Here is a 144,179-nt window from a genome sequence, read left to right on the forward strand (position 1 = left end):
GAACTTCTGAGTGTAATGAACAGAGAAATCGACAGATGGCTGTCTCCGCGCAATCTGAAAATCGGAACCATGTTGACCGACAACGGAAAGAACATGGTGTCTGCTCTGCGTCAAGGAAGGTTGTGCCATGCGCCATGCATGGCTCACGTGTTCAATCTGGTTGTCAAGCGGTTCCTAAAATCCACCATCCCACTGCAAGACATCCTTAAAATGTCACGTAAACTTTGCATGCATTTCAGCCATTCCTACACCGCAAAGCACAGCCTCATTGAGCTGCAGCGGCAGAATGGAATTCCACATCATCGCCTGATCTGCGACGTTGCAACAAGGTGGAATTCAACCCTACACATGTTAGACCGCCTTTACGAGCAGCGAAAGGCCATCACCGATTTCCTGATGTTACAAGCGGATAAAGGTACTCCCCTGTGTAACTTCTATGTCAGCCATTGGCAGCTCATGCGTGACACCTGCCGCTTGCTCAGGCCCTTTGAGGAGGCCACGCTATTCGTGAGTCGGCAGGACTATGGGATGAACGACGTCATTCCTCTGTTGCACGTCCTTGAACAAATGCTGTTAACAATGGCTGGTCAGGGTGCGGTAGACGTGGCGCACAGATCTCAACGCCACATGACCCCTGTGGGGGCAGGACAGGAAGAAGAGGAGGAGGTAGAGGAGGACATTTGTGCTCAGGAATTATTGAGTGAAATGGGTGGTTTTTCCACTCAGCGGACAGGAGTGGAGGAGCAGGAGCATCTGGGAGAGGAGGAGGAGGAGGAGACAGAGGACCCAGACGCACCGTGGCAGTATGCTGTGGAGATGGAGGCAGGGAGTCCCTCGCATTCCTTGGCGCAAATGGCCCATAGCATGCTCGGTTGCTTGCGTAGCGACAGCCGAATAATAACCATCAGACAGAGGGATGACTTTTGGCTGTCCACCTTGTTGGACCCTCGCTATCGGTCCAAAATGGTGGCCTTTTTCACACCTGCTGAGAGGGAGGCCAAAATTACGTACTATAAAAACCACCTATGTAGTCAGTTGGTCTCTGCCTTTGTGCGCCAACGTCCATCCTCAGACACTGTGGGCCCTGTGCGCTCGCGTTCTGCTGCCATGGCAGCAGGGGAGGGGTGGGGTGGTAGGAGCAGTGGCAGCTCCACCAGCAGCGGCTGCCTCAGTCTGCAGTCGATGATGAGTAGCTTTCTTCACCAGCGCAGTGAGGAAACTACTAACCAGCCGCAGCAGCAGCAGCAGCAGCATCAGGTGGACCTGGAGCAGGAGCTCAAACAACAGGCTTGGGCCTACTTGGACAGCACCCTGCCAACCGAGGTAGACAATCCCCTTGACTACTGGGCAACGAAACTTGACCTTTGGCCCCAACTAGCTGAATTTGCCCTTGAAAGGCTGTCATGCCCGGCCAGTAGCGTGGCATCGGAGCGCGTGTTTAGTGCGGCAGGAGGTATTGTAACTCCGCGGAGGACACGACTGTCCACCCAAAGTGTGGAGAGACTCACGTTTGTGAAAATGAATCAAGCGTGGATTAGTCTGGATTTCAAACCACCAGTTCCTGACACAACTGACTAAATCCGCCATGAATCATGTCACAAACATGTGCCACTTTCAGGTCTCCTCACACACTGCTGGTGTGTTCCATTTTTTGTCATAGGGTGCTGGCAGATTACGGGCCTCCCATTGCTGCTGTCTCCATCGCCAAACTCTGCCATGTGCCACTTTCAGGTCTCCTCACACACTGCTGTTGTGTTCAATTTTTTGACATAGGGTGCTGGCAGATTACGGGCCTCCCATAGCTGCTGCCAGGCCCCTAATCTGCCATGGGCCCCTGTACCGCCTCCTCATGCTGCTGCCAGGTCCACAGTCTCTCATGCCATGTGCCACTTTCAGGTCTCCTCACACTGCTGGTGTGTTGAATTTTTTGACATAGGGTGCTGGCAGATTACAGGCCTCCCATAGCTGCTGCCAGGCCCCTAATCTGCCATGGGCCCCTGTACCGCCTCCTCATGCTGCTGCCAGGTCCACAGTCTCTCATGCCATGTGCCACTTTCAGGTCTCCTCACACTGCTGGTGTGTTGAATTTTTTGACATAGGGTGCTGGCAGATTACGGGCCTCCCATAGCTGCTGCCAGGCCCCTAATCTGCCATGGGCCCCTATATACCGCCTCCTCATGCTGCTGCCAAGTCCAGAGTCTCTCATGGGTCCCTGTACGGCCTCCCATTGCTGCTGTCTCCATCGCCACACTCTGCCATGTGCCACTTTCAGGTCTCCTCACACACTGCTGTTGTGTTCAATTTTTTGACATAGGGTGCTGGCAGATTACGGGCCTCCCATAGCTGCTGCCAGGCCCCTAATCTGCCATGGGCCCCTGTACCGCCTCCTCATGCTGCTGCCAGGTCCACAGTCTCTCATGCCATGTGCCACTTTCAGGTCTCCTCACACTGCTGGTGTGTTGAATTTTTTGACATAGGGTGCTGGCAGATTACAGGCCTCCCATAGCTGCTGCCAGGCCCCTAATCTGCCATGGGCCCCTGTACCGCCTCCTCATGCTGCTGCCAGGTCCACAGTCTCTCATGCCATGTGCCACTTTCAGGTCTCCTCACACTGCTGGTGTGTTGAATTTTTTGACATAGGGTGCTGGCAGATTACGGGCCTCCCATAGCTGCTGCCAGGCCCCTAATCTGCCATGGGCCCCTATATACCGCCTCCTCATGCTGCTGCCAAGTCCAGAGTCTCTCATGGGTCCCTGTACGGCCTCCCATTGCTGCTGTCTCCATCGCCACACTCTGCCATGTGCCACTTTCAGGTCTCCTCACACACTGCTGTTGTGTTCAATTTTTTGACATAGGGTGCTGGCAGATTACGGGCCAACCATAGCTGCTGCCAGGCCCCTAATCTGCCATGGGCCCCTATATACCGCCTCCTCATGCTGCTGCCAAGTCCAGAGTCTCTCATGGGTCCCTGTACGGCCTCCCATTGCTGCTGTCTCCATCGCCACACTCTGCCATGTGCCACTTTCAGGTCTCCTCACACACTGCTGTTGTGTTCAATTTTTTGACATAGGGTGCTGGCAGATTACGGGCCAACCATAGCTGCTGCCAGGCCCCTAATCTGCCATGGGCCCCTATATACCGCCTCCTCATGCTGCTGCCAAGTCCAGAGTCTGTCATGGGTCCCTGTACGGCCTCCCATTGCTGCTGTCTCCATCACCACACTCTGCCATGTGCCACTTTCAGGTCTCCTCACACACTGCTGTTGTGTTCAATTTTTTGACATAGGGTGCTGGCAGATTACGGGCCTCCCATAGCTGCTGCCAGGCCCCTAATCTGCCATGGGCCCCTATATACTGCCTCCTCATGCTGCTGCCAGGTCCACAGTCTCTCATGCCATGTGCCACTTTCAGGTCTCCTCACACTGCTGGTGTGTTGAATTTTTTGACATAGGGTGCTGGCAGATTACGGGCCTCCCATAGCTGCTGCCAGGCCCCTAATCTGCCATGGGCCCCTATATACCGCCTCCTCATGCTGCTGCCAACTCCAGAGTCTCTCATGGGTCCCTGTACGGCCTCCCATTGCTGCTGTCTCCATCGCCACACTCTGCCATGTGCCACTTTCAGGTCTCCTCACACACTGCTGTTGTGTTCAATTTTTTGACATAGGTTGCTGGCAGATTACAGGCCTCCCATAGGTGCCGCCAGGCCCCAAATCGGCCATGGGCCCCCGTACCGCCTGGTCACGCTGCTGCTGAGCCCACAGTGTGACCTGGGTCCCTGTACGGCCTCCCATTGCTGCTGCCAGGAGGCAGCAGGGTCGCAGCAGTGTCAGTGGAGGCAAACGGCAACGGAGTAGAGCACCAGCTCCACTGCAGCCTACCACCACGGCCAGTAGTGGTGCCGGTGTGCACGGAGGAAGTAGCAGTCAGCCAGTGAGGAGTAGCGGGTGCAAAGTTTCCTACTCGGCGGTGTGGCAAGTTTTCGTCAAGCCGCCCGAGGAAGTAAACGTAGCCGTATGTCGACTATGTGGCCAGAAAGTCAAGCGTGGCCAGGGGGCCCATGTTGAGACTACAGCGTTGCGTCAGCATATGCAGCGTCGCCATTCGGTGGCCTGGGAAAACCGTGATAAAGATACGGCGGTTCTGCCTGCCCCAGCCCAGGGTTCCATTTTGTCATAGGGTGCTGGCAGATTACGGGCCTCCCATAGGTGCCGCCAGGCCCCAAATCGGCCATGGGCCCCCGTACCGCCTGGTCACGCTGCTGCTGGTCCCACAGTGTGACCTGGGTCCCTGTACGGCCTCCCATTGCTTCCACTCTGCCATGTGCCACTTTGAGGTCTCCTCACACTCCTGCGGTTTTCCATTTTGTCATAGGTTGCTGGCAGATTACAGGCCTCCCATAGGTGCCGCCAGGCCCCAAATCGGCCATGGGCCCCCGTACCGCCTGGTCACGCTGCTGCTGGTCCCACAGTGTGACCTGGGTCCCTGTACCGCCTCCCATTGCTCCCACTCTGCCATGTGCCACTTTGAGGTCTCCTCACACTGCTGGTGTGTTCAATTTTTTGACATAGGGTGCTGGCAGATTACGGACCTCCCATTGCTGCTGCCAGGCACGTAATCTGCCATGGGCCCCCGTACCGACTCCTCATGCTGTGACGTTGCAACAAGGTGGAATTCAACCCTACATATGTTAGACCGCCTTTACGAACAGCGAAAGGCCATCACAGATTTCCTGATGTTAAAAGCGGATAAAGGTACTCCCTGTGTAACTTCGATGTCAGCCATTGGCCGCTCATGCGTGACACCTGCGCTTGCTCAGGCCCTTTGAGGAGGCCACGCTATTCGTGAGTCGGCAGGACTATGGGATGAACGAGGTCAAATCTGCCATGGGCCCCCGTACCGCCTGGTCACGCTGCTGCTGGTCCCACAGTGTGACCTGGGTCCCTGTACCGCCTCCCATTGCTCCCACTCTGCCATGTGCCACTTTGAGGTCTCCTCACACTCCTGCGGTTTTCCATTTTGTCATAGGTTGCTGGCAGATTACAGGCCTCCCATAGGTGCTGCCAGGCCCCAAATCTGCCATGGGCCCCCGTACCGCCTGGTCACGCTGCTGCTGGTCCCACAGTGTGACCTGGGTCCCTGTACCGCCTCCCATTGCTCCCACTCTGCCATGTGCCACTTTGAGGTCTCCTCACACTCCTGCGGTTTTCCATTTTGTCATAGGTTGCTGGCAGATTACAGGCCTCCCATAGGTGCCGCCAGGCCCCAAATCGGCCATGGGCCCCCGTACCGCCTGGTCACGCTGCTGCTGGTCCCACAGTGTGACCTGGGTCCCTGTACCGCCTCCCATTGCTCCCACTCTGCCATGTGCCACTTTGAGGTCTCCTCACACTCCTGCGGTTTTCCATTTTGTCATAGGTTGCTGGCAGATTACAGGCCTCCCATAGGTGCCGCCAGGCCCCAAATCGGCCATGGGCCCCCGTACCGCCTGGTCACGCTGCTGCTGGTCCCACAGTGTGACCTGGGTCCCTGTACCGCCTCCCATTGCTCCCACTCTGCCATGTGCCACTTTGAGGTCTCCTCACACTCCTGCGGTTTTCCATTTTGTCATAGGTTGCTGGCAGATTACAGGCCTCCCATAGGTGCCGCCAGGCCCCAAATCGGCCATGGGCCCCCGTACCGCCTGGTCACGCTGCTGCTGGGCCCACAGTGTGACCTGGGTCCCTGTACCGCCTCCCATTCCTCCCACTCTACCATGTGCCACTTTGAGGTCTCCTCACACTCCTGCGGTTTTCCATTTTGTCATAGGTTGCTGGCAGATTACAGGCCTCCCATAGGTGCCGCCAGGCCCCAAATCGGCCATGGGCCCCCGTACCGCCTGGTCACGCTGCTGCTGGTCCCACAGTGTGATCTGGGTCCCTGTACGGCCTCCCATTGCTCCCACTCTGCCATGTGCCACTTTGAGGTCTCCTCACACTCCTGCGGTTTTCCATTTTGTCATAGGTTGCTGGCAGATTACAGGCCTCCCATAGGTGCCGCCAGGCCCCAAATCGGCCATGGGCCCCCGTACCGCCTGGTCACGCTGCTGCTGAGCCCACAGTGTGACCTGGGTCCCTGTACGGCCTCCCATTGCTGCTGCCAGGAGGCAGCAGGGTCGCAGCAGTGTCAGTGGAGGCAAACAGCCACGGAGTAGAGCACCAGCTCCACTGCAGCCTACCACCACGGCCAGTAGTGGTGCCGGTGTGCACGGAGGAAGTAGCAGTCAGCCAGTGAGGAGTAGCGGGTGCAAAGTTTCCTACTCGGCGGTGTGGCAAGTTTTCGTCAAGCCGCCCGAGGAAGTAAACGTAGCCGTATGTCGACTATGTGGCCAGAAAGTCAAGCGTGGCCAGGGGGCCCATGTTGGGACTACAGCGTTGCGTCAGCATATGCAGCGTCGCCATTCGGTGGCCTGGGAAAACCGTGATAAAGATACGGCGGTTCTGCCTGCCCCAGCCCAGGGTTCCATTTTGTCATAGGGTGCTGGCAGATTACGGGCCTCCCATAGGTGCCGCCAGGCCCCAAATCGGCCATGGGCCCCCGTACCGCCTGGTCACGCTGCTGCTGGGCCCACAGTGTGACCTGGGTCCCTGTACGGCCTCCCATTGCTTCCACTCTGCCATGTGCCACTTTGAGGTCTCCTCACACTCCTGCGGTTTTCCATTTTGTCATAGGTTGCTGGCAGATTACAGGCCTCCCATAGGTGCCGCCAGGCCCCAAATCGGCCATGGGCCCCCGTACCGCCTGGTCACGCTGCTGCTGGTCCCACAGTGTGACCTGGGTCCCTGTACGGCCTCCCATTGCTTCCACTCTGCCATGTGCCACTTTGAGGTCTCCTCACACTCCTGCGGTTTTCCATTTTGTCATAGGTTGCTGGCAGATTACAGGCCTCCCATAGGTGCCGCCAGGCCCCAAATCGGGCATGGGCCCCGTACCGCCTGGTCACGCTGCTGCTGAGCCCACAGTGTGACCTGGGTCCCTGTACCGCCTCCCATTGCTCCCACTCTGCCATGTGCCACATTGAGGTCTCCTCACACTGCTGGTGTGTTCAATTTTTTGACATAGGGTGCTGGCAGATTACGGGCCTCCCATTGCTGCTGCCAGGCACGTAATCTGCCATGGGCCCCCGTACCGACTCCTCATGCTGTGACGTTGCAACAAGGTGGAATTCAACCCTACATATGTTAGACCGCCTTTACGAACAGCGAAAGGCCATCACAGATTTCCTGATGTTAAAAGCGGATAAAGGTACTCCCTGTGTAACTTAGATGTCAGCCATTGGCAGCTCATGCGTGACACCTGCCACTTGCTCAGGCCCTTTGAGGAGGCCACGCTATTCGTGAGTCGGCAGGACTATGGGATGAACGAGGTCAAATCAGCCATGGGCCCCCGTACCGCCTGGTCACGCTGATGCTGGTCCCACAGTGTGACCTGGGTCCCTGTACCGCCTCCCATTGCTCCCACTCTGCCATGTGCCACTTTGAGGTCTCCTCACACTCCTGCGGTTTTCCATTTTGTCATAGGTTGCTGGCAGGTTACAGGCCTCCCATAGGTGCTGCCAGGCCCCAAATCTGCCATGGGCCCCCGTACCGCCTGGTCACGCTGCTGCTGGGCCCACAGTGTGACCTGGGTCCCTGTACCGCCTCCCATTGCTCCCACTCTGCCATGTGCCACTTTCAGGTCTCCTCACACTCCTGCTGGTTTCCATGTTGTCATAGGTTGCTGTATAGCCTCCCATTGCTGCTGCCTCCACCGCCACACTGTGGCTCCAAACACTGGTTTTGGCCCCGTGACTGGCCAAATGAGTGAAATGTGCGGTGATTCTAAGATCGACGGCACTCATCTGCATGTCATACTGACTGACAGTATTATTTCTCTTCCCCAGCAGACTCCAAGGGCATTTAAATTAAAGGTACAGTGTTCTGCACTAATATTAAGTCTCTCTGAAGCCTAGAAACACCCTTTTTTAAGTTAAATTCACAGCGAATATATTCGACTCGAATCGAATATTGTCCACGAATTCGCCGAATCAGTCGAATCGAATTTTTGAATACTTCGCTCATCTCTACTTATCATCTTTCCTATTAACATTATACTCCACCTTAAACCGCCATCATATGTTGAGGAAAGCTAAAAAAGTCCCCGGTCTCAAAAGTGATGCTGAAGTTTGGAGGCATCTCAGCTGACAATTTAGGGGCCCCTTTATAGAGTAGTATGTACTTACCCTTGTGACGGGAGTCACTTTGGGTGGGGAGACCATGGAACACAGCTCACTTTTTAATGAGGTGGGGAGACCCCTGTCTCAGCTCCCCTTATCCCTCTTATGTGTAAGTCACCCTGTGCCTGTTAGGGGTGCAGGGTGAAATGTCCTGATATTGTGTAGACATGTATAGGTGGGGGTTGTTGATTGTTTAATGCCATGTGGTGTATCCCATTGTTCTATTGTGTGTCTTTCTTGGGAGCAAACTAATATGGGATGTATGTGTTTATGTATTGGCTTGGTGGGGGGTGTTTCCGGCAGCCCTTCCCCCTGATGGGACTGCCTGCTGATGTGTTTCTTGTTACTGGGTGTGTATTGCCCCGCTCTGTGTATATATCTTGTACCTGTGTTAAAATAAAGTAGTCTATTTCCTGATTTATTTCTAGACTGGTCTCGTCTAGTCTCGTATGGCCAGCGGTGGTGTCCGTGGATCTGTGTAGGAACAGGGAAGCGGGAATCTAACGGAAATACCACAGTGCAGTCGGGGTCCGGTTCCATTACAACCCTGACCACTGCTTTAAGCGTAAATGCACAGTTATAGCCAGAGATGAATCTGATTATATTTTTAAAATAAACCTTTCCAATTTCATTACCTATCTTTCTTTAGACCTAGTGACATCATCATTGGGTCTTCAGGCTATAATGCCTCAGGAGTGGCCTGTGCCCCATAAACTAAGCAGAGAAATCAATTTCAAGTCTACGTATCTGCACCACCCATACCAGTCTCTATTGAGTGTAGAAACTTACATAAACCCTCCCACTGCCCTTGCAGTAATTTCATTACATGAGCAGAGCCTTCTCCTCTCCCCTGCTCTAAGCTGAACATGGGGGGCATGCAGCTCCAGCTCCCCTGTTCTGTGCTGGGTCTGTTTTGGCAGAACAGATAAACAGCTTACGCCCCTTTTGGTAATATGGACCAGCATCTGCTTCTTTTTTTTATGTTTAGAAGAGTGGTGCCAGCATTGGGCTTACACTGCTCTTTATTAATTCCACCCCTTGTGTCTAGGTCAGGGGTGTCAAGCTCAATTTCATCACAGGCCGCATCGGCATTAGGTTGCCCTCAAAGGGCCGGTTGTATTTGTAAGACTGTGTATGCAGAGTTCAGGAGTACTGCTAAGTACAGAATGCAGGGTTTTAGGGGTGCGCTACATACAGAGTTCAGGGTTTTAGGGGTGCGCTACATACAAAGTTCAGGGCTTTAGTGGTGCGCTACATACAGAGTTCAGGGCTTTAGGGGTGCGCTACGTACAGAATGCAGGGTTTTAGGGGTGCGCTACATGCAGAGTTCAGGGCTTTAGGGGTGCGCTACATGCAGAGTTCAGGGCTTTAGGGGTGCGCTACATACAGAGTTCAGGGCTTTAGGGGTGCGCTACATACAAAGTTCTGGGCTTTAGGGGTGCGCTACATACAGAGTTCAGGGCTTTAGGGGTGCGCTACATACAGAGTTCAGGGCTTTAGGGGTGCACTACATACAGAGTTCAGGGTTTTAGGGGTGCGCTACATACAGAGTTCAGGTCTTTAGGGGTGCGCTACATACAGATTTCAGGGCTTTAGGGGTGCGCTACATACAGAGTTCAGGAGTACTGCTACATACAGAATGCAGGGTTTTAGGGGTGCGCTACGTACAGAGTTCAGGGCTTTAGGGGTGCACTACATACAGAGTTCAGGGCTTTAGGGGTGCGCTAAATACAGAGTTCAGGGCTTTAGGGGTGCGCTACATGCAGAGTTCAGGGCTTTAGGGGTGCGCTACATACAGAGTTCAGGGCTTTAGGGGTGCACTACATACAGAGTTCAGGGCTTTAGGGGTGCGCTACACATAGAGTTCACGGTTTTAGGGGTGCGCTACATACAAAGTTCAGGGCTTTAGGGGTGCGCTACATACAGAGTTCATGGCTTTAGGGGTGCGCTACATACAAAGTTCAGGGCTTTAGGGGTGCGCTACATACAGAGTTCAGGGCTTTAGGGGTGTGCTACATACAGAGTTCAGGGCTTTAGGGGTGCGCTACATACAGAGTTCAGGACTTTAGGGGTGCGCTACATATAAACTCATAAAAAATGAGATTTCACCTTCAGTAATAAGAGCTTACTCTGCCAATGGTCTTGACCTGGATGGGCTCAGCATTGGAGGACTGATCGAATAAACCCAGGACTACATGGTCTGGAGTCCTGGATAGAAGACAAACATGGGAGGTCATTGGTAAATAGTTGGGTGTCGTGGTGACTACGGACAGATAAAAAGTGAAGTATTGCAGTGACCACTGACTTTGTAGTCGAATATTATCATATAAGACTCACGTGACTCTGCAGTGGGCAGCAGTGACAACCCAGAGACTGTTAATGAGGGAGCCGCCACAGTAGTGAACTCCAGTGTTGTCCTGCAGAAGAAAAGTTGTGAGGTCAATGATTTATATACGGATCATTTCCATTTTGAGGATGTATTTGGAGCTGAAAGGACAGGTCAGAGTAGAAGATTATGCCTAGTACCCTGCCATGAAGGGAGGGACTGATAGTTGTGTTATTGATATTGAGGAAAAAGTGGGAAAGGAGGTCACAGGTAGAGGGGGGAGTTCAGTTTAAGTAAGATTTGGTGTGACATCCATACTGATATATCAATATCTTAGTGGCATGAGAGGAGGTGAGGAGTAAAGAGATAGATTGGGTGTCATCAACAGAAAAGGTCTCGGGAGCCATCGGTGGTTATCATGTAATCAAGAGGTGTAGATAGGTCAGAGATGGGGCCAAGGGCAGAGCCCTGGGGGTCCCCTACAGTAAGGGGAAAATAAACAAGATAAAAATGTGTTATGAAATGATCGTACCTGAAGAGACACCTGCCATGGCCAAGAACCAGAGACGGCGTTTTCACCGTTCACAACCCTGGCGTAGCCGGAGATAAGAGGACTGATGGCGGGAACACCGCAACCTGAGAACAACACGTTCTGATTATAGCTGCCAGTAATACATTGTTACACACTGCGATATACTATAACACAATGTCTGTTTGTACTTTTATCATCTTTGCACTTTGTCCACTTATAATCGTTAATGAGAAGGAATTTCACTTTCTTAGAATTTTTTTTTTTCATCTATTCAAACAAAATATTGAAACAATCCGAGCCAGCCAGACATATATTATTCAGTAGTTTGCTTGCTTTATTGTCTTATCCATAGTGGATGGGAAGGTAATTTTGGAAGCTGAATTTATTCATTTAGAATGGTTCCGCGGTGTGTTCAATAAGATGGAGTTTGCCAAAAGTCTCCCATATTGTAAGGAGCGTGTAAACGCTCATGTTCTATGACAGCTGCTGGTCTCATTCCAGCATCCTGGTTTTGGCTGTGATACATTCTCCCTGTCTGTCTGTCCAACTGTAAAGTGATTGATGAAGCCAGTCTCTGGGTGAAGACCAAACCTGATTTAAGCCAGCCAAGCCTGCAGTCTCATACGCAGCTTCAAGCTCCCTGTTTGCCTGCCCTGTTCCAGTGCCTATGAGTATGGATTCTCTTGTTGATGACCTCAGATCAGAAGTGCCTCCAGTGACCCCAGAGCTCCTGTTCCTGACCCAGTGCCCACAATGACCCCAGTGACCCAAGTGCCTCTAGGGATCTCAGAGCTCCTGTGTCTGACCCTAGTACCTCCAGTGTCCCGAGAGCTCCTGTGCCTGACCCCAATGCCCCCAATGGCCCCAGTGACCCAAGTGCCTCCAGGGACCTCAGAGCTCCTGTGTCTGACACCAGTACCTCCAGTGTACCCAGAGCTCTTGTGCCTGACCCCAGTGCCATCCAATGACTCCAGTGGCCCAAGTGCTTCCTGGAATCTCAGAGCTCCTGTGTCTGAACCCAGTGCCTCTACTGTCCCCAGAGCTCCTATGCCTGAATCCCAGTGCCCCCAATGACCCCAGTGACCCAAGTGCCTCCAGGGACCTCAGAGCTCCTGTGTCTGACCCCAGTGTCTCCAGTGTCCCCAGAGCTCCTGTGCCTGATCCCAGTACCCCCAATGATCCCAGTGTCCCAAGTGCTTCCAGGGACCTCACAACTCCTGTGTCTGACCCCAATGTCTCCAGTGTCCCAAGAGCTCCTGTGCTTGACCCCAGTGCCCCCAATGACCCCATAGACTTAAGTGCTTCCAGGGACCTCAGAGCTCCTGTGTCTGACCCTAGTGTCTCCAGTGTCGCCAGAGCTCCTGTGCCATTGGCTACATTCAGAACTCTCCCTTTCCATGAATACAGACTGTCACTAACCACTCTGCCTATTTGCTAACCGCAAGTACATGTTTGCTCTGCTCAGCTTAAGTACCTGTTTGCTGTGCTTAGTTCACACCTGCATCAGCATGGTAGCTGGGCACTATAGCACTGTCTATAAGACCTGTGGGGAACAGAGAAACTGATAGGCCTGCTTGCCTTATGTGAAAGGGGGCTCCTATAGGCAAAGAACACAGAAACCATCTATAATGTCTGACCACCTATACTAGAGGTAGGTGTGACACATACAGTCAAGTCCATAAATATTGGGACATCGACACAATTCTTACATTTTTGGCTCTATACACCACCACAATGGATTTGAAATGAAACGAACAAGATGTACAGTTGTGGCCAAAATTATTCAACCCCCAATGCTGTAAAGGGGTTTAGGGACTATAGTGTACATTTGGAATTGTATTCAGAATCAAATCCTACAAGGACGTTGTAACTACCCAAATGCAACTAAAATGACATCAATTGTTTATGTAATACAGTAGTAAATGGTTCTTATGTGGTTTCTTCATTGCCACAATTATTCAACCCCTTAAAGACTACCACTCTGAAGAACAGAGGTTCATACAGGTGCTTTCCATCAGGTATTGAAAACACCTGTGGATGTCACCGAGCAGCAATCAAGCATAATAAGCACCAATTAGGCAGCTTTAAAATGACTGTGATACTCAGCTCCTTCTAGACATTTACTGGTGTGGTTACAAACATGGTGAAGGCAAGAGAATGGTCCAGGAAGACAAGAGAAGAGGTGATTTCTCTTCACAGGAAGGGCAATGGCTATAAGAAGATTGCAAAGATGTTAAACATACCAAGAGACACCTTAGGAAGCATCATTCGCAAATTCAAGGCAAAGGGCACTGTTGAAACGCTACCTGGTCGTGGCAGAAAGAAGATGCTGACTTCGACTGCTGTGCGCTACCTGAAGCGTAGAGTGGAGAGAAGTCCCCGTGTGACTGCTGAGGAACTGAGAAAAGATTTGTCAGATGTGGGTACAGAAGTTTCAGCCCAGACAATAAGACGCACACTGCGTAATGAAGGCCTCCGTGCCAGAACTCCCAGGCGTACCCCCTTGCTGTCTCCAAAGAATAAGAAGAGTCGACTGCAGTATGCCAAAAGCCATGTGGACAAACCACAAAAGTTGTGGGATAGTGTTCTGTGGACTGATGAAACAAAATTAGAACTGTTTGGGCCCATGGATCAACGCTATGTTTGGAGGAGGAAGAACAAGGCCTATGATGAAAAGAACACCTTGCCTACTGTGAAGCATGGTGGAGGGTCAATCATGCTTTGGGGCTGTTTTGCTTCTGCAGGTACAGGGAAGCTTCAGCGTGTGCAAGGTACCATGAATTCTCTTCAGTACCAGGAGATATTGGATGGAAACGTGATGCAGTCCGTCACACACCTGAGGCTTGGGAGACGTTGGACCTTTCAACAGGACAATGATCCCAAGCATACCTCCAAGTCCACTAGAGCATGGTTGCAGAGGAAAGGCTGGAACATTTTGGAGTGGCCATCGCAGTCACCAGACTTAAATCCGATTGAGAACCTCTGGTGGGACTTAAAGAAAGCAGTTGCAGTGCGCAAGCCTAAGAATGTGACTGAACTGGAGGCCTTTGCCCATGAAGAATGGGCGAAGATACCCGTAGATCGCTGCAAGACACTTGTGTCAAGCTATGCTTCACGTTTAAAAGCTGTTATAACTGTAAAAGGATGCTGTACTAAGTACTAAGATTGAATGTCACTTGGGGGTTGAATAAAACTGATAATGCTGTGAGCACAGAAAAGACATTTGTGGTTATTTCATTATAACTGTTATGTTATATTTGTCTGACCTACAAGTGCCTCTTTAATGTAAATGTAAGCAAGATGACTGAATGATCAAAAGCAATGTCAAACTGGCCAAAACACTCAATTTCAGTGGGGGTTGAATAATTTTGGCCACAACTGTACTTTAACTGCAGACTGTCAGCTTTAATTTGACGGTATTTACATCCAATCCATTGTGGTGGTGTATAGAGCCAAAAATGTTAGAATTGTGTTGATGTCCCAATATTTATGGACCTGACTGTATATTCAGATCAATGTACTATATATGTGTTAAAAAATATACAACTTCTATATATTACATTGTATCACAAATATCCACTTTGTGCACTCACCATGGGTCCCGCTGAGCAAGACCGTTCTGCTGTTGTTGGTTCAGAGGATGATTGTAAGGTCTGTTCAGCTTATATACGCTCAGTCGGCCAATCAGGGGAGAGCTCCAGGCTTGCTATTAGGACAATTTTAGGCCTCCTTATCAGGCAACCTTTAGCAAATCCAGATATTCCACCAACGTGGGACAGAGGAACAAATATGAGGAAACAGGTGTTGTAGGAGAACGTCATTTGTCTAGACTATCGCTGAGTGTAGAAATCTATAATTAGTCCATGGATCACAGGACGCCATTTAAATTATGTTATTATTACATAGGATTTATGTAGTGCCAACAGCTTGCAAATCGCTTTACAAAATAGAGGCGAGTCAGTACAGTTGCAATACAATTCAATACTAGAGGCAATCAGAGGGCGAAATGGGAGGGTTAAATAGGAGTGCGAAATGATGGAAAAGGTAATAACAGTAGGGGATGAGCCGATGGAGAAAGTCAACGTACAGTTCATTAGTTAGAGGCAGGATAGGCCTCTCTCATCTGATGAGTTTTCAGTGAAACAAGAGACAGTTTGAAAGATTGGGGTAGGGAGCTCCAGAAGATGTGAAATGCTCTGGAGAGGGATTCCATGGGTGGAGGTGAGAAGGGAGCTAGAGAGCAGGATTTCTTGGGAGGAGAGGAGAGGATGATTTGGGTGACATTTTGAGACAAGGTTGGTGACGTAGCTTGTGGTAGAGTTGTGGACAACTTTCATTTTGTTATTATTTTGAATTTAAACATTGGGTGATCGGAAGATAATGAAGGGATTGGCAGAAAGGAGTGGTGGACATTGAATGGTTGGTAAGTCTGGCAGCATCACTCATGATGGACTGAAGGGGAATATGTAATGGTAAGCCAATGAGGAGGAAGTTACAATAGCCAAGGTGAGAGATAACCAGGGAGTGATTGACTAGCTTTGTGGTTTTGTTGGTTAAGAAGGGACATATTTTGGAGATGTTCTGATGAGTAAGATGATTCAATTTAGACATTCATTGGATTTGGGGCTGAAAGGAAAGTTCAGAGTCAATGATTACATCTAGCATCCTGGCATGCGTGGAGGGACGGATAGTTGTTCCATTGATTATGATGGAAAATTCAGGGGAGGAGGTACATGGGAGACAAAATGTTATGAGCTACGTTTGAGTTTGAGAAAGTGGTGGGACATCCAGACTGATGTATCAGATAGTAAATGAGTAATTTGCAAAGAGACTGATTGAGTGAGCTGAAAGCTAGAAAGGTAGATTTGGGTGTTATCAACATAGAAATTGCAATGGAAGCCATGGGAGGCTATTAACTGGCTCAGAGAAGAAGTGCAGATAGAGAATAGAAGAGGTCCAAGTGCCAAACCTTGCGGGACCCCTATGGAAAGAGGAAGAGGAGAGGAGGAAGCAAAATGTGTGGTGAGATAGGTAAAAAGAGAACCAGCAAAGAGCAGAGTCACAGAGATCAAGGGAAATGAGATTTTTGAGAAGAAGAGGGTGGTCAACAGTATCAAAAGCGGCAGAGAGTAGTAACCATTGGTTTTAGCTGTTATATAAAATAAAAAGTGGATTTTATTTAAAAAGAAGAACTTCTCAAGAATCAATGAATATTGTGGTTACACAATACAGCATTTTCACAATTAAACACGCACAGGTCTTGGATTCCATGTTCTGACCAGCACTTCCCGCATGTCTCTTAAGGGCCCCATTACCAGTTCCTTTTACTGGCACTATTTACCATTAGACCAAAATCCATCATGGACCATGTCCTCCACTATCAGCTCACCAATTTTGGGATCTCATTTTTTTTATTGAAGAAGCTCCGGGATACAAAGGGCCAGTTTACTGCAAACTTTAGGGGAGCCAGACTTCGGCCAGTGGGAGTAGAAAATGCCTTGACATCATTGGGAGTACACAATGCCATAGGCATGGTGCTCAGTGGGAGTAAAACAATTGCATCATTGGTGGGAGGAATAGTTGCCCATTCATTGCTGTCAGTGGGAGGAATAGTGCCTGTTCATTGGTGTCAGTGGGAGGAATAGTGCCCCATCATTGGTATCAGTGGGAGGAATAGTGCTCCTTCATTGGTGTCAGTGGGAGGAATAGTGCCCCATCATTGGTGTCAGTGGGAGGAATAGTGCCCCATCATTGGTGTCAGTGGGAGGAATAGTGCCCTATCATTGGTATCAGTGGGAGGAATAGTGCCCCATCGTTGGTCTCAGTGGGAGGAATAGTGCTCCTTCATTGGTATCAGTGGGAGGAATAGTGTCCCATCATTGGTGTCAGTGAGAGGAATAGTGCCCCATCATTGGTGTCAGTGGGAGGAATAGTGCCCCATCATTGGTGTCAGTGGGAGGAATAGTGCCCCATCATTGGTGTCAGTGGGAGGAATAGTGCCCCATCATTGGTGTCAGTGGGAGGAATAGTGCCCCATCATTGGTGCCAGTGGGAGGAATAGTGCCTGTTTATTGGTGTCAGTGGGAGGAATAGTGCTCCTTCATTGGTGTCAGTAGGATAATTGGTTCCACATTTCTGGTATCAGTGGGAAGAATAGTACCCCATTGTTGGTGGTAGTGGGAGGAATAGTGCCCCAATGGCAGGATAAAGGCAAATAAAGGGCCACATCCGGCCCTTGCACTGCAATTTGGAGACCCCTGACCTAGAGGTTTAGGTCTTCTGGATATGACCAGCTCAATGTCTATAAAGAGTTTCATGAATCTAATGCTCATTTTTGCCATTATCTGTCTTTGGTTTGCTGTGGACCTCGCAGTAAGGAGCTGGTGTGACAGATAAGCATGGACCCACCTGGAATCATGACTTTTGTATTCTGTACATATTACTAGATGTTCCAGGCATAGGCATCACTAGTCCCTGGCACCTACGTAGGGTAGGGGATGCCTATGCCTGGAACATCTAGCAATATGAACAAATGCAGTAATCAGGACTCCAGGTGGGTCCATGCTTGACCTTCTCACCAGCTCGTCAGTGTGAGGTTCACAACAAAGCAAAGATAATAATACAAATTGGAAATAAATTCATGAAACTCTCTATTGACATTCAGCCAGTTATATTCAGAAGACTTGGTTGAATCTTAGAGTTTTATTCAATAAATGCTGGTTTGTGCCATTATTGTTTTGTTGTTTTCTTGGAGCTTCTTCTAAAGAAAAGTGGGATCCCCACACTACTGAGCTGAAGTGGAGGAGGGGAGCCCACGGTCCATGATGGATTTTGTCCTAACTGAAAAGGAATTAATTATGGAGTCCCTCGGAGTCATGTAGGAAGTGTTGGTGAGATCCTGGAATCCAAGATCTGTGTGTGTTTAGTGGTTGCAATTCTGTATTGTGGAACCACAATATTCAGGGGCGGACTGACCATTTGGGAACTCGGGCACTGCCTGAGGGCCCGGGGTCAGTAGGGGGCCCCATGAGATGCCGCTGGTACCTTTCATAGGCTTTTTTGGGTGTGGTTTGAGTGTGGGCGAGGACACAGGGGCCCCATGATCCCCTATTGCCCGGGGGCCCCATGAGTTGTCATTCCGCCCCTGACAATATTCATTGACTTTCGAGATGTTCCTCATCATAAATAAAATCCACTCTTTAGGTAATATGGAGTAAATGACGTCTTGTGATCCATGGACTAATTATAGATTTCAGCACTCACCGAGAGTCTTGATAAGTGACGTTCTCCTGTAACACCTGTTTCCTCATATCTTTTCCTACGGCCCACGTTGGTGGAATATCGGGATTTGCTAAAGGTTCCCTGATAAGGAGGCCTAAAATTGTCCTAATAACAAGCCCGGAGCTCTCCCCTGATTGGTTGACTGAGTGTATATAAACTGTATAGACCTTACCATCGTTCTCATCACCACCAACAGCAGAAAATGGCAACACTGTGGGTCCTGTCCTGCCTGGTCCTCCTCAGCGGAGCCTATGGTGAGTACATGTACTGGATGTTTGTGGTACATTGTTATATATATAATTTATGTATGTTATTTTACATGTACTATATATATCATACTAGATACATACATTCTTAAAGTGTATGTAAAACGTGATAGATGGATCTGATTATATGGAAGACTTTTGGCAATCTCCATTTCATTGATCACACTGCAGAACCGTTCTAAAGGATTCAATTCAGCTTCAAACATGAACTTCTGATCCTCTATGGATAAGACAATGAAGCCAGCAAACTACTAACCAATATATGGCTGGGATAGCCTGGCTCTGAATATTTTTTATTTTTTTTAATGACTAGATGAAAAAAAATTAATAAAATAAATGAAAATCTGTCATATTAATGATCGTTTGTAGACAAAGATGACAAAAAGAGACCAAACAGACATTGTGTTGTATCATATTATAGTGTGTAACAATGTATTACTGGAGGTTATAATCAGAACGTGTTGTTCTCAGGTTGCGGGGTTCCCGCCATCAGTCCTCTTATCTCCGGCTACGCCAGGGTTGTGAACGGTGAAAACGCCGTCTCTGGTTCTTGGCCATGGCAGGTGTCTCTTCAGGTACGATCATTTCATAACACATTTTTTTTATCTTGTTTTCTGAATTGTAACATTTTTAGGTTTAATATCATTTCTAGGGATCTGTTAGCTCAGAATTCCATCCATTGTGTACAAACACACACCCCTCCCCCCATCCCCCAGATCTTGGACTTCACATGGACAAAATTTAAATTTTTACTGATTGAATATTTTATTTGTCGATTGTAATATAACACAGCCCTCTCAGAAAAGCAAAGTGAGAGGAGGCAGGGGCAGGTGACAACCCTCTTTGAAAAATAAAGGGGGAGGGGTAGATGATGTAGCCACGTGCTGGCACAATGGTCCTTTTAAGGGAAACAAGACAAATATGGACTTCACAGACCTATTATTGTGCCTGCTTGCTATGTCTCTATTGACTTTTTGTGCCCTCTCTCTGATTTGTTGACACTGGGCTGAAAGGAGGAGACACAATTAAGGAAAGGACTATGGGAGGTGTAGTTCCACTATATATAGGTGGCTCTACTATACAATGGAGAGGAAACTAGAGTTCCCAGAGAACTATACAGCTGGAGAGGAGGAGAAGAGCGGAGCTGAGTGAACTGCTCGGGGAGATTCAGGGCATAGTGCCATATCAAGGAAGGTGACAGACGCCCAGGCTACAGTGCTGAGCCCTCAAGACACTCGCCTCTAAAGCAGCCTAAACAACAGCACCCCAGTATTCCAGTGCAGGTTTGCCATTCTTTTTCTTCTGCATCTCCAGCAACAGAGAGTGGGATCCCCAGTCTTCATCTCTGCATCAGCAGTACAAAAGTTGGTCCACCGGAGCTCAAGCTATAGATCCATAAGGGAATGCTGTGCCATTGGCATCCATGACTGTAGTGCAGGATTGGTGAGAGGGTTGTAAAACCATTACACACGCTGTACCTCAGGGATTATGACTTTAGCCCAACACTGCCTTTTCCTCCTTCTCCCTAGGCATTGCCCTGCCTGCTTAGTCCACCACTGAGCACACATTATCCCCTCCACAGGATTGCCCTATCCAGAACTATTATTACTTTCTCCTGATCTTGTTGCATTCTTTTCTAATGTTCCTCTGCAAAGAACTTACTTTCTCCAAACACCTCCTCAATAGTTTGTCTTGAACTGAGAGCAGACGGAAGCCACCAAGCATCACAACTTGTGCACCACCATAATGGCCCCAACAAAGCCGGAAGAGACAACCATTCTGAGACCATTTGTCAAGGTCCTACCTTTTCCCTGAGGTTATGTTACTCCATGTGCTGGCGTCCATCTTGGATTCTGCTGTGCATGGTGGGAATCCTTTTATGCCTTCAGGTCTCTGAGGTCCATCCCCCAGAGGGGCGTGGCTGATGACATATAAGCCTGTGGCCCGCACATGCTCTTTGCACTTGTGTCTTGTGTCTTTGTGTTGCTGTTACTCTGTTCTGACTCTCGTGACTCTCCTGGTATCTGATTCGGCTTGTGACTTGACTATTCTTTGTATTCTCCTTTGATCTGACCCTCTGTTGCTGAACCCGGCTCGTAACCTGTGATTCTCGTCTGCTGTCCTGTACTGTTTTGTCCTGTTGTTGTTGACCCCGGCCTGTCTGACTACTCTTTTGTCTCTTCCACCAGCTACACGCCATTGGCGGCGGCCATTACCGCAGCTGAGGTGTCTTGGGGGACGCGACCTGGTTCCTGGCTGCGTCAAGTCCATCCCCACCATCAGGGGCCCTAGTGAAGGGCACCCTGCGACTTAGACTTCGCGCCCTGAGGGACTTCGGTCTGTGGGTGTTGGTTGTCGTCAGCCAGTGCGTTACATTGTTAGGCCTGCCTGTCCGTTCCTCGGCTCCTGCCCTGACACCATTCCTTTCTGTCTCACAGTACTTTGTATACATGTTACCACTCACTTCTTTTTTTTCTTCCCCTGGTGATTGCTTTATTTCTTATATAGTAAAGTCCGGCAGGCAGGCTTGGTCCTAGAAGGGTCAAATGGCAGTGTAGCCTCTGGGGGTTTGTATGACCCTTAGTCAAGCTGCCTTTACCGCACTCCTACCATTTACCATTCATAGTGTTACCATTTAAGCTGTTTGGAATGAATGGAGAAGTCTAGGCCCAGTTACCATTGGTGTTGCTCCCGGTATGCAATTTTGGTATAGATGTTATCAGGTGTTATAGAATTTGGTGACAGCTCTGTATTACTGTAACTTGCTTTACTTGAACAATCCATTTCCAACACACTCATTAGTATTACTCCAATCTCATGTTGATGTCATGGTGTCAGAGCAGGAAAGGCAGTAGTCAAGTTAATTAGCAAAGGAATCCAGTTTCAGACGGCTTGCCAAACATGTGGCTACAGTGAGATGTATCCTACCAAAGAACATCAAGGAGCAGAACATGGCACTTAGAAGCACCTAGTAGCTGATAAGCAGGCGGATGGAGAAGGTAGACACAAACCAAACATCAGAGAGGGATGGGAGTGCGGCTAGGCTTTCCCTCTATATCCCCAAGGGTGGAAACTATCTCTGATTGGACTACTGTGCAATCCAATAAAAGAAAAATCTACAGTCCTGTTGGCATATATAAATAGTAACAATAGGAGGGCTGAAGGTGCTGCTTTGGGTGTCTTCCAGTGACTACCTAGGCAATTAGCCATGTGATGTGAAGATGAAGGGAAACTTCAGCGTTCAGAAATGGCTGGTCCTCTTCTCCAGGAGAAAGTCAATGAACAGGATTAAAGGGAAAAGAGAGCAGCTTTTCCTCCAGGAAGGATACATACTTAGACACTTTTATTGCACATGCTTGACCTCTTCTAGGAACACTGCTTAAATCTGATACGAGGTCACATCCATGTGATTACTCTGCTTGTATCTAAAAAACTATATTTAATGATGAATCAATAAATATAGAACTGCATTAATTATTGAATTTTATATCTGTCTGGAGTTCAGATTTAAATACTATGTGGCAATGTCACCTATGTGCCTGTAATTATCTATCTGGCCTAAAACTTGTCTTTGGTGGTGCTCTTCTGTGACCATAGTATTGTTCAGTTTTCCATGGGGGGGGATAAGAATCTTCATAGGGTAGGTGAAATGATCTGTATATTAAGCTATGACCTCATGACTCTTCTACAGGATTCAACTGGATTCCACTACTGTGGGGGCTCCCTCATCAACAGTCTCTGGGTTGTCACTGCTGCCCACTGCCCAGTCAGGTGAGTCTTATATGGTAATATTCTACTATAAAGTCAGTGTTCCCTGCAATACTTCACTGGAAATCTGTCCATCCAGAGCCTCTGGTTTATAGACCGGATACATCCTAAATATAGAGCCATTTATCCAACTGTACACCCAGAGCCTCTGGTTTATAGACCGGATACATCCTAAATATAGAGCCATTTATCCAACTGTACACCCAGAGCCTCTGGTTTACAGACCGGATACATCCTAAATATAGAGCCATTTATCCAACTGTCCATCCAGAGCCTCTGGTTCATAGACCGGATACATCCTAAATATAGAACCATTTATCCAACTGTACACCCAGAGCCTCTGGTTCATAGACCGGATACATCCTAAATATAGAGCCATTTATCCAACTGTACACCCAGAGCCTCTGGTTTATAGACCGGATACATCCTAAATATAGAGCCATTTATCCAACTGTCCATCCAGAGCCTCTGGTTTATAGACCGGATACATCCTAAATATAGAGCCATTTATCCAACTGTACACCCAGAGCCTCTGGTTTATAGACCGGATACATCCTAAATATAGAGCCATTTATCCAACTGTACACCCAGAGCCTCTGGTTTATAGACCGGATACATCCTAAATATAGAACCATTTATCCAACTGTCCATCCAGAGCCTCTGGTTTATAGACCGGATACATCCTAAATATAGAGCCATTTATCCAACTGTACACCCAGAGCCTCTGGTTTATAGACCGGATACATCCTAATATAAAACCATTTATCCAACCGTTCACCCAGAGCCTCTGGTTTATAGACCGGATACATCCTATATATAGAGCCATTTATCCAACCGTACACCCAAAGCCTCTGGTTTATAGACCGGATACATCCTAAATATAGAGCCATTTATCCAACTGTCCATCCAGAGCCTCTGGTTTATAGGCCGGATACATCCTATATATAGAGACATTTATCCAACTGTACACCCAGAGCCTCTGGTTTATAGACCGGATACATCCTAAATATAGAGCCATTTATCCAACTGTACACCCAGAGCCTCTGGTTTATAGACCGGATACATCCTAAATATAGAGCCATTTATCCAACTGTCCATCCAGAGCCTCTGGTTTATAGGCCGGATACATCCTATATATAGAGACATTTATCCAACTGTACACCCAGAGCCTCTGGTTTATAGACCGGATACATCCTAAATATAGAACCATTTATCCAACTGTACACCCAGAGCCTCTGGTTTATAGACCGGATACATCCTAAATATAGAGCCATTTATCCAACTGTACACCCAGAGCCTCTGGTTTATAGACCGGATACATCCTAAATATAGAACCATTTATCCAACTGTACACCCAGAGCCTCTGGTTTATAGACCGGATACATCCTAAATATAGAACCATTTATCCAACTGTACACCCAGAGCCTCTGGTTTATAGACCAGATACATCCTAAATATAGAGCCATTTATTCAACTGTACACCCAGAGCCTCTGGTTTATAGACCGGATACATCCTAAATATAGAACCATTTATCCAACTGTACACCCAGAGCCTCTGGTTTATAGACCGGATACATCCTAAATATAGAACCATTTATCCAACTGTCCATCCAGAGCCTCTGGTTTATAGACCGGATACATCCTAAATATAGAACCATTTATCCAACTGTCCATCGAGAGGTTTATAGATCAGTGTGATGGACTGCCCGCCACCCTAACTGAGTATCTCCAAACCTCCTTAATTACCAGACAGAACCAATATGTTAGGGTAGGTCTTTAGATAGCAAATTTATCCCAAGCATCTGACAGAAACAATGTTGGAGTAAAACAGGGCGAACTTTATCAACAAACAACACAGCAGTTATACACAAAAACCTTCCCTCTAGACAAGTATGGCCCACATTACAAGTCCCAGGAGAAAATTCCATCACATAAACAAATAAAGAATAAAACACAAGAAAACAATGGATTCCTTCCTGGCACCCAGCAGACTGGACTCTGGAGGTGGTTAAACAAAGTGAAAGCTTATCGCCCAAACCTAATTACAGCAAACAATAGCTGATGCCAAGAAACCTGTAACAGAAAGTAAAGTTTCTTAACCCTACATATTCTGGATTTCACCCCCTGCACATAACACGTCACTCCAGGATAATAGTTCCACTATGCACAGTATGCCAAGGGGTCCCAGAAATAGTCCCTCCAGTCCTAACTGCATGGAACTGGTAGCTGGTATAAATCATGGCAAGCCAGGTACCCAGGGAAATGATATAACCCTCTTAGGGAAAAGGTTCCCTGTAACCCCAAGAGGGGGATCTCCTTAGTCCTGGGTCCATAGTCAGTCGAAAGAAGATGGGCCCCCAGGTCCCTCCAGGAGCCCAAGTGGTCTCCATGACAATCAGATGCAATATAGAGCCATATATTCAATTCACAACTGACTATAAACTCTTTTTATTACAAGATGCATAAGTTAGGGGTTGTCGAAAGTAGAGGGATGTAGACAGCATGGGTGGCATAGTCTTGTTCCCTTTGCTAAATCACTGTGAATACATGACCTTGCACTGCCAGGCATGTACAATGTTCCCAAGTATAGAGAGAATAGGGATGAGTTTGAAAACCACAGTCACCACAACACCCCACCATTTACCAATGACCTGCCATGTTTGTTTCATTCAGAAATTCCCACCGCGTGGTCCTGGGTGCATTTGATCATTCCTCCAATGCTGATCCCATCCAGATCAAGTCCATCGGCAAAGTAAGCTCTTTTTACTGAAGGAGACCTCTTGTTTTTTAGGAGTTTTAGATGTGAGAACGTGATCAGCGTCGTCAATGTATCTTCGAAGCTTTATTCCTTTATAAAAAGGTACACAGATTGGGATGGACATGGGATGGAGTTCAGAAGATCCTACAAGATGTTTCTTCCTCTCTTACAAAACTTTATTTTATTTTTCAGATTTTAAGGGAAATAATTAATTATAGAAATGAATTAATGAGCGTATTTTAATTATAAAAACCTGAGCACAGATTATTGAATTTCTGCATGCACTGGGATCCTCTGATTTGCCAAAGGAAGGGTCAAGGCACAAAGTGTTCATTCCAAGACAACAAGTGGGCCTTATAAATGAGGTTTTCTTTGCCCCCAAGTCCCAAAGCAAGACAGTCGATAAATTTGACCTCCGGCCTTCTGTTCAGTCTTGCACAGTTGTACCAGCCCCTCTCTTGGACTCAAGTGGTTTACTCTGTTATCACTGCACACTGTGAGCATCTCACAATGTGAATTAGAAACTGCAGAAAGTCAGATAGAGCTCTGCCTCATTTCCTGGCTGGAGGACGTCTATCATCTTCTAATCCAGGAATAGGCAACCTTAGATTTCTAGCCATGGTGAAACTACAAATCTCATCATACTTCAGCCTCTGGGAATCATGCCTATAGTTGCCAGAGTCTTACCATGCCTCATGGGATTGGTAGTTTCACCACAGCTGGAGTGCCCAGGTTGCCAACCCCTGTGTTGTTTTTTCATTTAAATTTTTTTAGTTGGTGAAGTTGTACTTTCAAAGTAGCTTCTTGAACCCCTAAATTGTCAGCTGAGATTCCCCTGATCTACATGAAGTTCTGGCACTTCCATCATTTTTTAACCCTGGGGACTTTTTCAGCTTTCCTCAACTTAAATTAACACAGGATGGTGGATTAAGGTGGAGGCAACTCTCAGTGCAATGTTAACAGGAGAATAAAAAATGACAAGTAAGCAGATTAAACTACCAACGGAGAAGATTCAAAGGCACATTTATTACAAGTTCACTAGTAGATTCTGATTTATTAAACTCTATAAAAACATTAATCATTATTATACCTTTTTTCAGTTCTTCAGTCACCCCCAGTACAGCGACTGGACTAAGGTCAATGACATCGCCCTGATCAAGCTTTCCAGTCCCGCCTCCCTCAATGACCGCGTGTCCCCCGTGTGTCTTGCTGCTTCCTCTGATGTCTTCAATGAAGGAGAAAGATGTGTCACCACCGGATGGGGATACACCAATGCTGCCAGTAAGGGGATTAGATGGTCTTCAAAAATAAAAAGTATTAACCGGTTAAAGCCCTTGGGTATGCAAAGCACGCCCTAAAAAAATTTGTCTAAGTTTGTAGGACATTCCTCTTCTCCTGCTGTGGGCATCGTGCATCTCTAGTTGGCGTGACCCAGCAGTCAATTTTTGGATTAGGGTCGTGCTTTTTGCACCAGGAGTTTAGATAGTGGCTCCTGTGTAAGCGATGCCTGCAAACTGTTTACAGGCATCATTGATGAAATATTCTAGTTACAATGTAAATGGTTTAACAAAATAAGATTGTTTCGATTGAATCCATTTTAATCCGAGTGAATCAATCCTAATCAACTTCAGCCAAAAGACTCTTTTTTTCATTTTGGGTATAGAAAATGGTACAACCTCTGTCAGTTTTTTTGCTATGTGTGTCTCATTGGAAAGGTTTCCCCTTTACCTCCTGTTTCAGAGACCTCTTACTGAGGAATCCTTTTTAAAATAAGGGAAATCCCTAATTAGAGAGTTTAGATATATGTCGCTTTTAAAAGATCCTGCTAAGCTCCTATTCTGGTGTCATCCTTAAAATTTGGGATTTTCCATCACTATCTGTCCCACTGGCCAACAAGACCAACAGAGACAATGGATCTCTCCTGAGAGAACATGGACAACAATTGCCCTGTGCTGGTGGGCTAGAGGCAAATGCCCTTTTTCCTTTTATTTAAGTGGCTTTTCATGGTCATTAGATGGCCACACTGTGGGACAACTCCCTATCTCATTATTGTAAATTTTCCTAAATTATTTTTCAGTCATTAGGGCCTAGTTATGAAGATTGACGTAATATTAACTTTTTCCTTGGCTCTCATTCCACTTTTTTTCTCTCCAGCTCAACAAGGTTTGACTCAGAAAGCTCCAATGAGCTGTAGGAACTCCACTAAAAGCCTCAGCTTATGCTAGTTTTTTTGGTAGGAAAAATAACTTAAAAAGAAGCTTCATAAGTACTGTCAGCCATTTCCAGTAACAACAGGGCAAAATATCAGTTTCAGTCTGGTATGGACAGCCATCACAATGATATGGTCATAATAAGGTCTTCTATGGTGGGCTTTCAGTATACAGTAATATGAAAAGGCACCACAATGATATGATGTAATGATTTCTTCTACTGTTGGCTGTCCTCTGGTATGGACAGGCATCACAATGATATGGTCATAATAAGGTCTTCTATGGAGGGCTGTCAGTATACAGTAGTAGGAATAGGCATCACCATGATATGGCGTAATGTGGTTTCCTTCTGTTGGAGGTCTATCTGGTATGAACAGTCATCACACTGATATGGCCATAATATGGTCTTCTATGGTGGGCTGTCAGTATACAGTTGTAGGAATAGGCATCACAATGATATGGCATAATGTGGTTTCCTTCTGTTGGAGGTCTATCTGGTATTAACAGTCATCACACTGATATGGCCATAATACGGTCTTCTATGGAGGGCTGTCAGTATACAGTTGTAGGAATAGGCATCACAATGATATGGCGTAATGTGGTTTCCTTCTGTTGGAGGTCTATCTGGTATGAACAGTCATCACACTGATATGGCCATAATACGGTCTTCTATGGAGGGCTGTCAGTATACAGTTGTAGGAATAGACATCACAATGATATGGCCATAATATGGTCTTCTATGGAGGGCTGTCAGTATACAGTAGTAGGAATAGGCATCACAATGATATGGCATAATGTGGTTTCCTTCTGTTGGAGGTCTATCTGGTATTAACAGTCATCACACTGATATGGCCATAATACGGTCTTCTATGGAGGGCTGTCAGTATACAGTTGTAGGAATAGACATCACAATGATATGGCCATAATATGGTCTTCTATGGTGGGCTGTCAGTATACAGTAGTAGGAATAGGCATCACAATGATATGGCGTAATGTGGTTTCCTTCTGTTGGAGGTCTATCTGGTATGAACAGTCATCACACTGATATGGCCATAATACGGTCTTCTATGGTGGGCTGTCAGTATACAGTAGTAGGAATAGGCATCACAATGATATGGCGTAATGTGGTTTCCTTCTGTTGGCGGTCTATCTGGTATGAACAGTCATCACACTGATATGGCCATAATATGGTCTTCTATGGAGGGCTGTCAGTATACAGTAGTAGGAATAGGCATCACAATGATATGGCCATAATATGGTCTTCTATGGTGGGCTGTCATTCTGGTATAAATAGGCATCACAATGGTATGGTCACAATATGGTCGTTTACCATATGTCTAGAGCCTATACATGTTAGTTGCTGTTCATCTTTTATGTTAATCCATCTTCTCCCTTTCTCTCTCAGCACAAGCCTCCCCAGCTAAACTCCAGCAGGTGTCGCTTCCTCTTCTGACCAACACTGAGTGCCAGAAATACTTTTTACCCAGAATCCAGGCCTCCATGATCTGCGCTGGTGCCTCCGGTGCCTCCTCCTGCAAGGTATGATGACCTACTGTCCTATTGACAAGTGTTGGCTTTCTTTAGTCCTCTTGTGGAACAGAACAATATGGATCCAAATATCTCTAATTTGGGTCACTTTATATGAGGCAGAACAATCTATGCAGCCTGATTATCATACAATACATAGAATATTAGATCTATTAAAGGACTAAATATTAATTCAATCCTAATGAGTAGTGACGAGTGAATACTCAATGATTTGCTCCACCATAGATGGTCCTGTGTTCTGTTTCATACGGTGGACCATATTCTGCATATCACTGTTGTTGGTAGGTCTCTTTTAGACCATTTAATGGTTCAGATATGTGTTTCACGATTTGTTTCAGATTTCAAGTTCCCCTTCTGAGACCCTTTTTTTTTTTTTGTCAAAGAGTATGTAAGATGGCATCGAGCTTGGTCTTGTAGTTGAGCAGTGCCATCATGGTGTGTATATGACCTTCTGTGGTTCATACAAAGTCCAGAAATTGGCAATTATCTCACAAGGCCACCTTAAAGCGCACATCCTACGATTATATAAATAATAATTGTATAATAATAATTAAAAAAATATATTATTCTATATAGAGATGAGAAGGATTAGGAGCCCCTTCATGATTTCACGACTATTCAAAGGCCCCCCTTCATGAAATCTCCCCTCACTTTCTGTCTTGCTCCCATCACCCACAACATAACACACCAATTACAACTTTTCTTCAAATATATGTTAACCTCAAAAGAAAAAATTTGGGATTACATTGCTCTGTCTCTCATAATCCAGATAATGGTGCCATTTATTTACAGTATATACTGAATTGGATCCACACCCAGATAGGAGTTATGTCTTGTTGTAAGTAAATAATATGACTCCATGGTTCTGTCTACATTAACCCCTCCCCATCCAGTCTCACATCCCTTTAACTGGACGTTTACCCCCCCCAGGTGCAGGATGGACTTCCCAGTCATGTGACCACGGTGGTTGGCTGTCACAGTGGTCACATGACTAGGACGTCCATCCTGCCCGGGGGGTAAATGTACAATCAAAGTGATGTGAGACTGGATGGGGAGAGTGTGACCACTGTGGTTGGCTGTCACAGTGGTCACATGACTAGGAAGTCCTTCCTGCACCCAGGGGGTAAATGTACAATCAAAGTGATGTGAGACTGGATGGGGAGAGTGTGACCACTGTGGTTGGCTGTCACAGTGGTCACATGACTAGGAAGTCCTTCCTGCACCCAGGGGGTAAATGTACAATCAAAGTGATGTGAGACTGGATGGGGAGAGTGTGACCACTGTGGTTGGCTGTCACAGTGGTCACATGACTAGGAAGTCCTTCCTGCACCCAGGGGGTAAATGTACAATCAAAGTGATGTGAGACTGGATGGGGAGAGTGTGACCACTGTGGTTGGCTGTCACAGTGGTCACATGACTAGGAAGTCCTTCCTGCACCCGGGGGGTAAATGTACAATCAAAGGGATGTGAGACTGGATGGGGAGAGTGTGACCACTGTGGTTGGCTGTCACAGTGGTCACATGACTAGGACGTCCTTCCTGCACCCGGGGGGTAAATGTACAATCAAAGGGATGTGAGACTGGATGGGGAGAGTGTGACCACTGTGGTTGGCTGTCACAGTGGTCACATGACTAGGAAGTCCTTCCTGCACCCGGGGGGTAAATGTACAATCAAAGGGATGTGAGACTGGATGGGGAGAGTGTGACCACTGTGGTTGGCTGTCACAGTGGTCACCTGACCGAAGCCACTCTCAGCAGATCCTGGTCTTAATTAGAAGCTATGAGCTGTCTGTGACAGTGAACGCCATGTTGGGAGTGTGCTCTTAGCACAAACACTTTGGACATCCATGGGCGCATACTGTGTGTGATAGTGTTGGGGCATTGAAGCCCATCCTCTTTACTGCTTGATATAAGCGTTATGTGGGCAGCAAGAGGTTACTCCAAAGGACAGACGACTGCTTGAGAACTATTCTATAATTCCCCTATTTGCCCCTTTTCAGGGTGACTCTGGTGGACCCCTTGTATGCCAGAGGAACGGAGCCTGGACCCTGGCCGGTGTTGTGTCCGCAGGCAGCCCTGACTGCACTCCATCTGCTCCCGGAATCTACGCCCGCGTCACCTCCCTCAGATCCTGGGTGGACCAGACTGTCGCCGCCAACTAAATACCATCCAATGAATTTCTGCTACTCAATAAAGTAACTTTTATATTAATACATGGATGTGTGTTTTCTTAAAGTGGTTGTAAACCTCTGAACTGACAATTGAACAAAGCATACCCCCATACAGTGTGTACTTACCTCAGTCCACAGCACTTAGTCTGGATTATTTCTGCTATCTTCTTCCTCTGTTATCCACTTGAATAATTTCTGACGGTTTTTCCTGACACCAGGCAAAAACAAGGGATGGCCCCACCCCCCAACACATAGCATGTTTCTCTGTGAGACTGTGTAGAGGGGTGTGTGTTCTTTCCTCCACTCATGTCTCTGATTACACTCAGCTCTGATCTCTATGCTGTGCTGTGTGTGACATCAGAGCCCCACCCCCACATCCGGAAAGCAGAGACATCCTATCTGATCTGTGTACTTTAGAAGGCTGCAGAGGAGAGAAGAGTGCAGATAAACAGGTACAGCTTAGGCAGGAGGATTAATTCATCATTGTGTATTCCCTGAGCTCAGTCACTTTACTGGGTATACAGTATGTAAGGTTTTATTATCATTTTAAAATTTATAAATTCACTAAATAATCACCATTGTGTTTAATCATCTTGTATCAGTTGGTAAATGACAGCTGAAAGGAGTCATAAATGCTCTGTGACCCCTGTGCCACGGGTGCTGCTCTGTGACCCCTGTGCCATGGGTGCTGCTCTGTGACCCCTGTGCCACGGGTGCTGCTCTGTGACCCCTGTGCCACGGGTGCTGCTCTGTGACCCCTGTGCCACGGGTGCTGCTCTGTGACCCCTGTGCACGGGTGCTGCTCTGTGACCCCTGTGCCACGGGTGCTGCTCTGTGACCCCTGTGCCACGGGTGCTGCTCTGTGACCCCTGTGCCACGGGTGCTGCTCTGTGAACCCTGTGCCACGGGTGCTGCTCTGTGACCCCTGTGCCACGGGTGCTGCTCTGTGACCCCTGTTCCACGGGTGCTGCTCTGTGACCCCTGTGCCATGGGTGCTGCTCTGTGACCCCTGTGCCATGGGTGCTGCTCTATGACCCCTGTGCCACGGGTGCTGCTTTATGACCCCTGTGCCACCGGTGCTGCTCTGTGACCCCTGTACCTTGGGTGCTGCTCTGTGACCCCTGTACCTTGGGTGCTGCTCTGTGACCCCTGTGCCATGGGTGCTGATCTATGACCCCTGTGCCACGGGTGCTGCTTTATGACCCCTGTGCCACCGGTGCTGCTCTGTGACACCTGTGCCACCGGTGCTGCTCTGTGACCCCTGTACCTTGGGTGCTGCTCTGTGACCCCTGTACCTTGGGTGCTGCTCTGTGACCCCTGTGCCACGGGTGCTGCTCTGTGACCCCTGTGCCATGGGTGCTGCTCTGTGACCCCTGTGCCACGGGTGCTGCTCTGTGACCCCTGTGCCACGGGTGCTGCTCTGTGACCCCTGTGCCACGGGTGCTGCTCTGTGACCCCTGTGCCACGGGTGCTGCTCTGTGACCCCTGTTCCACGGGTGCTGCTCTGTGACCCCTGTGCCATGGGTGCTGCTCTGTGGCCCCTGTGCCATGGGTGCTGCTCTGTGGCCCCTGTGCCATGGGTGCTGCTCTATGACCCCTGTGCCACGGGTGCTGCTTTATGACCCCTGTGCCACCGGTGCTGCTCTGTGACCCCTGTGCCACCGGTGCTGCTCTGTGACCCCTGTACCTTGGGTGCTGCTCTGTGACCCCTGTGCCATAGGTGCTGCTCTGTGACCCCTGTGCCATGGGTGCTGCTTTATGACCCTGGTGCCATGGGTGCTGCTTTGTGACCCCTGTGCCATGGGTGCTGCTTTGTGACCCCTGTGCCATGGGTGCTGCTTTGTGACCCCTGTGCCATGGGTGCTGCTCTATGACCCTGGTGCCATGGGTGCTGCTTTGTGACCCCTGTGCCACAGGTGCTGCTCTGTTTCGTAGGAGCAGAAGTATATAGAAATATTATATACAATCAATAAAAAGAAAAAAGAAGGTTGATTTGATTGAAAAGCATAAAGTCTGAAGACAATCTGTAACGGAACCGGAACCCAGACCGCACTTGGGTATATTCCGCTATACCACAGCTTCCCTGTCCGAACACCATCCACGGACCACACCCTTGAAATCCCTCAGGAAGCAGACAGCACCCAGCTCTTCTGAAAACAGGAAGCCAACTCTTTTATTTTTACACAAAACACAAGTTTTGATAATGGTCCATACATGTGATCCGGGAATAAATATAAATACTGATTAGAATTAGGATCCATCCAGCTCACCATTTTATAGGATCAATGTTCACTTTAAAGATACAATTTTGTGCCATGCCTCATCCTGAGGTGCAAATGTACGGACGCCCAGGGCGTAGCCTTTTGGACGCTATTCCGATATGCTCACCTAAATACAGCGCTGTTGTAGATGTCTCTATTGCTTCCCTTAAGATTTTGTAATGGTGCTGGGTGGCTTCGGTTCACACATGCGCGCCCGAGATCTTAGTGCATGCATAGTCGTACATCAGACGTCCGTACTCGGCCAATGACTTCACACATCGGCCGGCATGGAGGATATAAAAGAGGGTAGGAAAAAGAATATGTGTGGCGGAACAGTTCCACCTGGGCTCCCTCATGCGGAGCAATGAGTCTCAGCCAATGGTCCCCTTTTCCAGCAAGTCCTCCACCGCTCTGTCAAGGTGGGTATTAAAGCTCAAAGACAATCCTTCCCCGATATCTCAAATCATGAGTCGGAACTTCGTGTAGGGGGAATGAATGAATCTTTATTGAACACAGCTCAGTATATACAGCACATAAGACTGTCTGGTGGGGGTGGGGGTGAAGGGGGCAGGGATTACTGCCCCCTTCACCCCCACCCCCACCAGACAGTCTGGCACCTGGTTTTCCCCACCCACAACAAAACTCTACAGCAATCAGCACAGTATGAATTCTAGAGAAGTGAAAGACTACAAGTCCCCATTACCCTAAACAAACATGTAGAATGTCTGTCTACATAACAGCTGCCAAACATATACAGCTTTACAAAGGGGAGAATGGGAAGACCACTTACTGAGTAGAGAACAGGAAGACCTCTTAACAAGGAGAGAACGGGAAGACCACTTACCGAGGAGAGAACGGGAAGACCTCTTAACAAGGAGAGAACGGGAAGACCACTTACCGAGGGGAGATCTGGAAGACCGCTTACCGAGGGGAGAACGGGAAGACCACTTACCAAGGGGAGAACGGGAAGGCCGCTTACCGAGGGGAGAACGGGAAGAACACTTACCAAGGGGAGAACGGTAAGACCGCTTACCGAGGGGAGAACAGGAAGACCACTTACCGAGTGGAGAATGGGAAGACCACCTAACAAGGGGGGAATGAGAAGACCACTTAACAAGGGGAGATCGGAAAGACCACTTAACAAGAGGAGAACAGGAAGACCACTTACCGAGGGGAGAACGGGAAGACCACCTAACAAGGTGGGAATGAGAAGACCACTTAACAAGGGGAGATCGGAAAGACCACTTAACAAGAGGAGAACGGGAAGACCACTTACCGAGGGGAGAACGGGAAGACCCCTTACCAAGGGGAGAACGGAAAGACCACTTAACAAGGGGGGAACAAGAAGACCCCTTAACAAGGGGAGATCGGAAAGACCACTTAACAAGAGGAGATCGGGAAGACCGCTTACCGAGGGGAGAACGGGAAGACCGCTTACCGAGGGGAGAACGGGAAGACCGCTTACCGAGGGGAGAACGGGAAGCCCGCTTACTGAGGGGAGAACGGGAAGCCCGCTTACCGAGGGGAGAACGGGAAGACAGCTTACCGAGGGGAGAACGGGAAAACCGCTTACCGAGGGGAGAACGGGAAGACCCCTTACCAAGGGGAGAACGGGAAGACCGCTTACTGAGGAAAGAGCAGGAAGACCACTTAACAAGGGGAAAACGGGAAGACCTCTTACCGAGGGGAGAGCGGGAAGACCACTTACCAAGGGGAGAACGGGAAGACCACTTACCGAGGTGAGAACGGGAAGACCACCTAACAAGGGGGGAACGAGAAGACCACTTAACAAGGGGAGATCGGAAAGACCACTTAACGAGAGGAGAATGGGAAAACCGCTTACCGAGGGGAGAATGGGAAGACCGCTTACCGAGGGGAGAACAGAAAGACCGCTTACCGAGGGGAGATCGGGAAGACCGCTTACCGAGGGGAGAACGGGAAGACCGCTTACCGAGGGGAGAACGGGAAGACCGCTTACCGAGGGGAGAACGGGAAGACCGCTTACCGAGGGGAGAACGGGAAGACCCCTTACCGAGCGGAGAATGGAAAGACCGCTTTCAAAGGGGAGAATGGAAAGACCGCTTTCCAAGGGGAGAACGGGAAGACCACTTACCGAGGGGAGAACGGTAAAACCACCTAACAAGAGGGAAATGAGAAGACCACTTAACAAGGGGAGATCGGAAAGACCACTTAACAAGAGGAGAACGGGAAGACCGCTTACCAAGGGGAGAACGGGAAGACCGCTTACCGAGGGGAGAACGGGAAGACCGCTTACCGAGGGGAGATCGGGAAGACCGCTTACCGAGGGGAGAACGGGAAGACTTTTTACCGAGGGGGGAACGGGAAGACCGCTTACCGAGGGGAGAACGGGAAGAATGCTTACCGAGGGGAGTACGGGGAGACCACTTAACAAGGGGAGAACGGGAAGACCGCTTACCGAGGGGAGAACGGGAAGACCACTTACCAAGGGGAGAACAGGAAGACCGCTTACCGAGGGGAGAACGGGAAGACCACCTAACAAGGGGGGAATGAGAAGACCACTTAACAAGGGGAGATCGGAAAGACCACTTAACAAGAGGAGAACGGGAAGACCGCTTACCGAGGGGAGAACGGGAAGACCGCTTACCGAGGGGAGAACGGGAAGACCGCTTACCGAGGGGAGAACGGGAAGACCGCTTACCGAGGGGAGAACGGGAAGACCCCTTACCGAGGGGAGAATGGAAAGAACGCTTTCAAAGGGGAGAATGGAAAGACCGCTTTCCAAGGGGAGAACGGGAAGACTCCTTACCAAGGGGAGAACGGAAAGACCACTTAACAAGGGGAGAACGGGAAGACCGCTTTCCAAGGGGAGAACGGGAAGACTCCTTACCGAGGGGAGAACGGAAAGACCACTTAACAAGGGGAGAACGGGAAGACCGCTTACCGAGGGGAGACCAGGAAGACCGCTTACCGAGGGGAGACCGGGAAGACCGCTTACCGAGGGGAGAACGGGAAGACCCCTTACCGAGGGGAGAACGGGAAGACCGCTTACCGAGGGGAGAACGGGAAGACCGCTTACCGAGGGGAGAACGGGAAGACCACTTAACAAGAGGAGAACGGGAAGACCGCTTACCGAGGGGAGAGCGGGAAGACCACTTACCGAGGGGAGAACGGGAAGACCGCTTACCGAGGGGAGATCGGGAAGACCGATTACCGAGGGGAGAACGGGAAGACCGCTTACCGAGGGGAGATCGGGAAGACCGATTACCGAGGGGAGATCGGGAAGACCGATTACCGAGGGGAAAACGGGAAGACCGCTTACCGAGGAGAGAACGGGAAGACCGCTTACCGAGGGGAGAACGGGAAGACCGCTTACCGAGGGGAGAACGGGAAGACCGCTTACCGAGGGGAGATTGGGAAGACCGCTTACCGAGGGGAGAACGGGAAGACCCCTTACCGAGGGGAGAATGGAAAGAACGCTTTCAAAGGGGAGAATGGAAAGACCGCTTTCCAAGGGGAGAACGGGAAGACCACTTAACAAGGGGAGAATGAAGAGACCACTTAACAAGGGGAGAATACCGGAACAGAAAGGGCATGTTATCACAAAGGGACGGTTCGTCACAATATGGCCTCTTGGCTGAAGATACGTTCATATGTGCGTTTTCTCAAACTGTTTTGGATCATATTGAGGTAAAATGGAGGCTCAATGTTAAAGGTCTGTTTTAAGTACATGGTGATTGTATAGTTACTTTATCTAGGTGATCTTTCATGTATAATTATTGAAGTATTTGTTTGGTTTTTCAGCTGATATCCTTTGAATCAATGGCTATCTCTGACATCTAGTGGCTGAATCTGAAATTGACAACCAGAAAAAAACTTTTTTTTTCTTTCTACCATACACTGGCCATACATTATACAATTTTCTTGAGAATTTTTCTTTAGATTTACTGCAAATCATATAATATGAGGTCAAACCTAAACAGCACTTTAAATTGTTTCCAATTAGGCAGGCCCTTGCACTACGTAATTGAAGGCAAATCTAAAGGAAATTGGGCAGAAACTGGACAGAAAATTGTATAGTGTATGGTCAGCCTAAGTCAGTGTAAGTAACAGGCATAGTTGTTACAAACATACAGTGAAGCAAATGCGTATTTGATCCCCTGCTGATTTTGACTGTTGAGTGACAATGACAATGACCCAAAACACAGGGCCAAGGCAACAAAGGAGCGGCTGAAGAAGAAGCACCTTAAGGTCCTGGAGTGGCCTAGCCAGTCTCCAGACCTTAATCCGATGGAAAATCTGTGGAGGGAGCTGAAAGTTCAAGTTGCCAAACGTCAGCCACCAAACCTTAACGACTTGGAGAGAATTTGCCAAGAGGAGTGGGCCAAAATCCCTCTTGAGATGTGTGCGAACCTGGGGGCCAACTCCAGGAAACGTCTGACCTCTGATTGCCAACAAGGGATTTGCCACCAAGTACTAAGTCATGTTTTGTGAAGGGGATCAAATCCGTATTTCCCTCATGAACATGCAGATCAGTCATCATTTGTTAGACGCATTTCTGCTGAATTTGTTGTTGTATTCTGTCTCTCAGTGTTACAATACACCGAACATTCAAATTTTAGACCGATCATTTCTTTGTGAGGGGCGAACATTCAACATCAGCCGGGGAGCAAATACGCATTTCCTTCACTGTATCGGTTTCCGCTTTTACCCTTTCTTTTCATGGTTACAATCTACTTATGCACATTTATATTGTATCTAGATGGATATTCGACCTCTGTTATGTCCTCTACAATTGCCGTGTGGGCCAAGTTGACTTTTAATTGCTTACTATGGTACGCTTCAATAGCTTTGTGAGCTTGACGCCGAAGGTGAGCGGGGAATCCTTTATAGTTCTGAACCGTATAACAATTGTACTAAAAATGATCGACCTGTGTTGGAATTCTATTCTGATTTATATTTTTTAATATATTGTAGACTGTAGTGCGGGTTGAAATACTTCTTCCCCTGAGGAAGCCCTTGCTGGGCAAAACATGTAGGGAAGTTATACTTCTCCAAACCGTAGTAACACAGCCAAGTTTGCATCATTATCTTAACAGTATTGCACCAATTTATATTTTAACAGTGACCAATAAAAGTTGTAAAAATCTTTTTAATAAATGTTATTTTTTGTGTTTTTGCACCTTAAAAATCCCACAATTCTTTAGTCCTATATTCTAAAATTATAGGGATGTGGCGCTATGTGCCTATTTGGTCACCTGCTCACCATTTTTCTTTACTATAGTAAATTGTATGCCCCCATTCCAGCGTATGATGAAGAAGTGCTGGAAGGCTTTCTGGAAGATCTGCCTATCCCTACCTTGGAGGCGGCTGTGGCCATACTCCTGGATGGGGCACTATATGCCCCGATTCCGACGTATGATGATGAAGCGCTGGAAGGCTTTCTGGAAGATCTGCCTATCCCTACCTTGGAGGCGGCTGTGGCCATACTCCTGGATGGGGCACTATATGCCCCGATTCCGACGTATGATGATGAAGCGCTGGAAGGCTTTCTGGAAGATCTGCCTATCCCTACCTTGGAGGCGGCTGTGGCCTTACTCCTGGATGGGGCACTATATGCCCCGATTCCGATGTATGATGATGAAGCGCTGGAAGGCTTTCTGGAAGACCTACCTATCCCTACCTTGGAGGCAGCTGGGCCAAACTCCTGGATGGGGCACTATATGCCCCGATTCCGACGTATGATGATGAAGCGCTGGAAGGCTTTCTGGAAGACCTGCCTATCCCTACCTTGGAGGCGGCTGTGGCCATACTCCTGGATGGGGCACTATATGTCTCGATTCCGACGTATGATGATGAAGCGCTGGAAGGCTTTCTGGAAGATCTGCCTATCCCTACCTTGGAGGCGGCTGTGGCCATACTCCTGGATGGGGCACTATATGCCCCGATTCCGACGTATGATGATGAAGCGCTGGAAGGCTTTCTGGAAGATCTGCCTATCCCTACCTTGGAGGCGGCTGTGGCCTTACTCCTGGATGGGGCACTATATGCCCCGATTCCGATGTATGATGATGAAGCGCTGGAAGGCTTTCTGGAAGACCTGCCTATCCCTACCTTGGAGGCAGCTGGGCCAAACTCCTGGATGGGGCACTATATGCCCCGATTCCGACGTATGATGATGAAGCGCTGGAAGGCTTTCTGGAAGACCTGCCTATCCCTACCTTGGAGGCGGCTGTGGCCATACTCCTGGATGGGGCACTATATGTCTCGATTCCGACGTATGATGATGAAGCGCTGGAAGGCTTTCTGGAAGATCTGCCTATCCCTACCTTGGAGGCGGCTGCGGCCATACTCCTGGATGGGGCACTATATGCCCCGATTCCGACGTATGATGATGAAGCGCTGGAAGGCTTTCTGGAAGACCTGCCTATCCCTACCTTGGAGGTGGCTGCGGCCAAACTCCTGGATGGGGCACTATATGCCCCGATTCCGACGTATGTTGATGAAGCGCTGGAAGGCTTTCTGGAAGACCTGCCTATCCCTACCTTGGAGGTGGCTGCGGCCAAACTCCTGGATGGGGCACTATATGCCCCGATTCCGACGTATGTTGATGAAGCGCTGGAAGGCTTTCTGGAAGACCTGCCTATCCCTACCTTGAAGGTGGCTGCGGCCAAACTCCTGGATGGGAACATTACAGTGGAAGAAAATGAAATGATTATCTGTTCCTTCCCACCTCACGAATTGCCTGGCCCAGACAGGTTTTCGGCTGAATGGTACAGGCATTATATCGGGCATTTAGGACCTAGGCTACACTCTGTGTACCATTACTGTCTGGATAACTCTGTTTTGCCCACCTCTATGTCTGAAGCTCATGTTGTTCTATTACCCAAATCGGGTAAAGACCCTATGGAATGCTCCTCTTACAGGCCAATTGCTCTACTTAACCTGGATCTTAAAATATTGACCAAGATATTAGCCAGAAGACTTTACGGGTCATCACTGATTTAGTGGATATCGATCAAACAGGGTTTATTCCCATTAAATCCATGGATACTAATCTGAGAAGGTTGTTCACATATTTGCAGATTGACCATGCTAATCATGGTACACAGGTGGTGGTGTCATTAGACATGGAAAAGGCCTTTGACTCTGTGGATTGGCAGTATATGATCTCTGTTCTGCGCCATATGGGTTTTGGGCCTAAATTCCTCATATGGATTTCTCTGTTATTCAGTCATCCCATGGCAGCACAAGACTGGTAATTATTGTTAATATTATACAGTATTTATATAGCGGCAGAAGGTTTGCTCAGCGCTGTACATTATAGTGGGGGACAGAACATGAGACAATACAGTAACAAAACACGAGGGGTTCAAGGGCCCTGCTCTTTCGAGCTTACAATCTAGGAGGGAGGGGATAGAGGTACAGGAGGAAGTGGCTGTGGGGGATGTAGTGGTAGGAGGAGTGGAGGAAGTCGCCTGTTAGGTGAGGGTGGGGTAGGCTTACCTAAAGGTGAGGAGGGTAGGTGACAGTCTGATGGATTGGGGTAGTGAGTTCCAGAGAATGGGGGAAGTCCTAGAGAAGTCCTGCAGTCGGGCGTGGGAGGTGGAGACCAGGGAGCTAGAAAGTAGGAGGTCTTGTGAGGAGTGAAGATTACGAGTTAAGTGGTATTTGGGTATCAGGTCGGTGAGGTAGTTTGGGGCAGCGTTATGGATGGCTTTGTATGTCAGTGTTAGTAGTTTGAATTTGATGCGTTGGGCAATCGGAAGCCAGTGGAGGGAATGACAGAGGGGGGTGGAGGACACTGAGTGGAGGCCAGTGGAGGGAATGACAGAGGGGGGTGGCAGAAGCGGAGCGGTTGGTAAGGTGGATGAGTCTGGCCGCTGAGTTCAGGATAGACTGAAGCGGGGATAGTCTGTGATGAGGTAGGTCGGTGACAAGGGAGTTGCAGTAGTCCAGACGTGAGATAATAAGGGAGTGAACGAGTAGTTTAGTAGTGTCTGGGGTTAGGAACGAACGTATTTTGGAGATGTTGCGGAGGTGGAGCCTGCATGAGTTTGCCAACGATTGGACATGGGGTTGGAAGGACAGGTTTGAGTCTAGAGTGACACCTAGGACTTTGGCTTGTGGGGTGGGACTGATGGTGGCGTTGATGGTCGTGATGGAGAGGGTGGGGGGGGGGAAACTAGAAGCTCGGTTTTGGAAAGGCTTAATTTGAGGAAATGAAGTGACATCCAGTCTGATATGTCGTTCAGTAGGTGGGTGATTCGGGCGGAGACTGAAGGGGTGATGCAAGGGGTGGAGAGGTAAATTTGCGTGTCATCGGCATAGAGGTGATAGTTGAAGCCGTGGGAGTGTATCAGTTTGCCAAGGGAAGAGGTGTAGATGGAGAAGAGGAGGGGCCCGAGGACAGAGCCTTGGGAGATCCCAACAGAGAGGGGGAGGTGGTAGTGTTATAGGTGACGCTGAAGGAGCGTTGGGATAGATAGGAGGAGAGCCAGGAGAGAGCGGAGTCTCTGATGCCGAGGGAGTGTCATTTATTAAGGAGGAGGGGGTGGTCAACTGTGTCGAAGGCCGCGGCAAGGTCAAGGAGTAGGAGGACTGAGTAGTGGCCATTAGCTTTGGTGGTTAGCAGGTCATTAGTGATTTTGAGTAGGGTGGTTTCGGTGGAGTGTGGGGGATGGAAGCTGGACTGTAGGGGATTGAGGAGGTTGTTGTCAGTGAGGTGGGAGCTCAGGCGATTGTAGACTAAGTGCTCAAGGAGCTTGGATGTAAATGGCAGCAGGGAGATGGGTCTAAGGTTGTTCAGGTAGGTGGGGTCCAGGGAGGGTTTTTTGAGTATGGGGGTGATGTGTGCGTGCTTTAGGGGGGAGGGGCATGCGCCAGTAGAGAGGGAGAGATTAAAGATGTGAGTGAGGGAGAGTAGGATGGAGGAGGAAGGTGACCGGAGGAGTTTTGTGGGGATAGGGTCAAGAGGGCAAGTGGTGAGGTGAGCTACTGAGAATACCTTAGTGACCACCTCAGTGGTAGCAAGGCTAAAGGAGCGGAGTGTTGGGGAGGTTATAGTGTGCGGGATGTTAGGTGTGGTAGGGACTGTCACCTACCCTCCTCACCTTTAGGCGCACCCTAAAAACCCATCTCTTCAGGGAAGCCTACCCCACCCTCACCTAACAGCCGATCTCCTCCACTCCTCTTACCACTCCATCCCCCACAGCCACTTTCTCCTGTACCACTATCCCCTCCCTCCTAGATTGTAAGCTCCCAGGATCAGGGCCCTCGAACCCCTCGTGTATTGTATTGTACTGTCTTGTCTCATGTTCTGTCCCCCTTGCTATTGTACAGCGCTGAGCAAACCCTTCAGCGCTATATAAATACTGTATAATAATAATAATGTCGCCTGCTACTATGTTTGATCCTTGGTATCTGTTGGAAAATAGATCATATACATAAATTGTCTCATATTACCTCGCCTGTGGTTTTCTGGGTATGTTGCATGTGAAGTATCTATTTTGTATGGTTGGGGCACCTGCACTTTGACTCTGTTTTAATGAAGGCATTGCACTGTTGTTGGGAAGGGGGACGGGGGGGATACGTTTGTAACTTTGTTGTTTTATTTTGTTCTTACTGGCTCAGCTGGTTACTGTATTTTTATACTTGTTAACTTAAAATTAATAAAAAGAATTAAAAAAAAAAAGAAATATCTTGTTACTCTTGCTTTTTTGATGCCCCAAATGAAGTTGTCTATGGACTTTTGAAGAGTTCTCAGGTAGTTTGGAAGGAAAACTATTGATCATAATAAATACAGAATATGTGGTAGAATAAATATTTGTTTAGGGCTCTTTACCTATGTCACGGACTGCCAGGGTGTTATGATCCACCAGGTGGTGCCTCAGGCTGCCAACTGACAGACCTACCCAGAGCGTGGGGTCTAAGCCCGGGCTGTGCTTTCACCAGGGCCCCTGATGGTGGGGATGGACTTGAAACAGTCCCGGGCCAGGTCACGACCTCTGAGCAGGCCCACCAGTGGCTGAGGAGACCTCCGGGGATGTATGCAGGTACCGGGAGAGCCAGATGTGAAGAGGATGGCGGCCCCAGCAGGGTGGTAACGGATCGTGGTCCCGTGGGGGTAAGCGGGGTACAGAATCGGCGGGCAAAGAGTAGTCGGGTCACACGCAGGATCAGCAGGGTAAGTCAGTCCGTAGAATGGTCAGGGCAATCCGGGTCAATCACAGGGGCAGGCAGAGTAGTCAGGGCAATCCGGGTCAATCACAGGGGCAGGCAGCGTAGTCAGGGTCAATCAGGGTCACTAGACGGGTGCAGGAACTCAGAATCACAGATAGACCTTGCGGCAATCTGTGACAGTGCAGGGCATCTTTAAATAGTGCGCCCTTCACTGTCATTGGCCGGCTAGGACACGCCCCCGGCTGTCATTGGACGCCTGAGGCGCGCCCGCGGCTCCTACTGCGCATGCGCGGCGTCCTGTCAGCCGCGGCTCGCCGGGACCTAGTGCCTGTGTCCCGGCATGATCTGCCGCCAGTGCGCATGTGCGGGGGAAGGCGCCGCGATCCCGGATTCCGGAGCCGCGATCCCTGACATTGCCCCCCCCAATGGGCACCCTCCGGGAGCCCCACTGATCTCTCCACCGCGGGTGACTACGAAAAAACTCCCGGATGAGCCTGGGTGCGTGAACGTTCTGGGTGGGTTCCCATGAGTTCTCCTCAGGGCCATAACCCTTCCATTTTATCAGGAACTGTGTCTGGCCCCCCCTCTTTCGGCAACTGAGGATAGTCTCTACTTCATATTCCTCCTGGTCACCTATGGTGACTGCCTCGGGAGGTCTGGATTTACGGTCCAGGAAGGGATCCGGTCTGGATGGCTTCAGGAGAGACACATGGAACACAGGATGTATCTTGAAGGTTCGCGAAAGCTCGAGTTCATAGGCCACCTCGTTGACTACTCGTTTTACCGGAAATGGGCCAATGTACTTGGGTCCCAGCTTCCTTGAAGGACACAGCATCTTCAAGTTGGTCGTTGCCAGCCAAACCTGATCCCCTGGTTGAAGCAGTAACTCTCCTCTTCTTTTCCTGTCGAACGCCCTTTTACTGTCCTCTTGGGCTTTAGCGATGGCTTCCTGAATCGTTTTGTTATTGACAGAAAAGAAGTTCAAGATGTCTTGAGATGCCGGTACCGGATTTTCAGGCATCAGATCAGGGAGGAATGTGGGATGATACCCGTAATTGGAAAAGAATGGGGATTGACCCGTAGCTGAGTGATTCGAGTTGTTGTACGAGAATTCTGCGGAAGGCAACAACGTCAGCCAGTCATCCTGAAGGTAGGATGTGTAGCATCGTAAGTACTGTTCCAGCGTTTGGTTGGTCCTCTCGGTTTGGCCGTTGGTCTGTGGATGGTAGGCGGATGAAAGTGACAGCTTGATTCCCAGCGCTTTACACAAGGCGTTCCAGAACCTGGAGGTGAATTGGACTCCCCGATCTGACACTATATCTTCGGGAACCCCATGAAGTCTCACTACTTCCTTAATGAAGATCCGTGCCGTTTCTGGTGCCGATGGGGTCTTCTCCAGGGGTACGAAATGTGCCATCTTTGAGAAGCGGTCGACGATCACCATTATTGCTGTGTAGCCTTGGGATGGTGGGAGTTCGACCACAAAATCCATGGCTATCATCTGCCAGGCCCGTTTGGGTATAGGTAATGGACGTAACAATCCCCATGCCCTGCTCCTGGAGGGCTTGTTCCTTTGACAGGTGGGACAGGTCTGGACGTAACGCTCACAATCCTTGATCATATCCGGCCACCAGAACAAGCGCCGTAGTAGTTCCAGAGTTTTCGTAACCCCGAAGTGACCCGCCATTGGATGGTCGTGGCAGTGCCCTAGGACCAAGGTTCGCACTTCTTCTGGGACCATGATCCGGTCTTCCTTCCAAAACAGCCCACCGTGGTTCTGGAGGGGTGACCCAGACGGAACTGGTAGTCCTACAGAAGCATCGAGAAGTCGGGAGCGAAGTTCCGTTTGTAGAGCGAGGAAGCTTCCGGAAGGTAGGATGGTGTCTGGTACCACTGCGTCGTCGGGGTCCTCAAACATGTGGGACAGAGCGTCTGGTTTTGTATTCTTAGTACTGGGTCGGTACGTTATATGGAATATAAATTGAGAAAAGAAAAGAGCCCATCTCGCCTGGCGAGGTCTCAGTCGTTTTGCCATTCTTAAATATTCCAGGTTTTTGTGATCTGTGAATATTAGGATTGGGTGTGTGGCTCCTTCCAGTAAATACCTCCATTCTTCTAGAGTGGATTTAATGGCCAGGAGCTCCCGATCTCCAATGTCATAGTTACGTTCCGCCGGTGTCAACTTCCTGGAGAAGAACTTCCTGGAGACTCTCTGCCAAAGGAACAAACCTTCAAGGAGCAAGGCTTGGGGACTGCTGCAACCTCTGCCGATCCCCGAACGACCATGGCAGAGGATCGCAATGAACTTTATAGTCGAGCTCCCTCCGTCCCAAGGCCACACCGCCATCCTCGTGGTCATCGATCGACTATCTAAGATGGCCCACTTCTTGCCATTGAAGAATACCCCGTCAGCATCCGAAACTGCACGAGTTTTTATCCAGGAAGTTGTAAGACTACATGGAGTCCCAGAAGACATTGTATCCGACCGAGGGGTACAATTTACGTCTAAATTTTGGAGAGCCCTATGCAAGGCATTGGATATCAAGTTATCCCTCTCCTCCGCATTCCACCCGCAGACCAACGGACAAACAGAGAGGACTAACCAGACCCTGGAGCAATACCTGCGTTGTTACACATCCTTCTTACAGGATAACTGGCTATCGCTCTTACCTCTGGCAGAATTTGCCTATAATAACACTAACTATTCAGCAACGGGGCAATCCCCGTTTTTTTCGAACTACGGATTTCATCCTGTCTTTCTCCCTGATCTGGTCTCGGAATGCCCAGTTCCAGCAACACAAGACGCACTTGCATTTTTCTCCTCCAACAACAAACTACTGCAGGAGGCCATCGCGAGGGCCCAGGAGGATAACAAGAAGGCGTTTGATAAGAAACGAAGGGGAGACCTGGTGCTGCAGCCTGGGGATAAGGTCTGGTTGGCAACGACAAATTTGAAAATGTTGTGTCCGTCAAGAAAATTGCGACCAAAGTTTGTAGGCCCTTTCTGTGTGAAGCGAATGATCAACGAAGTGGCATATGAGCTCATCCTCCCTGAGACGTTCAAGATCCACCCAGTGTTCCACGTATCCCTGCTGAAACCAGTTGTCCCTGACCCTTTTCCAGATCGAGAGTCCAGACCTCTGGAGGCCATAACTATCGAAGAGCAAGAGGAATTTGAGGTAGAAGCAATCCTGAAGTGCCGAAGGAGGGGGGGTCAGACCCAGTTCCTAATTAAATGGAAGGGTTATGGTCCGGAGGACAACTCCTGGGAACCTACCCAACATGTCCATGCACCTAGGCTTGTCCGGGAGTTTCTTCGTGATCACCTGTGGTGGAGAGATTGGGTGGGCACCCGGAGGTTGCCCGTAGGGGGGGGCAATGTCAGGGATCCCTGTGGCGCTGGTCCCGGCGCAGGCGCAGTGCGCCGCTCTCTGCAGGGACGCGGGCACCAGTTCCTGGCCGACCGCGGCATTCAGGCTTGCGCATACGCAGTAGGAACCGCGGTCGCACCAATGGCAGCGCAGGGCGCGATATTTAAACGGCCCTGAGCTGTCATTCAGTGCCTTCTGGTCTCTTCTGCATACCTGTATCTGTGATCCTGTTTCCTGTAAGTTGCTGACCCGGATTGGACCTGACCCTTGCAGTATTCTCCCACTCTGACCCCTGGCTTGCCTGACCTCTCTCCTGGATGCCCCTTACTAGATCTGACCTCCTGTTGCTGACCTGGCGTGTGACCCGACTATTCTCTGCCCCCTGCTTTGTACCGCACCGATCCCACTGTTACCGACCCGGCTTGTCTGACCTTGCACCTGCTCTTCTATCCATCCATCCCACCGGGGTCTCCCGACCTCCTCACATCAGGCTCTTCCCCGTGGGAGCCCCTGGCGAATACCCCTACCACTGACAGGCGTACTCAGGAGCCACGACCTGGTCTCCGGGTACTCCAAGTCCATCCCCACCATCAGGGGCTCTGGTGAACAAGTACCCTGGGGCTTAGACTCCGTGCCCTGGGAGCGCCTAATCAGTGGAGCGCTAGTGGTCTCGCAGGAAGGGGTTATAAGTGCCTGGTGGGCAGGAAGGGGGTATAAGCGCCCAGGAGGAAGGAAGGGAGTATAAGTGCCCGGGAGGCAGGAAGGGGTAAAAGTGCCCGGTGGGCAGGAAGGGGGTATTAGTGCCCGGGAGGCAGGAAGGGGGTAGAAGTGCTCGGTAGGCGAGGGGTTAAGGTGAATCCTTTCTAATGTGTTAGTATACGATGCATCCTCACACATTATGACATTACCTTGCAGAGGAAAACATCTAAACTAAAGAGGAAGTTCCACTTTATGTCCTCCCCCCCTCCTCTTCTTCTTTTGGAACTTTTTTTGGGGGGGCCAAGATGTTTCCAAACCAGGTACCCACATCAGGTTAGATTGCCACTGTGATTCCACCGGAAGTTCTCCCCTCCACCCATGCACAGTGGAAAGCTGGCTGTGAAGCCACAAGGAGTCATAGTTGGTTTCCCACAGTTATCATGCTAGGGACCTGGACCATTGAAGAACCAGTCCGGGGGAGGAGAGCACTGGATCCCTGGCACTGTAGCTGCTGACTGTTAATTTTTTTAAAACAGGGTAAAGTACATCTTTAAAGCGGAGCTCCATCCAAAATGGAAGTTCCGTTTTAAGGACTGGTCCCCCGCTCCCCATTAAAGATTGGCACTTTTGGGGAGCAGGGGGGAGCAGGTACCCAAAATTGACAGGTACCCGCTCCCAATTCTGTTGCCTAGGCCAGGGGTCTCCAAACTTCCTAAGCAAAGGGCCAGTTCTTTAGATGTTAGGAGGGCCGGACTGTGACCATTGGGAGTAGAAAATGTCTTGGTGTCAATGAACATAAACAATGCCTCATCATTTGTTTGAATGGAAGGAATTCCCGTTGTTTGTATCAATTGGAAGAATAGTGCCCCATCGATGGTCTCAGTGGGAGGAATGGTGCCAATTCAAAGGCATCAGTTGGTGGAATAGTGCTCCAAGGGCCAGATAAAAGGTAAGCCAAGGGCCACAGTTTGGAGACCACTGGCCTAGGTGATCAGAAGTGAAGTTGTCCTCCTCCCCCTCCTCGTAGTCTTCTGGGACACATGACAGGTCTCAGAAGACTATGGGACCATTCAGAAAGTGCAGTGGTACTAACATATGCCCAGTGGGCACCCGGCTGTGAAGTCGCAAGCTGTCACAACCGGGTGCCCACACTGAAGATGCCAGGGCCAGGAACACCGGGAGGCCGGTGAAATGGGTTGTGGTGAGATCACTGCGGGATCAAAAGACAGGTGAGTGGCTGTTTTCTAACCACTTCCCATCTGGCTGCTGTATATAAATGGCCGGACGGTGGCAGTGCAGGGGTGGGTTGCCATTCATAAACGGCGCCCGCCATTTTGGATTGTGTGCGCTCCCTGGGAGCGCGCAGCACCGCAGTGTGGTGCCCACTGTGTCCGGAAGACACAGCGGAACACCGATCACTGTATGGGACCTGTGTGTGAGGTCCCGATCATGTGATCACTGATTGGCCAATCAGTGATCTCATGAATAGTTGTAAGCAAGAAATCACTTCTGACATCATTGCTTACTATGTGTGAAATCTGTGAATGATCAAAGAGGTCACATGGTACAGAGCCATTCACAACAGCCTTGTACCATGTGACAAGCTGTGACCAATCACAGCTCACACAGTATTTCTCAAAGGCTTCAAGAATGCAGCCAGAGAGAAGGAGAAATGATTGATTTACAGCCTTTATGGGTATAAAAACAATCAGTGTAAAAAAAAAAAAAATTCATCACCCCCCACAAGTAGTACAGTGTCACCATGAGAAAAAACTCTATTTTCAAAAATTGGACTTCTTCATTTATATATAAAAAAAAATCCCAGTGGGGAATAAATACCACGAAAATGAAGCTTTATCTGTCTCAAAACAATGCTAAAAAAATGTTATATGGGTACAGTGTTGCATGACCGCGCAATTGTCATTCAAAATGTGATAGCGCTGAAAGCTGAAAATTGGCCTGGACTGGAAGGGGGGGGGAGTGTCCAGACTGGAAGGGGGGGGGGGAGTGTCCAGACTGGAAGTGGGTGAAAGTGTCCGGACTGGAAGGGGGGGGAAGTGTCCGGACTGGAAGTGGGTGAAAGTGTCTGGACTGGAAGGGGGTGAAAGTGTCCGGACAGGAAGGGGGGGAAAGTGTCCGGACAGGAAGGGGGGGAAAGTGTCCGGACTGGAAGTGGGTGAAAGTGTCTGGACTGGAAGGGGGTGAAAGTGTCCGGACAGGAAGGGGGGGAAAGTGTCCGGACAGGAAGGGGGGGAAAGTGTCCGGACTGGAAAGGGGGGAAAGTGTCCGGACTGGAGGGGGGTGAAAGTGTCCGAGGAAGACATACTATAGAGGAAGATATACTATAGAGGAAGACATACTATAGAGGAAGATATACTATAGAGGAAGATATGCTATAGAGGAAGACATACTATAGAGGAAGACATACTGTAGAGGAAGACATACTATAGAGGAAGACATACTATAGAGGAAGATATACTATAGAGGAAGATATACTATAGAGGAAGATCTACTATAGAGGAAGACATGCTATAGAGGAAGATATACTATAGAGGAAGACATGCTATAGAGGAAGACATACTATAGAGGAATATATACTATAGAGGAAGATATACTATAGAGGAAGATATACTATAGAGGAAGACATGCTATAGAGGAAGGGTTACTATAGAGGAAGATATACTATAGAGGAAGATATACTATAGAGGAAGATATACTATAGAGGAAGACATGCTATAGAGGAAGGGTTACTATAGAGGAAGATATACTATAGAGGAAGACATGCTATAGAGGAAGATATACTATAGAGGAAGATATACTATAGAGGAAGACATACTATAGAGGAAGACATACTATAGAGGAAGACATACTATAGAGGAAGATATACTATAGAGGAAGATATACTATAGAGGAAGACATGCTATAGAGGAAGATATACTATAGAGGAAGATATACTATAGAGGAAGACATACTATAGAGGAAGACATACTATAGAGGAAGACATACTATAGAGGAAGACATGCTATAGAGGAAGACATGCTATAGAGGAAGGGTTACTATAGAGGAAGATATACTATAGAGGAAGACATACTATAGAGGAAGATATACTATAGAGGAAGATATACTATAGAGGAAGACATGCTATAGAGGAAGACATACTATAGAGGAAGACATACTATAGAGGAAGACATACTATAGAGGAAGACATGCTATAGAGGAAGACATGCTATAGAGGAAGATATACTATAGAGGAAGACATACTATAGAGGAAGACATGCTATAGAGGATGACATACTATAGAGGAAGACATGCTATAGAGGAAGACATGCTATAGAGGAAGACATACTATAGAGGAAGACATACTATAGAGGAAGACATACTATAGAGGAAGATATACTATAGAGGAAGACATACTATAGAGGAAGACATACTATAGAGGAAGATATACTATAGAGGAAGACATACTATAGAGGAAGACATACTATAGAGCAGTGGTTCTCAACCTTCCTAATGCTGTGACCCTTTAATACAGTTCCTCATGTTGTGGTGACCCCCAACCATAAAATTATTTACCCAGTAATTATAATTCATGAGTGTCGTTTTTAACGCAGTAGCTGCTTTTAACGCAGTAGCTGCTTTTAACGCATCGGAAATATGTTTTCTGATGGTCTTAGGCGACCCCTGTGAAAGGGTCGTTCGACCCCCAAAGGGGTCGCGACCCACAGGTTGAGAACCACTGCTATAGAGGAAGATATACTATAGAGGAAGACATACTATAGAGGAAGACATACTATAGAGGAAGACATACTATAGAGGAAGACATGCTATAGAGGAAGACATGCTATAGAGGAAGATATACTATAGAGGAAGACATGCTATAGAGGAAGACATACTATAGAGGAAGACATACTATAGAGGAAGATATACTATAGAGGAAGACATACTATAGAGGAAGACATACTATAGAGGAAGACATACTATAGAGGAAGACATACTATAGAGGAAGATATACTATAGAGGAAGACATACTATAGAGGAAGACATACTATAGAGGAAGACATACTATAGAGGAAGACATACTATAGAGGAAGACATACTATAGAGGAAGACATACTATAGAGGAAGATATACTATAGAGGAAGATATACTATAGAGCAGTGGTTCTCAACCTTTCTAATGCCACGACCCCTTAATACAGTTCCTCATGTTGTGGTGACCCCCAACCATAAAATTATTTTCGTTGCTACTTCATAACTGTAATTTTGCAGTGGGAGGAATAGTGTCCCATCGCTGGTATCAGTGGGAGGAATAATGTCCCATCGTTGGTGTCAGTGGGAGGAATAGTGCCCCATCATTGGTATCAGTGGGAGGAATAGTGCCCCATCATTGGTATCAGTGGGAGGAATAGTGCCCCATCATTGGTGTCAGTGGGACGAATAGTGCCTTATCATTGGTGTCAGTGGGAGGAATAGTGCCCCATCATTGGTATCAGTGGGAGGAATAGTGCCTCATCATTGGTGTCAGTGGGAGGAATAGTGCCTATCATTGGTGTCAGTGGGAGGAATAGTGCCCCATCATTGGTGTCAGTGGGAGGAATAGTGCCCCATCATTGGTATCAGTGGGAGGAATAGTGCCCCGTCATTGGCATTAGTGGGAGGAATAGTGTCCCATCATTGGTGTCAGTGGGAGGAATAGTGCCCCATCATTGGTATCAGTGGGAGGAATAGTGCCCCATCATTGGCATTAGTGGGAGGAATAGTGTCCCATCATTGGTGTCAGTGGGAGGAATAGTGCCCCATCATTGGTATCAGTGGGAGGAATAGTGCCCCATCATTGGTATCAGTGGGAGGAATAGTGCCTCATCATTGGTGTCAGTGGGAGGAATAGTGCCTATCATTGGTGTCAGTGGGAGGAATAGTGCCCCATCATTGGTGTCAGTGGGAGGAATAGTGCCCCATCATTGGTATCAGTGGGAGGAATAGTGCCCCGTCATTGGCATTAGTGGGAGGAATAGTGTCCCATCATTGGTGTCAGTGGGAGGAATAGTGCCCCATCATTGGTGTCAGTGGGAGGAATAGTGCCCCATCATTGGTGTCAGTGGGAGGAATAGTGCCCCATCATTGGTGTCAGTGGGAGGAATAGTGCCCTATGATTGGTATCAGTGGGAGGAATAGTGCCCCATCATTGGTGTCAGTGGGAGGAATAGTGCCCCATCATTGGTATCAGTGGGAGGAATAGTGCCCCATCATTGGTGTCAGTGGGAGGAATAGTGCCCCATCATTGTTGTCAGTGGGAGGAATAGTGCTCCATCATTGGTGTCAGTGGGAGGAATAGTGCCCCATCATTGGTGTCAGTGGGGGGAATAGTGCCCCATCATTGGTTTCCGTGGGAGGAATAGTGCCCCATCATTGGTGTCCGTGGGAGGAATAGTGCCCCATCTTTGGCGTCAGTGGGAAGAATAGTGCCCCATCATTGGTGTCAGTGGGAGGAATAGTGCCCCATCATTGGTATTAGTGGGAGGAATAGTGTCCCATCATTGGTATCAGTGGGAGGAATAGTGCCCCATCATTGGTGTCAGTGGGAAGAATAGTGCCCCATCATTGGTGTCAGTGGGAGGAATAGTGCCCCATCATTGGTATTAGTGGGAGGAATAGTGTCCCATCATTGGTATCAGTGGGAGGAATAGTGCCCCATCATTGGCATTAGTGGGAGGAATAGTGTCCCATCATTGGTATCAGTGGGAGGAATAGTGCCCCATCATTGGTGTCAGTGGGAGGAATAGTGCCCCATCATTGGCGTCAGTGGGGGGAATAGTGCCCCATCATTGGCGTCAGTGGGAGGAATAGTGCCCCATCATTGGTGTCAGTGGGAGGAATACTGCCCCATCATTGGCGTCAGTGGGAGGAATAGTGCCCCATCATTGGCATCAGTGGGAGGAATAGTGTACAATCATTGGCGTCAGTGGGAGGAATAGTGCCCAATCATTGGCGTCAGTGAGAGGAATAGTGCCCAATCATTGGCATCAGTGGGAGGAATAGTGCCCCATCATTGGTGTCAGTGGGAGGAATAGTGCCCCATCATTGGCATCAGTGGGAGGAATAGTGTACAATCATTGGCGTCAGTGGGAGGAATAGTGCCCAATCATTGGCGTCAGTGGGAGGAATAGTGCCCAATCATTGGCGTCAGTGGGAGGAATAGTGCCCCATCGTGAGCGTCAGTGGGAGGAATAGTGCCCCATCGTGGGCGTCAGTGGGAGGAATAGTGCCCCATCGTGGGTGTCAGTGGGAGGAATAGTGCCCCATCGTGGGTGTCAGTGGGAGGAATAGTGCCCCATCGTGGGTGTCAGTGGGAGGAATAGTGCCCCATCGTGGGTGTCAGTGGGAGGAATAGTGCCCCATCGTGGATGTCAGTGGGAGGAATAGTGCCCCATTGTGGGTGTCAGTGGGAGGAATAGTGCCCCATCGTGGGTGTCATTGGGAGGAATAGTGCCCCATCATTGGTGTCAGTGGGAGGAATAGTGCCCCATCATTGGTGTCAGTGGGAGGAATAGTGCCCCATTGTGGGTGTCAGTGGGAGGAATAGTGCCCCATTGTGGGTGTCAGTGGGAGGAATAGTGCCCCATTGTGGGTGTCATTGGGAGGAATAGTGCCCCATCATTGGTGTCAGTGGAAGGAATAGTGCCCCATCATTGGTATCAGTGGGAGGAATAGTGCCCCATCGTTGGTGTCAGTGGGAGGAATAGTGCCCCATCATTGGTGTCAGTGGGAGGAATAGTGCCCCAGCGTTGGTGTCAGTGGGAGGAATAGTGCCCCATTGTTGGTATCAGTGGGAAGAATAGTGCCCCATCGTTGGTGTCAGTGGGAGGAATAGTGCCCCATCGTTGGTGTCAGTGGGTGGAGGAATAGTGTCCCATCGTTGGTATTAGTGACACAAATGATGGGGCACTATCCCTTCCACTGACACCAATGATACTTACCTTGCTGACTCCTGCTCCAGCCTGGGCTCGCTCTCTCCCTCTCCCATCTACAGCCTGCATACCTGGCTGCAGCAGCAAAATTTGCACTTACCTGTCAGCTGTCTTCCTTCTCTTGCCTCTCTCTTCACTCGCTCCTGCAGCTCCCTCGATCTTCTTCGATCTCCGCGCGCTGCCGCTCTGCTCCTCCTCTCCAAGCTCCACCTCCTCGCCGGTGATTGGCCGCCTGTGTGCCTCTCCTGAGCTACAGTTCCGGTGGCCAATCAGCGGCGAGGAGGCGGAGCTGTTGAGTGATCCCGGAGGTGTGGCCAGGTTACAGGGCAGCATATCATCCCGCCCACAGATCGCCTGAGAGAGGAGCGGTGTCTCGGTTCCTAAGACCATCGGAAATATGTGTTTTCCAATGGTCTTAGGCGACCCCTGTGAAATGGTCGTTCGACCCCCGAAGGGGTCGCGACCCCCAGGTTGAGAACCGCTGCTATAGAGGAAGATATATGTAAGAGGTATAGAAAATAGGCAGCCCCATAAAATTTAAATCCAAAGCCTAATACCTAATATAACAGTAATCTATCTTTGTCAATAGAAGATACTAGTGATTGCATTTTTATTGTACCATCACAAGAGGGCAGAACTACTTCCTGTGATAATAGGAAGACACAGAAGTAGGAACAAAAAGTCTAACACTTTGTTTCCTACAGGACAGTGATTACAGTGAACATATCCAGTCACATGTAATTAAGGGTTTTCTGTGTTTGTTACAGGTAAGCAGGAGGCTGTTTAACAAGATAAATAGGACAAAATGACTTAACATGTCCTGGTGATCAGTAAATGTCGCTGCTACTATTATACAATCAGATTACTTGTAGCATAAATGTGAATATATATTGCAGCTGTGTGATTTGGCGCTAAGGTACAGGGAATGTGATTTCTCTATTGTAATACGCTATTGTTATGCAGAATAGGTTCATAGCATATCTGCAGAGGTCTAGATATTCAGTATTGCAATTAAAGATGTTTATTAATGTATAGAAAAATACTTATTAATGTATATGGAAATATTTAGTAATGTATAGAGGACAGTGATTACAGTGAACATATCCAGTCACATGTAATTAAGAGTTTTCTGTGTTTGTTACAGCCATTCCTAATAAAACACTTCTGGTTTCACCCGACCCATCCTTCGCACAGTTGAATTATTTACCGTATGTGCAACAAAATTGGCGCCCAACGTGGGGCCGGGTGAAAGGAACGCCAAAAGGTCCGGAAGTGAAAAGGAGTGACTACGCTGTCCGTGGTGAAGTTAAAGAAAAACATTAGGAGTATGGATATCGAAAAGTTGCAAGATGAAATCAGTGAACATCTGATTCACATGACAGTCGATGATCTTATGGAGACTTGCCAGTTTATAAAGGCCTCTGAAGCAAGTATGGCAAAAGGAAAAACCCGGCGCCATTACATGCGGATAGTGAATGAGGTGTTAGATGAACTGGTAGAGACTGAAAGTGAAGAAATGGTGACACAATTTCTGCAGGCAACTAAGAAATTCATTGGTGAGTTAGAGAAGAGAGATAACATGGAAGCACCAAGCGATAGTGGCAAAGACCCTCAAGCAGAACAACAGTTAAAGCATTTAAAACAGCAATACTATAGTATACAGGAAAAACTTCAAGAAACGGCCAAGATGATAGAGGGACAGATGAAAGAACTTAGCACTAAAGACAAAGACTCAAAAGGAAGTCCTGCAAATCAAGACCCTAACCTAGTTGCTCAGAGACTTTCCCATACTAACTTGCCAGAAGTTACAATCAGAAAGGACTTTAAAATTGCTGGTCAGATAGGTGAAAAGGAATAGAAAGATAAGCTGTCCTATACTAACCTCATGCACCAGATTGACATGGGACTGCAAAAGGGATATCCCGAGTCAGAGCTTGTGGAAGCTGTGGTGAAAGCCATTAGTCCTGGGTCAAGTCTCAGAGGCATGCTAGAGCTGAAGAGTGGACTGACCCTAGTGCCACTCAAGAGAATCCTAAAAAGCCATTATAAAGAGGAAAATGCTTCCGAACTATACCAACAATTGATCAATATATCACACAATAGTAAAGAGACTCCCCAGAACTTCCTATTTAAGGCCATTGCATTGAAGGACCGTTTTCTGTTCGTTTCACAAGGGGAAGGTTCAGATGAACACTTTGGCACTGAATTTATACAAAAGAAATTCTTAAGGTCAGTGGGCACCGGACTGAGAAGTGACCATATCAAGTTCCAACTAAAACAACATTTGGACGATCCTACAGTCTCAGATGAGTTGCTCATAGAGAAGATGAATGAGGCTACAAACATGGAGATGGAAAGGGAGCAGAAACAAAAGAAATCTGAGCACAGTAACCTGACGAAGGGAAGAGAGTGCCAGGCCAACATCCTCCATTGTTCTCAGGTACCAGGCACCCTCTCTTTGCTTCCATCACAAACAAGTAGTCTGGCAATCCAACAGCCTTCAAAGAGTAACTCTGACCTTGAAAAGATTGTAATACAGTTGCAACAAGAAATATTCGATATGAAAACACTTCTCCAAGATTCGAGAACTCGACAAGAGCATGGCTTTGGAGAACCTAGAACAACTGTTGGATGAAGGACAGGGACTTGTCAATTTTGTGAAAAGACTGATCAGAGAACTGCATGTGACCATTGCTTTAACTGTGGTCGAGATGGACATAGGGCGAGACAATGCAGAGCGGCCAAACAAAATCAGTTAAACGGGAGAAGGTTGCTGTTAAGGGACCGACAGTAACCTGTGCCAGAACCAAACCTGCGTCCCAAAGTGCAAATCATGTCAGTAGTAAAGAAACCAGTCCCCAACCTACCATCAGAGCCCTGGCTGGAAAGTTAAACACAGACTACTGGAGGAAAACGCCAACCTGCCCTGCTCAAAGACTATCCCTGACAGCTGAAAAATTGCCAACCAATGTGAATGGCATCACTTTGAAAAAGCACAACAAGCTACTGGGTCTTATTGGAAAGAGATGCCTTGTGAACTGTGAAATAGACAAAACTCCTGTCCAGGCCTTATGGGATACTGGCTCTCAGGTTAGCATTATCAATGAGGGCTGGAGACAGCGAGTACTGCCACAAACTGTGCTCCGATCATTTGAAGAACTGCTGGGACCAGGGGTACTCCAAGGGAAAGCAGCCAATGAGACAGAGATTCCGTTCTCAGGTTGGATTGAGGTAACCTTTCAGCTTACATCGAGCAGTAATACTACCAAACAGTTATTAGTACCACTAGTAGTCTCTGAGGATGAGAAAGTGGCTGAGAAGCCAATTATCGGCTATAATATAATTGAAGAAACATTCAAAGAGACAGTTGCTGATGGGAAGAAAGTTATCCCAGGTTTTGTGGACATATTAAGAACAGCTTTGGAACTGCCAACCCCCAAAGCAGAAGTCCTTGTAAGCTTACTACAAGCCAACTGTAGGGAAACCAGTGGTGCTATCGTAAAGACTGGTACTAAGAACCAAAGAATCCCTGCAAATACTGTAACATACATCCGGTGTAGTGCTCACACCAAACCATCCTTGCAGGCTCAGACAGTTTTGTTTACACCGAGTGAGGCTTATCACCTGCCGGATGGACTGCATATTGGTGAGACACTAGTCTCATTTCAAAGAGGACAATTCTCCAAACTGACCATTCCAGTTTGGAATACAACTAAACGGGACATTGTGTTACCAGGTCAAACAAAGATTGGAGGTGTAGAGCCCATAAAAACAACATATCCGGCTCAAGTACAATTGAAACAATCAGCAAATGTGTTTACTAATTCGGTGACCTCTGAACCACAGACACTCAAGGTAGGACCAAGAGGGAAAATTGGAAATCCAAATGAGACTTATCCGCGGGTGGGGGATGACAATCAAGAGTGCTGGGACCCGCCAGTGCTTTTGAAACACCTCCCTCCTGAAGATCAACAAATCGTCAAAGAAATGCTACGGGAAGAATGCAATGCTTTTGCCAAAGATGACTCTGATGTAGGATGTATTCCTTCTTTACAGTTACAGATTCGTCTCAAAGACAGTACACCAGTCACGAGAACTTACATGTCTGTGCCGAAACCACTGCACCAAGAAGTTAAGGAATATCTGCAGGATCTGATAAATCGAGGATGGATTGCAGAATCAAAATCATCATATTCCTCACCCATTGTGTGCGTAAGAAATAAAGATGGCAGTTTAAGACTGTGTTGCGATTATAGAGAGTTGAACCAGAAGTCCATTCCTGACCGCCATCCAATTCCTAGAATCCAAGACATGCTGGACAGTCTAGGAGGAAGTTCATGGTTTTCTGTGCTAGACCAGGGGAAAGCATACCATCAAGGATTTATGGAAGAAGCCAGTCGACCATTGACAGCATTCATTACACCTTGGGGTTTATATGAATGGATCCGAATACCCTTTGGTCTGAGCTCTGCACCAGCCGAATTCCAACGCAGTATGGAGACATGTTTAATAGGACTGAGAGATGAGATTTGCCTGCCATACTTAGATGACAACCTTGTCCATAGTAAATCATTCCAGGAGCATGTGGAGCATGTCCGGTCAGTACTCCAACGTTACCAACAACACGGAATCAAGTTAACAGCCAGGAAGTGTGAACTTTTTCAAAATAAAGTCAGATTCCTGGGCAAGATTGTGTCAAAAGAAGGCCACTCTATGGACCCGGCCGACACGGCACCTGTTCTTGCCTTAAGAAACAACCAACCAAAGACTGTCGGAGAACTCAGGAAACTATTAGGATTTATTTCCTACTATCGCCCTTATGTTCAAAACTTCTCCAGAATTGCCAAACCTCTCTATGAACTATTGTCAGCATGTTTGACACCTACCACAACCCCAACACCAGATAACCAGACAAAGAAGAGGAGGAAACCAATCCCAAAGTCAAAAGGTCAACTTCCATCCTATCAGTCTATAGCCTGGACTGACCATCATCAGGTAGTACTGAACCAGCTCATTGAAGTGTTAACTCATCCTCCAGTTATGGGTTACCCCGATTATTCCAAACCCTTTGTTCTTCACTGTGATGCCTCACAAGAAGGACTAGGAGCCGTATTATACCAAGAGCAAGAGGAGAAACTAAAGGTGATTGCTTATGGGTCTAGAACTCTCACACCTGCTGAGAAAAACTACCACATGCATTCAGGGAAGCTCGAGTTTCTAGCAATGAAGTGGGCAATATGTGATAGATTCCAAGATTACCTATATTACTGTCCATCATTTGTTGTATATACTGATAACAATCCACTAACCTATGTCCTCACTACAGCAAAATTGAATGCTACAGGACATCGATGGGTTGCAGAACTAGCTGACTTCAATTTCACTATTAAATATCGTCCTGGGAGAAGGAATGCTGATGCAGATGTACTTTCTCGTATGCCATTGAGTCCTGAACAATACATGCAACAATGTCCACAAGAAGTAGACCCCAAAGTCATCACTTCCATAACCCAAGCAATTCAAGCACATCAAAAAGAAAGGATACCTTGGCTATGTCCAATGACGATTGCCAATACAACCGATGCAACACCAAAGAAGGTAACTCAAATACCAAAAGAGACAATAAGAACCGCACAGAAGGAAGACTCTGTGATTGGAAAAGTATGGAAGTATAAAAGCCAAAACAAGTTTCCATCCAAACAGGAACGACAAGGTGAACCTGTTGATCTTTTCATACTTATGAAACAGTGGACCAAACTCTACCTCGATGACAATAACATTTTGAGACGGAAAACATCATCTGGTTCTCAACTAGTGTTGCCCAAGTTGTACCATCACTTAGTATGGAAAGAGTTACATGAAGAGATGGGACACTTAGGAGTAGAAAGGACTGTAAATTTAATCAGAGAAAGATTCTTTTGGCCACATATGCAAAGGGACACTGAGCATTACATCACTCGTCAATGTACTTGTCTGAAAGACAAACGACCAAATAAGCTTGTTCGGGCCCCGTTGAACAACATTGTGACAACTTATCCTTTTGAGATGGTCTCCATTGACTTTCTTCATCTCGAGAAATGTAAAGGTGGATATGAGTATATCTTAGTGGTTATAGATCATTTTACAAGATTTGCTCAGGCATATGCAACCAAGAACAAGTCCGCAAAAACTGTTGCTGACAAAATATTCAATGATTTTGTCTTGAAATTCGGATTTCCTACCAGAATTCACCATGATATGGGTAGAGAATTTGAAAATCACTTGTTTTTGACATTAGGGAAGCACTGCCACATCCAAAATTCTCACACAACGCCATATCGCCCAGAAGGTAATGGGCAAGTTGAAAGATTTAATCGTACCCTGCTATCAATGCTTCGTCACCAAATTCCAAAAAGGACTGGAAAAATTCATTAGCAAAGGTAGTCCATGCATATAACTGTACTCGAAGTGAAGCTACAGGACAATCTCCATTCTTTCTACTGTTTGGAAGGTCTCCAAGACTACCCATTGATAGTATGTTTGACACTCCAGTAACTGAAAAATACAAGACCTACTCTGAGTATGTGAACATATGGACAGATAGAATGTCTGAGGCCTATAAGGTTGCTTCAAAAATAGCTACTCACAGAGAGGAAAAGAACACTATGACAAGAAAATTCATGGAGCTGAACTTCTACCAGGTAGCAAATTTCTAGTCAGAAATCTTACCGAAAGAGGAGGTCCAGGAAAATTGAGATAATTTTGGGAAGATACCATACATGTTGTTCTTAAAAAGAAGTGTGCAGACAGTCCAGTGTATGAAATCAAACCAGAAACTGGAAAAGGCCGAACAAGGATTTTACATCGCAACTTACTATTGCCATGTGATTATCTACCTAGCGACCAAGGTCAACAGATACCCAAAAGAACCGGTGCAAGGAAGCAAGTGAAGGATCGAAATACAACTCAACAACCTACACAGACATCTGAGGGAGAATCAGAAAATGAATCAGATCACGAACAAAGACACTGGAGATCTTTCATCCCAGTCACCCAGCATGACCACCCAGAGGAAAGTACAGAGCTAAATCCAGAAGCTATTGAGTTCTACCCACGTCAGCTGGAAGTAAGTGAGTATGATTTAGAAGGAGTCAGAGAGACTGAGCCTATAGATCAAATTGAACAAACTGAGTATGCATTTGGAGGTATAGAAGAAGAATGCCCAGCAACAGAGAACACAGAACAACTTGTTGAAAGTGATGTAGAGGAGAATAAGGACCTTTCAGATTCACTTCCTCAATGTAGAATACAACCCTACAGGAACAGGAGACAACCAAAGATTTTGACATATGACACTTTAGGTCAACCCAGTAGTGTTACCAGAGTTTCATCTATACAGGTTATAGACAGTATTCCTACATTACCTGTTGACTCTAGCTGGTATTTCAGTTCAGAATGTTTTGCTGAAGACTATAGAAGTTGGTAGAAGTGATTATGTTTATTGATCCATTGTTTACTATTTGGGACACTATACCAAAGTTAATTACCAAAATCAGAATAATTATATGTTGCTTTTCTGTTGGTTCAAGTAAGGAAAAATATAATTGCATTTGTACTGCAGATATTGTAGGTCAGGCAGAACCAGTTTTAGGTGAGGGAACTAGATGTTACAAAGAGACAAAGTCGGCCGATAAAAGTACAGAGCAGTAGATGGCAACGTTATGCTGCATTGTTGATGTACAATGGGTATTCCGCCATTATGATAAAAAGGTATAAAAGTAATAAGATGTTCCCTAGTTTCTCATCACCTTTGTCTAAACTTAGTAACCTATACAAATATGTATAGAAAGGGGTTTTACTAAATAGTTGGTTACACGCAACTATATCTTGCCAGGTACTATAGCGCTGTGGGCCTGGTGGGAAGCTGTGATGTAATAGGGAGTAGATGTCACAGGGAGGATGTTTCCTCAAGTAACTTGGTTACTACTTACCATTGGCTTCCTATGGTTACTACTAGACAAGTAAAAGAATGTTTTCTTAAAAAAATTCTGCGTATGTCAGGGACGACATAACAAATTTGTGGGGGAGAGTGTAAGAGGTGTAGAAAATAGACAGCCCCATCAAATTTAAATCCAAAGCCTAATACCTAATATAACAGTAATCTATCTTTGTCAATAGAAGATACTAGTGGTTGCATTTTTATTGTATCATCACAAGAGGGCAGAACTACTTCCTGTGATAATAGGAAGACACAGAAGTAGGAACTAAAAGTCTAACACTTTGTTTCCTACAGGACAGTGATTACAGTGAACATATCCAGTCACATGTAATTAAGGGTTTTCTGTGTTTGTTACAGGTAAGCAGGAGGCTGTATAACATGATAAATAGGACAAAATGACTTAACATGTCCTGGTGATCAGTAAATGTCGCTGCTACTATTATACAATCAGATTACTTGTAACATAAATGTGAATATAGATTGCAGCTATGTGATTTGGCGCTAAGATACAGGGAATGTGATTTCTCTATTGTAATACGCTATTGTTATGCAGAATAGGTCACTAGCATATATGCAGAGGTCTAGATATTCAGTATTGCAATTAAAGATGTTTATTAATGTATAGGAAAATACTTATTAATGTATATGGAAATATTTAGTAATGTATAGAGGACAGTGATTACAGTGAACATATCCAGTCACATGTAATTAAGGGTTTTCTGTGTTTGTTACAGCCATTCCTAATAAAACACTTCTGGTTTCACCCGACCCATCCTTCGCACAGTTGAATTATTTACCGTATGTGCAACATATACTATAGAGGAAGACATACTATAGAGGAAGACATACTATAGAGGAAGATATGCTATAGAGGAAGACATGCTATAGAGGAAGATATACTATAGAGGAAGATATACTATAGAGGAAGACATGCTATAGAGGAAGACATACTATAGAGGAAGACATACTATAGAGGAAGATATACTATAGAGGAAGACATACTATAGAGGAAGATATACTATAGAGGAAGACATACTATAGAGGAAGACATACTATAGAGGAAGACATACTATAGAGGAAGACATACTATAGAGGAAGATATACTATAGAGGAAGACATGCTATAGAGGAAGACATACTATAGAGGAAGACATACTATAGAGGAAGACATACTATAGAGGAAGACATACTATAGAGGAAGACATACTATAGAGGAAGACATACTATAGAGGAAGACATACTATAGAGGAAGATATACTATAGAGGAAGACATGCTATAGAGGAAGACATGCTATAGAGGAAGATATACTATAGAGGAAGATATACTATAGAGGAAGACATACTATAGAGGAAGACATACTATAGAGGAAGACATACTATAGAGGAAGACATACTATAGAGGAAGACATACTATAGAGGAAGACATACTATAGAGGAAGACATACTATAGAGGAAGACATACTATAGAGGAAGACATACTATAGAGGAAGATATACTATAGAGGAAGACATGCTATAGAGGAAGACATGCTATAGAGGAAGATATACTATAGAGGAAGATATACTATAGAGGAAGACATACTATAGAGGAAGACATACTATAGAGGAAGACATACTATAGAGGAAGATATACTATAGAGGAAGACATGCTATAGAGGAAGACATGCTATAGAGGAAGATATACTATAGAGGAAGATATACTATAGAGGAAGACATACTATAGAGGAAGACATACTATAGAGGAAGATATACTATAGAGGAAGATATACTATAGAGGAAGATATACTAGTTTAATTGAGTTATCTGGACTCCAAGCCCCATTTGAATCTAAAGAACAACAGCTCATATAACAAAATAATATATTTAGGTGCTTAATCAGCTTTCCCCCACATAGGATATACATCACATAGGATACACCTCACATAGGATACACCTCACATAGGATACACATCGCATAGGATACACCTCACATAGGATACACCTCACATAGGATACACCTAGCATAGGATACACCTCACATAGGATACACCTCACATAGGATACACCTCGCATAGGATACACCTAGCATAGGATACACCTCGCATAGTATACACCTCGCATAGTATACACCTCGCATAGGATACACATCGCATAGGATACACATCGCATAGGATACACCTCACATAGGATACACCTCACATAGGATACACATCGCATAGGATACACCTCACATAGGATACACATCGCATAGGATACACCTCGCATAGGATACACCTCGCATAAGATACACCTCACATAGGATACACCTAGCATAGGATACACCTAGCATAGGATACACCTAGCATAGGATACACCTCGCATAGGATACACCTCACATAGGATACACCTCACATAGGATACACCTCACATAGGATACACCTAGCATAGGATACACCTCACATAGGATACACCTCGCATAGGATACACATCGCATAGGATACACATCGCATAGGATACACATCGCATAGGATACACATCGCATAGGATACACCTAGCATAGGATACACCTCGCATAGGATACACCTCGCATAGGATACACCTCGCATAGGATACACCTCACATAGGATACACCTCACATAGGATATACAGTATATACCATAAAATATACTCTTTGTAAATGATAACTAATTGTTAAACACATATATTTATTACCTGGTATTCAGGACTGTTTTTAGAAGAGTCTTAGGTTAGGTACACACTATTGTCCCCTTTTAATCTAAACACACAAATTAACCCTCAACACAACTTTGATGTACTCTAAAAATAAGGTTGGGTTTTGATTTTGTCCAAAATACATCTGTGGGAATTTCTTTCAGGTGTTATGATAATTATATAACATTTAGGAAAAAATATGCAGCCCAATAATCCAACACTGGAGGTCAGTATGGCGAATACCTCCACAGCCACCATGTATTTCCCTCTGGTGCTCAGATAGGCCGGGATCATGGCAATCCAGACACTGCAGAACACCAGCATGCTGAAGGTGATGTACTTGGCCTCGTTAAAACTGTCCGGTAATGTCCTCACCATGAAAGCCAGAATAAAACTCACAGAGGCCAGAAACCCCATATAACCCAACATAGAGTAGAAGCCAATAACCGACCCTTCATTACACTGAATGATGATCTTTCCAGGATAGGAGTCCATGTCATACTCTTGGTAAGGAGGAGACACTGACAGCCAAATAACACAGATCACAACTTGGACAGAGGAACAGATTATGACAACAGAGTTAGAAATCTTCTCCCCCAACCACTTCCTCCAGTAGCTGCCAGGTTTGGAGGCCTTGAAGGCAATGCAGACGGTGATGGTCTTGGCCAGAACACAAGAGACAGCAATGGAGAAGAAGACCCCAAATGACATTTGTCTCAGCATGCAGGTTATATCCACAGGATGTCCGAGGAACAAGAAGATGCAGAGGAAGTTCAGCAAGATGGAGGTCAGGAGGACGAAGCTCACAGTCCGGTTATTGGCTTTCACTACTGGAGTGTCCCGGAGTAAAATGAACAATGTCAGTATATAGAGAGTTCCAGCAGAACATAATATAGAGATACCATAGAAAGCTAGAGCTATGATATTTGTCTCGTAGGAAAGATAGTCATACGTTTTGGGAATACAGATTACTCGTCTCTCATCTGGCCAATGGTCGTCAGGACATTTGTGGCAGATCTCACTGTCTGTGGAGGAAGAACAGAATAAAATATGCCACAAATTATTACAATTATTAACTGATTACAAGATAATAAAATAACATATTTTGAGCATCTGTTCTTTAATGATTGTGCGTTGGTATTTGTCACCTGATACATTGAAGATTTCCCCATCAGAGCACGGCACACAGTGATAGCAGCAGGAATGGATTCCTCCAGTTGGACCTTTCCTGTGTCCCGGAGGACACGGCTCATTGCAGCGAGCTAGAGGAAACTGAAAAAAAATTTTTTTTTTTGTCAGAATTAGAGAAATACTTCAGGTTCTCATACATGTAGGAAAAGAACTGTTTTTTGTACACACTAAAATAATGTACGTGTGGGGAGGGGCAGCGCGGTGCGGGCAGTAAAAACACAGAGTCTGGTTTCAGGAAAACCTGGAACTATTGAATACTTGTATTAAACAGAATGCCAATGTCACAAACACCTTGGCGGGAGAGCACCGCTAGGGAAATAAATCTCAGTTCAATGTAGTCAGATGTGGAGGTGGTGCCAACAATGGCTGTTTCAGAGGGTGAAGCGCGCCCTGGCCGATCCCAAGAGGGAAGCTCCTTTCCAGGACAGCAAGTCCTTAATCTTTCCCTTCTCATCAGGAACCTTTCCCTACAGCTAGTTACTTTTCCTAACAAATAGGGTCTCTGTCACGGTCAGGCAGAAGTTGGTATTAGGCAGAAGCGTAGTCGAGAACAAGACAAGGTTGGTAATGAGCAGCTGTAGGTTGCGATCAGGCAAAAACGTAGTCGAGAACAAGCCAAGGACGGTAATGAGCAGTCGCAGGTTGGGATCAGGCAGAAGCGTGATCGAGAACAAGCCAAGGTCGGTAATGAGCATTTGCAGGTTGGGATCAGGCAGAAGCGTAGTCGAGAACAAGCCAAGTTCAGTAATGATCAGTCGCAGGTTGGGATCAGGCAGAAGCATAGTCGAGAACAAGCCAAGGTCGGTAAGGAGCAGTCGCAGGTTGAGATCAGGCAGAAGCGTAGTCGAGAACAAGCCAAGGTCGGTAATGTACAGTCGCAGGTTGGGATCAGGCAGAAGCGTAGTAGAGAACAAGCCAAGGTCAGCAATGAGCAGTCACAGGTTGGGATCAAGCAGAAGCGTAGTTGAGAACAAGCCAAGGTCGGCAATGAGCAGTCGCAGGTTGGGATCAGGCAGAAGCGTAGTCGAGAACAAGCCAAGGTCGGTAATGAGCAGTCGCAGGTTGGGATCAGGCAGAAGCGTAGTCGAGAACAAGCCAAGGTCGGTAATGAGCAGTCGCAGGTTGGGATCAGGCAGAAGCGTAGTCGAGAACAAGCCAAGGTCGGTAATGAGCAGTCGCAGGCTGGGATCAGGCAGAAGCGTAGTTGAGAACAAGCCAAGGTCGGTAAAGAGAAGTCGCAGGTTGGGATCAGGCAGAAGCGTAGTCGAGAACAAGCCAAGGTCGGTAAGGAGCATTCGCACGTTGGGATCAGGCAGAAGCATAGTCAAGAACAAGCCAAGGTCAGTAAAGAGCAGTAGCAGGTTGGGATCAGGCAGAAGCGTGGTCAGTAAACAAGCCAAGGTCGGTAATGAGCAGTCGCAGGTTGGGATCAGGCAGAAGCGTAGTCGAGAACAAGCCAAGGTTGGTAATGAGCAGTCGCAGGTTGGGATCAGGCAGAAGCGTAGTCGAGAACAAGCCAAGGTCGGTAATGAGCAGTCGCAGGTTGGGATCAGGCAGAAGCGTAGTCGAGAACAAGCCAAGGTCGGTAATGAGCAGTCACAGGTTGGGATCAGGCAGAAGCGTAGTCGAGAACAAGCCAAGGTCGGTAATGAGCAGCTTCAGATTGGGATCAGGCAGAAGCGTAGTCGAGAACAAGCCAAGGTCGGTAATGAGTAGTCTCAGGTTGGGATCAGGCAGAAGCGTAGTCGAGAACAAGCCAAGGTCGGTAATGAGCAGTCGCAGGTTGGGATCAGGCAGAAGCTTAGTCGAGAACAAGCCAAGGTCGGTAAGGAGCATTCGCACGTTGGGATCAGGCAGAAGCGTAGTCGAGAACAAGCCAAGGTCGGTAATGAGCAGCTGCAGATTGGGATCAGGCAGAAGTGTAGGCGAGAACAAGCCAAGGTCGGTAATGACCAGTCGCAGGTTGGGATCAGGCAGAAGCGTAGTCGAGAACAAGCCAAGGTCGGTAATGAGCAGCTGCAGATTGGGATCAGGCATAAGAGTAGTCGAGAACAATCCAAGGGTCTAGAATGAGTGATAGCAAAATATGAATAATAACAGAGAAGGCAAGGAGCAAAATACTGGCTGGAGAGCACAATAATCTGGCAAACAGGAAGTGCAGAGACATGGCTTATATCAGGAAGTTCATGGGAGGAGCAAGGGGTTCAAGGTTCATGAAAAACAACGTGAAGATAGGATCGTCCAAATAGTTGTCAAGGGAGCTGTCCAGCAGGTGGCTCAGCAAGAAGAAACATTGCTACTCACCGCAGAAGGCCCAGGTTTGGGTCTCTCCCTACACTGGCAACACACTAGAAGCGCACAGAAATTCCAGAGCAGGGACTTAAATAGCTGCTTGATAAAGAAGCGCACTTCCACCTTTCCTGGCTAGTGCATGCTCTGAAACGCTCCTAAATGCGTCGCAGTGCACCTTGGGTATCTGACGTTATCACGGCCACACTGTCGCTGCGTTCCAGCGTACGTTCCACCCAGCTTTGAGTGAGGACATGCACGCCGGCTGGCTCCACAGCTGTTCCCCTCCAGCTACCACGCCGCTCCAGTGGCACGCTGACTACTACATACTCCACACCGATGACAGCTCTTCACCCTGTATACCCACCTGACCGATGTTTACACCATACCATGGTTTTTATGCTATTATTTACCTCAACTATGTGAGTGTTCCTACCTTTAAACCTGAATAAAGTGATATACTGCACTTAGAGGCACTTCTTCTCCTTCTCTCAACTTAAATAGACCCTGCTGACCCAAGATGGCCACCGCCAATCACATGGGCACAGTGTAGCCAAACATAATGCTGCTCTATTGACCGAAGAAACCATAGAGAAAGGTTGCTTCTCTTGGACTTCCTCTCCAGGCTGAGGTATCACTCGATCTACAAGGGCTCACTACCACAGACACCTGACTAAATGTTAGGACTTTGAAAGCCATAATGCTGGGCAGCTCCACTATACATATAGTGACTGTAGCTAGTAAGTTGCTGCTTTGGTCTCCTGCCACCCCTCCCACTTACTGATCATTGAAGCCGCCACTCCTCACTTAACCCCCCTGGCAGTATTCCCGAGTGTAGCTCGGGGTTAACTTTTAGTACCAGAAGCGGTAACCCCCTCGAGCTACACTCGGGATTACCCTGCAGCGTTGCTCTGGGATCTCTCCAGGGGGTCTTGCGGTCCCGTTATGTCCCCCGTGCAGCGTCTCCGGCCGATGCCGTCTTCCGGGTTCCGTTCCCTCTGTATAAAAGTGGATAAAAGTGATCCTTACTATATCCTACATCATAGTAATATATTCTAATTGAATAAGAGTGTTTAAATTGATTAATACATATATATATATTAAGGTTTATTATATTAGATATGGCTATTATCGCCATCATTTATCATTAAGTGAATTCTGCTCCATTACCAGTTAACCCCTTGCCTACCAGGCACTTATACCCCCTTATTTACCAGGCCAATTTTCAGCTTTCAGCGCTGCCGCACTTTGATTGGCAATTGCACGGTCATGCAACATTGTACCCATATGAAATTTTGATCATTTTTTTCTCACAAATAGTGCTTTCTTTTGGGGGTATTTAATCGCCACTGGGCACTTTACTTTTTGCGCTATAAATAAAAAAAGTGCAAAAAATTTGAAAAAAAAAAGTTTCTTTGTTTCTATTATAAAATTTTTCAAACAGGTATTTTTTCTCCTTCACTGATGTGCGTTGATGAGGCAGCACTGATGGGCACTGATATGCGTCACTGATGGGCACTGATAGGCAGCACTAAAGGGCACTGAAAGGCAGTACTAATGAGGTGGCACGGATAGGCGGCACTGATAGTCAGCACTAAGGAGGTGTCACGGATAGGCGGCACTAATATGCAGCACTGATAGGCGGCACTGATAGGTGACACTGATGATGGCTACTGATAGATGGCACTGACTGGCATCACTGCTGGGCACTGACTGGCGGCACTGACTGGCACAACCCCTGGGCACTGACTGGTGGCACTGACTGGCAGCACTGCTGGGCTGCACTGGTGGGTGGCACTGGTGGGCAGCACTGGTGGGTGGGCACAGGTGGGTGGCACTGGTGGGCACAGGTGGGTGGGCACAGGTAGGTGGCACTGCTGGGCACAGGTAGGTGGCACTTCTGGGCACAGGTAGGTGGCACTGCAGAGTGGCACAGGTGGGTGCACTGCTGGGCACAGGTGGGTGATCTGCTGGGCACAGGTGGGTGGAGCTAGTGGGCGCACTGCTGGGCACAGGTGGGCGGAACTTGCGGGTGGCACTGCTGGGCACCGATCATCAGGGCACTGATCATCAGTGCCCTAATGATCGGTGCCGATCCCCGCTCTGACAACTGCCGGTTCTCAGCAGTACTTTCCTCACGATCTGACAGCGTGAGGAAAGTGCAGCCGAGAACCAGCACTTGCATTTCCCTCTGATCAGCGTGTCATTGGACACCGCTGATCACGTGGTAAAAGGCCGCTGTGATTGGCCTTTCACCACATCACGTGATCAGCTGTGTCCGTAGGACACAGCGATCACAGAGATCGCCGGGTGCGCGCCCCCTGGGGCACGCAGGAGAGCGCGTTCTGGGAGGACGTCATATGACGTCCACTCAGAACTGGCCGACCGCAGTGAAGCTGTCATTTGGCGATCTGCGGTCGGCAGCTAGTTAAAATGGCTTCTGCTGCTTCCAAAGGCTTATAAAAGATATTTTATGCAAGTTTGTGCAAGTTGTCAAAAACTGCCGAGTAATGATGAATGTTTGACAAAATGTCTCGATAAGATATCCTGAAGTGTAAAAGGCAAATATTGTGGAGTGTAACTGATAAGCAGAAAGGTGGGCAACAAGCCATGAAAAACCCTATAAGTGTATGGACTGTCACATATCTAATCAGAGCATCTGATGGGCGGGGCATGGGCGGGGCATGGGCGCTCTCATACAATGGTATTATCACTAATAAACATATCATTCCCAGCTCTCATCTGCAAGGTTGTTTATTTCAGGTGTAAAGCCGTGAAATCCCTAATCACCTGCAAGCGTGGGGATGGAACCGGCGGGAATTTCAAAAATGTAAAAAAAGTGACATTCACTAAATACAGTAAAATCACATCGTATAACATTGCTGTATCCAACCATTTCACATACATTGTGTCCCGAGTGCTTTGTCCGGTGCCCTGCCTGCATTATTACTGTTCTTTCTGCCTGGAAACTGAGAAACGTCCATGGCGTCCAAAAAGCGTCCCTTTAGGTCAGACGCGGTTTTAGACCGGCTAGAGAACAGCGATAGTAAATCAGAACCACTTGCAGAATTGAGTGATAATGATTGGTGGGGGAAATTCCTCATCAGACACTGAAAACGATTCTGCGACTGAGCTCAGCGATGGGCCAACTTGGCGCTCTATTTCACATTTCAGTGTTTTTGGTTTGATTATATTATTGAATTACATTTATTATTATATTATTATTATTTTTTATGAATATTTATTAAATTATAATTTATGATTTCGTGTTTCAAGTTTTATCCTCCCCGGGATGTTTACTAGACTCTTGTTCGGACAGATTTCAGGGAGTTATTCCTAAGAATTACAGCCTACAATAAAAAAAAGACATTCCCATTGAAAACAAAGTACCGCTCTGAGCACAGAAATCCTGACATCATCAGACCTCTAGGGAGGTTAACAAGCAATAGTGAGGTGCAGTTGGTGGGTCAGAGTGTTGACTTCCTACATGAAGTTGTTTTTTTGTTACATAAATGATTTCCCTCCTGTTCTAGAAGGTAAACAAGAGTATATACACAGAATAGGGATGGGCTTCATGTTGGAATCTAACCTAAGTTCGACTTGAACATTAGCCCATCGGGTGTTCGGTGAACACATGTATGGTAAGGGCGTTCAGTGGGCTGTTCATCTGCTGTGCCCCACAATGCACTGCACCCTGACAGTGCATTATGATTGGTCAAAGCAATGCACCTGACCACAGCGCGTGAGAACGTCACAAAGGGGTGGGGTGAACCCCACCCCTTGTGACATCATGACAGTATTGAAGAACTGTCATCTGGGGCACAGCTGTCAGACGGCAGGAGCTGGCATTGAGAGCGTAGCGCTTTTTTTTTGGTCTTTTTTTGGGTAGTGCCAGAGGCAGGCATTGTGATTGGCATTGGATCTACTTTGGGGGACATTTTTATTTTTTTTATTTTTAATAAAGGACTCATCAAAGATTGTCTCCTGTCTTTTTTTACACTACACTTTCTTTTTTTTTGTGAATGTGTAGCAGTTCCACATCCTCATTCCCAAGGAGGGGGCAGGGATCTGAGGGCCCCCTTGTTAAATGGGTCTTCCAGATCCCAATAATCCCCCCACCCGTAGACCTCCACAACCACAGGCCACAGTCAACATGCGGACAATGTGCTTTGAAGGGCAAGTAGCCTGGTATGGTTCGGGGGGGGGGGGGGCGCTTGCTTGCCCGCCCCAGCAGCCCCTCGCTCTTCTGTTGCCAGCAATCTGGCCCCCTGTCGAGGGAGCATCCTGCTCCCCTGGCCGAGCACTAGAACGTTGGCCCTTCTGCTCTGGGAATCCACATGCAGGCTCCCTCCTATCACCCCGCTCCCTGTCCCCACGTGCACGTCCCGATCCCGTCTTCCCACGCTCTTGTCAAGGTCCTACCTTTTCCCTGAGGTTATGTTACTCCATGTGCTGGTGTCCATCTTGGATTCTGCTGTGCATGATGGGAATCCTTCTATGCCTTCAGGTCTCTGTGGTCCATCCCCCAGAGGGGTGTGGCTGATGACATATAAGCCTGTGGCCCGCACATGCTCTTTGCACTTGTGTCTTGTGTCTTTGTGTTGCTATTACTCTTTGGGCATCTCCCTTTGGGTCTTCTGCAACCCATTCCCAATGGGGAGCGTCCTTGGTCACATCTAGGTATGGACTTTATTGTAGACCTCCCGGTGTCTCGGGGTCATACGGTCATCCTCATGATCGTTGATCGGTTTTCCAAGATGTGCCATTGCATTCCACTCAGGAAATTACCCACAGCGCAAGAACTGGCCACGGTCTTTTCCAGGGAGATTTTTTGCCTGCATGGGTTGCCTAAGGTGATTGTCTCGGACCGCGGGAGTCAGTTCGTGTCCAGATTCTGGCGCGCCTTCTGCTCCCAGTTGGGTATTAGTCTCTCCTTTTCTTCAGCCTACCACCCGCAGTCCAATGGGGCTGCGGAGCGTTCCAATCAGGCCTTAGAACAATTCCTTCGGTGTTATATTTCAGACCATCAGGACGATTGGGCCGATCTCCTGCCTTGGGCAGAGTTTGCCAGGAACTCGGCGGTCAACTCCTCCTCCGGGATGTCTCCTTTCATGGCCAACTATGGGTTTCAACCCGCGGTATTACCTGAGAGGTTCTCACCACAGGACATTTCGGCTGTGGAGAACCATCTTGCTGCCCTGCGTTCTTCATGGGGGCAGATCCAGAGGGCCTTGAGGGACTCAGCTCAGCGCCAGAAGTTCCAGGCTGATCGCAGACGGTTGCCCGCTCCTTCATACCAGGTCGGCGATCGTGTGTGGTTGTCTACTCGCAACCTCAATCTTCGGGTGCCCACACCCAAACTAGCTCCCCGTTTTGTCGGTCCTTTCCGCATTCTCCGCAAAGTGAATCCGGTGGCCTATGCCCTTGCCCTTCCGTCTGGGATGCGGATCTCCAATATCTTTCATGTTTCCCTGTTGAAACCTCTGATCTGCAATCGCTTCACTACCTCTCTGCCTCGGCCCCGTCCTGTCCGGTTGACGGTCATGAGGAGTATGAGGTGAGCCGGATCCTGGACTCTCGATTGGTGCAAGGTCGATTACAGTTCCTGGTTCATTGGCGCGGTTATGGCCCCGAGGAGCGTTCCTGGGTCCCTTCCGCGGATGTCCATGCGCCTGCCCTCCTCCGCGCTTTTCATACCCGCTTTCCTCAGAAACCTTTTGTTGAGCCGCGGAGGGGGAGGGGTCTTTGAGGAGGAGGTACTGTCAAGGTCCTACCTTTTCCCTGAGGTTATGTTACTCCATGTGCTGGCGTCCATCTTGGATTCTGCTGTGCATGATGGGAATCCTTTTATGCCTTCAGGTCTCTGTGGTCCATCCCCCAGAGGGGTGTGGCTGATGACATATAAGCCTGTGGCCCGCACATGCTCTTTGCACTTGTGTCTTGTGTCTTTGTGTTGCTATTACTCTGTTCTGACTCTCGTGACTCTCCTGGTATCTGATTCGGCTTGTGACTTGACTATTCTTTGTATTCTCCCTTGATCTGATCCTCTGTTGCTGAACCCGGCTCGTGACCTGTGATTCTCGTCTGTTGTCCTGTACTGTTTTGTCCTGTTGTTGTTGACCCGGCTTGTCTGACTACTCTTTTGTCTCTTCCACCAGCTACACGCCATTGGCGGCGGCCATTACCGCAGCTGAGGTGTCTCGGGGGCCGCGACCTGGTTCCTGGCTGCGTCAAGTCCATCCCCACCATCAGGGGCCCTGGTGAAGGGCAGCCTGGGACTTAGACTCCGCGCCCTGAGGGACTTCGGTCTGTGGGTAGTGGTTGTCGTCAGCCAGTGCGTTACATTGTTAGGCCTGCCTGTCCATTCCTCGGCCCCTGCCCTGACAGCTCTGTGCCCGACATGGACAAAGGCTGCATTCCCTGTGCTGGGCTGGAGACGCAGGGAGAGGGGCCCGTTGCCATGGTAACCAGATGCTAAGTATTTAATGCAGAGCGTGGTCCCGGGGTAGATCTCCTGACTGTTGTCCCTGCTAGTGTGAGCGAGGTCTGAGCTCCGGGCCAGCCTCCCCATTGATCCAATCCCCCTCCTCTTACTGAGCTCCACTGCCTGCCAGTCGCTGCCGGATCCCTCCCCTGTGTGGGGTTAACTCTCCACTGCCTGGAGCTGCTCTGTGTGGATTAACCCTTTGCTGCCCGGATCTCTCGCCTGACGGACTTAACCCTTTTCTACCTGAAGCTTCTCTGTGCGGATTAACCCTTTGCTGCCCGTGAGCCTGGTGGACTTAACCCTTTTCTGCCTGTGAACCTGATGGACTTAACCCTTTGCTGCCTGTGAGCCTGGCAGACTTAACCCTTTGCTGCCTGTGAGCCTGGCAGACATAGCCCTTTGCTGCCAGGAGCTGCCTGTGTGGATTGACCCTGTGTTGCCTGTGTGGACTGTAACCCTCCGTGTCCAGCTCCCTGCATCCAGTGAGTGGACTAACCAAAAGACTGAGCCCAATTCTCCCCCAATTCTCCCCATGAAACCCAATTCCCACGGAACCTCTAACACTCTGTCCTGTTGAACCCTGTAGACTATCGGCCCCCTGTTTTCCCATATTGCCATCCAGAGAACTTTACTGTGTTGCTGTGTCTGCTGTTGATCTGTGGACTAATGGACCTATTGACTGTACCCCGAAAAAATCCCCAATGAATGCCCACATGTTGGCTTCTGTGCAATCTCCGTGTGCTCTCTCCCTGCGCTCCAAATACATTACATGCCTGATTTTTACTTTCATTTTTTTAATTCACAAATGTTGATGTCTAATTGGGAGAATTGTGAATTGAGCAATTCAGGAGCCAGAAAATTATGAATTTTATATATTTTCTGCACACTGGATAAATCTGTATAAATATATAAATGTATGTGAATATCACACGTTGATTAGCAGTTATAGAAGTATCACCGCTTCCTGGAGTCCTTCAGTGCGGTCTCGGAGGTTGGCCTGAAGACCTTATAGATAGAGCTCTACAATGTTCGGAGGTCTGCAAATCTCTTGCATGTTTGGGAATTTTTTTTTTTGCCTGTGTGGTGTATAGCTGAGTCTTTCCTATCATTAGACCATCAATATCTGGAATGAGAAATCAAACTGCACCATACAGAAACATAGGAAAACTTACTTTGCCCCATTTCCACTGGACCCCTTCGGAAAAATCTTCCCACTTCTGTTTTTCTAAAGTCGACCTGCTTGTTATGTGTTCTGCCTTGATTTTAACATTTCCCTCTGAAGGTTCATAATAGATAAGCTTTCCTAAATAAATGTCGATGGGTAGTTCTCCTCGCTCATTAAAGAAGACCTCCTCTCTGTCCGTGCTCATGTAGTGAATCGTCTGGACATATCTGCGCAGCTTTCAAAGGAAAAAGATATTTACTGGAACATCTTTCTTCTAAATTCACCATTTCAGAGTCAAATGAAAAATTACCGCTCTACCAACTTTGACACTAGATGTTGTAAAAATGTTCACATTTGTAAAATACTGTTTATTTGCTCTGTGCTTTCACTGATGGAGTCACATGTCTCAACGATGGTGTCACATGTCTCACTGATGGAGTCACATGTCTCAACGATGGAGTCACATGTCTCACCGATGGAGTCAAATGTCTCACTGATGGAGTCACATCTCACTGATGGAGTCACATGTCTCACTGATGGAGTCACATGTCTCACTGATGGAGTCACATCTCACTGATGGAGTCACATCTCACTGATGGAGTCACATGTCTCACCGATGGAGTCACATATCTCACCGATGGAGTCACATCTCACCGATGGATGTCTCACCGATGGAGTCACATGTCTCACCGATGGAGTCACATGTCTCACCGATGGAGTCACATGTCTCACCGATGGAGTCACATCTCACTGATGGAGTCACATGTCTCACCGATGGAGTCACATGTCTCACTGATGGAGTCACATCTCACTGATGGAGTCACATGTCTCACTGATGGAGTCACATGTCTCACTGATGGAGTCACATCTCACTGATGGAGTCACATGTCTCATTGATGGTATCACATGTCTCACTGATGGAGTCACATCTCACTGATGGAGTCACATGTCTCACCGATGGAGTCACATATCTCACCGATGGAGTCACATATCTCACCGATGGAGTCACATCTCACCGATGGATGTCTCACCGATGGAGTCACATGTCTCACCGATGGAGTCACATCTCACTGATGGAGTCACATGTCTCACCGATGGAGTCACATGTCTCACTGATGGAGTCACATCTCACTGATGGAGTCACATATCTCACCGATGGAGTCACATCTCACCGATGGAGTCACATGTCTCACCGATGGAGTCACATGTCTCACCGATGGAGTCACATCTCACTGATGGAGTCACATGTCTCACCGATGGAGTCACATGTCTCACTGATGGAGTCACATCTCACTGATGGAGTCACATGTCTCATTGATGGTATCACATGTCTCACTGATGGAGTCACATCTCACTGATGGAGCCATATGTTGGGCAAGCATTTGCATTTCCTATTGTTAGTTATCTAGGATTTCGTAGTCTAGTGGAATCCCTTTTTGTTGAGCAGTGGGTGCAGGCCCCTTATATTCCCCACAATCCTCTGGGCTACAACAAACCCCAGGACTCCTGGTCACAGTGTCACACACCTGGTGGTAGACCCCGACATGAAGAGGAAGGCCTTTCTTATAGCTCTGGTAGTGAGACAGTGACTGCAAGAGCTCGGTGGGGTATAAGTGCCTGTAGTGTGTCCAGCGGGTACGTCACTTGTGCTTCCCCAAAGATGAGCCAAATAGGAGACACCAGGGCAGGGACATGGAGTGGGCAGGAGGGACAGCTGCCCTGGGCTCTTTGGTATCATGTGAGGTGGGGGGCGCTGCATAGAGAGTGCCTACCTACAAGCTGGCAGGAGTACTGGAAGAGTGGGGATTTTTGTTTGAAGGGAATTTGGCTTGCAAAGAGAATTTATGCTTGGGGTAAGCATGCAGATTAGTGCTTAGATTTTTTTTGGAAGGAAGGTAGGGGACTATTGATGACACGTAATGCTCATACATTCTGGGGAGGGGGGCACCATTTGGCATCTTTGCCCCAGGCTATACATGACCTTGTCACAGCACCAGGAGAGACATCAGATGATGGGCTGATGAATTAGACCCAGGACTGGCAAGGGGCAGACTGGCTGGAGCTTGGCTGGCAGATGACTGGTTGCTGGTGCTGAGCAGGCTGGCAGAGAAGGTAGGCAGGACACTAGTCAGGGAGCACTTGGCAGACAGAACAAGGCAGGCAACTGAGTCAGGTGTGTTGGGTCCATAACAGAAGATCTGACCAGGCGTAAGCAGCAGGCAGCAGAGTAGTCAGGATACAGGCCAACAGGTCAGTAATGGTGGAACAGATTCCAGAGACAAGCCGGGGTCAGGGTAGGTAGCGTTCAAGTGTAGTCACAGGCAAGCCGGGTCAGTAACAAGGAGCCAAGCACAGGAACTGGTAACAGGATACACAGAAATGCTGTAGATCAGACAGAAATGAACCAGTGCAGCCATGGCCATGGAAAAGGGGCTACCACCAGCCCTCCTGTATGGGGCCCAGGCCAGCAGGGGTCCCAGACAGCTGGGTGAATCGGACGTGGGCACAGAGGGTGATAAGCATGGTGGGGGGGGGGAATTACTGGAGCCAATCCCCTGTATGGCTCTCTCTGCAGAAGCTGAAAGCCAGCTTCTCCTCTCCCTCCCGCTGGCTTTCAGCTGCTGCAGAGAGAACCATACGGGCGATCAATTCCAGTAATTGCCCCCCTCCCACCACACCCATCACCCTCCCTGTGCACTATATGTTTCCTCCTACTGCCCAGGCACCCCAGTGTGCCCCCACCCCAGCAGTGATGCCGGCTTCCCTCCTCTACTTTCCTCCGGCAGCTGCAAGCACACAGCAGAATCCTTCAGGATGGAGAATATATATATATATACTGTATGTTGAAGTGAATTTTTTTATATTACAAAATGTATGAAAAATATTTTTAAAAATACATATTTTTTAAATATACTCTTCACATTTTTTTAACATATACAAAAGTCATTTTAACATATATTTGTAAATGCATTCTAAAAATGTAGATTTTTATTTTTAAAGACATGCAGTATATTTGAAATGTAATTCTATTTTTCATATATTTTGTAATAACAACGCATTTCAACATACAGTATACAGTCAGGTCCATAAATATTGGGACATGGACACAATTCTAACATTTTTGGCTCTATACACCACAATGGATTTGAAATGAAACAAACAAGATGTGCTTTAACTGCAGACTGTCAGCTTTAATTTGAGGGTATTTACATCCAAATCAGGTGAACGTTGTAGGAATTACAACAGTTTGCATATGTGCCTCCCACTTGTTAAGGGACCAAAAGTAATGGGACAGAATAATAATCATAAATCAAACTGTCACTTTTTAATACTTGGTTACAAATCCTTTGCAGTCAATGACAGCCTGAAGTGTGGAACGCATAGACATCACCAGACGCTGGGTGTCATCCCTGGTGATGCTCTGCCAGGCCTTTACTGCAACTGTCTTCAGTTCCTGCTTGTTCTTGGGGCATTTTCCCTTCAGTTTTGTCTTCAGCAAGTGAAATGCTCAATCAGATTCAGGTCAGGTGATTGACTTGGCCATTGCATAACATTCCACTTCTTTCCCTTCAAAAACTCTTTGGTTGCTTTTGCAGTCTGCTTTGGGTCATTGTCCATCTGCACTGTGAAGCGTCCAATGAGTTGTGAAGCATTTGGCTGAATATGAGCCGATAATATTCCCGAAACACTTCACAATTCATCCGGCTGCTTCTGTCAGCAGTCACACCATCAATAAATACAAGAGAAGCAGTTCCATTGGCAGCCATACATGCCCACGCCATGACACTACCACCACCATGATCACTGATGAGGTGGTATGCTGAGGACCATGAGCAGTTCCTTCTCCATCCTCTTCTCTTCCCATCACTCTGGTACAAGTTGATGTCGGTCTCATCTCTCCATAGGATGTTGTTCCAGAACTGTGAAGGCTTTTTTACATGTCGTTTGGCAAACTCTAATCTGGCCTTCCTGTTTTTGAGGCTCACCAATGGTTTCCATCTTGTGGTGAACCCTCTGTATTCACTCTGGTGAAGTCTTCTCTTGATTGGTGACTTTGACACACATACACCTACCTCCTGGAGGGTGTTCTTGATCTGGCCAACTGTTGTGAAGGGTGTTTTCTTCACCAGGGAAAGAATTCTTCGCTCATCCACCACAGTTGTTTTCCGTGGTCTTCCGGGTCTTTTGGTGTTGCTGAGCTCACCGATGCGTTCTTTCTTTTTAAGAATGTTCCAAACAGTTGTTTTGGCCACGCCTAATGTTTTTGCTATCTCTCTGATGGGTTTGTTTTGTTTTTTCAGCCTAATGATGGCTTCACTGATAGTGACAGCTCTTTGGATCTCATTTTGAGAGTTGACAGCAACAGATTCCAAATGCAAATAGCACACTTGAAATGAACTCTGGACCTTTTATCTGCTCATTGTAATTGGGATAATGAGGGAATAACACACACCTAGTCATGGAAAAGCAGAGAAGCCAATTGTCCCATTACTTTTGGTCCCTTAACAAGTGGGAGGCACATATACAAACTGTTGTAATTCCTACACCGTTCACCTGATTTGGATGTAAATACCCTCAAATTAAAGCTGACAGTCTGCAGTTAAAACACATCTTGTTTGTTTCATTTCAAATCCATTGTGGTGGTGTATAGAGCCAAAAATGTTAGAATTGTGTTGATGTCCCAATATTTATGGACCTGACTGTATATATATATATATTGAAATATATTCAATATGGCCAAATTTTAGCATTTCAAATATATGTCAAAATATGTGGGAAGAATATTCTTAAAATATATTTCAAATATATTTTTCTTCCATGTGGGCACTTAGTCTTGGAAAAGCGATACTGTATTTGGATACATAATAATTTTTTTTAATATTGTTTTTGGAACTATTTATTCACGTGTCAGTAGAGGACTATCATTGTATTTCTGATGTTTGTATGTCATCTAACATCAAGCATAACACAACAAAGATGGACGCTCCATTGTTGAATAACATGAGCTACACGTAACACGTATGAGAGCTGATGTTCAGAAATACATACAGGAATACAATACCTAAAAAATAATAAAAAAAAGAAAACAAAAGAAAGCTGAGGCAGACTCTGGTGAAAAGAGAGAGGAGGAGGAGGAAAAAAAAAAATTTGGGGATCCAAAAACCCCTTTCCTCAAGAACCTCCTACCGGTAGCTGATTGCACATATATGCATGCGTGTTCTTTGCTGGGACTCAACAATGTACATCTTTGTTGTATTATGCAACATGTTAGATGCTAGGTGATTGCATGTCCTGTATATCGATTGCATGTCCTGTATATTGATTGTATGTCCTGTATATCGATTGTATGTCCTGTATATCGATTGTATGTCCTGTATATCGATTGTATGTCCTGTATATTGATTGTATGTCCTGTATATTGATTGTATGTCCTGTATATCGATTGTATGCCCTGTATATCGATTGTATGTCCTGTATATCGATTGCATGTCCTGTATATTGATTGTATGCCCTGTATATCGATTGTATGTCCTGTATATTGATTGTATGTCCTGTATATTGATTGTATGTCCTGTATATCGATTGTATGTCCTGTATATCGATTGTATGCCCTGTATATCGATTGTATGTCCTGTATATCGATTGCATGTCCTGTATATTGATTGTATGCCCTGTATATCGATTGTATGCCCTGTATATTGATTGTATGCCCTGTATATCGATTGTATGCCCTGTATATCGATAGTATGTCCTGTATATCGATAGTATGTCCTGTATATCGATTGCATGTCCTGTATATCAATTGTATGTCCTGTATGTTGTTTGTATGTCCTATATGTTGATTGTATGTCCTGTATATTGATTGTATGTCCTGTATGTTGATTGTATGTCCTGTATATTGATTGTATGTCCTGTATGTTGATTGCATGTCCTGTATATCGATTGCATGTCCTGTATATCGATTGCATGTCCTGTATATCGATTGCATGTCCTGTATGTTGTTTGTATGTCCTATATGTTGATTGTATGTCCTGTATATTGATTCTATGTCCTGTATATTGATTGTATGTCCTGTATGTTGATTGTATGTCCTGTATATTGATTGTATGTCCTGTATGTTGATTGTATGTCCTGTATATTGATTGTATGTCCTGTATGTTGATTGTATGTCCTATACATTGTAGGTGAATTGGCTCCTGTCTAAATTGTCCCTAGTATGTGTATGTATGAGTGTGAGTTAGGGACCTTAGATTGTACGCCCCTTGAGGGTTAGGGACTGATGTGAATGTACAATATATATGTGAAGCACGGAGTAAATTGATGGCATTATATAAGTACCTGAAATAATAATAATAATATATTGATTGTATGTCCTGTATGTTGATTGCATGCCCTGTATGTCGATTGCATGCCCTGTATGTCGATTGCATGCCCTGTATGTCGATTACATGCCCTGTATGTCGATTGTATGTCCTGTATGTTGATTGTATGTCCTGTATGTCGATTGTATGCCCTGTATATCGATTGTATGCCCTGTATATCGATTGTATGCCCTGTATGTTGATTGTATGTCCTGTATGTTGATTGTATGCCCTGTATGTTGATTGTATGTCCTGTATGTCGATTGTATGCCCTGTATATCGATTGTATGCCCTGTATGTTGATCTTATGCCTTGTATATAGATTGTATGTCCTGTATGTTGATTGTATGTCCTGTATATAGATTGTATGTCCTGCATGTTGATTGTATGTTCTGTATATTGATTGTATGCCCTGTATATTGATTGTATGCCCTGTATATAGATTGTATGTCCTGTATGTTGATTGTATGCAGTGTATATTGATTGTATGCCCTGTATATTGATTTTATGCCCTGTATGTTGATTGTATGTTCTGTATATTGATTGTATGTTCTGTATATTGATTGTATGTCCTGTATATTGATTGTATGTCCTGTATATCGATTGTATGCCCTGTATGTTGATCTTATGCCCTGTATATAGATTGTATGTCCTGTATGTTGATTGTATGTCCTGTATATAGATTGTATGTCCTGTATGTTGATTGTATGCCCTGTATATTGATTGTATGCAGTGTATATTGATTATATGTCCTGTATATTGATTGTATGTCCTGTATGTTGATTGTATGCAGTGTATATTGATTGTATGCCCTGTATATTGATTTTATGCCCTGTATGTTGATTGTATGTTCTGTATATTGATTGTATGTTCTGTATATTGATTGTATGTCCTGTATATTGATTGTATGTCCTGTATATCGATTGTATGCCCTGTATGTTGATCTTATGCCCTGTATATAGATTGTATGTCCTGTATGTTGATTGTATGTCCTGTATATAGATTGTATGTCCTGTATGTTGATTGTATGCCCTGTATATTGATTGTATGCAGTGTATATTGATTATATGTCCTGTATATTGATTGTATGTCCTGTATGTTGATTGTATGCCCTGTATATTGATTTTATGCCCTGTATGTTGATTGTATGTTCTGTATATTGATTGTATGTCCTGTATATTGATTGTATGCCCTGTATATCGATTGTATGCCCTGTATGTTGATCTTATACCCTGTATATAGATTGTATGTCCTGTATGTTGATTGTATGTCCTGTATATAGATTGTATGTCCTGTATGTTGATTGTATGCCTTGTATATTGATTGAATGCCCTGTATATTGATTGTATGCCCTGTATATTGATTATATGTCCTGTATATTGATTGTATGTCCTGTATGTTGATTGTATGCAATGTATATTGATTGTATGCCCTGTATATTGATTTTATGCCCTGTATGTTGATTGTATGTTCTGTATATTGATTATATGTCCTGTATATTGATTGTATGTCCTATATATGCCTAATACAAACGTATTGCAAAAGCAGTTGTCTCCACAATAAAAGCCTTCCCGGACACACAGAGTATTTACATTTCATTGTTTCCTGTCCTCAGGTGCTCATTTGGACCACACATGATGGGATATCAGTGACTGGAAACATTAGATGTCACCAGGTGGAGGGGGGGGGGACCCCCTATAGGACTTGGGACTTTGAAGGCATAGATGTATACCGAAAAACGCTTAGTAAAAAGTACAAGCTTTTTATTGTGTCAAAAAATGATTTTAGCATGTAGACATACCATAGAATACGTCATCCAAAGTCATAGTACAGCATCACCATCTAAGTATTAATTGCATGACAAGGATCCCCAGTATGACTATGTTTGGCCAGCCATTACAAATGTTGTAACATCACCATCCATACATATGATTACAGAGATAGCTTCTATATAATCAACGCGTTTCGGTGTGTCTTCACGCCTTCTTCAGGGAAAAAGAAGAACTCTTAAATATCTAAGGGGTGGGGCCACCCAGTGACATCAACCAGGTGAACCTGCCCCCTCGTGATGTCATTGTGTTCTGCAACTGTGGTCAGGTGCCTTGCTTTAGCCAATCACCATGCACTGTCAGGGCGCAGAGCATTGTGGGGCGCGGCGGGCAAACAGCATGCCGAACACCCTTACCGCTCGTGTGTACACCGAACACATGAATGGCCGATGTTCGAGTCGAACATGAAGCCCAACAAGAGGTATTACTAAAACCAATACAATGTGAATGCAGAGGCAACCATTTAGTATGATAACGAGTAGATACATTTATACAATCTTACAGACACAACCGGCCCTTTGAGGGCAACCATAACGCTGACTCGGCCCGCGATGACATTGAGTCTGGCACCCCTGCTCTAGAGGAAAAGATAAACATAGAAAATAAACGTACCTTTCGTCCTAATCCATACTTTCCAAACGTATTTCTACTTAGTTTCATATTGTTCAAAGCCTGAGCCAGAGCGTACACCGCACTGTAGATGGAATAAAACTCTGAGCCATGCTTTCTGCTGAATCGATATGCGATCCGTTCCCGCCCAGTGCAGGTGACATTAGGAAGAAAACCTAAAAATCTGAACATCTTATTTTTATCTTCATTAGAAGACAGACAGTTGAACATTGAGAGCCAAATATCTTCCAGCAATGGATCGGCTGGCCGTTTGGATGGATGTAGGTTCTCCATGTAAAGATCGAATCCTGGAATGTAGTGGAAAGGATACATCGGTAATAAGCTACAGTTAAAGGTTTCCATTAGAACGACCTCTGGATATGAAAAGATATCCCATGACTGATTGAGAATTAATGTGATATTTTTTCTCAGAGCTTTGGATTCTGTACAAAAGACAATATATTCAATTAAAAAATGGCCGCATACTACAACAACGTCGGTGGTTGACTTCTCAATTATCATCATTCTCCGTCTGTTAATGTCCACATTCTTGGTCAGGTAGATGACAAATTCTATACAGATCCCGTGTCTGGTCATCTCGTTTCTCAGCTCCCTCAGTTCCATTTCTCCGGTGCCGTCATTCGATGTGATGATTCCGACCCAATGCCATCTAAACAGTTTTAGGACCTTTATAACCATCTCATACCAAACCCAGCTACTAGGAATGGTGCGGTAAAAATTTGGGAACTTTTGTCTATCGCTCAGGAGAGGGTCGGTAACTCGATGGCTGATCTGAAGAAACACAAGAAACACGAGAGAGGTTGTGGTAGTTATTGCATTTAGCTGGACTTGTTCCATAATGTCATGGATGATTCAAAGCTTCTCCAAACTTCTCCTTCACTTCTGAAAAAGTGGCTTGTGAATCTACAGAACATCTTCAACATCACAGGACAGGTTCAGCTGAATGTGACTACAACTAGATAAGCCATGACTTGGATAAACTAGATAAACCATGACTAGATAAACCATGACTAGATAAACCATTACTAGATAAACCATGACTAGATAAACCATTACTAGATAAACCATGACTAGATAAACCATGACTAGATAAACCATTACTAGATAAACCATGACTAGATAAACCATGACTAGATAAACCATGACTAGATAAACCATGACTAGATAAACTAGATAAACCATGACTAGATAAACCATTACTAGATAAACCATTTCTAGATAAACCATGACTGGATAAACCATGACTTGATAAACCATTTCTAGATAAACCATGACTAGATAAACCATGACTAGATAAACCATGACTAGATAAACCATGACTAGATAAACTAGATAAACCATGACTAGATAAACCATGACTAGATAAACCATTACTAGATAAACCATGACTAGATAAACCATGACTAGATAAACCATGATTTGGATAAACTAGATAAAGCATGACTAGATAAACCATGACTAGATAAACTAGATAAACCAGGACTAGATAAACTAGATACACCATGACTAGATAAACCATGACTAGATAAACTAGATAAACCAGGACTAGATAAACTAGATACACCATGACTAGATAAACCATTTCTAGATAAACCATTACTGGATAAACCATTACTGGATAAACCATGACTAGATAAACCATGACTAGATACACCATGACTAGATACACCATGACTGGATAAACCATGACTGGATAAACCATTACTGGATAAACCATGACTGGATAAACCATTACTAGATAAACCATGACTGGATAAACCATGACTAGATAAACCATGACTAGATACACCATGACTAGATACACCATGACTGGATAAACCATGACTGGATAAACCATGACTAGATAAACCATGACTGGATAAACCATGACTAGATAAACCATTACTGGATAAACCATTACTAGATAAACCATGACTAAACTACATTTTTTGTAGTTGGGGGAGGATTTGGGGAGATCATTTGTTCTGGGAGGAGTATTTTTCGGGGGCTGGGAGGGAGATTTTTTTTAATGTTGGGGAATTTGTGTTGGAAGGAGAGATTTGGGGGGATACCTTGTGCTGGGTGGGGATATTTTGGTTGGGGGGGCTGGGAAGAGGGATTTTTTATGGGGTTTTGTGCTTGAAGAGGGGATTTTTTTTGTTGGGGGGGTTTGCATTGGAAGGGGGGTGGCATGTGTTGGGTAGGGGGGATTTGGGGAGATGGGGTTGGTTGATGCTGGGAGGGGGTATTTTGGAGGAATTTTACTGATTGGGGGGTATTATTTTTGTGCTGGAGGGGGTTGGGGGTAGATGCTTTGTGCTGAGAAGGGCAATTTGAGGAGGGGGGATTTTGGTGTAATGGAAGAGGGGACTTGAGGAGGAGAAGGATTGTTTTTTTTTCGGGGGGGGGGGGGTGATTTTGGTGTGTTAGAAGAGGAGACTTGAGGAGGAGAAGGATTGTTTTTTTTTCGGGGGGGGGGGTGATTTTGGTGTGTTAGAAGAGGAGACTTGAGGAGGAGAAGGATTGTTTTTTTTTCGGGGGGGGGGGGTTGATTTTGGTGTGTTAGAAGAGGGGACTTGAGGAGGAGAAGGATTGTTTTTTTTTTCGGGGGGGGGGGGGGTGATTTTGGTGTTAGAAGAGGGGACTTGAGGAGGAGAAGGATTTTTTTTTTTCGGGGGGGGGGGGTTGATTTTGGTGTGTTAGAAGAGGGGACTTGAGGAGGAGAAGGGTTGTTTTTTTTTCGGGGGGGGGTTGATTTTGGTGTGTTAGAAGAGGGGACTTGAGGAGGAGAAGGATTGTTTTTTTTTTCGGGGGGGGGGGGGGGTGATTTTGGTGTTAGAAGAGGGGACTTGAGGAGGAGAAGGATTTTTTTTTTCAGGGGGGGGGGTTGATTTTGGTGTTTTAGAAGAGGAGACTTGAGGAGGAGAAGGGTTGTTTTTGGGGGGGGTTTTGGATGGGAAGAAAAGCAGTCCTGAGGCAGCCCCCACTATCGCTGTTTTCCGCTCCCCTCAGATCTGGGTGTTTTACGTGGCGACTAAAATGCAGCGCGGATGTTGCACAATAAATCGCTCTGCAGTTGCAGCGAACCTCATCCCCCGAATCTGGTGGCCTAAGAAGGAGCTGGGGCTCCTGTTGGGGTGTCAAGCGTCACACCATGTGACTTCCGCGACTGCAGCTCCGTTTATCGTACGACAATCACGGGAAGAATCGCACCGCGTTTTAAGTTCCATTGAAAATAAATGGCACCTGAACACGCCTGGTAGGTGTCCAGATGTGATTTGTCATTTTTGCCCAGCGGATTGGGATCGGATCAAACATGCCCAGATGTGAATGGATCCCAAGGCATCAGAGGACTGGAGGCATATTGTCCATTATTGTGGATGATGTCACAGTGAGGAACTGGGCTCTGAGGACGTTGGGTTCCCTGCTGGAGGCAGCTTGTGGTGAATGCCATTTTTTAAGGGAGGACCAGAGTAAGAGGAAAGGAGAAGACATGAGCGGCGGGCCGGCATGACAGGGGTTAAAGGGGTGGAGAGTCATCGAAGTTGGCAAGAAATAGGATGGGGAGTGCTAAGTGGTTAAGATAGGAGTGGGTGGAGCCACGGGGGGGTGGTTTGAATGGGGTGTGGGAGGGGGAAGACTAGAAAAGGAAAGTTTTCTTCACTACACGTTGTGTCTTGCCCGTTTTTTTGGGTGGTGGTCGTGTTGGTTAGTGCTGACTGGAGCCAGCTGGGTGCATAGTCCTCGTAGGTTACTGTGGGCACAAAAAGGTACTTTGTAGGGACCCGTCCGAGGTACGGCTCCCAGTTTTTTCTGATGATGGTATCTGCGGGTGATTGTCTCCGAGTCGGTGGTGTTGCGGCTGGAGGTCTATTTTAAGTAGGACACAGGTAGCTTTGTTTATTGATGCCTTCTGAGACCTGGAAGACGCAGGTAGCTTTGTTTATTGATGCCTTCTGGGACCTGGAAGACGCAGGTAGCTTTGTTTATTGATGCCTTCTGAGACCTGCAAGACGCAGGTAGCTTTGTTTATTGATGCCTTCTGGGACCTGGAAGACGCAGGTAGCTTTGTTTATTGATGCCTTCTGAGACCTGCAAGACGCAGGTAGCTTTGTTTATTGATGCCTTCTGGGACCTGGAAGACGCAGGTAGCTTTGTTTATTGATGCCTTCTGGGACCTGGAAGACGCAGGTAGCTTTGTTTATTGATGCCTTCTGGGACCTGGAAGACGCAGGTAGCTTTGTTTATTGATGCCTTCTGGGACCTGGAAGACGCAGGTAGCTTTGTTTATTGATGCCTTCTGGGACCTGGAAGACGCAGGTAGCTTTGTTTATTGATGCCTTCTGAGACCTGGAAGACGCAGGTAGCTTTGTTTATTGATGCCTTCTGGGACCTGGAAGACGCAGGTAGCTTTGTTTATTGATGCCTTCTGGGACCTGGAAGACGCAGGTAGCTTTGTTTATTGATGCCTTCTGGGACCTGGAAGACGCAGGTAGCTTTGTTTATTGATGCCTTCTGGGACCTGGAAGACGCAGGTAGCTTTGTTTATTGATGCCTTCTGGGACCTGGAAGACGCAGGTAGCTTTGTTTATTGATGCCTTCTGGGACCTGGAAGACGCACGTAGCTTTGTTTATTGATGCCTTCTGGGACCTGGAAGACGCAGGTAGCTTTGTTTATTGATGCCTTCTGGGACCTGGAAGACGCAGGTAGCTTTGTTTATTGATGCCTTCTGGGACCTGGAAGACGCAGGTAGCTTTGTTTATTGATGCCTTCTGGGACCTGGAAGACGCAGGTAGCTTTGTTTATTGATGCCTTCTGAGACCTGGAAGACGCACGTAGCTTTGTTTATTGATGCCTTCTGGGACCTGGAAGACGCAGGTAGCTTTGTTTATTGATGCCTTCTGGGACCTGGAAGACGCACGTAGCTTTGTTTATTGATGCCTTCTGGGACCTGGAAGACGCACGTAGCTTTGTTTATTGATGCCTTCTGGGACCTGGAAGACGCAGGTAGCTTTGTTTATTGATGCCTTCTGGGACCTGGAAGACGCAGGTAGCTTTGTTTATTGATGTCTACTGAGACCTGGAAGACGCAGGTAGCTTTGTTTATTGATGCCTTCTGGGACCTGGAAGACGCAGGTAGCTTTGTTTATTGATGCCTTCTGAGACCTGGAAGACGCAGGTAGCTTTGTTTATTGATGCCTTCTGGGACCTGGAAGACGCAGGTAGCTTTGTTTATTGATGCCTTCTGGGACCTGGAAGACGCAGGTAGCTTTGTTTATTGATGCCTTCTGGGACCTGGAAGACGCACGTAGCTTTGTTTATTGATGCCTTCTGGGACCTGGAAGACGCAGGTAGCTTTGTTTATTGATGCCTTCTGGGACCTGGAAGACGCACGTAGCTTTGTTTATTGATGCCTTCTGGGACCTGGAAGACGCAGGTAGCTTTGTTTATTGATGCCTTCTGGGACCTGGAAGACGCACGTAGCTTTGTTTATTGATGCCTTCTGGGACCTGGAAGACGCACGTAGCTTTGTTTATTGATGCCTTCTGGGACCTGGAAGACGCAGGTAGCTTTGTTTATTGATGCCTTCTGGGACCTGGAAGCTCCACTTATAGTGGATTTACATTATTTACAAATGTTATTTATTGTTGTAATAAAAGGCTGTTTTAGCCATTAACTCCAGCTGGTTGTCCAAGTGGTTAATTAATGTGAAGGGGAGAAGGTAATGGTCCAAGAGAAAGGGGGGCAGCCATCTTTACTCCCCTGGTCATGATCGAATGCTTGTGCAAGACTCCAGAATTTGGGTCATTAACGAGAGGCTCAGGTTTTGGATGGGCACGCCTTTAGATCTCGAGACAAGGGCAAAAGCCAACACTTTGAGGAGGTGCTGCCTATGTCCCTATTATCCAGTACCCCTTTGAGGAAGTGCTGCCTATGTACCCATTACCCAGTACCCCTTTGAGGAGGTGCTGCCTATGCACCTATTATCCAGTACCCCTTTGAGGAGGTGCTGCCTATGCACCCATTACCCAGTACCCCTTTGAGGAGGTGCTGCCTATGCACCCATTACCCAGTACCCCTTTGAGGAGGTGCTGCCTATGCGCCTATTACCCAGTACCCCTTTGAGGAGGTGCTGCCTATGCGCCTATTACCCAGTACCCCTTTGAGGAGGTGCTGCCTATGCGCCTATTACCCAGTACCCCTTTGAGGAGGTGCTGCCTATGCGCCTATTACCCAGTACCCCTTTGAGGAGGTGCTGCCTATGCGCCTATTATCCAGTACCCCTTTGAGGAGGTGCTGCCTATGCGCCTATTACCCAGTACCCCTTTGAGGAGGTGCTGCCTATGCACCCATTATCCAGTACCCCTTTGAGGAGGTGCTGCCTATGTACCCATTACCCAGTACCCCTTTGAGGAGGTGCTGCCTATGTACCTATTACCCAGTACCCCTTTGAGGAGGTGCTGCCTATGTACCCATTACCCAGTACCCCTTTGAGGAGGTGCTGCCTATGTACCTATTACCCAGTACCCCTTTGAGGAGGCGCTGCCTATGTACCCATTACCCAGTACCCCTTTGAGGAGGCGCTGCCTATGTACCCATTACCCAGTACCCCTTTGAGGAGGTGCTGCCTGCCTATGTACCCATTACCCAGTACCCCTTTGAGGAGGCGCTGCCTATGCACCCATTATCCAGTACCTCCTCAAAACGCTGTACTTTACCCCGGTTTCTCTCTTCATTGACCCAAGTCCTGGGATCCTTGCACAGCATTTGAGCATAAAGACCTCCTTCATCACAAACTACCTCCAGCAGAAGACCCGAAGTCCCCTAAGTCCAATCTGTCAATACAAACTTCCAACTCCTGGGTTTTGGGAGGTGTGGTGAGGCTGTTGAAGATTTCATCTTTTTGCCACAAAATATTTAGAAAATGCAGAATGAAAATGTATTTTTTTTTATACAAAATTATCAAATAACAAGATATTTCTCACACACAGCATGGGCATAGTAAGAATTGCACCCCAAAACACATTCTGCTACTCAGGGCTTTTTTTCTGAAAGAATAGGTTCAGGAACTCTTTCTTTCCGGTCACGCCCTGCTTCCGCCCCGCACCATCCCTGCTTTCCTCCCCTTACCTGCTTCCCAGTACCGCCCCCTTAGAGAGTACAGAACCAAGTATCAATTTGTATGGAATTTGTAATGATAACAAGAAAAGCAGCAAAATGATCCCCTGCAGCCAGCAGCAATAGACCCCCACCCAGCAACAATGGACCACCTGCGACAAAATACCCCCCACCCGATCAGCAATGGTCCCCAGGCAACATCAGCAGGTCTCCCCACAGCCAGCATCAATAGACCCTCCAGCTGATAGCAATAATAGATCCTGCCCTCAATAGTAGATCCCTCCCAGCAACAATTGACCCCACAGCAACATAAGACCTCCCAAGCAACAACAGACCCCCCACTATCAAAAGAAGACCTCCCCAGCATCAATAGACAACCCCCCCCGAAAAAATAGATCCCCTCCTATGACAATAGATCGACCAGCAGCCAGCATCAATGGACCCTACAGTACACCCTACCACCTCTTCCAATTAAATACATTCAGTGCTGTTGATGCCGGAACTGTGTTCCCCCCCCCCCCCCCCGTGTTCCCGCTGAAAAAAAGCCCTGCTGCTACTCCCCCTGAATAAGAGGGTAACGTGTGTGAGACTTTTCACAGCCTAGCCACATAGAGAGGCCCAAAATCCAAGGAACACCTTCAGACATTCTAGGGGTATATATTACACATCTAATTTCCTGACCACCGAATTCGTTTTTGGACACCCCACCACCTCTTGCAATTAAATACATTCATTACTGGAGGTGCTGGAACTGCATTTTCCCACATTCCTGCTGAAAAAAAGCCTTGCTGCTACTCCCCCCGAACAAGGGGGTACCATATCTGTGAGACTTTTTCACAGCCTAGCCACATAGAGAGGCCCAAAATCCAAGGAGCACCTTCAGGCATTCTAGGGGTATATATTACACATCTAATTTCCTGACCGCCGATTTAGTTTTTGGACACTGTAACTGGCTGCACTTTTCTGGCTCATTCACATGGGAGGTTGTGCTGCAGAAAGCACCCCACATGTGGTCGAGGCCCTTTCGTGACACTGGCCTGGTATAGCGGTGATTGGGGACACTGACTGCTAGCACTGTTAGGGCTCATTCACACATGTGGCTGGAGGTGGTAAAACCTTGTGGTTGAGCAGTGGTTTTACCACCCCTAACTGCTGCCTTTTTAGCTGCAGAGACAGAGGCCAGGGGTGTACATATGTCGCTGCAATTCTTTGCTTCATAGCTGTAGCAGAAGTTATACCCCCTGTCACTTTCAATTGAATGGGGGTGCTTGTGCAGGATCCAAGGGGTTAAAGCAGGTGGTGATTGGGCCATAAAACACATTTGAGTGCAAAAGTGAAAATACATTCATATTCCTGAAGCCCTGACTTCACCCAATTCAATGTTTTTGGATGCAAATCCTCTTTTTGCGTAACAGGAGTGCTAGCAGCAGCTCCTGTGTGAAGGGAGACTGCAAACACTTCAGGCTTCATTCACAAATATATTGTAACAATGTTATGGGCAACACAGTGGCTAAATGGTTAGCACTTCCGCCTGGCAGTACTCGGGTCATTGGTTCGAATCCCAGCCACAGCACCACCTGCCTGGAGTTTGCATGTTCTCCCTGTGCCTGTGTGGGTTTCCTCTGGGTACTCCGGTTTCCTCCTACACTCCAAAGATATGCTGGTAGGTTAATTGGTTTCTGTCTAAATTGTCCCTAGTATGTGTATGTATGAATGTGAGTTAGGGGCCTTAGATTGTACGCCCCTTGAGGGTTAGGGACCTTAGATTGTACGCCCCTTGAGGGTTAGGGACCTTAGATTGTACGCCCCTTGAGGGTTAGGGGCCTTAGATTGTACGCCCCTTGAGGGTTAGGGACCTTAGATTGTACGCCCCTTGAGGGTTAGGGACCTTAGATTGTACGCCCCTTGAGGGTTAGGGACCTTAGATTGTACGCCCCTTGAGGGTTAGGGACCTTAGATTGTACGCCCCTTGAGGGTTAGGGGCCTTAGATTGTACGCCCCTTGAGGGTTAGGGACCTTAGATTGTACGCCCCTTGAGGGTTAGGGGCCTTAGATTGTACGCCCCTTGAGGGTTAGGGACCTTAGATTGTACGCCCCTTGAGGGTTAGGGACCTTAGATTGTACGCCCCTTGAGGGTTAGGGACCTTAGATTGTATGCCCCTTGAGGGTTAGGGACCTTAGATTGTACGCCCCTTGAGGGTTAGGGACCTTAGATTGTACGCCCCTTGAGGGTGAGGGACCTTAGATTGTACGCCCCTTGAGGGTTAGGGACCTTAGATTGTACGCCCCTTGAGGGTCAGGGACCGATGTGAATGTACAATATATGTGTAAAGTGCTGCGTAAATTGACGGCGCTATACAAGTACCTGAAATAATAATATTGAAAACAACAATGTATCTATTTTACTATATCTGCATATTATGAGTGTTTTAGTTTCCTCTCAAGTGAAAGAAAAAAATTTCAGTGTGTTATTAAAAACAAATTATGCAGATACACCATGTTGCCCAAAGTATTGTCCCCACCGTCCCAATCATGTGATTCAGGTGTTCCAAACCTCTCCCAATCATGTAATTCAGGTGTCCCAATCCCCTCCATATCATGTGATTCAGGTGTTCCAATCCCCTCCCAATCATGTAATTCAGGTGTTCCAATCCCCTCCATATCATGTGATTCAGTTGTTCCAATCCCCTCCATATCATGTGATTCAGGTGTTCCAATCCCCTCCCAGTCATGTGATTCAGGTGTTCCAATCCCCTCCATATCATGTGATTCAGGTGTTCCAATCCCCTCCCAATCATGTGATTCAGGTGTTCCAATCCCCTCCATGGACACAGGTGTATACAGTCAAGCCCCTAGGCATGCAGACGGCTTCTACAAACATTGGTGAAAGAATGGGTCGCTCTCAGGAGCTCAGTGACTCCAAGCGTGGTCCCGTGATAGGTAGCCACCTGGGCAATAAGTCCATCCGTGACATTTCCTGGCTACTAAATATTCCACGCTCAACTGTTAGTGGGATTGTAACAAAGTGGAAGCCACTGGGAACAACAGCCACTCAGCCACCAAGTGGTAGGCCACGTCACATGACAGGGCGGGGTCAGCGCATGCTGAAGCGCACAGTGCGCAGAAGTCGCCAACTGTCTGCAGAGTCAATAGCTAAAGACCTCCAAACTTGTGTGGCCTTCAGATGAGCCCAACAACAGTGCGTAGAGAGCTTCATGGAATGGGTTTCCATGGCCGAGCAGCTGCATCCAAGCCTTCCATCACCAAGTACAATGCAAAGCATCGGATGCCGTGGTGTAAAGCACGCCGCCACTGGACTCTAGAGCAGAGGAGACGTGTTCTCTGGAGTGTCCAATCACGCTCCTCTATCTGGCAGTCTGCAAATGGGTGTGTCTGGCTTTGGTGGTTGCCAGGAGAACGGTACTTGCCTGACTGCATTGTGCCAAGTGTAAATTTGGTGGAGGGGGGATTATCTCTTGGTGCCAGTCGCACGCAAATGTGCGGCCTCCCGGCGTCTGGGCCTTGACACATTTGTGTGCAATTAAGAAAAACATATGTGCTGAGAGTGCACACCCTGTGTGCTACCAGCACAAATGTCTGGTACTCACAGAAAGGTCTCGATATCCTCTTTTGATTGAGACCTTTCCTGATCATGTGACCGCTGTGACGGCGAATCACGGGAGCCACATGACTCTAAAACCCCGTCCCACCTCCCGGCTTCTGAAACCCTTAAAGCGCCAGGTGGTGCCGGCGTCAAGGGGTTAAGGTGACATTCTGGACAATTTCATGCTCCCAACTTTTTGGGAAGATTTTGGGGATGGCCCCTTCCTGTTCCAACATGACTGCCCCCCAGTGCACAAAGCAAGGTCCATAAAGACATGGAGGAGCCAGTTTGGGGTGGAGGAACTTGACTGGCCTGCACAGAGTCCTGACCTCAACCCCATAGAACCCCTTTGGGATGAATTAGAGCGGAGACTGCGAGCGAGGCCTCCTCCCCCGACATCAGTGCCTGACCTGACAAATGTGCTTCTGGAAGAATGGTCCAACCTTCCCATAGACACCCTCCTAAACCTTGTGGACGGCCTTCCCAGAGGAGTTGAAGCTGTTAAAGATGCAAAGGGCGGGGCCAACTCAATATTGAACCCTATGGACTAAGACTGGGGGAGCCATTAAAGGTCATGTGTGTGGGAAGGGCGGGGCCAACTCAATATTGAACCCTACAGACTAAAACAGGGGGCCATTAAGGTCATGTGTGTGGAAAGGTTGGCGGCCCAATACTTGGGGCAATATGTAGCAGAATACATATTGGCCTAAATTTATGAAGAAATTAGATTTTTCTAATATTTTCATTAGATATGTTTTATAGCAAAAGGAGATATTGTTTATACACCCCCGTACACCCCATACACCCCCTACATCCCATATACTTTGTACACCCCATACATCCTATACACCCTGTACATCCCATACATTCCGTACACCCCATACACCCCATACATTCTGTACACCCCATACATCCTATACATCCCGTACATCCCATACACACCGTACATCCCATATACCACGTACATCCCATACATCCCGTACACCCCGTACATCCCATACATCCCGTACATTCTACCGACCCAGCTTGCTCTTGGATCTGTCTTCTCTGCCTGACTCCTGACCTGACCCCGGCTTGGCTAACGGATATTCTCCCCCGCTCCCCTGTGTATGACCCCGGCTATCCTATTGACTACGTCTGCTCCAATCTCCACCTGGCACTTGACCTTGGTTTTGAACCGACTATCCTGTGGTCTTCTGTTTCCCTGAAGGCTTGCATACCTCTCAGAGGTGCCACCTGTCTGCAAACTCCATTCCAGTGCATCAGCTGTGCTCCTGGGTGTACCTCTGACAAGCACTCCTACAGGCGACCCGTGCTTCTTTGGGCCCGACTCCTGCTGTCCCATATCCAGGGGAGTCTGGAACTTAGCTGCAAGGGAAGCCCTCTCTCCGTTGGCCTCCATCACCGGGTACGTGATAGTGGAAAAGCCACTGTATGGGGGGGGTTCAAGCGGGGAGAGTGGGGGGCAGAGCGCTAGGCTACACTAATATGACCGGGAGAGCGCACGGGCCCCCTAGAGCTAGGGTCGGGGTTGCAATCACGACCTCTGCAGCCCATGCTGTCCAGTTCTACAGTATGATGCCCACAGCTGTCCCCAATATTGTAGATGTGGCTTTACAACTGACTTAAAAAAGGAGTGACACCAAAATTCCAACATTTTTTTTTTAAAGCCACTACTTGGTTGGCACCAAAGGATGATATGTAAAGGTGATCTTCACCCTCCAATACTACATCCCTCCACTCCACACCTCCTCCTGTCCTCTGCATGATTAGGGCTGGGTTATATTTTCCTTTAGTTACCTTTTTTTAACATGAATTGTTGCCCCCGCATGTCATTCGCCTAGGTCTCCCTTTGCTTCCTGTGATACTCACGTCACATAACCCAGAAGGCATAGGCTTTCATTGGAGAAACAAGGAGGGGGCGGGTCTAGTGTTGTGCCATTGGGAGGCTGAACCCAGAACATCCGGCCACCTATCGATGACATCACAATAGAACATGATGGCATGGGACCAATTACTGTCAGAGAACAGGAGCTCAGCTGGACAGTGATGGACCTGCAGGGTGGGTGAGTTTCGAGAAGAACTCTCTAGAATACCAAGAAGAACTCACTACCAGGTAATAGTGGGCAGGATGGTAAAAATCTTCTTTAACTTTCTATTAACTAGAATTCCTGAGCAGGGGCGGACTGACAGCTCATGGGATTCCCAGGCAATAGGGGATCATGGGGATCCTGTGTCCTCACCCACACTCAAACCACACCCAAAAAAGCCTATGAAAGGTTCCAGGGGCATCTCATGGGGCCCCCTACTGATCCTGGGCCTTCAAGCAGTGCCCGAGTGGTCAGTTTGCCCCTGTTCCTGAGGCATCTCCAGCTTGCATACATTGCATATCCATACCTGTATAGATAAATAATGTTTCAGAAGTGACAATCTACCTGTGTGTACTGGTAAATATTCAAGACCTCAACCATGGCCAGTGTTGTTAGGAAAGTGGTATCACCCACAAAGCCAACAACCTCTGAACTTTCCATAAAAGAGTAGTTTGGAGCATATCTTCTATAACCAGAGAGTATCCTGAAGATGAAATCTATTGCTTTCTTTGGATACCCACATGAATCAAACAAGTGATAGCCCAGAGTAACGTTGGGAAGGATGTCGGGATCCTTGTTAATCTCTTCAATTGCAAAGAAAAACGCCATCAAGTATTCATACTCTGTTGCATCCAACCTGCAAAGAATTTGGAAAGTATGACATATAACATGTAGATTGTGCAAACATTTAGAACGTGTGTTTTTAAATAATAAAATAAACATTAAAAAGATGTAAAAGATCTGTTACTAATGACCCTCTAAAGCAGCGGTTCTCAACCTGGGGGTCGCGACCCCTTTGGGGGTCGAACGACGCTTCCACAGGGGTCGCCTAAGACCATCGGAAAACACATATTTCCGATGGTCTTAGGGACCGAGACACCGCTCCTCGCCGCCGCCGCCACCGCCGTCTCCAGGTGTGGGCGGGATGACATGCCGCCCCTGTCATCTGGACACACCTCGAGATCAATCCTCGCCTGTGATTGGCCGCCGGCACTGTAGCTCAGGAGAGGCACACAGGCGGCCAATCACCGGCAAAGAGGTGGAGCTTGGAGAGGAGGAGCCGAGCGGCACCGCGAAGATCCAGCGAGTGAAGAGGAGGAGAGCGGCCGGAGAAGGAAGACATCTGACAGGTAAGTGTTGGTACCATGGGAGAGGGAGGGAGCGAGCGAGCCCAGGCTGGAGCAGGGGTCTGCAAGGTAAGTATCATTGGTGTCAGTGGGAATAGTGCCCCATCATTGGTGTCACTAATACCAATGATGGGGCACTATTCCTCCCACTGACACCAACGATGGGACACTATTCCTCCCACTGACACCAACGATGGGACACTATTCCTCCCACTGACACCAACGATGGGGCACTATTCCTCCCACTGACACCAACGATGGGACACTATTCCTCCCACTGACACCAACGATGGGACACTATTCCCCCCCACTGACACCAACGATGAGGCACGATTCCTCCCCCAAATGACACCAACGATGGGGCATGATTCCTCCCCCTACTGACACCAACGATGGGGCACAATTCCTCCCCCCACTGACACCAAGGATGGGGCACAATTCCTCCCCCCACTGACACCAAGGATGGGGCAGTATTCCTCCCCCCACTGACACCAAGGATGGGGCACTATTCCTCCCCCCACTGACACCAAGGATGGGGCAGTATTCCTCCCCCCACTGACACCAAGGATGGGGCACTATTCCTCCTCCCACTTATACCAATGATGGGGCACTATTCCTCCCACTGACACCAATGATGGGGCACTATTCCTCCCACTGATACCAACGATGGGACACTATTCCCCCCCACTGACACCAACGATGAGGCACGATTCCTCCCCCAAATGACACCAACGATGGGGCACGATTCCTCCCCCCACTGACACCAACGATGGGGCACAATTCCTCCCCCCACTGACACCAAGGATGGGGCACAATTCCTCCCCCCACTGACACCAAGGATGGGGCACAATTCCTCCCCCCACTGACACCAAGGATGGGGCAGTATTCCTCCCCCCACTGACACCAAGGATGGGGCAGTATTCCTCCCCCCACTGACACCAAGGATGGGGCAGTATTCCTCCCCCCACTGACACCAAGGATGGGGCACTATTCCTCCCCCCACTGACACCAAGGATGGGGCACTATTCCTCACCCCACTGACACCAAGGATGGGGCAGTATTCCTCCCCCCACTGACACCAAGGATGGGGCACTATTCCTCCTCCCACTTATACCAATGATGGGGCACTATTCCTCCCACTGACACCAATGATGGGGCACTATTCCTCCCACTGACACCAATGATGGGGCACTATTCCTCCCACTGACACCAATGATGGGGCACTATTCCTCCCACTGACACCAATGATGGGGCACTATTCCTCCCACTGACACCAATGATGGGACACTATTCCTCCCACTGACACCAATGATGGGGCACTATTCCTCCCACTGATACCAATGATGGGACACTATTCCCCCCCACTGATACCAATGATGGGGCACTATTCCTCCCACTGACACCAATGACGGGGCACTATTCCTCCCACTGATACCAATGACGGGGCACTATTCCTCCCACTGACACCAATGACGGGGCACTATTCCTCCCACTGATACCAATGACGGGGCACTATTCCTCCCACTGACACCAATGACGGGGCACTATTCCTCCCACTGATACCAATGACGGGGCACTATTCCTCCCACTGACACCAATGATGGGGCACTATTCCTCCCACTGATACCAATGATGGGGCACTATTCCTCCCACTGACACCGATGATGGGGTGCTATTCCTCCCACTGACACCAATGACGGGGCACTATTCCTCCCACTGACACCAATGATGGGGTGCTATTCCTCCCACTTATACCAATGATGGGGCACTATTCCTCCCACTGACACCAATGACGGGGCACTATTCCTCCCACTGACACCAATGACGGGGCACTATTCCTCCCACTGATACCAATGACGGGGCACTATTCCTCCCACTGACACCAATGATGGGGCACTATTCCTCCCACTGATACCAATGATGGGGCACTATTCCTCCCACTGACACCAATGATGGGGCACTATTCCTCCCCCACTGACACCAATGATGGGGCACTATTCCTCCCCCACTGACACCAATGATGGGGCACTATTCCTCCCCCACTGACACCAATGACGGGGCGCTATTCCTCCTACTGCAAAATTACAGTTATGAAGTAGCAACGAAAATAATTTTATGGTTGGGGGTCACCACAACATGAGGAACTGTATTAAGGGGTTGCGGCGTTAGAAAGGTTGAGAACCACTGCTCTAAAGTATGATGTAGATGATGGACATATTGTTCCTGGTTTATTGAACGATTAAATTCAAAACAGAGACAAGGTGAACCGAGGCACTGAAAACATACAGCGTCTGATAAAGAAACATCCCGGTAATATAGGGCACAGTAGGCGGCAACAAGAAGTGAAGGCTGAAGTAGATGGATACATAGATTTTCAGCATACAATAGGTGGGAGCAAAACAGATGTGCCATATCTACACTAGCTTACAGGTCCTCTTTAATTATGTGACTCTTTCACTGAATCTCTACCCCCCACCCCCGCTTTCTCTCCGTTACAAGTCATTTCTTCCCCCGAAGACCTAACCATTTGAGACATATTCCTACAATATGTGTATACTGTATACAGGGCAGTAGTTAGAAACCATGGGGCCCCATAAAGCCAACCTGAAAGAGCCCTCCCCCAAAGAAACACAGTCTACTATGCTTCGGTTTATGAATGAACACAGTGAGCAATTGGTACCATTCACTAATTGTATTCATTCAGGAAAGGAAGGGCCTGGTAAATGTGACATGTTTACTGCGCCCTTCCCCCGCTCTCTATGAAGGATCCTATTGTGTTCTTGTATCTGCCGGTGGGAAGGAGAGGAGAGAAGCCAGCAGCACTGAGGGGGTAGGGGCACGCAGGGGGGTCCTGGGCAGCAGGGGGAAACCTGTGGTGCACAGAGAAAGTGATAGGTGCAGCTAGGGGGCAATTACTGGGACTGATCCCCTGTATGGCTCTCTCTGCAGCAGCTGAAAGCCAGCAGGAGGGAGAGGAGAAGCTTTCAGCTGCTGCAAAGACAGCCATTCATTGGGTCCAGTAATTGCCTCCCCCCGCCGTACCGATCGCTCTCACTGCCCACATCCGGATCACCCAGCTGCCTGGGCCCCCCTGTACAGGAGGACTGGTGGTACCCCCTTATCCACAGCCCTGACTGTATATACAATATATACTGTATCTTCAAAGCTAGAATAGTTATATTGCCGCTCAGTGGATGGATAGTATTCATCCCTTCTCTCCTTACAGCATACAGACCTACAGCCTTGCTTCCAGCTGGCCAGGTCCATACGCCGTACGGACCTGACATTCCTCATGTTCCTGTGTCGGCTGTAAGCTCATGGTCACTTCAGAGGTCCTGACCTCATAGCAGAAATATTCAGCTGACTCTGCTGGACAAAATGATAGCTTTGAGTATCAACTAACAAGAGATCAGAGCTAGTAACTTAAAATGTGACCCCCGCCCCCCCAACTCACCTGTTGCCTTCTCTCCTCTACTTCTCCTCTCTAGTTTCTAAACTGCCCCCCCCTTACTTGTCGCTTCCTCCCCCTTATCTTTTCCCCCAGCTCTGACCCTACCCACCCCAGCCCCCCTTCTACCTCACCCAGCACCGACCTTCTGTGGCTCCCATTCAATTTCCAGCATCTCTCCTCTGCCTCTCCCACCAGCAATTGCATGGGATTCATGGCCTAAAGGGTTAAAGAATCCCTGCTGCTGTGACTCCCGTGCAACCAACCCCCCCGTGGCACCCCTCGATCCCCCACAGTGCCCTTATGCAGTGCTGCTAGCTGGCTCTCCCTTCTCACCCTCCCCCCAGCCAACTGCTGTGAGGATGGAGAGTATGATCGGCAACGTATCGGTACGTTGCTGGAATTTTGGTGGTCATACCAGGATGACGGTCGCAGCTGCCGCCATAATTCAAGTATTGTTTTTTCAGCCAGTTGAATTTCTTGTAAAAGCAAACCTAGTGGCCAATTAGCTGCTGGATTGCTTTTACAAGCAGAGGGAGAGGAGGTTCCCCCCACCCCCCCTCATTCCACCCTCCGCAGCTTTCTCAGACTCTGTCCCATCGGGAGACCCAGGTGTTCAGCTGGTGCTTCTGCCAAATAATTGGAGAACAGAATGGCTCCAATCATCTCTATGGTCTCAGAAAGCAGAAACAATGGGCATTCATCACTTCCAGTTTCTCCAGATGTAAATAGCTCCATTTTTAAATTGAGAAAGCATCTGATCATGATGTGATTTTTATTTTTTTCAGGTACAATTTACGTAGCGCTTTACATATATTGTACATTCACATCAGTCCCCGCCCCCGAGGAGCGTACAATCTAAGGTCCCTAAATCATTCATACAGTCACATACTAGGGCCAATTTAGACAGGAGCCAATTAACCTACCAGCATGCCTTTGGAGTGTGGGAGGACACTGGAGTACCTGGAGGAAACCCACACAGACACAGGGAGAACATGCAAACTCCAGGCGGATGATGCCATGGTGGGATTTGAACTGATGACCCGAGTACTGCTACGAAGAAGTTCTAACCACTTAACCACTTTGCTGCCCAGATGCTGTGAAGGGCAGAGAAGAGATCTGGGATCTAATGACCTGTCACTTCCTATTCCTATCACAGGGGATTGTTACATTCCATGAGATAACAATAAAAGTGATGAAAAAATAATAATAAACGGACAGAGTAAAAATGGGAAAAAATAAAAAAATGGGAAAAAAATATGAAAGCGCCTGTGTTTGCACGCAAAGACAATCGCATGCATACATAAACAGCGATCACACCCCACACATGGGGTATCCCTGCGAACCGCAGATCGAGGGCAAAAATTCTACCACCAGACCTCCTGTGTAAATCTAAAGTGGAAGCCTGAAAGGATTTTACGGTGTTGCCGATGGAGAATAAAATGTACGTAGTTTGTCAGCGTCGCACGGGCTTGCGCAAGTTTAAAGTGTCACAAGTTTGGTATCTTTTACTCGGCGTAACATCGTCTTTTACATTTTACCAAAACAATCGGGCATTATATTGTTTTCTTGTACATTAAAATTCCAAAAAGTGTATTTTTTTTCCTCCAGAAAATTGCTTTTGAAAAACCACTGCACAAATATAGTGTGACATACAAATTGCAATGCCCAGCAGCCCACCATTTTGTTCTCGAGGGCCTCTATTTAAAGAAAAAAAAAATATATATATATATATGTATACACACAAAATGTTTGGGGGTTCTAAGTAAAAATGCAGTTTTTTTTTTAATTTTAAACAAAGCAAATTCAAATAATAATATACTCACACGCACTGATGTATTTAGTTCACTAAAATTGGGAGCCCCCCACCACCACCAGCACTGCCCCACAGCCGCCGCCACTCTATGCCAATAACCCCCCTGGCCACCACTGCCGCCATTTGGCCACTCTCCCATCCCACCTGAAGAGAGAGAATTAGTCAAGAACTAACCTCAACCTCTCCAGAAATCAGCCGGCCATCCCCAGAGCCAAGCCCAGTGTCTTCCTTCCTTGTGTCCTCCTTGGCCAGGAAGCTTACACCTTCTAGCAGCATGCAGCCACCTCGGATTCCATGGTAAAGCCTTACCAGGCCCCCATCCCTGCCACGTGTGTCCCTTCTTCCCCAAAAAATGCCGACCTAGGCAAATACCTCGTTTGCCTCATGGTAAATACGCCGCTGCCCACACGTGCAACATACATACATGCATACATGAAGGTGCCAGCCCAAGACCTCACCCTGGAGACTGCTGTACAAGGAGGGAGGTCTGCTAAGTATGATCAAGGTGCACATCTGGAATCAAATTGGTGCAAATTGCTTTGGCAAGAATATCTAAAATTCCACCAAATTCTGCCTCCATGAAATTGGTCCAATTTCCAGAGAAAAGTCGTTGAATCGCTCTCCACTGATTTTAAGGCCAGTTGAAGCCCAATTTAATCTCTGTGTTGTAAGAGAAACACCAGAAAACCGAGATGAAACACACAGAAACAGAGTGAGAACATACACACTCCATGCAGACAGAGCCCTGGCGGGGAAGAACTGCAGTGATACAATGTATGTGCTAATAACAATGACATTGTCCTTCCCTTGCAACTTCATATGAAAGTTTAAAATGTTACAATAAAAAGAAAAGCAATAAACTGATGGCAATGTACTTACTCTGAACATAAATTAAATGGAATGCTTTCGAGGAACATCTCTTGAATGGCTTTATGTACAGAGAAGAGTCCTCCAATGATCACATCTCCTGGCTGGTAATACTCATAAACAAACAGGGTCTGCAGAGGGAAAAGGCGACACAAATCTAAATTCTGACCTATAGATGTAGTGAGAGATTGTCCTTGAAAGACGAAGACCAACCCGGAGAGGACAATGAGGTTCAGAAATCCATCCATGACAGAGAACACTCACCAACAACTGTGTGCGTCCTCCGCACTGGAGGGATCATCTCCAGCACTTTATATACCATTCCTGAGATTAATTTAGACTCTACGAGAAATGTCTGAGGAAAACTAGAACAGGAACATAATTCTCAACATTTAAAATCAAATCTTGATTTATCTTTATAATAATATCAATTCTTTGGTGGCTTCAGCCTGAAGGCTTAACCAGTTATTGTTCTACAGATGTTAGCCTGAACCCCTGTACATGTGAAAATCCCAACATGCTACCTGAGGACATGGCTGGACACTCGATCTCTGCATTGGTGGGCTATTCAAGGCCCAGCACTCTGCCTAATACCAGATCTGCTAGTGGTAATGCTTATGAATGAAAGCACGATTGGCAATCCAAGGGCGATTACTTTCTGTTGCGTCCCCTCCTCTAATGGGAGATGCCTAGCACCGGCCCTTATGTGCCAACTGATTGGATTTCACACATAGAAAGAGGTAACCATATTAAAAAGGTACCCCAAATAAAACTGGGTAGGAAGGAACATGCCAAGCTTCAAGATGGATGATGGTACAAAAAAACGGCCACTGCCCCAGTCTATAACTGGCCTTCACAGCAAGGAGCACATGGACGGGTGACGCATGTCAAACAACAAAACAGAAAAATTCCCAGCCAGCCTGCATCAAACCAAATTAAACTGCCTAGCAGTGTGCGTTAGAAACAGGGGTTTAGTTAGCACACGTATGCAAATACATGCGTAAGCTACAAAGCCATCTTACGACCCCCCAATGTTCTGTAGTTTCCCAACTCTACAAATTTAAGAGCCCCCATAGTTGTCAGGGCCTGGGACCTCTACTGTGTCAGGCAGTAACTCTTCTCACTGAGCTACCTGGGATGCTGGACAATCCTACCTTGTGCCTTGTTTTCTGATGAACCTTTAAGTCCTTGCTCCTCCCATGAACTTCCTGATTTAAGCCATGTCTCTGCACTTCCTGTTCCCCAGATTATTGTGCCTTCTCCAGCCAGTATCTTGCTTTTGTCTCTCCTGCTGCCGTCCATACCTTCGCTACCGACCTTTGGCTCGTTCCTTGACAACGATTCTGCCTCATCCCAACCTGCTACCACTTGTTACCGACCTTTGGCTTGTTCCTTGACTATGTTTCTGTCTCATCCCAACCAGCAACCACTTGTTACCAACCTTTGGCTTGTTCCTTGACTACGTTTCTGTCTCATCCCAACCTGCTACCGCTTGTTACCGACTCTTGGCTTGTTTCCTGAATACGCTTCTGTCTCATCCCAAACTGCTACCACTTGTTACCGACCCTTGGCTTGTTTACTGACGACGCTTCTGCTAGATCCCTACCTGCCATATCAGTTACTGGATCCTGGCTTGCTCACTTCCTGGTGGGGTGATCCTGAGAACTGCAACCTGGTACTAACACGCAGCAAAATCCATCTCCACCATCAGGAGCTCTGGTGAATACCGGTTAGTGCTTAGACCCCGCACCTCAGGTAAGCCTGCGTCATCTCCCAGGGTGACCTGCTTGTTTACCTATCCTGTTGGTTGGTCTGCTGCTGTAGCTACTGGTCTCTGAACCTGACCTCTGACCGTGACAATAGTAGATGCACATGTATTTAATGGATAGACCAAGGGCAGGTGGACCTGAGGAAGCCCACCCCTCCTTAAAGGTTCAGGAGCACACTGGACACCCAGCATGTAGTACAATGGCAGTCAGGGTGTCCAGTGTGCCCCCCACCAACAATTCAACAGTACAAAAGATTAGCCACTGCCCCAGTCTATAACTGGCCTTCACAGCAAGGAGCACATGGATGGGTGACGCATGACAAACAACAAAGCTCCAAGGTGGATGATGGTACCTGCAATTTGCGCATCTAGCCCATACCTAGCCAACTGATGGAGAGGAGGGGGAGGAGAGCAAAAGAGAGCTCAAATTTCCCACCATCGCTCTCATTTAAACCCCTGCTGGTGCTTCCCTCAGAAATGTCATTTCTGGTTTTGGACCCAGTCGCCTCCCACCAGAAAGAAAACAGGTGCTTCATGCTGGAGCGAATATGCCAACACCAACATGCAGATGCATTATGGGGTCATCCGGCACCTATCAAGAGATGTAAACCACACACAACTCAGGTATCCCTACAGAAGGTCCATGGCATGTTCCATCACCAGGTTTCTCCACAGGGGAACATGGAGGCAACACCATATTCCTGGTAAGGAGAAGACACTGACAGCCAAATAACGCAGGTCAGAACTATTATTATACAGTATTTATAAAGTGCCGATAGTTCGCTCAGCGCTGTACATGACAATGGGGGACAGAACATGTGACAGAACAATAACAATAGAATGCAAAACATGAGGGGACTGAGGGCCCTGCTCTTTCGAGCTTACAATCTAGGAGGGAGGGGATGGTGGTACAGGAGGAGATAGCTGTGGGGGATGGAGTGGTAGGAAGAGTGGAGGAGGCCGGCAAGTTAGGGGGTGGGGTAGGCTTCCCTGAAGAGATGGATTTTCAGGGTGTGCCTAAAGGAGAGGAGAGTAGGTAATAATCTGTTGGGTTGGGGCAGGGAGTTCTAGAGGATGGGTGACACCCTGGAGAAGTCCTGGAGGCAGGCATGGGAGGAGGAGATCAGGGAACCACAAAGAAGGAGGCCAGTGAGGAGGGAGTTGCAATAGTCCAGTCGTGATATGATGAGGGAGTGTATGAGCTGTTTAGTGGTTTCTGGGGTTGACTACAACATTGGTGGTATGATGGGGGTCCTGACGGCTAGTACAGGTTGGAACAGAAACCACGGCACCCACAGGCTGCTGGGGCCCGGGAGTAATTCCCCCTGGAAGACCGGAGGGGCCCAGTTCCTCCTGATTTGAATGGATCTACCTTGTCTGGCCAGGGGTCGGGAAGGCAGAAAGTCCGCGAACCAGTGCCCCCTGAGTAGTCGCATCAGGGGTGCTCTTAGTAACACTTGGGTGTGGGACCCCAGCGTGTGAAAAGGCACATGGCCACTGTGTTCAAACAGTTTTTCTACACAGCGCCCTCGGGACCAGGCCTTCTGGTTAAGTTCAGGGAAATTTTTGCTACAGGCCCCAGGGCCTGGTCTGTGCACATTTGGCACAACCACCTTTTATTTAATTTATTATTTCTCCCACGTGTGTCACTTTCACTCGTGTGTGTTTTTTTCTCACAGGATGGAGGGTGTGGGTCCTCGGCCTGCCCTGGGGTCTGGAGGGAGGATGTGTGGCCTTTTGGTTCCTTCCTCCCCTGTCCCTAGGGGGTTTTCTCTTCGGGAGAACCCCCTGACCAAGTGCTGAGTGGCTGGCTTCGGCTGGCCATAAGGAACGGTGGTCCGCCAGGCCTTTTGGCTAGGTGGACCAAATGGAAACCTTGTCCCTGTCAGGAGCTTCGTGCCCCGGGGATCAGGGTAGAGGTCCATCCCCTTCGGGGGAAGGACAAAGCACACCCCTAAGTGCACTTTGTTGTGTGGTGTTTCGCACTAGCACGTTTTTTGTGAACACTTACGGGTTTTTTCGTTTTTCGCACGTTCGCGAACTTAAAAAAAAATAGCTTCTTTATCTCCCACCCACTTCCTCCATACACTGCCAGGTTTGGTTGCTTTGAAGGCAATGCAGACTGTGATGGTCTTGGCCAGAACACAGGAAAAAAGCAATGGAGAAGACCTCAAATGACACTTGTCTCAGCTTGCAGGTTAAATCCACAGGACGTCTGAAGACGACACAGAGGAAGCTCAGCATGATGGAGGTGAGAACTAACCTGTTGGGTGTTTCTATTTGGTTCTTGACTTTATATTTCCCTTTTTGTGTTGATTTTTTTCTTCGATGCTTTAGGTGCCCATCACCTACCAGGCATTTAGGTACTCTATTACCATTGCATCCTCCAACTTTAACTTTTCGCTGCCAGGCCCTGCGCTCCACTTTTAAACTCAGGTGGTCAGACCATTTTTGCAGTTTTTCCATTACTTTTTTATTTTTCCCTTACAGCTTTCAGAGTTTGTAGAAGACACCCCCCCCCCCCCAAACCATATATTTTCTGAAAACACATGACCTATAGAATAAAAAAATGAAGGTGCTACTAAAATTTAAGGCAAATTTGTATTAAATATTAAATATATGCAATGAAATGTATTAAATTATTTATTAAATGTATTAAATATTTGCACAAATGTTTATCAAAACAATGTTTTCGTTAAAAATACCATAAAATCATTATTAGCAAATACAAACACAACGAATGTTACACAATTACTGCTAAATATAAAAGATTAACCTGTACTGAGTTAATAAATAACAAATGTTTGTAAATTTTAAATTGCGCCTTTTTGCAAAATGATGAAAATCGAATGTCAATAACCAAATTTCTCTAAAAATCTGGAGGTTTTCATTTTTCAGTTACAGCTTTCAGAGTTTGTAAAAGACCCCCAAACCATATATTTTCTGAAAGCACATGACCAGTAGAATAAAAAGTTACTTATTTTTTTAAGCCCTGCAATAGTTGAGCAAATGTTTATCAAATCACTGTTACCGAAGTGGACTGACAACTCATGGGGCCCCCAGGCAATAGGAAATCATGGGGCCTCTGTGTCCTTGCCAACACTCAAACCACACCCAAAAAAGCCTATGAAAGGTATCAGGGGCATCTCATTTGGCCCCACACTGACCCTGGGCACTCGGGCATTGCCCGGGCGTCCAAATGGTCAGTCCGCCCCTGCGCTATTATATCCTGGGGAAAAAATGGGGAAGCGCTACAAAAGCCCTGCAACTGCATGCAATGCATACAGTTGTGGTTCATTTGACTGCAAAAATGGAGTTAACACAGGTGGTGAGGAGGTATTGAATCACTTCCTCATTGCCTGTTAGTAGCCCCTGCAGCGTAGCCTCCAGCTTCAGAGGTAAGGGAGATTTAGAACCCTAGCCCTGGTTCACACTAGCCCGCAGGCTGCTGGCTGGTTGCAGGTGCAGGAATCGCACCTGTTCCCACACCCACAATGAGACGCCTTGGGCTTCCATTCATTCTGAATGGCACCAACCACACGCATCTCAGCCCACAGCGCAATTGTGGGTGCTGTAACCACAGGAAAGCCGTAAGGTCCAAAAAACCTTCTTTTTTTTTTGCATGAAACATCAGACTGGAAGCCCATTCATATGAATGGGCTGCCATGCCCATGCAAACATGAACTGCACCGCCCGCACTAGTGTGAACCTAGCCTTACTATTTTTTTATTATTTTTTTTACAATTTTATTTAATTATTTTTGTTAATCAAAAAAAATGTATTTTTAATTTTTTTGTACAGTTATTTGGGGGGAAGTGGGGGCTTTGGAGAGAAAGCAGGGGTCTAAACAGACTTCCAATGTCTCTTTTTTTGAGAGAGAGAATGGGACTGATGACAGTCCCTTTTCTGTGCAGCTTGAGCTGCACTGTAGATGAATGGATAGGAGTCTGTATAGACTTCTATTCATTCATAAAATGGAACACAGGACACAGTGTTTGCTATCTTTTATTCACAAACTGAAACATAGTAAACACAGTTTACTATGTATCAGTGATTAACCGGTTGCCGACCAGCCACAGTATATATACTGTGGCAGGGCGGCACCACTGCACAAAATCACGTATATAAATGTGATTCGCGCTCCCGATGTTCCCGCGGGCAGGGGGGCGCACACACGCCCCCGCCGACCCACGGGTGTTACAATTCGATCTCCGAGGGATCAATCATTCGATTTCAGCCAGTGAAGTCGGATGATCGGTCCCTGTCCTATCCTGTCCTGTGTTGACAGTTACACAGGACAGGATATGATGTCAATCTTCTCTGCCTGGGCACATCCCGAGAGAGAAGACACAGAAAACGTGAGTACAAAGCACTACACTAACAATTAGAACACACCTAGGTCACATTTAACCCATTGAACGCCCCCCCAGTTAACCCCTTCACTGCCCTGTCACCAGTGTCATTGATCACAGTGAACAGATTGTTACGGATCACTGTATTAGTGTCACTGGCGACTTCTGATAGTCTTAACGTCAGTTAGCGTCAGTTAGCGTCAGTTAGCGCCCCTCCCAGATAGCGTCAGATTGCCGCTAGTACACCAGTAATCACATTTAACCCCTTGATTGTCAGGAACACGCTCACTTGCACGCTAAACCTCCATTGCTAGTATAGTGTCTGATTGGATCAATATCTTTGATCAGATCAGCGCTATACCAGCATTCACATTAGTATGTCCCCAAAAATGCAGCATTAGCGGGATCAGCCCCGACACCTGCCAGCACCTGCGTTTAGCCCCTATCCCCTCCCCCCTCTCCCCCAGCCAGTGCAGTGTCAGTAGATAACTGTCACTTGATACATTGTACACAAAACCGCAGTGTTCACAGAATCAGGCCTGATCTCTGTAAGCACTTGTCGGTAAATGTTTTGTAGCGGTTCAAGCAGTCCCTGACAGCCAGGAGCTCTTTTTCCTGTGAGTCACACTAGGCACCTATAAATTTAGTGGCCCAAATGTCCAACAAAAGGTACTCTTTTTTTTCCCATAATATTTATTTAGGAACTCAGAGCATACAGCGGATACAAGCATTACAGGGGAACAAATATGCAGACAATAGTTGACAAAATGTAGGTAACAATCAGCAAGATATAAAACGCTATCAGAGTATCAGGGGTAATAAGGAATGGAAAGGCACGTCTGGTCTCAGTTCTCAGTACAGCGTATTGGAGTCGCGACACTGGCAGAATTGGTGATATGAGGCCTCAGTTACCAAGCAAAAGCCAATGAAGGGGCAGAAGTGTCAGGAGAGCACATTGTCAATACGTATGGTGATGGCAGGAAGTTGGGTGTAAAGGCATATACGGCATAACCCCTAATGATACACTATTGAGGTAACCCGACGAAAGCTGCCAGTGTATGTGTGAAAAGCTAGGGAAGAAAGAGATGTCGCGGTTGGGGAGCAAATAGGTGTTAGTGCTCCTGCAAGCAGGTTAGGGTATCCAAAAGTAAAGAAGAGGAGGAGAAGAAAAGAATCTCTGAGTGGAATAGCGAGAAAATGGGGATGAAGGAATAAAAATAATCATAAAAAGAGGGGGAAAGAGAGAAAAAAAAAGGGGGGTGGGGGAAGGGATGGGTAAATGGGAAAGGGAATGGCAGGGAAGGGGTGAGGGGGGGTATGAGGGCAGATGAAGTGCCTTCACTAAAAACTGCCACGGAAGGACATTTGCCTAAAAAATCCTGAGAAGAGGCGAGATGGGAACGCTTGCTTACATAATTCGGTATGAATAGAGCTCCTAAGATTGAGGGGCTGCAAGACCAGGGATCCTGAGCAGAATCGGAAAGGAACAAAGAGCCGACAAAGCACCAGGAGTACTACAGGGCATAAGAGGTATGCAAACTCAATCAGCCAGGCCCAGGAGAGAGCGGTATTCCGGGGTCGTTCGAAAATGTCCAGCAGGACCAAGTATGGGAGAATTTAGTAGGATTATCCAAAGATGAGGCAATCAACTCTTCCATTTCAGAAATTCTATCAATGCGCATGAACCAGTCTCTTAGTGTGGGCGGATGGATATCATGTGCATTGCCAGAGATTTGGAGTATAGACGTTTGGGGAGCGGAGTGTGGTGAAGGAGGAGTTTTGCTGGAGAATATTCAATGTCAATGACTGACACTGAAGAAGTAATTCGATGCACCTGCCGCCAGAAGGGCTGGACAATGGGGCAATCCCACCAAATATGCAAAAGGGATCCGACAGGAGCTCCACATCTCCAACAAGTGGTGAATTCTAGAAGGCGTGTTGTACCATCGGAACACCAGCTTATAACCGTTTTCTTGGGCTGAGACATTCAGGGAGCATTTATGGGAGTATGTAAAGATTTGTTCCCAGTCTGAGGGTGAGAAATTAATATTTAAGTCTCTTTTCCACGCATTACAGGCCGGGAGTGAATCGAAGGGTCTGTCAGTAAGAAGTAAGTAGGTAAAGGATATTAAGTGTCTCTGTGGTTCAGCTTTAGAGCAGATTGACATAAATGAGGTGAGCGGGTCCATTTAGAGCGATATGTAGAAGAGAGTAGAAAATGTCTAACTTGAAGATAGGCCCAAAAAGTAAAAGTATGGTCACCCATGGTGTTAGCCAAGGAAGAGCAAGTCTTTAGCTGACCTTTGTGGAAGAAGTGCTTTGCCAAAACTTGAGTGTGTGGCCAATGAGCTGAGGGAAAGGATTTATGCATGCCTGGTGGGAAGTCAGGATTAAAGCGAAGAGACGTTAGGGGGTTGGGGGCATCTGAAATAGAGGCCGATTTACAGGCCAATCAAAAGATTTTTAGGGAAGGACCGATGATTGGATGTGTGAGGAGATCTGGAGGAACATGCTTGGGCAGAAGCCACGGGATCGTTGCCAAGGGGGGAGAGGAGCAGGAATGTTCCAATTAAACCCACATTTTGGTGGTAGAATGAATGTTGCAGTCAATTATCCTAGTGAAATGGCAGACTCAGTGGTATCATTGTAGATCAGGTAATCCGATCCCCCCTTTGGATTTAGGAAGCACAAGTTGGGAAAAGGCAATATGTGGCTGTTTATGATTCCAAAGAAAAAGAAAGCCTAGTCGTCTGCATGAGGCAAAAAAGATGGGCGGTAAATGGATAGGCAAAATCTGGAATAAATAAAGAAGGCACAGGAGAATATTCATCTTTAGTATTGCAGCCCTGCCAAACCAGGAGAAACACGGGCGGTGCCACTTAGTTAGGTCTTCTCGGATGGTACTAAGGGTTAGGAGAACATTTTTAGCATAGAGGTCCGAGATGTTACTCGTGAGTTGTATCCCCAAGTAAGTAAGGGACTCCCGCTCCCAATGGAACGGGAACTGCGACTGGCAAAAGGAGACCAGGTCTGGAGTAAGAGTAACATTGAGGGCATAGGATTTGGAATAATTGATTTTCAGATTGGAAATGTATTGAAAGGAGGAAAAATCCTTGAGTATATTGGGTAAAGTGATCCAGGGCTCTGATAGGAACAGTAGAATATCGTCTGTGTAAGCAGCAAGCTTGTATTCCTTGTTTGTCACAGAAATGCCTTTAATATCAGTATTAGAACAAAGTTTATGTAACAGAGGCTCTAGGGAGATCACAAAAAGAAGCGGGGAAAGGGGGCAGCCTTGGTGTGTACCATTTCCAAGAGGGAAAGGTCTAGAAAGATGTCCGTTCACACGGACCTGCCTGAGCAGTTGGACCCGAGTACAGTGCCATGATGAAATTAAGCATAGTGACCCCTAGTCCAATCGCTTCTAAGGAAGCTCTTAAATAGTCCCAAGAGACTCTGTCAAAAGCCTTTTCGGCATCTAGAGAGAGGATAAATCCAGGATTACGGGAGTCGTGAAGGCAGTGGAGAAGATTGAGTGCCTTGATGGTGTTGTCCCTTGCTTCTCTTCCAGGGATGAAGCCCACCTGGTCTAAATCAATCAAGGAGGGTAGCAGTGGGAGAAGACGGTTCGCTAAGATTTTTGCAAAGATTTTGATGTCTACATTCAATAGAGAGATGGGCCTGTAATTGGTAATGACAGTAATGTGGGCTTCCAAAAGGCAATGGTGTTGTACACCAGGGAAAGGGTGTTGAAGGCGGAGAGGAAAGGTCCACTCAAATGGTCTAAGCACTCCTTATAATATGCCACCGAAAGACCATCAGGACTTTTACCCGGTTTCATTTGTTTGATAGCTTGGGAAAGTTCCTCTGCCGTAATAGAATGCTCCATACCCTGGACATCATCCTCAGATAGAGTGGGGGGGGCTGTGGAGGTGAAGAAAATCAGATATCAAGTAATCTCTGGGCATATTGATCTTGGAGGGGCGGCGTTCGGGAGGGAGATTATATAACATCTTATATTAGTGTTCAAAGTGTGAAGCAATATTTGAAGTGGCTAGGGAGCCATCCGAGCCCCTAATCTTGTGAACCATTAAGCTGGATTTCTTAGTCTGGAGGGACCTGGCTAAAAATCTTCCGCTTTTGTTAGCAAGCTCATAAAAGAGTTTTTGCAATAAAACAAATCTACATTTAGTTGCCTTACCTAGTTCATGTAAGAGCGTTGTGCGAGCATCCGTGAGATCGGATAAGGTAGAGGCGGCTTGGGTCTGTTTGTGAACTTTTTCCAGTAGATTAATGCGGTCGAAGAGGTGTTGCAGATGCGTCTGTCTTTCTTTTTTGTGTTTCGTAGCCATGGCTATGAAGAGTCCTCTGATAACGCATTTGTGTGCCTCCCATTGGGTTAACAGGGGTGTATCTGGGGTTTGATTAAGCAAAAAATAATCTGTCAAATGGGATCGAATCTCAGCCTCATTGGCCACACCTGAAATAAGTGAAGCGTCTAGCATCTTTGCGCGAGAATGGTGCTCCGGAAATCGTAAAAGCATTGTGACGGGATGATGATCAGAAAGGATCATCGGTTCAATAGAAGAGTCACGGAGAAGCGATAGGTCAGCTTGCGAGATGAAAAGATAATCGATCCGAGAGTATTTGTTATGTGGGGGGGAGAAAAAAGTATAATCCTTGACATTCGGATGAAGGACTCGCCAGGGATCATGGAGCTGCAAATCTTGTAGTTGGGTGTGGATCTGTCTAAGAGATTTGTAAGACAGGAAAGAGCTACCCGATGAGGAATCCAATAAAGGACACGGGAACGTTAAGATCACCTTCTAAGATTAGGATACCCGCTTGAAAAGAGGAGAGCGGAGAAGTAATGGAGCGGAAAAAGGATACCTGTCTGGTGTTAGGAGCGTAAAGGTTCGCTAAAGTGATGGGCCTATTGGCAAAGGTACCTTTTAGGAACAAGAATCTGCCCTCCGGATCTGGAAGTGAGTCTACAATAGTCAGAGGGAGAAGCTTTGCAATAATAATAGAGACACCTTTGGATTTAGCCTGAGCATTGGGGGCGTGAAAGACAGCTGGAAAGCGAAAGTTAGTAAACCTGGGTATGGCATCCTGACGGAAGTGCGTTTCCTGTACAAAGTCAATGTCCGCTCTTTGTTTAAACAAGTGAGTGAGTAGGAGGGAGCGTTTTTGGGGGGTATTAAGACCCTTTGCGTTGATAGACAGGACATTTAATGAAAGATGACCAGACGAAGAATCTAGGGAAGGCATGATCAAAAAGGTGAGGGGAACCTAAGGAAATTGGAAAGGTAGTATTGGGTAAAGAAGGGAAGGGGAGAGGAGAGAGAAAGGAAAAAAAAAAGGGGGGGGGGAAGAAAGATGGGGGGAAAACAGAAGAGAATGAGATACCGGCAGTGGAGGTAGACCAGCTGACCCACCAAAAAATGTGGAAAAATGAGAAGGAACTTGAAAAAAGGGGAATAGGCGGGAAAAAAGGTGAATAAGGAGACTAAGAAGGAAGGGAAAAGAGGAACAGATAGCGAGAGAATAGGGATGGCCGGTAAAAGGTCAGTGAAAGCTCTCAAAGCTCACTGTGTGGGAAACGCGGTGGGTCGAGATCCAAAATATTAGAGTCCGCCTGACCATGGACCATAAAAAGCGGACAAAATGTGGGGGGCGAGTGAGCACAGGTTATAAGATGTTTAAAAACGTAAATGTGCACAACCGACAGCATTCAACGTAGTGGAAGGGAGAGACTAGCCACAAGCAGGGGCGATCATATGGAAAATGTACAGTTTATTAAGAGGGCAGGGGACCGATTTTGATTCTGTATGTCATATAAGAGTGAGAACAAGATATGTAGGGGAGTTTAAATACGCTTGGTTGATTGAAGACAGTCTATGCAATATCTCGTAGGTGCGGTCAGAGGTGTGGCAAGGGCGGAGCATCATGGAAGTGCCAGTATGCAAGTCCATGCTGACTACAAAAAAAAAAAACCACAAAGAAAAGTCAGACCGGAGTCCTGCGTATGAATGAGTCGAGTAACAAAATATAGCAAAATCCATAGAGGACATAAAAAAAAAGTGGAACAATACATACAACCTTATAGCAGTTAAACAGATATGAAAATAACCGGCAATTTAAGACACATGTGAGAGGAGTGAAACCTAATACAGTATCACAGATTGGACCCATGGAGTACCATGCAGTCAGCCTAACTCCTCACATCCCGACTTCCCCTCAAAACACGTAATAGTCCCTCCCATCCCACTCCCACCAAATTCACTGCAAATTAAGAATCAAGTAGCACCTCGTGTCCGTAAAGGAGAAATAACAGAAGTTGGGCAAGGGAAGGGGAACTAGGCCTGGGGGGTTCATCAGAGGCTGAAAAAGATGGCTCTGTGTTATCAGAGCAGAAATTGGTTTGGTATTAAAATAAGCCTTTGGAAGGAGGGAAGGGGGTCCACTCCCACGGGGTATATCGGCAGGGATGAATGACGAGGTGATACTTGATTTCAATGTATCATGTTACAAGCAAGAATATGGAAATGACCACCCATAGCCCAGGCCCCCCACCCTCCAAAGCTAGACACCCACCCTGGGTCCGCCCCATCCCTAAAAATAAGCATAAGTTAGCTGGGTTAACCAACTTCTTATAAGGGACACTAAAGGGAAATAAAAGGGATAGTGATCATTGTAGACAAATCAAATATGATGGAATTTATAGAGTCTGCCTCCGACCACTGCAAGACCTTCTAAAGGTCCCTAGGGATCAAATGAAAGGACTAACAAAGGAGAAGCTTAGAGGGTCTAGGAACTAACACTCTCCAGGGGCTCCATACAGCGGACACATCAGCAAAAGCAATACAGGAAGGGTATGGTAAATGCTAAAGGATCCTCTCCCAGGTAATCATCAGAGGCAGAAAAAATACTACAACATGGGGGCGAGAGGTCAGAGAGGTTTCTGTAGAGATATAGCAGAAATGGCCGTCCATGAATGCAGCTGAGGCAGTATGCGCAGGGGTCTTCGTGCTCATTAGACTGAGACAGACCACAACCACAGAGTCTTCTGGAGGACCAGTGCGCCAAACCATCACCAGCCGCAACCTCCGCAACCTGCACCCGGCCCCCCTCCACTCGGCTGCCGACCGCTTGCACGACAGCATCCTTCCACTGTCATGTCCTGACCTAGCCACCACCGCGTACAACGACTCACTATCAGCCACCCTAGACTCTCTGGCACCCCTAACCACACGCAACATCAAACCCAGACCGCTCCAACCATGGCAGAACGACCACACTAAATGCCTCAAACGTCGCAGTCGTGCGCTGGAGAGACTATGGCGCAAAACCAGGTCCCCTCATGCATTCTCCCTCTACAAATCTGCCTTCCTCACCTACACTTCCTCCCTCCACGCCGCCAAGCAGGCCTACTTCGTTGACCTGATCAACACCCTCTCAAACTGCCCTCGCCGACTCTTCTCCACCTTCAACTCCCTGCTCTCTCCCCCCCTCCTCCACTCAGTACCTCACTTACCGCCCACGAGATTGCCACTCATCTCCATAGCAAGATTGACGCAATCCGCAAGGACATAGTCAACTTGCAGTCTACCTCCCCATCTAGCCTCCCCCCTTCCATCACCCTCTCATCTCTCCCCTCCTCTGACCTTGCAACGGCACTGCCCCCCACCACACCCAAGGCCCTGCCTACCGTAACCCCCCCATCACTGCACTCCTTCAGCCCTACTACCACTGAGGAAGTCACCAGAGTCTTCTCAGAAGCCCGCCTCACTACCTGCCCCCTAGACCCTATCCCCTCTCAACTCCTCCGGTCACCCCCCTCTTCCCTCATCCGCTCCCTTACCCACATCTTCAATCTCTCCCTCGCTACTGGCGTCTTCCCCTCCCCCCTAAAACATGCGCACATCACCCCCATACTCAAAAAGCCCTCCCTGGACCCCACTGACCTCAACAACCTCAGACTAATTTCCCTGCTGCCACTCATGTCCAAGCTCCTTGAGCGCTTGGTCTACGATCGCCTAAGCGCCCACCTAACTGACAACAACCTCCTTGACCCACTACAGTCCGGCTTCCGTCCCCTTCACTCCACCGAAACTGCCCTCCTTAAAATCACCAACGATCTACTAACCGCCAAAGCCAAAGGCGACTACTCTGTCCTCCTCCTCCTAGACCTCTCTGCGGCTTTTGACACAGTCGACCACCCCCTCCTCCTTAATAAACTACTCTCCCTTGGCATCAGAGACACCGCTCTCTCTTGGTTCTCGTCCTATCTATCCCAACGCTCCTTCAGCGTTTCCTACAACGGCGCCACCTCCTCTTCCCTCCCCCTCTCTGTTGGGGTCCCCCAGGGCTCTGTCCTTGGACCCCTTCTCTTCTCCATCTACACCTCCTCCCTTGGCAAACTCATACACTCCCACGGCTTCAACTACCACCTCTATGCTGATGATACTCTAATCTACCTATCCACCCCTCACCTCACCCCCACATTCTCTGCCCGCATCACTCACCTCCTAAACGACATCTCTGACTGGATGTCGCTCCATTTCCTCAAACTCAACCTCTCCAAAACCGAGCTTCTCGTCTTTCCCCCTTCCCGTGCCCCCCCCCCATCCTTTTCATCACTACCAACAACACCACCATCAATCCCGCCCAGCAAGCCAAGGTCCTTGGCGTCATTCTGGACTCAAACCTTTCCTTCCAACCTCATGTCAAATCACTCACAAATACATGCAGGCTCCACCTTTGCAACATCGCCAAAATACGCTCCTTCCTTACCCCAGACACCACTAAACTACTCGTTCACTCCCTGATTATCTCACGCCTTGACTACTGCAACTCCCTCCTCATCGGCCTACCCCAGTGCAAACTCTCCCCGCTTCAGACCATCCTGAACTCAGCTGCCAGACTCATCCACCTCACCAGCCGCTCCACCTCTGCCACCCCCCTCTGCCTCTCCCTCCACTGGCTCCCCATTGCCCAACGCATTAAATTCAAACTGCTCACTCTGACCTATAAAGCCATTCACAACACTGCCCCTAACTACCTCACCGACCTGATTCCCAAGTACCACCCTACCCGTACCCTTTGCTCTTCACAGGACCTCCTATCTTGCTCCCTGGTCTCCTCCTCCCACGCACGACTGCAAGACTTCTCCAGGTCCTCCCCCATCCTCTGGAACTCACTACCCCAATCCATCAGACTGTCACCTTCCCTCCTCACCTTCAGGCGCTCCCTGAAAACCCACCTCTTCAGGGAAGCCTACCCCACCCTCACCTAACAGCCACTGCCCTTCCCTCCTCCTACCACTCCATCCCCCACAGCCATTTCCTCCTGTACCTCTACCCCCTCCCTCCTAGATTGTAAGCTCGAAAGAGTAGGGCCCTCTTACCCCTTGTGTGCTGTTTGATGTTACTGTACTGTTTCATGTATTGTCCCCCCTCTATTGTACAGCGCTGAGCAAACCCTTTGGCGCTATATAAACTCGATAAATAAATAAATAAATGAGGGAGGCACTAGAAAAGAGGATAGGGAAAGTGTTCCATGTAGAGGTCTCAGAAGACTCGAGGAGCTACCAACATGGTTCCGGAGCTGGATGAGAGGGACTCAGGAAAGTCGTTCTCTGGATGAATATTGGTAGTGAGAGAAAGTCAGGGAGGAGGACGCCGGCCTTTAAGCTTCATGGCAGGGTCTGCGGTGCGCTGGAGAGGCAGTAGGGCTGTTGGAAGCTGTAGGGACTCTGGCAGGAAGTCTCAGAGGCATGGAAGGACCCGATCGGCATCGGCAAGGAAAGGTGGCCTGCCCATCCATTTTGCTAGATACTCGGCTAGAATCTGGAGCAGGGGGAAGATGCATTGATCTGTGCCAATCAGGAAGCTCAACTATAGGAATGTCCAAAGTGGCACAGAAGCTGGGCAGATCCTCTGGAACTCGCAAGTAGGCTGTGCGCCCCTGAACCTGAGCAGAGAGACAAAATGGAAATCGCCACCTATATGGTATGCTATGGAAGCGCAGGGTGTCCAGCAGGGGGTGAAGGTCTCGCCTTTGTTGCAAGGTAATGGAGGAGAGATCTTGGAACAGGTGAATCTCATTGCCTTGATATAAAAGGCGTCTGTCAGGGCTCCGGGTATGACCAGAGGTGTGTGGACTGACACAGGGAAATGCAGGCTTCAGGTATAGTGTAAATAAGACAATTTATTAAGACTAAACAACACAAACGCAGTGCAAGGTAAACATAACACAGTGCAAACAACCCAACCTCCAACAGATAACCATATATATAATCAAACGTAGTCGGGCAGGCCGGGTCGGTAGCAAACGGGCAAACAGGGTACCAGGAGCGAGCGGAAGAGTGGTCAGGAATAGCCGAGGTCAGGACAGGCGGAGTTCATTCAGAGTCAGGATCAAAGCAGAGTCAGGATCAGGCAGCAAGCAGACAGGATGCAGGTACAGGGGCTCATTGGAAACATACACCAAGGCACTGACTGCAGGTCTGGCCATTCCTTAAATACAATTCCTGCAATCAGCCTCAGGTGATGGCTGATTGCAGGAGTGAGCTTCTGGTTGCTGAGAGCACCCGCTGGCCAGCCCTGGTACTGCAGCCCACACAGCAGATGAGTCCCACCACTAATGCTGAGTCCATTCCTGACAGCGTCTCTTCTCTCTGGCCCTTTTGAGGATATCTTCCTTGACTGGGAAGAGGACCAAACAACATACCACATCTCTGGGTGGATCAGAATCTCTACTCCTGGGGCGAAGTGATCTGTGTGCACGTTCCAATTCAATGGGTGCAGCAGGAGGGTGGCCCAGCAGATCATTAAAATCGCAATGATGTTTTTAGGGATGTTGTGTTGTTGTACAGATTCAGGTAGGCCACGCATTCTGATATTGTGTCTGCGACCCCTATTATCCAGGTCTTCAATCTGCCTATAGAAATCCCGAATATGTGCTGTATTCGAGGCTGACAACTGCTGGACCTCCATAATGGCATCTGAATTAGATCTGCTTGTGAATTCTACCTCCTCTAATCTAATGGAGCAAGTGAAGATCTTCTCTTAAATCACTGAGGGCTGTAGTAAAGGTAGCTTTAATGTCTGCAGCCACAGCCTGCAGATCTCTCAGAGAGAGTGTATGGGTATCTGAGGAGAGATCATGCTGTGGGATAGATTCTATTCCAGCCCCAGTGTCTGTGTTCTGTGCGCTCTGGACGCGTACTGTTGCTGTGGAAGGAGGAGGGGGGAGAGGGGGATGCTGCATGCGGCCTGTCCCTCTGCTGGGAGCGGAACAGCTCCTGTATATGGCGGGATTGCTGGGGGTTGTGCGCCCGCGGGGAGCGGGAACAGGAGCCAGAGGCATTCCAGTCTGCTCTCCCCATCGTGGTATAGCTGAATCTCACCCGCTCCACGTGCAAATTCCATTCAAGGTCTCAAGCCAGCGGGAGCTCTTGTGTCACGTCGCCATCTTGGATCGCAGCAGACCACGCCCCCAGGTACTCTAGTGAAGAGGCCTACAGAATTCTGAGCTTGTCAGGTGAGAGCGAAGGGAAAGACTCCCTGACAGAATCTACCTCAAAACACAAACCTGTAGACAGCGGTGAAACCCTGACAGATCGCTCAGATGATGGAGAAGAGGTCCATACTATGGTCAGGCATACCCAACCTCATTCCCAGGTTGCTGAGATGTTACAATTGCATGATGATTCTCATATACAGCAGAGTGCCAGTACTAGTGCCGTGCTACCTTTTGGTGAACTGATGAGTACCAGCGGCCTAGCACATCCTGGTCTTTCACATACCAGCACTGCAGTATGACTTGGCGACTTGGCAAGTCCCATAAGTGCAGTACAAGCCGGTGCGATGGCGAGCACAAGTATTATCCCGCAGCCACCAAGAATTCGCACACAGGCTCATAGAGCCCCTAGTATCCTTCTGGATGTGCTTGCAAATCCCAATTGGCAGCCCACAAATTCTTCAGCACCCTTACTTCACCCTTTCACTGCCCAACCCGGAATTCAGGTGGAAACAGCACATTTAACTCCTCCCCTTGATTTTTTGGAGCTGTTTTTTACGGAGGATCTGTATGCGTTGATTGTGGATCAAAGCATTTTATACGCACAACAATGTATCGCCGCTGACCCAAATTCAAACCTTGCCAGACCGTTCGCATGGAAACTCGTTACGGTTTCCGAATTTACATTTTTTGGGGCCTAACCCTCAACATGGGTATTAGTAAGAAGAATGAATTGCGGTTGTATTGGTCCGCAGACCCGATTCATCATATGCCGTGTTCTCTGCTGTCATGGCCAGGCATAGATATGAGAGTATAATGTGTTCTATGCATTTCAATGACAATACCCTCTGTCATCCTCGGGGGGACCCTGAATTTGATCGGCTCCACAAAATTCAGCCCCTCGCAAATCACCTTAACCAAAAATTTGCAGATGTCTTATACTCCCCAGCAAAACATCTGCGTTGAGGAATCCCTCATTTATTTTTTCTGCCTGCCTTCCATTCAAACAATTTCTCCCCAGCAAGCGTGCCAGATATGGGGTCAAGATGTAGAAGACCTGTGAGAGGACAACAGGCTATACTTATCAGTTTTGGATTTACGAGGGAAAAGATAGTCATGTGGAGCCCCCCGGATGCCCAGACTACATGGGGAGCAGTGACAAGATAGTTTGGGACTTGGCGTCATCCTTTTTCCATATGGGGTACCACTTATACGTGGACAATTTGTATTCAAGCGTGCCACTATTTAGACATTTGTACAATCTTGCAACTGGCGCATGTGGCACCATGTGACCTAATGTGTGCCCACCATTAGAAGTGGGTGGATGCAGGGCAGTTGTCAAGGTACTACCTTTCCTCAGGGCTTGTGCTGCTCCATGTGCTGGCATCCATCTTAGGTGTCTGCAAAGCATTGTGGGATCCTTTATGCTTTCAGCCCTCTGCGACTCCTCCCAGGAGGTGGCGGCTTATCACATTTAAGTCTGCCGTATGTAGCTGTCCATTGCATTCGTGTCCTGTCAGTTGCACAGCTGCAAGCTCCTGTTCAGTTACTCATTGCTCTCCTGGATACCGACTCGGCTTTGGCAAAGACTCCTCCTGGCTTCTGAACCCGGCTCTGGCGACCATTCTTCCTGGCTTCTGACCCCGGTTCTGGCGACCATTCTTCCTGGATTCTGACCACGGCTCTGGTGACCATTCCTCCTGGATTCTGACCATGGCTCTGGCGACCATTCCTCCTGGATTCTGACCCCGGCTCTGGCGACCATTCTTCCTGGCTTCTGACCCCGGCTTTGGCTACGATTCCCGCTGGTTCTCGACCTGATTGTCCTGGAAGACGACCTCGGCAGTAGAAATTCTGTCCTACCAAGTCATCCGCTGTTGCTGTTGGACTTGCATAGACTCTTGCCTTGTTTTTGTGTAAATAAACCTACCTTTAATTGCACCTCCTTGTGTGTCTGGCTCCTCGCTCCCTGACAGCAGTATATTCTAATGGTGGGCATACTACACACTTTTTCTGGCAGAGATTTCTTCTCTTTTTTGTCATTCAGTCCACAGGCTGCATACAAAAAAAAGAACATAGCATATACACCCAACAAAGACCAGCGACGTACTGGTACATTACTGGACTTTGAATGGTTATACCAGGATGATGGTAAAGCTGCAGGCATCATCCTGGTATAGTTTTTTTCAGCCAGCGATCGGCTTTCATGTAAAAGCAATCCTAGTGCCTATTTAGCTGCAGGATTGCTTTTACAAGCAGCGGAAGATGATGTCCCCCCTCCCGTCCCCCGCTGCCGTCCACGGCCTTCTCTGGCAGTCCCGTGCCATCGGGGGGACCTGAGAATGCAGCTGGTGTTTCTGCCAGCTGACCATAGAGCTGATTGGAGACCAGAATGGTGCCAATCATCTCTATAGTCTAAGAATTCGGAAGCTACGAGCATTTCATCACTTCAGTTTCGCAGGATATAAACAGCGCCATTTGCAAATTGGGAAAGCATCTGATCACCGATCTTGGTGACATGAGATAATGTAAGGGCAGAGGAGATATCCAGAGTCTGATAGACCCCAGATTTCTCAAATAATATATGACAATGCCCATTGAAGTTATAGGGGATATTTGCATTCCCTGTGATAGTATTAAAAGGGATTAAAAAAAATGAAAGGTACAATGTAAAAATAATTTTAAAAAATCAAAATAACTAAAAAAAAATCAACTTGGCCCTCCCATGCGCGCACACCTGTGTGCACAAGCCTTGACCCTATGCCGGTATGTAAACAGCGGTTGCACCATGCATGTGAGGTATTGCCGTGAACGTCAGATGAAGGGCAGTAATTCTAACACTAGACCTCCTCTGTAAATCTAACATGGTGGCTTGTAAAGGCTTTTAAAGTGTTTCCTATGGATATTAAAAATGTATGCAGTTTGTCACCATTGCACGGAGCATGCACAGTTTTAAAGCATGTCATGTTTGGTATCTATTTACTCGGCATACCATCATAGTTTATATTCTACCAAATAATTGGCCAATATATTGTGTTTTTATGCATTAAAAGTAAAAAAAAGTGTATTTTCTAAAAAAAAATTGGCTTTTGAAAAATTGCTGCGCGAGTACTATGTGCCATAAAAAATTGTAGTACCCACCATTTTATTCACTAGGATGTCTGCTTTAAAAATATATGTTTGGGGGTTTAAATTAATTTCCTAGCAAAAAATACTGATTTTTTTCATGTGAACAAAAAGTGTCATTAAAGGCTTGGTCTTCAGGTGGTTAGAAGAGTGAGTGATGTGTGGCATAAACTTCTAATGCTGGGCATAAAATGCCCCCACCCCCCAAAATGACCTCTTTTTGGAAAGTGGACACCCCAAACTATTTGCTGAGAGGCACGTTGAATCAATAGAAGAATGTTGAATCAATAGAAGAATTCATTTTTTTACCACAAGTTTTTGGAAAATGACAAAACATTTTTTTTTTTTTACACAAAATTGTCACTTAAATGATTTATTGCTCACACATGCCATGGGTGTATGTGGAATTACTCCCCAAAATACATTCTGCTACTTCTCCTGAGTATGGGGGTACCACATGTGAGAGACGTGTTGGCAGTCTAGCCAAGTACAGGACCCCAAAATCCAATAAGCACCTTCAGGCTTTTGAAGGGTTTTATTTCCTCATTACACTTCCTGACTACCTATCACAGTTTTGGAGGCCCTGAAATGCCAGGATAGCACCTAACCCCCCAAATGACCCCTTTCTGGAAAGTAGACACCCCAAGGAATTTGATAAGAAGCATGGTGAGTACTTTGCAGATCTCATTTGTTGCCACAAGTTTTTGGAAAATGAAGAAAAAAAACAAAAACATATTTTTTCTATTCTTTTTTTATATATTTCAAAACTTTGTGAGAAAAAAATGAGATCTGCAAAATACTCACCATGCCTCTTTTTAAATTCCTTGGGGTGTCTACTTTCCAGAAAGGGGTCATTTGGGGGGGTTGGTGCTATCCTGGCATTTCAGAGCCTTTGAAACTGTGATAGGTAGTGAGGAAATGTAATGAGGAAGTTACGCACCTTCAGGCTTTCAAAGTGGTCATTAGATTTCAGGCTGCTGTATGTGGCTAGGCTCCCAAAAAGTCTCACACATGTGGTACCCCCATACTCGGGAGAAGAAGAAGAATGTTTTTTGGGGTGTAATTCCACATATACCCATGGCTTGTGAGAGAAATAAATCATGTAAATGACAGATAGCTTAGGGTGTCTACTTTCCGAAAAAAGGGGTCATTTGGGGGATGTTTGTACTATCCTGGTATTTGGGGGTGTTTGTACTATCCTGGTATTTGGGGATGTTTGTACTATCCTGGTATTTGGGGGTGTTTGTACTATCCTGGTATTTGGGGGTGTCTGTACTGTCCTGGTATTTGGAGATGTTTGTACTGTCCTGGTATTTGGGGGTGTTTGTACTATCCTGGTATTTGGGGGTGTTTGTACTGTCCTGGTATTTGGGGGTGTTTGTACTGTCCTGGTATTTGGGGGTGTTTGTACTATCCTGGTATTTGGGGGTGTTTGTACTGTCCTGGTATTTGGGGGTGTCTGTACTGTCCTGGTATTTGGAGGTGTTTGTACTGTCCTAGTATTTGGGAGGTGTTTGTACTATCCTGGTATTTGGGGGTGTTTGTACTATCCTGGTATTTGGGGGTGTTTGTACTGTCCTAGTATTTGGGAGGTGTTTGTACTATCCTGGTATTTGGGGGTGTTTGTACTGTCCTGGTATTTGGGGGTGTTTGTACTGTCCTGCTGTTTGGAGGTGTTTGTACTATCCTGGTATTTGGGGGTGTTTGTACTGTCCTGGTATTTGGGGGTGTTGTACTGTCCTGGTATTTGGGGGTGTCTGTACTGTCCTGCTGTTTGGGGGTGTTTGTACTGTCCTGGTATTTGGGGGTGTTTGTACTATCCTGGTATTTGGGGGTGTTTGTACTGTCCTGGTATTTGGGGGTGTTTGTACTCTCCTGGTATTTGGGGGTGTTTGTACTCTCCTGGTATTTGGGGGTGTTTGTACTGTCCTGATATTTGAGCACCTCAAGAAATGTGACGAGCAGTCAGAAAGTAAAAGCTGTGTAAATTCCATGATCTCTCCCATAGTTTGTAGACGCTATAACTGTCACACAAAGCAATCAATATACACTTATTGGGATTTTTTTTAACCTAAAACATGTAGCAGAATACATTTTGGCCTAAATTTATGACAAAAGTTTAGTTTTTTTGGATATATTTTATGACCGAAATGAAAAAATATAGTTTTTTTTCAAACTAAAGGGTTTGGGTCACCACTGGCCAGCAGATCCCCCTGCGGATCCATTTCATCCACTGGTCACTGACTATCTACTGGACAGGTACAAGCAAACCTGTCATTGTGTGCTGTCATCATTTCCAGCCACTGGCCATGGTCATCTGGTGATTCTCCATTAGCTGCAATACCCAGATGCCTTGGTCTTCTGGTTGTCCTGAGAAGAGGGGCCGGTTGCCTTTCCTCCCTTCCAGATGGGTTCAGTAGTCCTCCAGGTGACAGGCATTCTGTTAGCCGCATAGAAGTCAGCTATTTCTGCTGCTTGATCCCCTGTCTAGGGATCTCGGTCGAGTACAAACTGCCGGACCTCAAAAGGACATGTCTGTAGGAACTGGTCCTTAATCATTAGCTCCTGTAGGGCGTCAAAGGTGCTTATGGACAGTCCCTTTAGCCATTGCCGGAAAGCAGTGACTGCAGATGAGGTCCGTGTAGCTGTCATTAGGACCTCGCTGCAATGTCCGGAAATGCTTGCGGTACACCTCTGGCGTTAGCTGGTACCGTTTAACAATGGCCTGTTTAAGAGTCTCATAGTCCCTTTTTTGGCCCTTTGGAAGACTCAGAAGCACATCCAGGGTCTTGCCTTTCAGCCCTGGTATGAGGTACTGTGCCCATTGCTCCTTGGGCAGGAGGTATTGATGACAAGTCCTCTCAAATCCTTGTAAAAAAGTGTCCATATCCCCATCCAAGTCCATGGTGTGGAATTTGTCCAGGGAAATTCTGTGTATCCTTTCTTCCCTGGATTCTGTTCTGCTGCAGCCAGAGTTTTTCTAGCTCCAGCTCATGTTGCCACTCTGCTTCCCGGTCGTTTCGTCTGTCCTCCCACTCTGCCCGTCTGTCCTCCCGCTCTGCCCGTCTGTCCTCCCGCTCTGCCAGTCTGTCCTCCCGCTCTGCCAGTCTGTCCTCCCGCTCTGCCCGTCTGTCCTCCCGCTCTTCTTCCCAGCGCTGCTTCATGAACTGGAAGCATAATGTTTCACTGACTGGGCCCAGTAGCTGTAGCTCAGCCTGCAGGGACAACAAATGGGCTTCCAGTTGGCCCTCTCAGATGTCACCACGATCCACATCCGGTGGTGGGGAAAGCGGCTGTTCCTCTGGGGCATCAAGGTCCACATCCTGTGGTTCCATATCCAAGGATAGCTCCTCCTTGTCTTTCTCAACCAAGGCGCGTATCATCCGCTCCTTCGTCTGGTCCCTTGTGGCCGGGATACCTCTGAACTCGTACAGATTCATCAGGTCATCTCAACTTTTCTTCTAGTAGCTGATTACTGTCTCAGCCATTTTGCCAAATTAAAAGATAGAAAAAGAAAAACAAAGAGGGGGGGAGCAAATAGCCAAGTATGTCTTCTACAAAACCTTCCCCTTGTCGATCCCAAAGTATGCAGCTGTACTCATACTGTCCTCCTTGCTACCTGCTGCTCCAGGCCTTGATCCCATTCACACCTCATTGCTGAATGTATCCTCCTGAGCCAGTCCGAGCCCAGCCTGCAGGCCACCCACCCTAGACATAGGGGACCCCTCCCAGGTACTGACAGTCTCCTCAGCACTCGATCTTCCACCCGACTCCCATATTTATGGACCAGTCCACCATTCTACCAGGGCCTCCAAACCTGGGATTGGCCGGACTTCTATGGACATGCAGAACTGGTCTCCACCCCTTCCTGCTTACCAACTTCTGGAAGGTTCTATGGTCCTTTAGGGTCAGGAGGAGGTGATAGAGCCACAACCATTTGAGTCATTCCTCTGACCTGCAATAACCCGAACTCCATCACAGACTCACGAAGTTACCAGGAGTCATACACAATGATTTTACCAACAATATACTACACTGTTCTAGTAGCACACTAGAGGGTGCTACATGTGTATGGGTAAAACAAAAACAGGGTTAAAATGCAGCAGAGAATTGTGAATGTGTCTCCTCCATGTACCTTATGACATCACTGCTAAAATTGGTTCAGCGCTCCCCTTTTAGTAAAAGAAATGCAAAGATTTGACAACTCAACCTGACCATTTTTATTTTCAGACTGACTGGTGAAAGTGAAGGGAAGTTAACATTCATCCTTTTGGGTGAATGTTACCACCATAAGGATCTTCTACTAAAGATGAGATGTTACCACCATTACTACCATGTCGAGGGGTGCAAGTCTCACTAGGCGAATGTTGGTTGGATGTCCATGACTTCTGCTTAATAGGATGGAAGTTACTCAAAAGTGTTGGGCGAATTTTGGGCTAATGTCAAATCCATTGGCTATCAGATTGCTTGAGGACTCACTATTGTAATTGTAATTTGTTCATTCTAACTGGTCAAACTAGAGAAAAAAACATATATACGGTAAATACACATTGTTTGCTTCTTTTGAATTGTAAATATACAGATAATTAGATCACTCTTGCGAGACAATATCACCAAGCTAAAGCACTGCCCCCCCTCCCCCCAATAACAAAATGTCTCACTTCTCTATCATAACCAAAGTTTTTGTTGGACTAATAGACACAAAGCTGAAATGTGAAATGGATCTGGAGCTTAACTGGTTAATAGTATCAGATTGATCAGAAATGTTATTTTCTGTAGACTTTTTTTATACTCTCATAGAGATGACAATGGTGCGCCATCTGTATAATCAGATCAGAGAAAAGGATTGTATTAGCATCTGCCAGACTGCGCTCCCCCTCCCGTCATCTTCCCCCCCCCCCCCCCCCGTATAATCAGATCAGAGAAAAGGATTGTATTAGCATGTGCCAGACTGCGCTCCCCCTCCCGTCATCCTCCCCCTCCCTCCATCCTCACCCGGCTCTGTCTATCAGTATACAGTAGTTGTATCCATACACAGAGGACGTTGTCACCTAGAGACATAATTACAGAGGGGGACACATTCATAGAAAGACAGATCACAGCTGCTGAACCTCCTCACACCCCTCCCTGCAGAGACGCCCCTACCAGCTAAGTGATGATTATTGATTACAGTGATGGCAATGTGATGGTTTTCATAGCTATACTGAGCTGCAGAAGATTTTATTTTAACTTTATCTGTACCTTCCTGCGGGACACCGAACAGACTCACAACACATGAGAGACACAAGAAAAGTATCTGAAACAAGGGAAACGTTTTACACAAGTTATGTCTGATCAAATCATTCACTAAAATAGATTCATTTAGATAGATAGATAGATAGATAGATAATAGATAATAGATAATAGATAGATAATAGATAGATAATAGATAGATAGATAGATAGATAGATAGATAGATAGATAGATAGATAATAGATAGATAATAGATAGATAGATAGATAGATAGATAGATAGATAGATAGATAGATAGATAATAGATAGATAGATAGATAGATAGATAGATAGATAGATAGATAGATAATAGATAGATAGATAATAGATAGATAGATAGATAGATAGATAGATAATAGATAGATAGATAGATAGATAGATAGATAGATAGATAGATAGATAGATAGATAATAGATAGATAGATAGATAGATAGATAGATAATAGATAGATAATAGATAGATAGATAGATAGATAGATAGATAGATAGATAATAGATAGATAATAGATAGATAGATAGATAGATAGATAGATAGATAGATAGATAGATAGATAATAGATAGATAGATAGATAGATAGATAGATAGATAGATAGATAATAGATAGATAGATAATAGATAGATAGATAGATAATAGATAGATAGATAATAGATAGATAGATAGATAGATAGATAGATAGATAGATAATAGATAATAGATAGATAGATAGATAATAGATAGATAATAGATAGATAATAGATAATAGATAGATAATAGATAGATAATAGATAGATAATAGATAATAGATAGATAGATAGATAGATAGATAGATAGATAGATAGATAATAGATAGATAATAGATAGATAGATAATAGATAATAGATAATAGATAGATAATAGATAGATAGATAATAGATAATAGATAATAGATAGATAATAGATAGATAATAGATAGATAATAGATAATAGATAGATAGATAGATAATAGATAGATAATAGATAGATAGATAGATAGATAGATAGATAGATAGATAATAGATAGATAGATAATAGATAGATAATAGATAATAGATAGATAGATAGATAGATAGATAGATAGATAGATAGATAGATAGATTAATTACTTGAGCACCTGAGGATTTACCCCCCTTAATGACCACGCCTTTTTTTGCTGTTTGGCGCTGCACTAATTCAACTGATAATTGCGCGGTCATGCAATGCTGCACCCAAACAAAATTTATGTCCTTTTTTTCACACAAATAGAGCTTTCTTTGGTGGTATTTTATCACCTGTGCGCTTTTATTTTTTGCACTATAAACAAAAAAAACACAAAAATGTTTTAAAAAAACAATATTTTCTACTTTCAGCTATAAAAAATATATTGTAAACTCAAAGTTAGTCATAAATTTAAGCCAAAATGTATTCTGCTCCATGTTTTTGGTAAAAAAAAATCCCAATAAGTGTATATTGATTGCTTTGTGTGAAGTTATAGCGTCTACAATCTATGGGAGAGATACTGCAATTTATGCCTTTTTTTGCTATACAGCGCTGCACTAATTCAAATGATAATTGCGTGGTCATGCAACGCTGTACCCAAATGAAATTTACGTCCTTTTTTTCACACAAATAGAGCTTTCTTTGGTGGTATTTTATCACCTGTGCGCTTTTTATTTTTTGCGCTATAATCAAAAAAAAATGTTGGGCTAATGTCAAATCCATTGGCTATCAGATTGCTTGAGGACTCACTATTGTAATTGTAATTTTTTTCATTCTAACTGATCAAACTAGAGAAAAAAACATATATATACACATTCTTTGCTTCTTTTGAATTTTAAATATACAGATAATTAGATCACTCTTGCGAGACAATATCACCAAGCCAAAGCATTGCACCTCCCCCCCCCCCGCAATAACTAAATGTCTCACTTCTCTATCATAACCAATCAAAGTTTTTGTTGGACTGATGGACCCAAAGCTGAAATGTGAAATGGATCTGGAGCTTAACTGGTTAATAGTATCAGATTGATCAGAAATGTTATTTTCTGTAGACTTTTTTTTACACTCTGATAGGGATGTCAATGGTGCGTCATCTGTATGATCAGCTCAGAGAAAAGGATTGTATTAGCATCTGCCAGACTGCGCTCCCCACCCGTCATCCTCCCCCTCCCTCCATCCTCACCTGGCTCTGTCTATCAGTATACAGTAATTGTATCCATACACAGAGGACGTTGTCACCTGGAGACATAATTACAGAGGGGGACACATTCATAGAAAGACAGATCACAGCTGCTGAACCTCCTCACACCCCTCCCTGCAGAGACGCCCCTACCAGCTAAGTGATGATTATTGATTACAATGGTGGCAATGTGATGGCTTTTATAGCTATACTGACCTGCAGAAGATTTTATTATAACTTTATCTGTACCTTCCTGGGGGACACCGACACCGAACAGACTCACAACACATGAGAGACACAAGAAAAGTATCTGAAACAAGGGAAAAGTTTTACACAAGTTATGTCTGATCAAATCATTCACTAAAATAGATTCATTTAGATAGATAGATAGATAGATAGATAATAGATAGATAGATAGATAGATAGATAGATAGATAGATAGATAGATAATAGATAGATAGATAGATAGATAGATAGATAGATAGATAGATAATAGATAGATAGATAGATAGATAGATAGATAGATAGATAGATAGATAATAGATAGATAGATAGATAGATAGATAGAAAGATAATAGATAGATAGATAGATAATAGATAGATAATAGATAGATAGATAGATAGATAGATAGATAGATAGATAGATAATAGATAGATAGATAGATAGATAGATAGATAGATAGATAGATAGATAATAGATAGATAGATAGATAATAGATAGATAGATAGATAGAAAGATAATAGATAGATAGATAGATAATAGATAGATAATAGATAGATAGATAGATAGATAGATAGATAGATAGATAGATAGATAGATAATAGATAATAGATAGATAGATAATAGATAGATAGATAGATAGATAGATAGATAGATAATAGATAGATAGATAATAGATAGATAGATAATAGATAGATAGATAGATAGATAGATAGATAGATAGATAGATAGATAGATAGATAATAGATAGATAATAGATAGATAATAGATAGATAGATAATAGATAGATAGATAATAGATAGATAGATAGATAGATAGATAGATAGATAATAGATAGATAGATAGATAGATAGATAGATAGATAGATAGATAATAGATAGATAGATAGATAGATAGATAGATAGATAGATAGATAGATAGATAGATGATAGATAGATAATAGATAGATAATAGATAGATAGATAGATAGATAGATAGATAGATAGATAGATAGATAATAGATAGATAATAGATAGATAGATAGATAGATAGATAGATAGATAATAGATAGATAGATAATAGATAGATAGATAGATAGATAGATAGATAGATAGATAGATAATAGATAGATAGATAATAGATAGATAGATAGATAGATAGATAGATAGATAGATAGATAGATAGATAATAGATAGATAGATAGATAGATAGATAGATAGATAGATAATAGATAGATAGATAGATAGATAGATAGATAATAGATAGATAGATAGATAATAGATAGATAGATAATAGATAGATAGATAGATAGATAGATAATAGATAGATAATAGATAGATAATAGATAGATAATAGATAGATAATAGATAGATAGATAATAGATAGATAATAGATAGATAGATAATATTAGGACATTTTAGGATCAAATTTATTGTAAATAAAAATGTAACATACAATGTATCAGTGGTGATAGATTATACAATATACGTCACTAAATCTCCATCAAACCCAACCCCGGCCAGAACTTGCTGAAGGTGATGTATACTGTACAGTTGCGCCCAAAAGTTTGCCTCCCCTTGGAGAATTGGCAATATACAGGATGGACCATTTTTAAAGAAAGTATAAGTGAGCCGACAAAACCTATTTCTTTTATTTCTTATGGGATTCATATTCTGTAACTGGAGGTGATAACAGAATGGGCCAATCATAAAGCAAAACATGGAAACAAGTAAACCAATGAAATGCCCCCCTGTTCAGGAGTCTAAATCCCATTAGTTCTTAATGCTGTCTATTGCCCCCTCTAGCATCAATAACAGTGTGCAGTCTTTTGTAATACACTGTATTGTCAAAAGTATTGGCCTGTCCTCCAAATCATGTGATTCAGGTGTTCTAATCCCCTCCATATCATGTGATTCAGGTGTTCCAATCCCCTCCATATCATGTGATTCAGGTGTTCCAATCCCCTCCATGGACACAGGTGTATACAAGTGTATACAATCAAGCCCCTTTCATGCAGACTTCTTCTACACACATTGGTGAAAGAATGGGTCGCTCTCAGGAGCTCAGTGACTCCAAGCGTGGTCCTGTGATAGGTGGCCACCTGTGCAATAAGTCCATCCATGACATTTCCTGGCTACTGAATATTTCACGCTCAACTGTTAGTGGGATTATAACAAAGTGGAAGTCACTGGGAACAACAGCAACTCAACAGGCCATGTAAAATAACAGAGCGGGGTCAGCACATGCTGTAGCACACAGAGTCTACAGAGTCAATAGCTAAAGACCTCCAAACTTGGTGTGGCCTTCAGATGAGCCCAACAACAGTGCGTAGAGAGCTTCATGGAATGGGTTTCCATGGCCGAGCAGCTGCATCCAAGCCTTCCATCACCAAGTGCAATGCAAAGCGTTGGATGCCGTGGTGTAAAGCACGATGCCACTGGACTGTAGAGAAGTGGAGACGTGTTCTCTGGAGTGACCAATCACACTTCTCTGTCTGACAATCTGATGGACGTGTCTGGGTTTGGTGGTTGCCAGAATGGTACTTGCCTGATTGCATTGTGCCAAGTGTAAGTTTGGTGGCGGCGTGAATTATGGTTTGGGGTTGTTTTTCAGGGGTTGGGCTTGGCCCCCTATTTCCAGTGAAGGGAACTCTTAAGGCATCAGCACACCAAGACATTTTGGAGAATTTCATGCTCCCAACTTTGTGGGAGTTTGGGGATGGCCCCATGAATGGGCACCAGTGCACAAAGCAAGGTCCATAAAGACATGGAGGAGCCAGTTTGGGGTGGAGACACTTGACTGTCCTGCACAGATCCTGACCTCAACCCCATAGAACACCTTTGGGATGAATTAGAGCGGGGACTGCGAGCCAGGCCTCCTCCCCCGACATCAGTGCCTGACCTGACAAATGTGCTTCTGGAAGAATGGTCCAAACTTCCCATAGACACCCTCCTAAAACTTGTGGGCGGCCTTCCCAGAAGAGTTGAAGCTGTTATAGCTGCAAAGGGCGGGGCCAACTCAATATTGAACCCTACAGACTCAGACTGGGGGGCCATTAAAGGTCATGTGCATTTAAAGGCAGGCGTCCAAATACTTTTGGCAATATAGTGTAACTGTCTATGAGGCCCTGAGTTCTTGCAGGTGGTATAGCTGCCCAATTCGTCTTGGCAAAATGCCTCCAGTTCATGCAAAGTTATTGGTCAGTTATGATCTCCACGTATAATACATAAGGGGGGATATGATCTCCGTGTATAATATATAAGGGGGGATATGATCTCCATGTATAATACATAAGGGGGATATGATCTCCATGTATAATACATAAGGGGGGATATGATCTCCATGTATAATACATAAGGGGGATATGATCTCCATGTATAATACATAAGGGGGGGATATGATCTCCATGTATAATACATAAGGGGGGATATGATCTCCATGTATAATACATAAGGGGGGATATGATCTCCATGTATAATACATAAGGGGGGATATGATCTCCATGTATAATACATAAGGGGGATATGATCTCCATGTATAATACATAAGGGGGGATATGATCTCCATGTATAATACATAAGGGGGATATGATCTCCATGTATAATACATAAGGGGGGATATGATCTCCATGTATAATACATAAGGGGGGATATGATCTCCATGTATAATACATAAGGGAGATATAATCTCCATGTATAATACATAAGGGGGGATATGATCTCCATGTATAATACATAAGGGGGGATATGATCTCCATGTATAATACATAAAGGGGGGATATAATCTCCATGTATAATACATAAGGGGGGGATATGATCTACATGTATAATACATAAGGGGGGATATGATCAACATGTATAATACATAAGGGGGGATATGATCTCCATGTATAATACATAAGGGGGGATATAATCTCCATGTATAATACATAAGGGGGGATATGATCAACATGTATAATACATAAGGGGGGATATAATCTCCATGTATAATACATAAGGGGGGATATGATCTCCATGTATAATACATAAGGGAGATATAATCTCCATGTATAATACATAAGGGGGGATATGATCTCCATGTATAATACATAAGGGGGGGATATAATCTCCATGTATAATACATAAGGGGGGGTATGATCTCCATGTATAATACATAAGGGGGGGATATTATCTCCATGTATAATACATAAGGGGAGGATATGATCTCCATGTATAATACATAAGGGGGGGATATGATCTCCATGTATAATACATAAGGGGGGGATATGATCTCCATTTATAATACATAAGGGGGGGATATGATCTCCATGTATAATACATAAGGGGGGATATGATCTCCATGTATAATACATAAGGGGGGATATGATCTCCATGTATAATACATAAGGGGGATATGATCTCCATGTATAATACATAAGGGGGGATATGATCTCCATGTATAATACATAAATGGGGATATAATCACCATGTATAATACATAAGGGGGATATGATCTCCATGTATAATACATAAGGGGGATATGATTTCCATGTATAATACATAAGGGGGGATATGATCTCCATGTATAATACATAAGGGGGGATATGATCTCCATGTATAATACATATGGGGGATATGATCACCATGAATTATACATAAGGGGGGGATATGATCTCCATGTATAATACATAAGGGGGGATATGATCTCCATGTATAATACATAAGGGGGGATATGATCTCCATGTATAATACATAAGGGGGGATATGATCTCCATGTATAATACATAAGGGGGGATATGATCTCCATGTATAATACATAAGGGGGATATGACCTCCATGTATAATACATAAGGGGGGGATATGATCTCCATGTATAATACATAAGGGGGAGCTATGATCTCCATGTATTATACATAAGGGGGTATATGATCTCCATGTATAATACATAAGGGGGATATGATCTCCATATATAATACATAAGGGGATATGATCTCCATGTATAATACATAAGGGGGGATATGATCTCCATGTATAATACATAAGGGGGGATATGATCTCCATGTATAATACATAAGGGGGGATATGATCTCCATGTATAATACATAAGGGGGGATATGATCTCCATGTATAATACATAAGGGGGGTTATGATCTCCATGTATAATACATAAGGGGGATATGATCTCCATGTATAATACATAAGGGGGATATGATCTCCATGTATAATACATAAGGGGGGATATGATCTTCATGTATAATACATAAGGGGGGATATCATCTCCATGTATAATACATAAGGGGGGGGGATATGAAATTCATGTATAATACATAAGAGGGGGATATGATCTCCATGTATAATACATAAGAGGGGGATATGATCTCCATGTATAATACATAAGGGGGGATATGATCCCCATGTATAATACATAAGGGGGGATATGATCTCCATGTATAATACATAAGGGGGGATATGCGCTCCATGTATAATACATAAGGGGGGATATGATCTCCATGTATAATACATAAGGGGGGGATATGATCTCCATGGATAATACATAAGGGGGGATATGATCTGCATGGATAATACATAAGCGGGGATATGATCTCCATGTATAATACATAAGGGGGGATATGATCTCCATGTATAATACATAAGGGGGGATATGATCTCCATGTATAATACATAAGGGGGATATGATCTCCATGTATAATACATAAGGGGGGATATGATCTCCAAGTATAATACATAAAGGGGGATATGATCTCCATGTATAATACATAAGGGGGGATATGATCTCCATGTATAATACATAAGGGGGATATGATCTCCATGTATAATACATAAGGGGGATATGATCTCCATGTATAATATATAAGAGGGGATATGATCTCCATGTATAATACATAAGGGGGGATATGATCTCCATGTATAATACATAAGGGGGGATATGATCTCCATGTATAATACATAAGGGGGATATGATCTCCATGTATAATATATAAGAGGGGATATGATCTCCATGTATAATACATAAGGGGGGATATGATCACAATGTATAATACATAAGGGGGATATGATCTCCATGTATAATACATAAGGGGGGATATGATCTCCATGTATAATACATAAGGGGGGGATATGATCTCCAGGTATAATACATAAGGGGGGATATGATCTCCATGTATAATACATAAGGGGGATATGATCTCCATGTATAATATATAAGGGGGGATTTGATCTCCATGTATAATACATAAGGGGGATATGATCTCCATGTATAATACATAAGGGGGGATATGATCTACATGTATATTACATAAGGGGGGATATGATCACAATGTATAATACATAAGGGGGATATGATCACCATGTATAATACATAAGGGGGATATGATATCCATGTATAATACATAAGGGGGGATATGATCTCCATGTATACTACATAAGGAGGGATATGGTCTCCATGTATAATTCATAAGAGGGATATGATCTCCATGTATAATACATAAGGGGGGGATATGATCTCCATGTAGATTACATGAGGGGGGGGGTATGATCTCCATGTATAATACATAAGGGGGATATGATCACCATGCATAATACATAAGGGGGGATATGATCTCCATGTATAATACATAAGGGGTGATATGATCTCCATGTATAATACATAAGGGGGATATGATCTCCATGTATAATACATAAGGGGGATATGATCTCCATGTATAATACATAAGGGGGGATATGATATCCATGTATAATACATAAGGGGGGATATGATCTCCATGTATACTACATAAGGGGGATATGATCTCCATGTATAATACATAAGGGGGGGGGGATATGATCTCCATGTATAATACATCAGGGGGGATATGATCTCCATGTATAATACATAAGGGGGGATATGATCTCCATGTATAATACATAAGGGGGGATATGATCTCCATGTATAATACATAAGGGGGATATGATCTCCTTGTATAATACATAAGGGGGGATATGATCTCCATGTATAATACATAAGGGGGATATGATCTCCATGTATAATACATAAGGGGGGGATATGATCTCCATGTATAATACATAAGGGGGGATATGATCTCCATGTATAATACATAAGGGGGATATGATCTCCATGTATAATACATAAGGGGGGGGTGCAGTGCAAGACTAAACATAAACACAGTGCAACAAAACCAAACCAAAACCCCCAACAGATAACAAAAGAACAATACTAAGCGTAGTCGGGCAGGCCGGGTCGGTAGCAAACAGGCAGGCAAGGTACAAAGGAGGAGGCAGAGCATAGTCAGACGGGCCGGGTCAGGAACAATCAGGCAGACAAGGTACCAAAGGAGCAGACTGGAGAGTGGTCAGGAATAGCAGAGGTCAGGACAGGCGGAGTGCAATCAGAGTCAGGGATCAAGCAGGATCAGACAGGAAGCAGACAGGATGCAGGTACAGAGGCTCTTGGGAAACATACACCAAGGCCCTGATTGAAAGTCTGGCCATTCCTTATATGCACCTCCTGCAATCAGCCTCAGGTGTTTTGGCTAACTGCAGGAGTGAGCCTCTGGTTGCTGAGAGCACCCACTGGCCAGTCCTGGTACTGCACCCCACAAAGCAGGTGAGTCCCACCACTATTGGCGAGTCTATTCCTGACAGTACCCCCCCCTCAAGGAGCGGCCTCAGGACGCTCCAAACCATCCTAAATGGGCAAAATGTTCCACCGCCTGGATCCGGTAATTGGCGGGATATCAAGGACTGGTACATCAGGATGGGCACTGGGCAGAGGCACATCAGGCTGGGCATCAGACGGAGGAACATCAGGCTGGGCACCGGACAGAGGCACATCAGCCAGGCACATCAGGCTGGGCACCGGACAGAGGCACATCAGGCTGGGCACCGGACAGAGGCACATCAGCCAGGCACATCAGGCTGGGCACCGGACAGAGGCACATCAGGCTGGGCACCGGACAGAGGCACATCATGCTGGGCACCGGACAGAGGCACATCATGCTGGGCACCGGACAGAGGCACATCAGGCTGGGCACTGGGCCACCAGGTGGAGCAGCGGGAACCGGTCAACAAGGCGGAGAAGCGGGCAACGGGCCACCAGGCGGAGCAGCGGGCACCGGGCCACCAAGCGGAGCAGCGGCCACCAGGCCATCTGGCAAGACAGCGGGCTCTGAGTCATCTGGCAAGACAGCGGGCACGAGTCATCTGGCAAGACTGCGGGCACCGAATCATCTGGCAAGACAGCGGGCATCGGGTTGTCAAGCTCGACAGCGGGCACCGAGTCATCTGGCAAGACAGCGGGCACCGAGTCATCTGGCAAAACAGCGGGCACCGGGTCATCTGGCAAGACAGCGGGCATCGGGTAGTCAAGCAAGACAGCGGGCACCGAGTCATCTGGCAAGACTGCGGGCACCGAGTCATCTGGCAAAACAGCGGGTACCGAGTCATCTGGCAAGACTGCGGGCACTGAGTCATCTGGCAAGACTGCAGGCACCGAGTCATCTGGCAAAACAGTGGGCATCGGGTCGTCAAGTTCGACAGCGGGCACCAAGTCATCTAGCAAGACAGCGGGCACCGAGTTATCTGGCAAAACAGCGGGCACCGGGTCATCTGGAAAGACAGCAGGCATCAGGTCATCAAGCAAGACAGCGGGCATCGGGTCGTCAAGCAAGACAGCGGGCACCGAGTCATCTGGCAAGACTGCGGGCGCCGAGTCATCTGGCAAAACAGCGGGCATCGGGTCATCTGGCAAGACAGCGGGCATCGGGTCGTCAAGCAAGACAGCGGGCATCGGGTCGTCAAACAAGACAGCGGGCACCGAGTCATCTGGCAATACTGCGGGCTCCGAGTCATCTGGCAAGACTACGGGCGCCGAGTCATCTGGCAAGACTGCGGGCACCGAGTCGTCTGGCAAGACAGTGGGCACCGAGTCATCTGGCAAGACTGTGGGCACCGAGTCATCTGGCAAGACTGCGGGCGCCGAGTCATCTGGCAAGACTGCGGGCACCGAGTCATATGGCAAGACTGCGGGCACCGAGTCGTCTGGCAAGACAGCGGCCACCGAGTCATCTGGCAAAACAGCGGGCATCGGGTCTTTAAGCTCGACAGCGGGCACCAAGTCATCTGGCAAGACTGCGGGCACCAAATCATCTGGCAAGACTGCGGGCACCGAGTCACCTGGCAAGACTGTGGGGGCCGAGTCATCTGGCAAGACTGCGGGCACCGAGTCATCTGGCAAGACAGCGGGCACCGAGTCATCTGGCAAGACTGCGGGCACCGAGTCATCTGGCAAAACAGCGGGCATCGGGTCGTCAAGCTCGACAGCGGGCACCGAGTCATCTGGCAAGTTAGCGGGCACCGAGTCATCGGGCAAAGCAACGGGCACCGATTCACCTAACAAGACAGCGGGCATCGGGTCGTCAAGCAAGACAGCGGCCACCGAGTCATCTGGCAAGACAGCAGGCACCGAGTCATCTGGCAAAACAGCGGGCATCGGGTCATCTGGCAAGACAGCGGGCATCGGGTCGTCAAGCAAGACAGCGGGCATCGGGTCATCTGGCAAGACAGCGGGCATCGGGTCGTCAAGCAAGACAGCGGGCATCGGGTCGTCTGGCAAGACTGCGGGCTCCGAGTCATCTGGCAAGGCTACGGGCGCCGAGTCATCTGGCAAGACTGCGAGCACCGAGTCGTCTGGCAAGACTGCGGGCACCGAGTCATCTGGCAAGAAAGCGGGCACCGAGTAATCTGGGAAAATAACGGGCATCGGGTCATCTGGCAAGACTGCAGGCGCCGAGTCATCTGGCAAGACTGCGGGCGCGGAGTCATCTGGCAAGACTGCGGGCACCGAGTCATCTGGCAAGACTGCGGGCACCGAGTCGTCTGGCAAGACAGTGGGCACCGAGTCATCTGGCAAGACTGTGGGCGCCGAGTCATCTGGCAAGACTGCGGGCGCCGAGTCATCTGGATCTGGCAAGACTGCGGGTACCGAGTCATCTGGCAAGAAAGCGGGCACCGAGTCATCTGGCAAAATAACGGGAACCGGGTCATCTGACAAGACAGTGGGCATCGGGTCGTCAAGGAAGACAGCGGCCACTGAGTCATCTGGCAAAACAGCGTGCATCGGGTCTGTAAGCACGACAGCGGGCACCGAGTCATCTGGCAAGACTGCGGGCACCGAGACATCTGTCAATACAGCGGGCACCGAGTCATCTGGCAAAACAACGGGCACCGAGTCATCTGGCAAAACAACGGGCACCGAGTCATCTGGCAAGTCTGCGGGCACCGGGTCATCTGAAAAGACAGCAGGCATTGGGTCGTCAAGCAAGACAGTGGCCACCGAGTCATCTGGCAAAACAGCGGGCATCTGGTCTTTAAGCTCGACAGCGGGCACCGGGTCATCTGGCAGGACAGCGGGCACTGAGTCATCTGGCAAAACTGCGGGCACCGAGTCATCTGGCAAGTCTGCGGGCACCGAGTCATCTGGCAAAACTTCGGGCACCGAGTCATCTGGCAAAACTGCGGGCACCGAGACATCTGGCAAGTCTGCGGGCACCGAGTCATCTGGCAAAACA

General features: G+C 46.8%; 2 protein-coding genes and 1 long non-coding RNA gene across 3 annotated transcripts; 2 read left to right on the top strand and 1 right to left on the bottom strand.

Annotated features, from left to right (window-relative positions):
• The first annotated feature begins 18,579 nt into the window (after nucleotides 1–18,579).
• LOC149437053 (chymotrypsin A-like) lies at nucleotides 18,580–31,151 on the top strand. The gene is made up of 7 exons (XM_089661187.1): nucleotides 18,580–18,645; nucleotides 19,129–19,232; nucleotides 22,349–22,428; nucleotides 25,099–25,177; nucleotides 26,284–26,464; nucleotides 28,799–28,932; nucleotides 30,941–31,151. Exons 1-7 carry the CDS (start codon nucleotides 18,594–18,596, stop codon nucleotides 31,100–31,102), a joined length of 792 nt encoding a protein of 263 aa, XP_089517313.1. The 5' UTR covers nucleotides 18,580–18,593; the 3' UTR covers nucleotides 31,103–31,151.
• A 31,613-nt stretch (nucleotides 31,152–62,764) lies between these two features.
• On the top strand, nucleotides 62,765–63,316 carry LOC149437054 (uncharacterized). Its single transcript, XR_016308194.1, has 2 exons — nucleotides 62,765–62,905; nucleotides 63,283–63,316. It is a non-coding gene; the product is annotated as an uncharacterized LOC149437054 (long non-coding RNA).
• A 1,873-nt stretch (nucleotides 63,317–65,189) lies between these two features.
• On the bottom strand, nucleotides 65,190–115,692 carry LOC149437055 (vomeronasal type-2 receptor 26-like). The gene is made up of 10 exons (XM_089661188.1): nucleotides 115,542–115,692; nucleotides 113,175–113,369; nucleotides 110,466–110,559; nucleotides 105,485–105,585; nucleotides 105,233–105,389; nucleotides 98,308–98,599; nucleotides 85,152–85,940; nucleotides 76,356–76,583; nucleotides 66,365–66,488; nucleotides 65,190–66,241 (listed from the first exon to the last, which is right to left on the bottom strand). The coding sequence occupies exons 1-10, from the start codon at nucleotides 115,690–115,692 to the stop codon at nucleotides 65,322–65,324; spliced, it is 3,051 nt and encodes a 1,016-aa protein (XP_089517314.1). The 3' UTR covers nucleotides 65,190–65,321.
• Nucleotides 115,693–144,179: the final 28,487 nt, after the last annotated feature.

This window comes from Staurois parvus, unplaced genomic scaffold (genome assembly GCF_062004578.1).
Source record: "Staurois parvus isolate SC_StPar_1 unplaced genomic scaffold, SC_StPar_1.0 ptg001322l, whole genome shotgun sequence".
Lineage (NCBI taxonomy): Eukaryota > Metazoa > Chordata > Amphibia > Anura > Ranidae > Staurois > Staurois parvus.

What these genes read in the sequence shown, in the direction of transcription:
- LOC149437055 (XM_089661188.1), bottom strand. Translation starts at nt 115,692, where the DNA reads ATGGCTACGAAACACAAAAAAGAAAGACAGACGCATCTGCAACACCTC. An exon ending in GAGGACGCACACAGTTGTTG is followed by an intron (nt 105,390 to 105,484) that starts GTGAGTGTTCTC and finishes CTACATCTATAG; the next exon opens with GTCAGAATTTAGATTTGTGT. An exon ending in CCATTTAATTTATGTTCAGA is followed by an intron (nt 98,600 to 105,232) that starts GTAAGTACATTG and finishes AATTCTTTGCAG; the next exon opens with GTTGGATGCAACAGAGTATG.
- LOC149437053 (XM_089661187.1), top strand. Translation starts at nt 18,594, where the DNA reads ATGGCAACACTGTGGGTCCTGTCCTGCCTGGTCCTCCTCAGCGGAGCC. An exon ending in AGATCAAGTCCATCGGCAAA is followed by an intron (nt 25,178 to 26,283) that starts GTAAGCTCTTTT and finishes ACCTTTTTTCAG; the next exon opens with TTCTTCAGTCACCCCCAGTA. An exon ending in CCGGTGCCTCCTCCTGCAAG is followed by an intron (nt 28,933 to 30,940) that starts GTATGATGACCT and finishes GCCCCTTTTCAG; the next exon opens with GGTGACTCTGGTGGACCCCT.